The sequence below is a fragment of the Cotesia glomerata genome, linkage group LG2 (genome assembly GCF_020080835.1).
Source record: "Cotesia glomerata isolate CgM1 linkage group LG2, MPM_Cglom_v2.3, whole genome shotgun sequence".
Taxonomy (NCBI): domain Eukaryota; kingdom Metazoa; phylum Arthropoda; class Insecta; order Hymenoptera; family Braconidae; genus Cotesia; species Cotesia glomerata.
Genome location: NC_058159.1, coordinates 366,902 through 490,053, shown reverse-complemented (window position 1 = coordinate 490,053; position 123,152 = coordinate 366,902). Strand labels below are relative to the sequence as shown.

At 28.4% G+C, this 123,152-nt stretch overlaps 4 protein-coding genes across 6 annotated transcripts; 3 read left to right on the top strand and 1 right to left on the bottom strand.

The window, feature by feature from the left end:
- Positions 1–3,058: 3,058 nt before the first annotated feature.
- On the top strand, positions 3,059–10,066 carry LOC123259122. Of its 2 annotated transcripts, none has more exons than XM_044719391.1 (20): positions 3,059–3,344; positions 3,452–3,604; positions 3,851–4,170; positions 4,534–4,729; positions 4,825–5,190; positions 5,554–5,691; positions 5,779–5,931; positions 6,061–6,228; positions 6,314–6,429; positions 6,504–6,708; positions 6,925–6,989; positions 7,048–7,258; positions 7,326–7,444; positions 7,509–7,719; positions 7,793–8,098; positions 8,160–8,407; positions 8,778–8,850; positions 8,910–9,448; positions 9,521–9,798; positions 9,916–10,066. In XM_044719391.1, the coding sequence occupies exons 1-20, from the start codon at positions 3,113–3,115 to the stop codon at positions 10,046–10,048; spliced, it is 4,230 nt and encodes a 1,409-aa protein (XP_044575326.1). In that variant the 5' UTR covers positions 3,059–3,112; the 3' UTR covers positions 10,049–10,066. The 2 variants fall into 2 exon arrangements, with proteins under 2 accessions (XP_044575326.1, XP_044575325.1); XM_044719390.1 differs by having other exon boundaries at positions 3,060–3,344; positions 7,326–7,448; positions 7,513–7,719.
- A 16,247-nt stretch (positions 10,067–26,313) lies between these two features.
- Positions 26,314–106,040, bottom strand: LOC123260208 (steroid receptor seven-up, isoforms B/C). 2 transcript variants are annotated; one of them, XM_044721219.1, is made up of 4 exons: positions 105,359–106,040; positions 89,305–89,463; positions 67,249–67,800; positions 26,314–26,747 (listed from the first exon to the last, which is right to left on the bottom strand). In XM_044721219.1, the coding sequence occupies exons 1-4, from the start codon at positions 105,693–105,695 to the stop codon at positions 26,473–26,475; spliced, it is 1,323 nt and encodes a 440-aa protein (XP_044577154.1). In that variant the 5' UTR covers positions 105,696–106,040; the 3' UTR covers positions 26,314–26,472. The 2 variants fall into 2 exon arrangements, with proteins under 2 accessions (XP_044577154.1, XP_044577155.1); XM_044721220.1 differs by having other exon boundaries at positions 89,314–89,463.
- On the top strand, positions 34,240–38,226 carry LOC123260207 (cystathionine beta-synthase). Its single transcript, XM_044721218.1, has 6 exons — positions 34,240–34,451; positions 34,540–34,649; positions 35,252–35,601; positions 35,663–35,916; positions 37,394–37,664; positions 37,759–38,226. Exons 1-6 carry the CDS (start codon positions 34,372–34,374, stop codon positions 38,173–38,175), a joined length of 1,482 nt encoding a protein of 493 aa, XP_044577153.1. The 5' UTR covers positions 34,240–34,371; the 3' UTR covers positions 38,176–38,226.
- A 9,545-nt stretch (positions 106,041–115,585) lies between the features above and the next one.
- On the top strand, positions 115,586–117,837 carry LOC123260209 (general odorant-binding protein 72-like). The gene is made up of 5 exons (XM_044721221.1): positions 115,586–115,845; positions 116,031–116,119; positions 116,552–116,666; positions 116,773–116,843; positions 116,926–117,837. The coding sequence occupies exons 1-5, from the start codon at positions 115,695–115,697 to the stop codon at positions 116,941–116,943; spliced, it is 444 nt and encodes a 147-aa protein (XP_044577156.1). The 5' UTR covers positions 115,586–115,694; the 3' UTR covers positions 116,944–117,837.
- Positions 117,838–123,152: the final 5,315 nt, after the last annotated feature.

Here is a 123,152-nt window from a genome sequence, read left to right as displayed (position 1 = left end):
ACCGAGAAAAATTTTTAGTTTAAGAAGCGTTTACATTTTTTCTCTCTCTCGCCCTCTATTGGACAAACGAAAGTATCTCTGTCATACTTGTACAACTTATGGAATCTTAAAACGCATTTTATGCATAAATAAATGAAAATTTTCTAAAAAAGCGCTTCTCTCTTCGATAGATAATTTAATTATCTATCGAAGAGCGAAGCGTTTTTTTTCAAAATTTTATCTTATTCATGAGCAAAACTCGTTTGAAAATCAACTATCAACCGCTCTTAAAGTATTTTCTACACTGATAGAAAAACAATCTTGATTCAAAGAATTTTTTTTCTTCAAAACTTTAACTCTTGAAACTAGATATAGATATATTTCTTTCAAGATTTTGAGTTATTAATTTACTTATTTCCAAGAAATAATTTTTTTTTTATACAACAATTACAGACTATTTAGTTTTTGAAATATACTTTGATAAATTATTTTAAATTTTTTAAACTATAATGTTATTTTGATTAAAAAACTTAAATATATCGATTGAAGATAATATAGCTCTTAAGCCAAGAAAATCTAAATCAAGACAATAAATTCTTAAAGCAAAATAATCATTTGTCTTCCAAAGTAAATTCTTAGATCAAGAAAATATCGCGTGCCTAAAGGTAAAAGGGCGCATATTTTTTTTTTTTTATTGCCAATCGAGTAGTAGACACATTCTGCGCTTAAAATTGAAAAAAAAAAATTATAAAGGTAAAAGGGCGTATGTCTTTAATTATACGCCCTTTTACTTTTAAGAATTCGAAATTTTGGTGATCTAAAGGTAAAAGGGCGTATAATTTTTTTTCGACCAGTTTACAAAAGAACATATTCGTAGTTTAAAAATGTGAAAAAAAAAAACTTTCTGTGGTAGTAAAACCTCAACTATACAATTTTTTTAAAGTTAAAAAAGAAAATATATAAAAAAAACGCCATTCGGCCAAACCCGAAATGGAAGGTAGATTTCACTGAATGATATTCTTGATCAAATAACGTACATAAGTCAGTTGTACTACACATTGCCTGAAAATAGTTCAATTGAAATCTTAACTTTGAAAAAATAACTAAAAATGGTCAAAATGTCAATGTTATAAACGTCAAATTATTTATTTTAAGAAATAGTTATCATAAAATTTGGATTCTGGATGCATGATCATGATGAAACAGCTGTTCTGTAAGCGGCACCAGTAGTTATATTCAATAGGGCGATTAAAACGGGAAATTTCAAAATATTTCAATGTTATCTGTCATTGTGATTTTTTTTTATTACTTAATTTTTATGTAATTTGTTTTATCAAATTTTGTATATAAGGCTGTTATTTGAGTATAACTTGTCTTGTGAAACGGTTATTGAACATTTGGTATAAAAAATACAACTTTTTAATTTCCCGCTAAGAAAATTGAAAATTATCAAAAGTTGGGAAGTTATTGTTTTGACCCTGTTTTTCGAAAATCGAGTTTTCATCAGATCTCGACGTTTTGAGGTCCTAGGAAGCTTTCCTGACTATTTCCGCGGTGATATCACCGTGTCTGTATGTGTGTGTGTGTGTGTGTGTGTGTGTGTGTGTGTGTGTGTGTGTGTGTGTGTGTGTGTGTGTGTGTGTGTGTGTGTGTGTGTGTGTGTGTGTGTGTGTGTGTGTGTGTGTATGTAAATCTCTCATGACTTTTGAATGGATCATCCGATTTGGTCAAAATAAGCGGTGTTCTGAAGAGTTCCTTTGCCCCTAGAATTCTGATACTAATTTATAGAATTTGAATCGATCAATTTTGAGAAATTTCAAAAATAAAATTTCTAAAAATTCGTTTTTTTGGAATATCTTTTAAACGGATGAACGGATCAATTCTCAAAACTAATCAGCTCTTAACCTCAAAAAATCACGTCGATTGCCACCAGCCCGGTCAAAATCGGTTGATTTGTTAGTGAGATATCGTTGTCGAAAAAAATTGAAAAAAATATTTTTTTTCAGAATTTCTATGAAATTTTTAGTCTGATCAGTTTACACTTAGAGATTTTTCAAAGAACTCAAAAATAAGTCCTTTTACCTTTAAGCACGCGATATCTCTTGAGTCAACATAAATTATCTATCAGTGTACTCAAATCAAGAAGATGAAATTCGTCAAAATTATTTACTTGGTTCAAATAAATTTTTTTTTCTATGTGCATTTAGTTTTCTTTGTAGACTATAAAGTTGTCGCTAGTAAGTGAAGTCCGTATAAATGGCCGCACAATAATAAAAAATTAGGATAATCAGTATTAAGACTAGGTTTCTTCTGATAAGTAAGTTCAATACATCGTTATTCATCTTAATTACTCTTATATTATTTTTGCAACTCCTGCAACCTGTTTGCGGTAATCAACAATACTTTCGTTTGTAATAAAGCTTGAATTAATTTTTCTAATTTTTAATTTTTCAAAAAACCAAAGTAGTCACCCAGTTACAAGCCTTGGCTTAGGTAAGTTTATACATAGAAATTGACCTTGAATCAGGTTGTATCCATATCTGATAGCGCGTTATAGTTATACCTGTCGTAATAACTATTATGTAATCTAATTCTGTATGTTATCGTGAAAACATACAATTGTATCGTAACAAACATATTAATTATCTTCCTCTAAAATAATTTCATTGTCATATTTACACATGAATACATTCTGATTATTATAGAGTACGTTACGCACTTTTTATCTTTCTGATAAATTATTATAAATTGCTTATGTAATAAATCCTTTTCTAAATTTTGCTATTCAAAATATATCACACTTCTTTTCATATTTTCATATTAAATTTAAGTGTTAAGTATAAACAATGCATTACGAAAATTAACAATAAGTTCTAAAAATAAATACAACTATCGACTTCTTATTAAAAAATATTATTATTATTATTATTATTATTATTATTATTATTATTATGCTGATATGCTCACATAGCACTTCTTGTTATGGTGAGAAGACGGTTTCTACGAATGTAATTTTATCGTTTTTGCTCGATTAACATTTCACTTCGTTAGTTAGTCACAACGCAACATCAGAACATAATTTAAGTCGCATTATATTATATATTATATTGAATTATATATAAATAGTATCATTATGAAATTATCATCTATTTTGTGGACTGTTTACATCGTATTAATTACAAGTGTTTTGAGCCAACATTTAGAGCTGTTTCGCCAAACTCGATTACTTTCTTCAAGTCTTTTTCGTAAAAACGAATATGAGACAAAAATTTTCTGTATTAGTGACAATTCGAGTGATGCAGTTGTTTTGAACGAACCTTTTGACAGAAATACTGTCAGAGATAAGAAATATGAAGAAATATTTGGTAGGAAAAAGAAAAATATTTTTATTTTAAATAAGTTTCAAAATAAAAAAATTTTTTGTTTTGATTTAATAAAGTATATTGTTAAAAATTAAATTTTTTTGAGGCAGATTTTGAAAGTTATTCTAATAAAAGTGGTAACGAGTGTGAAATTGAGATGGATTATTCTAAATGTTTATCGAAATGGAAAAACGATTCAAATTGGAAAATTTTATCGTCTTTAGAAGTTCCAATGGGTCCAGTTTATGACAAACGTTGGGAACGTGAGTTTTTTATGGTTATAATACATAAATTAATATTTTTTATCATTATTACTTATTATGTTATGTTATCATATTATCTTATCAATATAATTAATCTATTACTTTCTATTAATTAATATTATATTAATTTAATATGTACTTAATTATGATAGTCTTTAGGGAGCACTTGCTCTAGGATCATTATTTATTTAATAAATAAATAAATAGATAAATTTTATAGTCAGTGTTATTTTTATTGAATTGCAGGTTTTCAGGACTATGAAAAAAAAAAAGTTATACACTCGGATACTGATTTCAGTTTTGTAACATCAGAAAAAAATAACGTTAATTTTGTGTTTAACTCTAGTGAAAATCAAAATGCTCTGGTGGTATCTATTCGTGGGTCATCTAATGCGCAATTTTTATTGTGTAAAAGTCAAAATTTTCGGAGTGATTTTTGCTATTGGCTTATTATTGGTGGCTGGAATAACACCATTACGGGAATTAGAAAATGCCAAAATGGAATTCCTTTAGAGAAGCCAGCTTCGGGATCTAATTGTAGTATTTTACGAGCTTCTAAGGCAAAAGTGAGTTTATTTAATTATTTTTGTAGAGTTTTTTAATATTTATTTTTTCTAAAGACTGGTTTTTTATAATATTTTATATTTTTACGAAAAATTAGAGGAAAAAAATTTTTTGCATTAGACTGGACAGCCAATAAACTAAAAATATAAAGTATTTTTGTAGAATGTTAAAAAATTCAGTTTTTTATTCGGAAAAATTATAAAGAACTATTATAAAAAAAATTTACCTTAAAAAAATGAGACTTTTTTTAAATAATTTACTTCTAAAAGAGTTTTTATGTGCAGTAAAATTTCTTTTAAAAATTATAGAGCGAACTTTCGCTAATTTATTCATTACAAAATGATGAATTATTGATTTTTTTTTAGCATTTTGCACTAGATGCGCTTGAATGGAGAACGTTTATTATTACATGGAATACGGAAACTAAAACTGTAAATTTATATGATTCGGAAGAACTAGTATTGTCTTATTCTGACTCTGCAAATACTTTGTTTAACATAACTCGAATTCTCTACGGAAATCCAGATCCTCTAACGCCAACATTATTCCGCTTTCACAAATGTAAGTAACAGTACCAATAATAAAAATTGTAATTCATGGATTATATTAATTAAAGAAAATTTTATGTTTTTTTTTTTTTTTTTTTTTCAAATAAGATAAGTATATTTTGTCGAAAAAACCTGATGCAATATTAATCAGTCCATCACTGACAATTAATTACGCCAATGGATTTTGCATTGACATTTTGATTGGATTGTGTCCAAATTGTGAATTGATGGTTAAATTAGTCGATGGGAACAGCAGTAAGAAAATATCTAAAACATTTTCAAGCTTACCTGATGTTGATGGTCAGACTTTGAAACACGGACTTCCAACATGGCAGTATGCACGATTTGATGTTGAGGATATTAAAGAGTATGAATTACCGTTGTTTGTTCAAATTAGTACAATGGTAGCGGGGACAGAAGAAACTGGGCCATATCATTGGGCTATTGGAAATATTAGAGAGTGTCCTTCAGAAAGTAATTAATTAATCTTAAAATTATTAAGCAGTAATACTAGAGAAAAATTAACTTAATTCAAGAGACAAACTCTGTAATTATACACAGTAGAAAATTTTTGGTCATTGCGTCAAAAAAATTTGTCTTAAATTTATACACAAAAGTGTTAAATATTTAACACAAAATTTTTTGACGTAATGACGCAAAATTTTTTACCGTAAGAATATAATTTTGAAAAAAAGTTCATTTCTTGGAGCTAAAACGAAAAATTTTTGAATAAAGTAAAATTTACTTAAGCAAAAAAATTTATTAGTTAAAGAATTTTTCGACTTGATTTAAGTCGATAAAACTTTATTTTTCTTAAATTTATTTATTTTTTTTCAGAATCAGTCCGTCAATTATTATTGGTAAATAAAATAAACGATGAACTTGATGAGCCAAATATTGTTTGCCAAAAATTTTCATACAATAGATCTGAAGCAGTTGTAGTAAAAAGTCGCGCAATGGCTTCTAAACCTCCAAGTAGGTGATCTAAAAAAATTAATAAATATAAATAAAATAATTTTTAAAATTTTATACGTGTTGTTGCATGTTACAATTTTTTTTTAGGTAATGCACATTCATGTAAGGATTCACGCATTGGAGTGCACTGCAAAATTCCTTGTAGCCAATATTTTGGTGAAAATTGTCCTCGCGTTTCAAAATGTGATCAATTTGGCTGTTATTGCTCTCAGGGAAGATATGGTCCACGATGTGACCACGGTAAAAATTTTTACTTCATTTTTTCTTGACTAAAAACCAGAAAATTTTCAAAATTAAATGAAGAAATTATTTTTTCTTTACAATGCATATATCTTTTATTAGTAATTAAAATTTTTTCCAATTTTTTAGAATGTTCAAGTGGAAATTATGGTTACGAATGCCAGAAAAGTTGCGAATATTGTATTGGATACGATAGTTCTCAATATTATAATAAAATATGCAATCCTTATGATGGAAAATGCTATAAAGGATGTCGGGAATTGTCAATGTTCTTCGTCCCACCGTATTGTAACGTCGGTAATATTTTTTTTTTTTTTAAAATAAATAATGATTTATAGATGAAAAACAATTCAAACTTTGATCAAACTTATTTTAATTTAAGGAATATCTCCATTGATTCCGACCATTGATTATGTCAACGAAACAGCTGCTCGAGTTTCTTTGTCGGGAGTCGAACAACACGAAGACATTGGACTGATGATAATTTTTGAAATCGATGTATGTCTTTAGATTTTTCTTGGTTCATTTTTTTGATACTTTGTCAATAAGCTAATTTTTATAATTATATTTAGCCGGCATTGGGTAAAGAAAAGGGAGAAAGTATTTTAGCAACGGAAGAGCTTATGAATGATACTATGAAAAAAAAATACTTTGCAACGTTTACAAATTTAGTTTCTGGGCAACAATATTTTGTAAAGACGTTATACAATATTGAGCATGATAATCAACATAACTTATTGGAAAGTTGGAAGGAATCTTTTACAACTGCTTGTAATTGTAAGTTTTATTGGGTAAAAAACAAAATTGGAAATTACATAATTTTTTTAACTGATATTCAAAAAGGGAAAGTTAATGATATTGAATTATTTTAGAGCAAATAAATTGTTCATTTATCAAGAGAAATTTTGTATAATTTAATATACTTTATAATGAAAATTTTTTTGAATTTGGACTCAATTTTTAACAAAATTTGTTTTGATATTCTTCTAACAGGGGATAAAAAGTTTGAAATTGAACCCAATACAACAAGCCTGAATCTAATAAGGATACACGAAGAGGTACAAAAATTGTGACAATTTTTTTCAAGTATGACATTTAATTTTTTTGACTTTTCAGAAAGATTATGTTTGCCCAGACGAGTGGTACGAAGTAGAAGTCACGATGAAGACTCACAATAACGACTCTGTGTCGATACCTTTATTTCACATCCCCAAAAAATTTCCAATGTTGATTTCAAATTTGAATCCGTATACGCATTATAATGTGTGCGTAAGTAATTTTGATGTCGGTTTTGATAACTGTCAAACAGTTTTAACTCTTGAAATAGGTAAATATTTTAGTTAAAGACAAAAATTGAAAGCAATTATTGATGAAAATTTGGAACTTTCCAATAGAGCCGTCAATAATTCAAAATTTACGAGTGAGGGAAATAAACGTGCATGATGCTTTAATCGAATGGTCACCTCCTCTGCAACCCAATGGAATTTTGGAGGGTTATCAATTAATGATTAGTGTAATAATTTTTAGGTAATTCAAAAATATCTTTGAATTAGATGTATTAAAAATTTTGATTATAGGTTGTGTATTATGATGGATGCCAAACACAAAATTTGAAGACGCCCGAAAATTTATTAATGTCTCATATTTATTTGGATATTTCTACTGGAGACTCAATGTCATTTCGCATTCAAAATTTGACTTCGTTTGTGACTTATGAAGTAAAAGTAAGGGCGTACAATTCAAAATTTGGAATTGAAGATAATATAATAATTACAACTGAAGAACTTGGTAAGAATCTAATTGCAAAATTCAGGAAAATTTATACTTATTATCCGATAAAATATTTAATTTGAATTTGTAGAAATTCCGACGGAAATTTTTGATGACTTAAAACTGGAAAATGATACGATTTTGTGGAAATATCCAAAAGATTGTTCAAAAGTAACTGGAAGAATAGACGGCGCACGATTGTTTTTAACTGGTTTGAGTGAACATGTTCAAAATTACAGTACGAAGGAAGATGTTAGAGGATATTCATTTATGCTATCAAATAGATACACTACCGGTGCTGAAAAGTATCAAGTTAGAATACACGTGGTTCATAGGTTGTACGGAATTCAAAATGAAACTGCATACAATGAATTAGTTTTCGTAACTAATCCACGTCGTAAGTTTTATTTAAAATTTATGAAAAATTACTTTTATTAACTCGAGAAAATTTTATGCAGCTCCACCACAAGTTGAAGATTTGGAAATCATAGAAGTTGATCAGAAGAAGAAAACGTTGACATTAAGATGGCGCGAACCGAAGCCACCACAAAATGGAGAAATTTCTTACTATAGCATTAAAATTTCATTAGGTTATGCTGATACAACCCATATAGTTTTGGTTTATCCCAACGAAACTTGCCAACTTTGGAGTGATTTGATTTGTAAAACAATAGATCAACCTTTTGGAGAAAGACAATATATTCAGGTATTACGATTGTCCTACCTTAACAAAATAAATAAACAGCTTTTTGGAATTGAATACGGAAAAAAGAAAAACTCGAAAAATTACATTATAAATAATTATTACTCCAATAATAATTATAATTAATTATTAATAATTATAAATAATTATTATAAATAGTAATAAGTGTCTCGTCGTATTAAAAACTAGAATGTTAATTTTCAGAGCTTTCAATGTAATATTTACATTTAACAATGTAATTTTTATAAAATCTGTAATAATTACATTCTGAAACTGTAATTTATCCAGTTTTCATCACGGAGCGTTACGTTACATTATTATATAATGTAATTTTTCTTTTTTCCGTGAAAGAAAAAATTATTTTTTGATTTAGGTAACGGGTTATAATAAAGGAGTAGAAAGACCTGGTGAAACCACCCAAATTGATTACCGTCGACATGAAACAGGTTAGCACCAAATTTGGCTTTTCTTTAAAATAAAAACTAAATAGCAATTGCAATTACAGCTCCAGATGCACCTAAAATAATTTCAGAACAAGAAATAGACAATGGCGTAATAGAACTACGTTGGAAGCATCCTTCCAAAACTGGCGGACCGTTGAAAAAATTTTTGATCATTGTAAAAACATTACTAACACTTTTGGAAAATCAATTGATTCTTCTAAACAGTACTAAAGTCATTGAATATCCTATTTTTAAGTATCAACTCGAATACAGTACTCACTTGTATCTTCTTCCATCAACACGCTATAACATATCAATAAAAGCAGCGACAAATTTGAAGCAAAGTAAAGCAACAAACGTAACTATTTTTACAAAATTTACTTTGGCATTTGAGTTTGAGCCGCGGGTTAAAAAAAATGACGATGGTTTAACATTTGATGTTTTCATTCCACCGATTGTTAACAATACTTTTGCAAGTTCGGTTTCTATTAGCGTAAAAGGTGCTCCAGCATGTGAAAACCCTGCAAAACCTTTATTTATGTTTAAAAAAGGTCTTGTATTGGGATATAATGAGACAGTATGGGTAGCCGCGGCATTTTCAGTAAGATGAAGAAAATTATTTTTCTTTGAGTGGTTAAAAGGATCGTTATTGTTCAATATATTAATTTTTCAGGCTTTTTTGAGTGTAAATCGATCTTTTACCATTGGCGACAACAAAACTTACAATAAATTCACTAATTGTCTTCTTCGTCCGGATTCTAAGTACGTAGTTCTTCTCACAATATATTCTCCTTCCTTTTTCACATCACAAAAATCAAGTATGGTTGTGTGGGAATCACAACCGATCTACACTGATAAAATTTACACACCTCATGCATATTGGTCAGTGCCGCTAATTATTCTTATAATTATTGGCGGCGCTGGTGGGATATTTTATTACGTCAGAATAAGGTTAGTAATAATTTTGATACTTTAATGTTATTAGTGTAGTTATTATTATTATTATTTATGATATTATTTTGCTGCCATTTCAATTTTATAAATTTTTTTTCTGTTTTTTATTTTCAGACAAAAAAAAGAGTCAATAGCACTTCAAATGAATTCAGTTGATACTCCAATTGACAATAATTCTCATGTATTAACACCTGTAGATACAACTGACAATACAGATTTAATTTCAGTAAATTCTGTATTTCCATGAATTATATTAAAAATACTAAAAAAGTTAAAATTGTATTTTTTAATTTAATTTATTTGTCTAAGTTAATTCTATTATTAATTATTAATGTTAAATAATTTTAAAGTTAATCCCAAAAAAGGTAAAATAAAAGTTATCAGCGCGCAGTAGCCTATCGGATCTGGCCCTTACTTACCAAAGCATTGGACCGGGTTCGAGCCCAGCGTAAAAAACAAATAAAAAAAAAGTTATCATTTTAGATTGTAAAGTAAAAATAAAGCTAATAAATCATTACAATTGAAAATTATAAGAAAGTATTGTCGTTTTAATAATTATATTATCAGAAATTCGGTATATTAATTAATTTATTACTACATTGTTGATTTTTATGAAAATAAATTTTTTCTTTTGTTGTATCGACTGTAAAGTGTTTGTTCTTATTTAAATCAACAATTACAACCTGTGCAAATTTAGCACCTCATCCAAGGATTCGCGAAGTAAAAATGACCTTAATCGATAGGTCTACGTTAGGTCCGGATAGGTCCACCAAAATTTTCGTTAGGTCCCTCATAGCTTTTTTACAAAAAATTTTTTTAATTTTTACTAAAAAAAAAAAAAAAATAGCACCTCATTCTATGAAAAGCTGGCTAATTTTATCAAAATCGCATTCTTTATCGTAAGGTCTGTATTGGTCTATGTTTTTTTTTTATATTAATGATTTTATTGTCGTTATTAATAATTATAAATTAATTAAAATCTGCGCATACGCACATCGCATCTAATACGGTGCACAATTTAATGTATACCCGTTTTGATTTTTCGACTTTTAATAATTCAATAGAAAAATATATTAATTCATGAACTGCTTTCTAAATGATTAATTAATAGCACTTAAATGAGCTTATACCTTTAAAAATGTCCATAGTTTGCAAGATACAAGGTAATTTCTTATTTATTTACATTTTTAAAAATATAAACTCATCCTGATATAATACACTCATAAAGAGCTTCCCCGAGTCGAAATTTTAAAACCCCAGTTCAACCTAGTAGAGCCTGATTCCTTTAATGTAGACATATGCCGCTCTAATTTAAGAACCTTTTTCAACCTAACTCGTCTTATATCAGGGTGAGGAATAGTGAGTTGGGGTTTAGTTTAAATTTTAAGATTCTGTTTCAACCTAAATCGTCTTGCATCAGGGTGAGGAGTATTGAGTTGGGGTTTAGTTCAAATTTTAAAACTCTGTTTAAACCTTATTCGTCTAAATTCAGGTCGTAGAAGAGTGAGCTGGGGTTTAATGAGAATTTTATCGCGTAGGCTTCCTAGAGTGAAACAGAGATTAAAACTTTATACATTTTTCAAAATAAATAAGAGTAATAAAAATTATTATCATTATTTTGAAAATGTATTACAGTAAAACGTGCGAAAAAATCACAATAAAACCATTTATAAATTTTTTATGCTTAATAAACTGCGTCGAATGCTTTTTTAAAAATTAAAATCGAACGACGCGTTCAAAAATTATATTTGTTTAAAAATTCACGAAATTTTTTTTCTCAGTATTTTTTCGACATAACATTTAAATTTCTTAACCAAACGATATTTGCCCGGACATCCACTTTTTTCGCTTTAAAAACTGTGTTGAAAACCATTTGGAAAATTAAAATCGATCGACGCGTCCAAAAGTTACAGCTGGTTGAAAATTTACAAAAAAATTTTTTTGATATTTTTCGAAAATAATTACCGGGCTTCTTTAACCTTTCAATATAAACCCGTATATACAGATTTTTTTTTCATTACTACTCTAAAAACTACTTTGAATACCGTTTTAAAAATCAAAATCGAACGATATGTTACAAAATTATACCTTATAAAAATTTCAAAAATAATTTCTTCCAGAATTTTTTCGAAATAATTTTCAGATATTTTAACTATTTAACTATTCATGTGTATATATTTTTCGTGCTTTAAATAAAAAATTATGGTTTGTGCAAGAATAATTTAAAAATATACGAAAGATCAAGTTTTCCTACTTAAAAATTTGACCTAATTGCTAAAAAGAATAGTTTGCCAAATTAAAAATTTAAAGAATGAACAAATAGCACAGTTTTTCACATTTTGAACTCGAAGAGCTCAAAAATATAATTTTTGTGTCGCAGCTTTTGAAGCCCCATAAAGGATCTTTAAGTTTAAATTGATTAAACGAAAATTTCGAAGTAATTCCGAAAAAACATTTTTTTCGGTTTTCTTTCGACAACGATAACTCACGAACGAATTAACCGATTTTGACCGGGTTGGCGGCGATCGACGTGGTTTTTTAATGTTAATAGCTGAATAGTTTTTGAAATCGATCGATGAAGCCGTTTCAAAGTTATTAAAAAACACATTTGAAAAAAATTTTTTTGTAGTTTTTTTTAAATTTCTCAAGATCTACCGGTTCGAATCGGTCCCAATTATATTCAAAATCTAAGTTTGATCAAGCCCTTTTGAATGACGCCAATCGCGATACACACATACACACACATACATACTTACATGCATACTTACATACATACATACAGACAAACGGACACCATCGCGGAAACAATCGGGGAAGCTTCCTAGGACCTCAAAACGTCAACATCCGTTGAAAACTTGATTTTCGAAAAACGGGGTAAAACCAATAACTTCCCAACTTTTGAAAATTTTCAATTTTCTTAGTGGGAAGTTAAAAATTTAGGCAATTTTCGCGATGAAATTTTGTAAGCACTTTGTAAGCAGCGTTGTAAAATTAATAATAATAATCACAGTAATATTTACCATGACATAAGAAATAATAATAATATTTAATCACATGAGTTAATTTTAATTTTGTCAGTTGTAGCTTAAATGGAAACAAATATTTCTACTGTATGACTAGTCTTCGAGTAGCAGAGGGGACCAGTCTTGCTTCGTAATCGTGAGGTCTCGATTTCGAATCCCAGTAAAGCTGAGTTTTTTCCAACGGAAATTTGTGTTTTCTTCGTCGTTTCTTCTGTCTTCATTTCGATATCATTATTCTTGTATAATTATAAATTAACATTACTAATAGTTATCATTACTTTAACAGTCATGCAAATAATAACATGAAGTAACCAACAGTTAAATGATAATTTTTTCTTTTTTTTTTTACTATGAATATAACCAGTTTAGGCTATTAAGGTTGAACTAGGTTGAAATAGGTTTTAATAAAACCCTGCCTGACACTTTTTCGTCTGAGAAACAAAATATCGTATACATCGTGCAATCCCAGCTAGGCGCTAAAAGAGTGAAACAGAGTTTTATTAAGAACCTTCTTCAACCTAACTCGTCTGAAAACGGACTTAAGTAAACGTTACCAGAGTGAAACGGGGTTTAGTATCAATGCAGTTCCTTATTTCTTAAAACCTATTTCATTCTGTTTCACCCTGAATTAGACTATCCCAGGTTAAAATGGGTTTTAAGCGAAAAAAAATTTCGACTCGGGTCGATTTGAGTATCCACATGCAATTTTGATATATTTTATATTGTTTACTAATAATATATTTAAATAATATTTACGTTATTTTAATTTTTTTCTTATTTCGCCTAAAACGTCAACTGATATGTTTTGCCGACATATCAGTAGTAAAAATAATTATTTGAGTTTACAATGTTGAAACCTTTTATGCTACAGCTTGTAGACTCTGTTACTGCTTAATGAACAGTAATGATCTTATATAACATCATTACATATGTAAGTAGTTTAAAGTTAATGACCACGTGTTTTGGCTTATTTGTAACCAATAAATAAAATAATTAAGATTAAATAAAAAAATAATAAATATGTCAATAACGCCAAGAGTAGTGTAAGTATTTTTTATATATTAAATCAGTCAAAGATCTTTTCATATAAAGTTTATATTCGTTGATTATTAGCGCTTAAGTATGGAATTAGCGGGAAGTTGCAGGGATGGCCTTTAGGGTCAACCGTTTTCCTAATTTTTTTAATTAGATACAGATAGTAACACTAATCAAATCATTTCAATTTATATTTCATGCTTGGAAGAAGTGAGTTATTAGCCAAAAGTAAGCAAGCTGATACAAATTTGTATTAAAAAAAAATGTTACCAATTTTAAAATTAAGTTAATAAAGTATCCAATTTTGAAAACTATAATTTTCTATTCTTTATTGGTTTTATTTGAATTCCTTACTCATTGATTGGCTATTTGGGTTAACGCGCGCGAAACACAGTCGATTCAAATCTTCAATCATTAGAAAAATACGAAAACTAAATAAATTAATTAATTTTCTAATAATGATATAAGTATTTATTATTTTTATAATTAACTTGTCATATAAACAAACTAATTACGAATAAAAAATAAAACTGATCACATTTAGATAATAAAAAAATAAAGTATGACACGTTGGTTTTTGTTGATCAAATAATTTTTCTCCCCTCCGAGCGGAAAGCGTCAATTTTCCGCCCGCTGCGCTAAATGAAAATGCCGCTTTCCGCCTCCGTTGAGGAGAAAAATAGTATTCAAGTTTATATGACGAGGTAAAAAAATAAAAAATTTTATTTTTGTGATTATTTATAAAAGAAGCTAACAATTGAAAAAAAAAAAAAAAAAAAATAGGCACCATTAGATAATTGAATATCGAAAAAATGCCTTTTTTAAAATTTAAAATACGATCATTTGTATTGTATATATGACATATTAAAATTTTAATTAATTAAAAATAAATAAGTAGAATTAATTAATATATCTTGCATAGAAACTGAATGAGTAAGAAGTAAGTAATTCATTGAAAGCAAATATCATAAGAAAAGTTCAATGCTTCTCAAATAAGTACAGAAAAACCTATTTGTATATTTTATTGTTAATAATTAATTAATACTATCAGCAAATACAGATGTTAGTTGAGTAATTATTGAATTATTAAAAGTCTAAAAATCAAAACGGTTATACTTTGAATTTCCCGTCGCATTAGATGCATTGTGCGCATGCGCGGATTTTAATTAATTTATAATTATTAATAACGACAATAAAATCATTAATATAAAAAAAAAACATAGACCAATACAGATCTAACGATAAAGAATTCGATTTTGATAAAATTAACCAGCTTTTCATAGAATGAGGTGCTATTTTTTTTTTTTTTTAGTAAAAATTAAAAAAATTTTTTGTAAAAAAACTATGAGGGACCTAACGAAAATTTTGGTGGACCTATCCGGACCTAACGTAGACCTATCGATTAAGGTCATTTTTACTTCGCGAATCCTTGGATGAGGTGCTAAATTTGCACAGGTACAATTACACTACTCTGAAAATTATCGTCAGTTTCCACCAACCGGTTATTTAGGTTGATGCAGATAAATTTTGCTTTTTCGTTATCTTCATATGGTTACTACTGTTATGAATGATAATATTTATTATAAATTATAACATAAATTAATTAATTAAATATTATCATTAATATTAATTAATAATATTTATTATAAATATATAAATATAAATTTGCAGCAACGACCAACGGAGGATCACACTGTTATTTACCCTTCCTTGTACCGGTTTTTTATATATTGATTAATTTCTTCCTACGGTCGTAGTTCTACACGCTGTTACTCGATGCCGCCACTCGTATGATTATCCGATCTAGACTTATTGTTGGGTTATCATATATGAAGACATAATATAACTAGTGCGTGAAAATTCAACCTTGAATTTCCCATGAATCTAACAATCTCGGAAAAATTTTACATTTTATTCTACATAAATTAAAAAAATAAGATTTTAACATTTAAAAAATTTTTCTATGTGCTTTTGTAGTAATAACATATTACTGAGCCAAAAATTTTACGACGTGGACAAATGTACGGATTATGCGACACTTGAAATTTGTAAAACTGCCCCGTGTCCAAGCGTAAATGGGATTGGATTGATCCCCAGTAATAAATCGTCTTCTCAAGAATAAAATTAATTCCCCTTTCATTTTTTCTTCCTTTTTTCCATTTGGGTAATGTAATCTCCGAACCTTTTCGGGCAGAGAAACTTTGTGCTAAAAAACTCCAATCTTTTCTTAAGATTCGACGGTATAAATTTGTCATAAGTATGATCGAAATTCAAACCTAGAAATTTTTACTGTATAAAGTAAATCATTCCTCGGAATTAATTTTCCAAAATCTGACTGTTAATTTCAATGAAAAATTAAATAACTAAAATTCAATTAAAAAAATAAAATAAATTTGAAGAAATTCATCTTTTTTATTTGAGTAAAAAAATTTTTACTCAAAAATTTGTCTTGGTTTAAATAAATTTTATTTGATCCAAGAATTTTTCTTGATATTCAAGACAATAATACTAAAGTTTGCCGACGTTTCTAATTTTTTAATTTTTATTTATTAAACTGGAACAAAAAAAAAATATTTTTTTCAAATTGCACTTGAAGTTCTTCAATTTTTTTACAAATGAAAATTTTTTTCTTATTTTTTTTGTAATAATTTTTTCATTAAAAAAAATTATAAAAATTTTTAAATTTCGGCAATTTAAATTTATTTTCCTGGTTAAAGAATTTTTCTCTTGATTCAATTAAATTTTTTTTTTTCAGAGCATATGTTTGTCTTTAACATCAAGAATCTTGTCAGATTTTAATGAAGATTGCATCGGAAGAATAAAAATATAAAACTTTTGTATGACGGAACCGCAAGTGGCGGTTATCAGCGCGTTGCGATTGGTTGTGCCCTCTGACCCGCGAGTTTCTGACTCCGCCTCTCACTTACGCAGTAACATTGACCGCCCTCACTTCATGTCTCTTAGAACATCCACTCTTATCTTACACTTATTTTTCCGTAAAATTTTTACTTCGCTTCCAGACGATAAACATCGAAGCCAAAAATCGAAGCCTCTATGGTTTGTTGTCAAAATAGAAGATTAAATAAGTCGTCGAAATGTGAAAAATATACTTGACATTTTGAAGACATTTCAAAGTGCCTCATTAAGTTCTTCTATTGTCTTAGATGAAAGAGAGGTCTAATTTGTCAAGACACAAGCCGGAACCTCTAATATCTAATAAAGCCTTAATATCATTATTCAAATGTTAAAGGCAGATCGACGATCCCAAGTGGAAAGTTAACTTGATATAATATAATTTACTTGAAGCGTGGGTTGAAAATAACAATTGAAACATAACAAACGCACATTACTCCATCAACGAACGGAAGGCGAGGGTCCAACTGTCCGCGGTTCTTCGTTTATCCCTTTGATCGTCCCAACAACTAATCGGTAAATACACTCATTTAAACTTGTTGTTTAATTTACCTATTTTTTATTATCGTACACAAGTCGATTATGTGCATAATTATTAATAACTAAAATTACATTAAATTTTTTTAAATAAAAGAATAATTAGATCTAATGATTAAAATATAAATTAATATTGATAATTAGTAAATATAAATACACAATTTTAATATTAAAAATTATTTTTAAGCAAGAAAAAAATATTTTTTGGGCTTAAATAATGTTTAATACATTTAAGGTAATTTTTATTGTCCTAAATATTTTATTGAGTTTAAAAATTGTTTTTTCAATTAAAAATTTCTCTGTTATATCTGCAATTAATCCTATATATTAAAAAATTTGAATTAAAATTTTTAATAACCATAAATAGTAATTTTTTTTTTTTAAACCTTTTTTTCATTAATTTTTTTTTGTGCATAATTATGGTTGATAATTCAAATAATTAAAATTACATTAAATTTTTTTTTAATAAAAAAATAATGAGATCTAATGATTAAAATATAAATTAATATTGATAATTAGTAAATATAAATACACAATTTTAATATTAAAAATTATTTTTAAGCAAGAAAAAAATATTTTTTGGGCTTAAATAATGTTTAATACATTTAAGGTAATTTTTATTGTCCTAAATATTTTATTGAGTTTAAAAATTGTTTTTTCAATTAAAAATTTCTCTGTTATATCTGCAATTAATCCTATATATTAAAAAATTTGAATTAAAATTTTTAATAACCATAAATAGTAATTTTTTTTTTTTAAACCTTTTTTTCATTAATTTTTTTTGTGCATAAATATGGTTGATAATTCAAATAATTAAAATTACATTAAATTTTTTTTTAATAAAAAAATAATGAGATCTAATGATTAAAATATAAATTAATATTGATAATTAAAAAATATAAATATGCAATTTTAATATTAGAAATCATTTTTAGCAAAAAAAGAAAATTTTTTGCGCTCAAAAAATGTTTAATACATTTAAGGTAATTTTAATTTTCTCAAATATTTAATTGAGTTTAAAAATTACTTCTTTAATGAAAAATTTCTCTGTTATATCTGCAATTAATCCTATATATTAAAAAATTTGAATTAAAATTTTTAGTGACTCTAAATTCTAATTTGTTTTTTTTTTTAAACGTTTTTTTCATAAATTTTTTTTTATAAGAAAATAAAATTTAATCTTTCTTATATTCTAAAACTATTTATGATTGATATTTTAAATCATAAAAAAATTTTGATGACTAAAAATATTACAATGTTTAATTATAATTATTATTTATTCAATTAGAGACCTTAAAAAAATTTTTTCAGGATATTTAAAGAATTTTTTAATGCTAAAAAAATTAATACAAATTAAAAAATATTAAAATTAATAATTTTTGTTTAAAAATAAAAATATAATTTTCATGCACAGAATTGATAAGTATAATTGTAGATAAATTTAATAAAAATAAATAAAAATTCTTATAATTTTTTTTTGCAGTTTTTGAATTTAATTTTTAATAAATAGTTTTTATATAACAAAATTTCCTTAACTTGTTTATTAAAAAAAAAAGAATTAAATTTTAGATATAAAAATGATTGGATCGATTGTTTATCAACTGTGACGTTTAAAATAACAATTTATGATAGAGATAAAGGGAAAAATAAAACTATTAATCTATATCAAGACGAATTGTTGAGATGAAGAATAAATTAAAGAAACACACACGAAGAAAATACAGTAGTCATATAATAAGGTCAGACGTAGGGGTTATCACAAGGGGCGAGTGGTATCTCTCTGAAGCTGAGAAGCTCGTGATAAAGTACATAGAGTCATACTCTGCGAAGCCAAATATACGGGCAGAAGTTGTGGTTTTGGTACCTCGAGCATTGGACACAGTCCAAATCTTCCGCTCCGAGGACTACCAACTAAACTACTTGGGGGTGTAGTAGAAGTCCACTCATCTGCACTCCTATCACACTAAGAGACTTATATACGAGGAAACCCACAAGAGTTTTATCTCTCCGATAGACCCGAGATAAATTTAATCATTTTATAATTTTTAAATTCGAGGAATATTTATGGGACGGTTTTTTATTTTAAGAGAAGCTTGTTTCAAGTTAATTAATTTTTTATTATCTAAAGGGATTGTCACTGATACGAATTTTATGAATTAAATTAATTTATATAGTTGTATGTTGTAGACCAATTCATACTGTCTTATCGTTTTATTCAATGAAAGCTTCTGTTCTTGTTTTTAGAACTCTATTCTACGTAATCTGCTGCAATAAAACATTTTATTCCTATTTTTTATCAATTGAGGTATTCATTTATTTTTATGATTGAGATTGCATGGCCTTGAGTATTTTTTTCTCTAGTGAAAATAAAAAAAAAATATTTTTTTCTAATAATAATTTATCTTGTAACAAAATCTAAAAATTTTTAAAATGTCAATTAATTTCATAATTAATTGCGAAAAAAATTAGAAATTAAAAAAAAATTTTCTAATTAATTTTTCATTTTAAAGTATTGAACTAATTGCAAACAAATTAAAAAGATTGTACGGATTTTTTTATAAGTTTCAATGGATAATTATAAACTAGCAACTTTGCAGTCACTATGTGACTTGTGAACTATAAATAAATAAAATTTTGCTTTATTAGATAATAATTGTATTAAATTGCACTGTACTTTTTTAAATATAGACTTTTTTAAAGATATAAGCTCATCCCGTTGTTACACTCATCAAGAGCTTTCGTTTGAGTACCTACATACATTTTTGATATATTTTTCATATATATACATATATATATATATATATATATATTTTAAAAATATAAGCTCATCCCGATGTTACACTCATCAAGAGCTTTCATTTGAGTACCCACTTGCATTTTTGATATATTTTTCATGTATACATATATATAATATATATAAATATATAAAATATATGAAAAATTGGTGTGGGTACTCAAATGAAAGGTCTCGATGAATGTAACATCAGGGTGAGCTTATATCTTTAAAAATGTCAATAGTTCACAAGATACAAGGTCATTTCTTTATTGATATTTTTAAAGATATAAACTCATCGTGATGTTACACTCATCAAGAGCTTCAATTTGAGTACCAACTTGCATTTTTGATATATTTTTCATACATACATATATGTAATATATATAAATATATAAAATATATGAAAAATTAATGTGGGTACTCTAATGAAAGGTCTTGATGAGTGTAACATCGGGATGAGCTTATATCTTTAAAAATGTCAATAGTTCACAAGATACAAGGTCATTTCTTTATTGATATTTTTAAAGATATAAACTCATCGTGATGTTACACTCATCAAGAGCTTTCATTTGAGTACCCACTTGCATTTTTGATATATTTTTCATACATACATACATGTAATATATATAAATATATAAAATATATGAAAAATTAATGTGGGTACTCTAATGAAAGGTCTTGATGAGTGTAACATCGGGATGAGCTTATATCTTTAAAAATGTCAATAGTTCACAAGATACAAGGTTATTTCTTAACTATGTATCTAGATTATCCTGGACACAAATTTTTTTTATTTAATAATCTCTTAATAATATAAATTAGATAAATACAGAAACAAATGATTCGATGAAATATAATAATAAATTAGCTAAGTAATGAGCAGCATTAGAGAAGCTTAAAATAATTAGTCAATGACAGAGTGCAATTTTATTAATTTCTCGAGTTTTCTATCATCAATTTATCGCACAACAGCAACAGGCAATAGATTATATAGGACTATACATCTATATATATGTATATAAATGTATGAATAGCAGTGTACGTGTTGTCTGACGTCGCATTTAATACAAAACACATAATATAATATAATACATGTAGGACTATAAAACTCGGAGTGTCTCATGAGAGTGATCGTGCATACGTTCCACGCGTGTCAACAATTATTTCGCAAGTATTGCGAAACGAATTGTTGGTCAATCGAAAGTATATACAAATACTTGTATGTTTGTTATACACTCGTGGCATTATAGCTCAAGGGGAAGGATTCTACCACTTACCATTAGGCGAAAGTGTTATTCAATTAGATGAGATTAAAGACAAAGATGAGGTTTTTTATTTTTAACAAAGAGAAAATTTAATTTGCTTCAGCAGATGGTGCTCTAACGAGTTTAAATAATGTACATAGTTTAGAGAAATATATGTCCAATGGGAAGAAGAGTAATGAATGCTTTGTTTTCAAGAGTTACTTCTGGCATGTCACCAAAATTCTTTATTTATTTATTTTTTTTTTTTTTTAATTCAATGCTTTTATTTTTATGAATTTGTTGGGTGAAAAATTTTAAATATTTGTAATAATTATGAAGGACATTTATATTTAGTATTTTTTATAAATTTATTTATTATTTAATATTTGATGTAAAGTATTCTATTTAATCAATTATTTTGTTCATTAATCATTACTTAAATACATTCTCTTTTTAATATAATCAAAGAATTATTATTTTCATTATAAAAAAAAAAAAAAAATCAAACATTTTAACAAAATCGTAACAGTAAAATCTTTTGTTAATATAGTCCGATAATTGTTGGTCGACTTAAACACAATTAAATAGTTTGTACTGTATATTTTACTCATATTTAATCACAATATTATTTTGAAATTAACATGATTATTAATCCAAAATATTAAATATATTTATAGTTCAATTATTCAAGTAAATAAAACCCATTTTACTCTATTAAACTTCAAATGTTTAATTTTGTTTTTGTTTACCGTACACTGAAAAAAAAATTAACTCGATTCTAGAGAAAAATTCTTGTATCTTGTATCTTGTATTCTTGTAAAAACAGTAATATTTGCTATTTAAATGTCTAAAATGTTAAAGTATAATAATTAAGAATTCAGACTTTGATATTTATCATTTGGTACCTAAAAAATGATTTTATGATATGTAAAAAGTATAAAATAAAGTTAGTAAATTTTTAATACAAGCAACGTCAATATTTACAAAGTAAAATGGTAAATTTTAAACGTAACGCTAAAAATCAAACTGTAATTATTGACTTGCTTGGACTGGTAAAATGTATATTTTAAAAGTATAATTTTTACTGTTTCAAATTTTAAATTCTCCCATAGTGAGACCCCCTTCTCTTTGATCTGAGTTCCCCTTCTCCTTATAATATGGACTATATATTCGACGTTACCAACGTTTATGTACGACGTTACCAACGTTTATGGAGTTTCGAACTGCTTGTTATGAATATTTTTTACAATCTGATAGATCATAATATATATTCATTGTATTAGAATTTAGTGATGATTGAGTGATTGAGTGTTTAACACACTATATTATATATACTACTTAACACACTACTTTATATATTATATTAAGATTTTTTGTATCAATTTTGGATGGCCGCGAGGAGTTTCGACTTCATGGCCAATTAAATAAATAAATAATAATAATAATGTATTGAAATAGCAATTTTTACGGTTTGAAACTGTAATTTTTTAAGATGAAAGAGTCGTTATTTACTATAGTGACAGCTACTAATCCCTTATTTTGAATATTAAATTATAAATTGTGGCTTTTATACTTTCTACATTAAGTTCTGTAGTATTTATATTTTTGCCACCTCAATGTCCGCTTTACTGTTTGAAACTATAAAAATTAACCGGAATCCGAGTTAATATTACAGTTTACTTTTTTCCGTGTGAAATCACAAATGAATGTTCCAGATATGATGTTGAGAATTTTGGAAAATTTTGAAGAAAATGATATTCTCGAGTTAAGAGAATAAATTCTTGAGGCAAGAAAAATTTACTTAAATCAAGAATATAATTTCTTGACTCAATAGTTTATTCTCTTGACTCAAGAAAATGATTTTCTTCAAAATGGTATTCTAGGTTCAAGATTTTGGCTCTTGAGTCAAGTTAATTTTTTTTATCAGTGTGCCGATTAGTGCTTTTAATAAAAAAAAAAAAAAAGTAATTTTTCAATTCAACGATTTGATATGGAGCTCTAGATCATTTGGCATTTGTACCTGATATAAATTCAGAAGTAAAGAATGTATAAATATAAATATGTAGATACAGTCGTAGTTGTAAGTTATAAGTTATAAAATTGAAAACCCGGCAACCGTGGAGGCTGCAAGAAGCCAGAAAGTAGGAGGAGTAGCATCGATGGTTAGTTCCATATTACACATAACAGAAAGAGCGTACGCGACGGGGGTCAGCGGCAACAGGACACAGGACAACACGAGACACAGGAGCAGGCGACAGGTCCAACTTGGTCCAGTCTGCAGGGACTTCTTTAAGTTAAAGAAGAATAAAAGGAGAATAAATAAAAATAATTTACAAAGTAAACATCCAGTGATCGGTGAGCTTGGGCACGTTTTATCGAGTCTAAACCGGAGGATACACATAGACACATATGTCTGTATACATAAAAGAGTCACGGGACCAAAGGAACGAGGTCTCGGGTGATCGTTTCATGGAGAACTGCAGGAAATCCAGTCACGATCCTCGACGATACACAAAGAGCTTTCACCCTTTAGCGAAATACTCAGTAGCTTCTTTTACTCATCGTGTACTATGTCCTCCTCTTTTATTTTTATTTTATTCTGATAAAAAGTAAGGAGCAAATATTTTTTACTTTTTAGTCATTTTTTAAATAAACTTAAACAAACTTTTTATTCCGACTAAAATAAAATTTTCAGCCCCGAAAATAATTTTAACTATCTATAAATATTTTTGCTATGTGCCTGTGCTTTTTTCGGTCAATTATTCTGTTTTTTTATGCTGCTCGCTTTTTTATTTTTGTGAATAATTTTTTTTTTTTTTGCCAAATGCCAGTCGTCGCAGTCTCGGCAGCTTAGCTCGGGCCCCGGGAATTCAAAATCGGTGTGCCCCAATATAAACAATTGCTTGGAACAAAATGACCAAAAAAATAAAGAAGAAGAAAGTATCAGGCACAAAGAAGATAAGAAAAAGAAAGAATAAGAGTTTAAATAACAAGAGTTAGAGAGTAAAAGGAGTTTAACTGAGAGAATCTCCATCAAGACGACGCCGCGACGAATTCCAAGCCACGCGATGCACAAATAATTTCTCGCTGGGGTGACAATCCAAGAATTGACTTTTTTTTACAGTCAAGTGCGTTTTACTTGGTTGCTTTCTTTTTTTTTTTTACTAACAAATTCTTTTAATTTTATCTTTTTGTTGGAGAAATTTAATTTATATAGTTTAAAAAATTTATTTGTAGAATTATTAATTAATTTTTACTGAAGGAATTTTTTTTTAATTTTTAACAAAGCTTAAAATTAAAAAAAATTTAATTTTTCGAGAATAATTATTTAATTATTAATTATTAATTATTAATTATTGAATTATTAATTATTTATTACTGAAGGAATATTTTAAAAATTTTTAACAAAGCTTAAAATTAAAAAACAATTGTTTGTAACTTAAAAAGTGGAATTTTCCCATTTTTTTCTAAAAATTTTAACTTTATAATTTTTATTTTTAGTAAAATAAAAATTTGATATTCTAAAATTTAGTATTTTTCTTCTTTTAACTTCTCTAAAGTCCCTTAAATATTTTTTAATAATTGTTAATTAAAAAATAATAAATTTTTTTTCCGCTTAAAATAAGATCAAGTTTCTAAAACTAAAAAAAATAGCCAAAAACTTTTTTTTTATTCACTTTATTTATTTTTCTCATAATTTTTTATCATTAATGCAACTCATCATACATACACTCGCACATTAACCCACCTATTCATTAATATATGTATAATATATATTTATATTCTTTTTTTTTTTCTATATAATCATAATTATAGTAATAATATTAATAATAATAATGATAATAATAATTAATAATATATTTATAACGTAATATGTACGTATCGATACGTATAATTTGTTTATTTATACATGCACATATATTTTATTTATAATTAATCAATTATTTACAGTAATTACAAAAAAGTGTTCATTACTCTTACTAAATGTCTTTATACACTCAATGTATCATACATACGTATACAAAAGAGGTCGGGATTAAGGAAAGAACCGACGGAATTATAATACATTAACAAGTGTCTTCAAAATTGCGTTTTTTTTTTTTTTTTTAAATTTTTTAAATAGTGTATTCAATGTGAGCAAATGCGTTCCAGGCATGGTATGGACGCTAAAAATCCATGGAATACATTTTATTATCATCATGTCAATTTATAAAAAAAGTTACACTCGCGTGGGCTCGATCCCTGTCCACCGGCACTGACTGTAAAGTCACGCTGTCAAGTGTCTGTTGCGTTTGTGATTAATTAAAATTTTTACTCATATAAAAAGAAAAACAATATATTTTATTTACTTTTTATTAATCAATTCATTAATATAATAATATTATTGATAATAATAATAGTAGTAATAATATTAATAATAACATAAAAAATAATTCATATCTAAATCCTAACAATTTTTGACTAAAATTAATAAGTAATTAACTTGTAACATTGCCACATTTATTTTACAATATCATACACTGTACTCCGCATATTTTAATATTTTAAATCACACTTGCCTTTATATTTAATTTATTTAATTAGGAAGCCATTATATTAAATAAAAATTTATAATTTCAAATACAAAAAATAAACAAGCTTCCTTATTAATTACAAATTTAAAACAAAAAATATTAATAAATATATCTTCAACAATATTTAATGGCGTAAAAACTATTTTTCTAACCAAAACATCGGGATAGATGTCGCGGACGTTAATTTCTAAGTTCCAAAATGGCCACCTACATTGGACCGTCATTTTTTATTTATTTAATAGTTATAAACGTTAAATATTAACTCTATACAATTTATAAGACGCTGCCAATGTCTGGATTTAAACATTGTTCATTTAAATCCGTTTTGTAGTTAAAAAATCCAAAAATTCGGGCTTTTTTAGTCGTATACGCTTTTTCGCTTTGGTGAAAAAAAATTTACTAGATTAAAATGATTTTTTGACTGTTCCAATTCCACATTTATATTGTCGAAGAATTAAAGTGATTTGGAGGTACCAGAGCATTGACCAGAGACCATTTTATGGCCAATGGCAAGGCGATGGATAGTATGATTATTGTTATGCGGAAGCTAGCTGCCGCCATACAGAGTGTCACATTGTGGACATGTAGGGCCAGTTGAAACTGCTGCCGCTGAGCAGCATGTCGCGGATCAGGGTTTCAATCGGGGTTTTTCCGACCAGTCGGACGAAGAATAGCTGCTCGATCACCTGGGATGACACTGTTCTTAGAGATGGCAGTCTCAGGAGCAGTTTTCCGAACCGGGTTGGCTGGTTCGGATACTGTGTTCGGCAGTACTCTTCTAATGCGCATTGAGATTTCTCCTGGAGGGACTCGATGTGCGCTACGTCTGATAACCCGCATGCGTCTGTAACATTTTAAAATAAAAATAATTTTTAGTAAAGTCTTTTATAATTCATTTCAAATAATTTTATTTTCAATCTAGAGTATTTAATCTGATCAATTAAAATGATATTTTTTATAATGTATAAAAAATTATCTGAATTAAATTCAAGCTTTTTAAAGATATACATATTTGAAGATGGATAAAATATCTGTGAATAAATTTTTTAAAAATTTTTAAAACAAAATAAATCAATATTGACGAATGTCAATTGTATTGATCGAAAAGATAAATTAAAAATCTATATTAATACATAAATATTCAGGCTCTGCCTGTACGTAGAATTTTTTTAAATTTTATTCCTAATTTTTGAAAAGTAAATTTCTGAGAGGTAAATAAAATTTTTATAAACTAAAATAAAATGACCTTGTTGTATCTTGTGAACTATTGACATTTTTAAAGATATAAGCTCATCCCAATATTACACTCATCAAGAGCTTTCATTTGAGTACCCACATCAATTTTTCATATATTTATATATATATATATATATATATATATATATATATATATATATATATATATATATGAAAAATATATCAAAAATGCATGTGGGTACTCAAATGAAAGCTCTCAATGAGTATAACATCAAGATGAGCTTATATCTTAAAAAATGTCAATATTTAAGAAATGACCTTATATCTTGTCAGCTATTAACATTTTTAAAGATATAAGCTCATTTTGATGTTACACTCATCGAGACCTTTCATTTGAGTACCCACATCAATTTTTTCATATATTTATATATATTATATATATGTATATATGAAAAATATATAAAAATGCATGTGGGTACTCAAATGAAAGCTGTTGATGAGTGTAACATCGGGATGAGCTTATATCTTTAAAATATATATTATATATATGTATATATTAAAAATATATCAAAAATGCATGTGGGTACTCAAATAAAAGCGCTTGATGAGTGTAACATCGGGATGAGCTTATATCTTTAAAAACGTCAATAGTTAAGAAATTACAGTGCTATTTAACAAAAGTCATTATTTAATAAACCATATTTTTATTTATTTATAGTTCACTAGTCACAGCAGTCACATAATGCTAGTATTACTTATACATTTTTGTTGTTATTTAATATTGCAAATTTAAAAATTTGAATCAAGAATTGTTTAGCTTGGTTCAAAATTTTTTTTCTTCAATCAATTTTTTGTTAATGCATAAAAACAGAGAAAAAAAATATTAAGTAAATATAATGTTTAACAATAAAGTTATGAATTCAAAGAAATAATTATAAAAGTGTAGACAAAAAATGAAATAATTTTCTTTATTTCTCAATAATCGAGAATATGTTAATCAATAAAAAAGATTCCATAAACTAAAATCCAAATTTAACTACTAAGATTCAATTAATGTTGATGAATAGTATTGAAATAAATGAAGCAAGCATACTTTGATAATTATAATTCCGACACCTAATGAACAAGCAATCAGTCCGAGATACAAGTAACTCATATTGACCTCATCATGATTTATAGTCCAGCCTATTTGTCTCCTCGATCAGCGTAATTAATTCGTCAGCCAATGTTTATTAATAAGCATAAGCATAAGTACATTAATAAACAAAAAAATAAAAATAAAATTGAAACCGAGGGGTCACGCAATAAATCTTGAGATAAAATATTAAACGTGAGTGTGGACGAGAATAAAAATGTCGAAGAATGTTGGAGATTGGTGCTCTATATAATGTTTGGATGTCGTCAGCTTGTCATCAATTAATCCCATCAATTGGAGTAACTGCGGCGTCGACGAGTGGCGTCTCATAATCAAGCAATGCCAACGTTATTCATCTCCACCCATTACATATCTCTTGACTTTATACATTCATTATTATTCCCGTGTACGTACTGGTATTATTATTGCTACATTGGTAGATGCGTTAACCGCTAAATGCCCTGGCGCCTGCTCGACTGGATCCCCATCAGCAATACAACACAACTTAACGTAAATTAACCAATCTTGATTCTCAGTGACCACCAGTCTCCCTCAATAATCTTTTCAGTCTTAACATTCTACGAGTTCTCAGTCTCAGTGTCTTACATACGTCGACAATCTTTCCCAACCTCTTACTCCCTATTTCCATCCTTTAAACCGCTACTCTCCTCTTGATAAAATTAAATTAAAATACTTTTGACCATAATACAGGGAATTAAACCATTAGACATTAAATATTTTATTTTTTATTCAATATTATTTTGTTTAATTCATTTTTTTTAAATATAAGAAAATTTTTTTTCGATGATTCAAAAGTTTTTTTCGAATGTTATCGGCATAACAATACAATTTTTTAAAATGAATTTTTTTGTCGAATTTTGCTTTATTAAATAATAACTTTTGTTAAATTGTCATTTAATTTCTTAAATATTGACATTTTTAAAGATATAAGCTCATCCCGATGTTACACTCATCAAGAGCTTTCATTTGAGTTCCTACATGCATTTTCATATATTTTTCATATATCCATATATATATATATATATATATATATATATATATATATATATATATAATATATATAAATATATGAAAAATTGATGTGGGTACTCAAATGAAAAGTCTTGATGAGTGTAACACCGGGATGAGCTTATATATTTAAAAATGTCAATAGTTCACAAGATACAAGGTAATTTCTCAATTATTGATATTTTTAAAGATATAAGCTCATCCTGATGTTACACTCATCAAGAGCTTTCATTTGAGTACCCACATGGATTTTCATATATTTTCATATATACATATATATATATAATATATATAAATATATGAAAAATTGATGTGGGTACTCAAATGAAAGGTCTTGATGAGTGTAACACCGATGAGCTTATATATTTAAAAATGTCAATAGTTCACAAGATACAAGGTAATTTCTCAATTATTGATATTTTTAAAGATATAAGCTCATCCTGATGTTACACTCATCAAGAGCTTTCATTTGAGTACCCACATGGATTTTTGATATATTTTTAATATATAAATATATATAATATATATAAATATATAAAATATATGAAAAATTGATGTGGGTACTCAAATGAAAGGTCTTGATGAGTGTAACACCGGGATGACCTTATATCTTTAAAAATGTCAATAGGTCACAAGATACCAGGTCACTTCTTAATTATGTTCAAGACCTTTGTAATGACACTAAAAAAACCGATTTTATCATATGACTATCCTGGCCACAATATTTTTCTTATTCTCTTAAGAATATAGATGCTTATATTAAGATTAATTTTTTGTCATAGTAAATAAAATTTTCCAGCCTTATAATAAACCACCCAAGAAGTTTTGACAAATTTCGCATTTATACTCAGTTGAATAAGATTTAGCATATATATTTTTTACGTGCATCAACTGAACCGAGGGTACTCGTAAGTGTGCATTGAGACCTTATGTATAATACGCACCCTCGACTATGGTCATTTATCGTCTCGACGCGTGCTTACGACGCTGCGACGAATGAAATGAGTGCCGGATATTCGTTACTCCTCACTCAAAGATATTCACCTCCGAATAATATAATATAATATAATAATGGCTAGCGTTAAATCGAACCGAGGCGCCAAATTGCTCATTAAACCGATAATTACCGACTAACACTGTTATTACCTAAAATTAAATTGCTATCACTAGCAAATTTTTAAGACTACATCAACGCCAATTTGGAGGTTTAATAGACCGGGTCAATAATATTATAGCGTTAGAGTGTGATAAGAATATTTATTTAAATTTAGTGAGGGTAATATTTCTCAGTCGTCTTCTCTTGGCAGTCTGAGAAATAAAAGGCCTGGTAGTTTAAAAACGCTTAACTTGTGCTCACAAGCACACTCTAAAACTTTTTACGCAGTCTCGATCTTTAATCACGACTCGACCTCCCATTGTCAGTGACGTCACCTCTGCAATTCGTAAGTAAGATTGTAATAGATTGGTACAGTGCTGTTTTGTGTGTAGAGCCTCATGATGATAATAATGATGATAGTGATACTGGAAGTACTCTTTGCAACGCTTGAGAATAAATCTCTGCTGTTTTGATCCCTCTTATTTTTCACCTCATTTTTTTTTATTTTTCAAATTTTCTCAAAATTATATTTAGCAAATAAATAATTTTTTATAATTAAAAGAGCTCAGCTATTTTTTTTTAAATAAATAAAGTATTGTTACTCAAAAAAAAAAATCTTGGCTCAAAAAATTTTGACTTTTTTCAAGAAATTTTTAGTCTTGTTTAATATTTTCTTCAGCTAAATAATTTATTACACAAAAAAAAAATTAATTTGATTAAAGAAAAAAACTTTTTGTTCAATTAATGTCATTTTAAAGTGTTTTATTCCTTTAATAAAATAAAAAAGTAAAATTTTTCTGCTTAATTCAAGATTATGAAATTTTTAAAAACGATTTTTTTGGTTCAAAAATTTTTCTTTTAATTTAAATTAATTTTTCTTCAGTATATTATGTTTAAAAAAGAATTAATCTTCACAAAATAAATTTCTTAAATATTATTTATCTAAAAACCCCATTAACCTCGACGACAATTTATAAAACCTCCAAAAATAGACCCAACCAAACAACAGAATTTGAATTTACAACCCCAAAAAAAAAATCTCGACAAATTAGTCTTCAAAATTTGTATTACAACATAAAACGCAGGTATATAAGCCATCAACTCTCAAAATCTAAATTCAACAAAAAGCAAAAGAATATTTGAAAGGCATGATCAACATACATCCTAATAGCAGCGACGAGGACTAAAGATGGGCATAAAGAGTATATCGGATATCACAATATTGTGAGGAAGCGCCTCCGCTTGGAATAATGCCGGCATAGCAAACGATTATCATAACAAGGACCCGAGTATTTGGTAGTGGTATCATCGGGACGGATCTCGACGACACGCATTACCAGGGCGTTAGACAATGTGACACACAATGACACATAACTAGGAACTAGGACCTAGCAACTCCAACTACGAGGTGTCATACACTGAGCTCTGTCATTTACAGGATAGTCTATATGGCCTTTCATTCCACCTCGAGCAACCACCCGTTTAGGGTCTTATTGTAATGTTAATGGGAACAATGCCAATCCCATTAGCATGGCATATAGTAGACAGGGTTACCTATGTTGGCCCCATCACTGATTATGCTTCCGGATATATCGGATCAGGTAGTAACTTTTTAGGTATACAGCAGACCCTATAAAAGGTCAATTTTTTGCCAAGATCCGTGTCCTTTGTATCCGCGGTCACCTCCGCCTACTTTATCCTTTTCCGAGACCCTCAACCGGTTATTCTTCCTTCTTCTCTTCTGTGCTGTTGTTTTTCAACACAAGCCGCGTAGTACCGGGTAGTCTGTATTGGGTATAGTATCTGGCAAAATGGTGAGACCTGGGAGGCTAAATGTCAACAGCTAACGGCTTGGGTTTTCGGGTTAAGGATTATACACTGTTGTGTTCTGGTATATGTTATAGGGTTGCTTTTGTTGTGCCTCACATCCACCATAGGCTGGGTGTCATCCACTGGTGTCCTATATGTCCTATACAGCTTCTTTCATGATGGTATGTCCTTTGCTGGGTGATGTCGAAAAGGTCACGTGAACTTGCCGGATTATGACGCCAAAGGATATATGAACCTGTGATATGAATTCGGTTTTGTTCTGGACACTTCCCTCTTTCCCCGTCAATGTTATGTGTATTTTATATCCCAACTGCAACGGATTTCAGTTTTGTTGGTAACTAAAACTATGTAAACGTTATGGCCAAACATACACGGTTTAATGCCAATAGTGTGTGAAATAATTCGGGTATGCAAAGTATGCTGACGGCCAAGGCATGTCTATTGATAAATTCACTGGCCACCGTAAACAATGCCGCAACAATGTCGATTATATGCGCGGGGCTTGTTGATGGCTTCGCTCCTGCTAACTCTCGTTCCTGTTGAGGTTCTTTGGTTGTTATATAATTAATAATTATTAATCGGACGCTGTTTACGAGCTTAAGTTCAAACTGCGGATTTATTGATTAATGTATTGTTGTTTCCCTCGGGGTAATTGGAAAATTGCTGGTGGTCATTTTGCTTATGGTGTATATTGAAATTGTTTTGGGGATATTGTAGTGGTAAATTTTATTTTTTAAAGTTCATTTTATTGTTAATTTGGATAAAAAATTATTAACTTTAAATAGTAGACTTTACTATGAAAAAATATTCGCGCATATGTAAAGAGTAAAAAATATGTTTTTTCAAAAAACCATGACAAGCTTTTGTAGTTTTAAATTTTTCATGTGATAATTTTAGCTTTTTGATTTCACGTAAAATATCCTTTTTTATATTTAAAATTTATATTTTTATGTGATAAATAAATTTGCAGGTATTCAAAATTCAAATACGTATTATAAACATCCAACTTAATGATTATAAGCATAATTTATTGATATAGTGTTGTAATAAAATAATGCTCTAGTTTACAAAAAGCAACTAATAGAAGATTTAGTCAATATTAGATTTTCGGATCAAGGCTGGATCTCATAAGATTGTTACAAAATATTTTTATCTATCAATAACAATTTGATTTTGTTATTTTTTATTATAAAACTAATACAACTCGAGGGTTTTCTACCAAGGCTATTTATAAACGAAAAGTTCAACCGAAAAATTAACGATTAGTTAAAAATTTTATAAAATAGTTAAATTAAAATTAATAAATTAAAATTGATAAATGTTATTTTCAAAAAATCATTATTTTTTGTTAATGTTTATGTTAAATATTGTCTTGTAAATTATTTAAATCTTTATCCTTAGTTTAAATTAATTAACGAGGAAGAAAATATTTATTTTAATCGTACTTAAAAAAACATAATTAAAAAATATTACATAATATAAGAAGCATTTGTTATAAATACTTGATAATTCTCACATTTATATTTAAATCCTAACATTTGTTTCATTGATATTAAATGCAAATTATTATTTATGGGATTAATCGGATAAATATGAAATGAGATCTTGATTTTATTGAATTTGTCGGAATGTTAATAATTATTTAATTTAAAAATCTAAAATGTATATTTAATTTTTGTTGAATCACGTCTTCTCGATGTTATTTGCATGCCTTTCACTTTTTGCGCAGAGAATCCGCTTTTTTTTTCCTTCTTTTCAAGCAAGTGCTACCAACGTCGCTATAAAAACCAATGAAGACCGCGTTAAGAATACATTAGCTGCCAACAATACAATAATTTCCTTCGGAGTTTGAAAAATCGATAGAGTTAATTAATTGAGGCGTATAATTGAAATAATACGTCACTTTACAGCGGATAAAAAAAATGAAATAATGATTTGCAAGAACAGGTGGTACGCACAGGCAATAAAATGTAAAAATAAAAAACCCATTAGGTTAAGTTGCGCGCGCAAGCGCTACATAGTAGGAGGATATATAATCGATGTATTTTATATACTTCGGTGTAGTGTGTAGTAGTTTTATCATTCCTCAAGCGCTTTTAAACATAAATAGCTTGAATAAAATCTTGAATATTATTGACTTGAATTTCTATTTAAATTTGTGCTATTTTTTTTCTAACTAGTATGGATAATCGTTCATGCGATAGTCCTAGTGAGTGCACATGGGTTCCAAATGCCGAAACGCCGCATATTGTTCGTAATGTGTATGTATTTAGTAATAAATTTTTTTGCTTAGTATAATATTCATAATTATAAATAATTTTCTAAATTAATTTTATTTTATTGTTTCAGATTAAATGATAGGAAAAAAGTATTACCGGATATTTTAGAATGCATAGGTCAAACACCTATGATTAGGCTTAATAAAATTCCTAAATTATTTGGAGTTCAATGTGAAGTCTGTAAGTTGCGTCATCTTTGTTTTTGTATTTTATTAATCACATAATATGATATATTAACTTATTAATCCGATTGGTTTGAAATTTAATAAAAAAATAAATTATACTGCGATTGAGGATTTTTACAAGTTTTTTTTTAAATAAATTAATTAATTTAAATAAATTTTTTTTTTTAATTACATATTTAGAAGCTTTAAAAAATTATAAATGCAATTTTTTAAACTTAATTTATTGCAATATTTTTTAATAAAATAGAGATTGTTTTATCTAATTGAATTGGAGTATTTGATAGAAATATTTTGCCTTGAAAAATAATGCATTTACATTGTGTTATTATCGTAGCAGTTATTTCCATTGTTGACTATTTAGATAACACTTCTTGTTTTATTTTATAAAGAGCGTTGTGAAAAAAAATATATTGATAGAAATATTTGCTTTAAAATAATTTTAATTAAAATTAGTGAATATTTTTTTTTTTTATTAAATGTAATTTTAAATATTAAAAAAAAAATACTTGGAATTTTTTTAAAGTTTTTTAATATATTATTTTTAAATAATTTTTATTTGAATTAAAATAATCATAAATAAAAATAAAAATATTTCAGTTGTAAAATGTGAATTCTTTAACCCCGGTGGATCTGTAAAAGATCGTATCGGTTATCGTATGGTCCAAGATGCTGAAGCCAAAGGATTACTAAAGCCCGGTTCCACAATAATAGAACCGACAAGTGGAAATACCGGAATCGGTTTAGCGATGGCTGCTGCTGTTAAAGGGTATCGTTGCATAATTGTAATGCCGCAAAAAATGTCTAATGAAAAGCTGTTTACTCTCCACGTTCTCGGGGCTGAAATTATCCGAACACCGACCGAGGCGAGCTGGGACGACCCCGACGGGCATATCAGCGTCGCCGAAAAGCTCCAAAAGCAAATTCCCAATAGTATTATTTTGAATCAAGTATGTGTCTATTTATTGAACCAACAGTAACATTTTCAATGGTTAACAATACTTCTTTCAGTATCTTAATCCCGGTAATCCACTGGCCCACTACGATCAAACTGCGCAAGAAATCTGGGAGCAATGCCAAGGAAAATTAGACTATCTGGTTGCAGGTGCTGGTACTGGCGGTACAATAACTGGAATAGGTCGCAGATTGCGTAAATTATCTCCGGAAATTAAAATTGTTGGTATTGATCCGCTTGGTAGTATTTTAGCAGAACCACCAGAGTTAAATAAGACTAATATTACGTTTTATGACGTTGAGGGTATTGGGTATGTATTTTTTAAAAATAATTCCCATTAATTCGTATAATAAAAACTAGTAACCTATAAATAAATAAAATTTTACTTTATTAAATAATGACTTTCGTTAAATTGCACTATACTTTCTTAACTATTGATGTTTTAAAAGATATAAGCTCATCCCGATGTTACACTCATCAAGCGCTTTTATTTGAGTACCCATATGCATTTTTGATATATTTTTAATATATACATATATATAATATATATTTTAAAGATATAAGCTCATCCCGATGTTACACTCATCAAGATATTTCATTTAAGTACCCACATGCATTTTTTATATATTTTTCATATATACATTAAGGTGGCCCAAAAAAACTGACTATTTTTTTTTTTTTCAGTCTCGAGTGAAAAAATGTTAGTTTTTGATCTTTTAAGAGCCCTCTCGAAAAGACAGCTTAAAAAAAAAATTTTTAAGAGGTCACTCCAAATTTTTTAAAATTTCAAAAATCGTCAAAAATCGAACGTTTTTTTTTTTTTAATTTTTTTTCTCGTTTCGGTATAATTTTATAGACCAAAAAAAAATAAGTTTCTGAAAGTTTCAGTTCAAAATTTAAATTTTGAAAGGTCGCTCATAATTTTTTTTTTTTTTTCTAATTAGTCATATCGCCGACTTTAACTGTTGGGAGTGGTACGTTGGGGTCTTTTTGGTTTGTAAAAATCTTAAACTACGCGGCAAGGTCAAATCTTAACCAAGCTGGTTTCTAAGACCAGCTTGGGATTCGAATCCACGCTTGGAAGTTTATTAAATAAAATTATTAAATTAAAAAAAATTATTTTTTTCTGTATTGTGCTTGATTTTTAGTTCATCTCGTGATGTATTTTTATCGATTATGGTACTAAATAAAAAAAAAAAAAATGCATGGAATTTTAATTCGAATAGTAAAAGGTCGCTCGAAAAAATCTAAACTAATGCACTAATAAATTGAAAAAAATTATGAACAACCTTTCAAAATTTAAATTTTGAACTCAAATTTTCAGAAACTTATTTTTTTTTAGTCTATAAAATTATACCGTAACGGGAAAAAAAATTAAAAAAAAAAAAGTTCGATTTTTGACGATTTTTGAAATTTTAAAAAATTTGGAGTGACCTCTTAAAAATTTTTTTTTGAGCTGTCTTTTGGAGAGGGCTCTTAAAACATCAAAAACTAACATTTTTTCACTCGAGACTAAAAAAAAAAAAATAGTCGTTTTTTTTGGGCCACCCTAATATACATATATATAATATATATAAATATATGAAAAATTGATGTGGGTACTCAAATAAAAGGTCTTGATGAGTGTAACATCGGAATGAGCTTATATCTTTAAAAATGTCAATAGTTCACGAGATACAAGGTCATTTCTTAATTATCTATCTAGAGATAGAAAATTTTCGAATGCAGCCTGAATAGTTATCATAATTAATTCCCTTAATAATTAAAAATAATTTTTCTATTAATAGATATGATTTCATACCAACCGTTTTAGACCGTACGATTGTCGACAAATGGATGAAAAGTAATGATCATGAATCGCTAAATATGTCAAGATTGCTAATAAAAAACGAAGGTATATTATGCGGTGCAAGCAGCGGTGCTGCAGTTTACTCAGCAATGAAATTAGCTAAAGATTTGCCAAAAGATAAGAGAGTTGTGGTCGTACTTCCCGATGGGATTCGTAATTACATGACAAAGTTTGTTTCCGACAACTGGATGATAGCACGTGGATATATGGTAAGATTTAAGCACTAAATTTTATCTTGTGAATGTGTACTATTAATCCATAATGTAATAAATATTATATGATGTGCGAATATATCATTTATAGGATCCACCAGCTCCAGCAGGAAGTGAAAGTTGGTGGAATAACCCTTTGCCAGGAGAAATAATCACCAAGCCAACAACTTTACTGCCCAATGCAACTTGCAAAGAAGCGTATGATAAGTTGAAAAAAGAATCTTGCGGTTTTATTGTGACTGTTAATGCCAGCGATAGAGTCACTGGGTACATTACGTTGCAATCAATCAGAGCAGGAGTGATGAATGGCTCCGTTAAGTGGTCTGATACCATCGAAAAAATAATCATTAAACAATTCTATAAATTACCCGACACTGCCAGTCTTGGTCGCGTTGCTGTCACACTTGAGAAAGAACTCTTAGCTGTCATTATTCAGGACACTGAACTTGGAGAAAAGTTTGTCGGGGTTGTTACTCAGGAAAATGTTTTTGAATTTGTTTCTAAATAAAATTTATAATTTTTTTATTTTTATTTTCAATAAAGTCAAACAGTTCTTAATAAATTTCATCGAGTTTTTTTATTTTAAGATGTAATTATAAGACAGCATTTATTTTGATATTTATAAAATTATTTCATACATTTTCTGTAATAAAAATAAAGTTTAAAGTATCTATTTGTAAGTAAAATTTTAATTGACAATCCACAAAAAATCTATAAAAGTTTAATCGCCTTGTATTTTGCTTATAAAATTTCTCTATCATTAATGAGCGTCTCAAAAAACAATACTAAATTAGTCAGTCAGATAATACAGCAATGAGTGTCTCGAGATGAACGTAAAGTCTACTAGTATTCTACTATTATGTACAGTACATAGTATATATGTGCGTATATAACCCGGGGAAGTAAATGCGGTAGGACGCGTGCTCGGTGCGGTGATACCGTGGTAGTTTCATTCGCGCGTGGGCGCGTAATATATTCCACTGGGAACTGAGAATAGACAATATAGAATATACAATATACAATGTGCGGAGCACGTGGGGTCTATAGAAGCCAACTGAGGCGCACTCTGAGGAGCTTGCGGCGCCCTAATATCTACTACCATCAGATCCTTTCTTTATCCTCCATATATTTAAAATCATGTAACACCGTAACGAACCGTTGACGTGACCACTGAATGACAGGGCCAGCGGCGTCTCTTACCCTCTAAAATGTCACACAGTCCCTCAAACAACAATTACATAACACAACATAACAATGATAGAGAAAAATATTAATTCGCAGATCGAATGTCATCTTTTTCCTTGAAAAAATTTATTGGTACGGCTATTTATGAAAATTTCTCATGAAAATTAGCCATATCTAGCTTAATACGTCAATTTGTAATTTTTCGACCAAAATTAGTGTTGAAAATCCCCGATAGAGGGCTCATGATCGCTAAATTGTCTCGTTATAAGAAAATTAAGTTCAAATATTGGCTGTTTAAAGCGCAACTCAGCAAGAAAAAAAAAAAAATAAGAGTTAAGTTATAAAATAAAAATCTACTTTTTTTTAGACAAATTTTTACTTAATTAAATGAGTTTCACAAATTGTAAATGTAAAAATTTATAAAGAAAAAAAGAAATAATTGAGCCAAAGCAAGAAATTACAATATAACTACACTTAATTAAATTTGTTTGTTTTATAATTTATAAATAATGTAAAAACATGAAGACTATGAATAAAGAGATTTATGAAAGTTATCTGGATTTTTACCTAATTTAATTAACTACTGAACCAATTATTGTTTAATAAGACATCTTAATTAACGTAGATATTTCTATAAAGAATAAAAAATTATTTTTTTGTCATATATGATCTGATATAGTCATATCAGGACATATATAGCTTGGTATACGTCTATATGCGACTTGATATGGCCATATCAGGCCTGATATGTTCGTATGTAATTTTTTGATAGAATTTAGAGTTGAAAATCTTAAAAAAACTAAAAAATTACAGTAAATTATTTTATGATACTATAAATAGTACACTATTATTATAATAAGGGTCGCTTCGTACACTGATAAAAAATTTAACTTGATTCAAGAGCAAAAATCTTAAATCAAGAACACCAATTGGAAGAAAATGAATTTCTTGAGTCAAGATATATTTTCTTGGTTTAAATAAATATTTCTTGACTCGAGAATTTTTCCTCTTGGCTCAAGAAATTCATTTTATTCCAATTGGTGTTCTTGGTTCAAGATTTTTGCTCTTGAGTCAAGTAAAATTTTTTATCAGTGTACTTAAAAAACTAGAAAAATTGCAGTTTGAAATAACATTTTTTTAAATTCAAACTTTGAATGTTAATTTTCAGAGCTTTCAATGTAATATTTACATTTTACAATGTAATTTTTACAAAATTTGTAATAATTACAATCTGAAACTGCAATTTTTCCAGTCGTGTTCTCATAGATAGCGTGACATGGTGATATTCGAGCAGATCAGACCACATATGGTCAAATAAAAAATAATTCCACGGATTTCTTGCGACTTATTCACATTCTAGCAGTAATTCTAGCTCTATATAAAAGTATGGCAACACTAGAGACCAGAGAGCAGAGTATCAGGCTGGTAGCCCGGGGTGAAAATGTCAGCACCCCGAAAATGTCAGCTTACCCTCTATCTTTTGGACGGATCGCGGCGGAGACTGTAGACTGTAGACTGCAAATTGAAAAATCTTGATTTCTCTTTTTATGCTCGGCGTTTAAATGTGGATGTAATGTATGTGGATGAGCCTGGTGTTTTATTCTCTTTTAGTTGACGCTCGGCTGGGTGGTTATCCGTTATACACTAGGATAATAATTTCTCTACCTCTGCCTCTGGAAGAGAGAATTTAAAACTTGAACCAGCCAGCAGAGCATCAGAGCTCATCTCAGTATCAGTTCGGCCTGGAGCTTAAGACACAGGTGATGATTTTTTGATGGTGTTCACTCGAGAGGGCGCAAGAAATCGTGTTCCGTCACCGCGGGCGGTCGGATGGGTTTCACGTCACGCCGTCACCCCTTTACTTTATTTTTTATTTTTATTTTTATTATTGTTTACGTTTTTTACTGCCCGGTTTTAGTTTGTCATTACTGCTCTCGCTATTGTTGTGAACTCGGAGGAAATTTAAACGGAAATTCTTTAAAATTCTTATTATTGCTTCCGGGGTCTCTAAATTATCGTCTTTGATCTTTTTTCGCCGGATTTTTTCGGGTGGAAAAATTTAAATTATTTTTCAGCTTTTATTATTCGAAATTTTGAAGCCAAGAGTGTAAAATTAGATATGGTGGGATCATGTGTACAATATTCACACCTAACACATCGCTGTAATAGGTAGAGGTATGAGTTCATGACCTCGAGGAGTTCACGGTTGTAAAGGACGGACAGTGAGCCGAGATACCCGCGGTGAGCGTTAATGAAGCTGTCTGAAAGTAAATCTCTGCTTTTATATTGTATCCATATATATGTATAATACCACTAGAACATAACTACAAATATTACTGAGTTATACGAGTCACTTTAAAAAATAATACAGAGCCGAATAATGTCTATATTTTAATTATAACTTTGTTAAAATAAAAAATCGATTTTTTTATTTTTCTTATTTTTAATAATTGTTAAAAAATTTTAACAATAATTTTAAAACAGATTGATAATTTTTTTTTTATCTAAAAGTCAATTTAAGGATTACAAAAAAATAAATTTGATTAAAAAAAATAAGTATGAACTAAAAAAATGATTTTTTATTTAATTTCTTCTATTGATAATTGATTTGAATCATGAAAATAAATTTTGAACCAAGAAATTTTTTTTACCTTGAATAAATTTTAATTTTTTGGCTATTTAAAAAATAATCAAATTTTCCAAAATTATTCTCTCATTATTAAAAATATTGTTTTCAAATTATTAAATATTTTCCCGGCTCAGTTACTTAAAAAAATGATATTGAAGAGTCAAGAGATTTTTTGTGAGTGAAAAAATGTGGTTTCGAACGGATGTGAGATATTGATTAGAATGAAGAATAGATGTGAATGATATTCAGCGAGAAAAGATGTAGGAAGCAATTGGTGAAGCGATAAATCTAACGAGGCGTGCCGAGCAGACGCGCCGGCTGCTGCTGTCCTACGACTACGTTTTATTTCAACCTCGACGTAGTTGTCTTTCTATATCTACACATACATATTATTTATATGTATATATACTGGCATAGGTGAATCCTTACGCTCCTGTGGCAGCCGTATGTAGTTATAGTGGTGGGTACGCCCAACTTTGACTCTTCGTCATGCTGAGTATGTAAGTAAAAAGGGAGTAGTTGAAATATGTTAAAGATAATATATATATACACATAACCAAGAAAAAATATTTCAATACATCAAGTGTCAAAAAAATGATTTTGCTTTTTAAAAATTATTTTTCCACGACTCAAAATGCGAAGGGCTTATCGGTTTTTAATTCCCAAGCAATTATTTTTAGTCATAGCGAATAATTACTTTTAATTATCTATATTATGAAGAGAATAAGCAAAAGATACATAATTAAGAAATGACCTTATATCTCGTCAACTATTGACATTTTTAAAGATATAAGCTCATCCTGATGTTACACTCATCAAGACCTTTCATTTGAGTACCCACATCAATTTTTCATATATTTTATATATTTATATATATTATATATACTATATATTATATATAGTATATATATTATATATTATATATACACTATATATATATATATGTATATATGAAAAATATATCAAAAATGCACATGGGTACTCAAATGAAAGCTCTTGATGAGTGTAACATCGGGATGAGCTTATATCTTTAAAAATATCAATAATTAAGAAATGACCTTGTATCGTGTGAACTATTGACATTTTTAAAGATATAAGCTCATCCCGATGTTACACTCATCAAGACCTTTCATTTGAGCACCCACATCAATTTTTCATATATTTTATATATTTATATATATTATATATATATGGATATATGAAAAATATATAAAAAATGCATGTGGGTACTTAAATGAAAGCTCTTGATGAGTATGACATTAGGATGAGCTTATATCTTTAAAATATATATTATATATATGTATATATAAAAAATATATCAAAAATGCATGTGGGTACTCAAATGAAAGCTCTTGATGAGTGTAACATCGGGATGTGCTTATATATTTAAAAACGTCAATATTTAAGAAAGTACAGTGCAATTTAACAAAATTGCAAGGTTACTAGTCAAGAAATTATTGCTTATTATTTTATTTTAATTAAAAAAAAAAATTTTTATTGTTTTTTCAATTAAAATAAAATCTATAAGATAAAGATTCCACTTAAAAAAACCATCAGAAATATTTTAAGGCGTGCAATTATGATTTTTTTCAATAAAAAAATTTTTTTTCAACTTCAAGGTCACGTGATTGATAAAAAAGAATTATACAACAGTCAGAATGGCATGTAGATAAAGAAACAGAATAAAGAGAAGAAAAGGAGCGAGAGGAGAGTAGAATGACTACATTGAGCGGAGTCGGAATCGAGTTAGCCGCATGTCATTCGAACAGACCGCGCTTGATACACATAACCGCTAATATAATTGCATTGGATGCGGCTCACGCGAGGGTTGCCTGAGGGTGACCTACCCCTGATAAAAAGAAGCCGAGGGGTCGCATCGTCTCTCCAGCAGTTTCTCTCCGCGCTCTTTAACGCGGTCCAATTGTATTAGAGGGAATAATAAGAGAAAGAGATGTGATTCTGCTGGCACTCGTGCAAGCTAAGCTCATAGATTTCATCCCCTTTTTGTTTCTCTGCATGTATGTTTTTCCTAGCATATATATACGTATAGATATACGAAAGAAGTGTTTTATTCGACACAATCGTGATTCGCGCCTCGATTGTCAGAGCCTCGTTCGCGGTCAGTTGTCAAACCACTTTTATGTTGTATTGTGCTGCTGGAGTCGAAAGTCAAAGGATCAAGTGTCGTTTATTCTGTAATTTTTTTATTTGATTTTGTATTAAACAAAAATGATTATTTTTAATTATTTACTTAAAGAAGAAATAAAATGTTGACTCATATCAATAGTCTAGGAATTAAATTTAGTATTTAAATTTATTAGACCGATGGTCGCATTCACTTCCGGTAGAATAAATTCTTTTTTCTTTTAATAAATTATAGTAACTACTTTTGTTTAGACTTAAAAAATTCATTAAAAGTTCTTTGACTTCTACTGTAAGGATTGTTTTATTTCATTAAAGTTTAGTTGATAGTATTTTGTGAATTGTTAACCCACATCAGGACGTGATGCTTGTAATATAAGAGTTAAATTAATTGTTAGCAAAACAATAAAAATTAACGAAACAGGATAGAAAGTAACCGTTACAAATGATAATATCCTGGGAAATATTTTGCAGTTTAATCGCCGCTTAACTTACTCCGCTGAATTGTAGTCTTAAAAAAAAAAAAAAAAAAAAAAGGTACGAATGATGTATTAGGTTCGTTGCTCGCATCATAAAGATCATATATACATCTACACTTTGATGTACTACTCTGTATAACTTCTTCCCATGGGTAATTACCGACTACTTCTTCTTCTTCTTCAGCTTTTTTATTTTTTTACTCGTACTTTTTATGCAGTTTATTTTATTAACCAAAAACTTTGAAATAACTTTTTTAAGAAAATTTGTTTAATTTCAGTAAGTTATAATTGTTGTAAATAATATCATTTGGGTAAATTTTTAGGAATTAATTTTTAATAATAAAAATTTCAAAGGATTTTTTATTTTTTTAAGATATTAAAAATTAATTTAATTTTTAAAATATTAAATATTTTTTTTTACAATAAAGTTATTAATTTACTATTTTTTTTTTATTAATTTAAATCAATTTTTATTGAAGAATTTTTTTTTTTTAAATCAAATTTAAACTTCAAAAATTTATTTTATTTTTAGAATTATTTAAATTTATATCAAAAATTGTTTTATAGAATTTTTAAATCATTTCAAGGCTGTAATTGAATTATTAAATATTAAATTTTTTTTTTTACAATAAAATAATTATTTTAATTAAAATTCAATTCAAGTATTACATTATTTAAATCAATAATATTTCAGCTAAAAAATTTGTATTTCAAGAAAATTTTTTAAACAAACTTTAGTTAATTTTTTATTAAAAAATTTTTGTTTAAAAAAATTAAATTTAAACTTTAAAAATTTATTTAATTTTTAGAATTATTTAAATTTATATCAAAAATTGTTTTATAGAATTTTTAAATCATTTCAAGGCTGTAATTGAATTATTAAATATTAAATATTTTTTTTTACAATAAAATAATTATTTTAATTAAAATTCAATTCAAGTATTACATTATTTAAATCAATAATATTTCAGCTAAAAAATTTGTATTTCAAGAAAATTTTTTAAACAAACTTTAGTTAATTTTTTATTGAAGAATTTTTGTTTGAAAAAATTAAATTTAAACTTGAAAAATTATTTTATAGAATTCTTAAATAATTTCAAGGCTGTAATTAAATTAAAATTGAACTTAAAGTATTTTGTAAACGATAAATTAAAAATATAATTTAAAGCTAATTTAAAGCCGATATTATTCTAAAACTTTTCACTCGACTCTTGGAGCATGAAAAATTTATCCGTCGCGTTATTTATTTGTCGGTGTCACTGTCGTAAGACGCAGGGCAAAAAACACAAGGACAATGTTAGAGATGTCTATATACACATATATACAATATACATTTGCGGAGAATTCAGAAGAAGAAGAAGAAGGAACGAACGAACAAGTCCAGGAAGGAAGAAGGGTGCTAGAGTACACTATAGCAATAGAGTACTGTTTTACTAGTACATATACACAGTTAATATTATATATTTTATAATATATACAGCTATCACAGAATCGTAGACTCCAGAGCATATTCCAGTGTTCGCTCGGCTCGTTAAGCGGCAAAAAATAATAAATCACCACTATTTTTATCCCGGGTGGTCGTAGGTACTGTCATAGATAAATTTAATAACTCATAGGTACTAACAACTTTCATATAATCGAGTAAAAATATAAAAATTCATTTAGTTTTACTGGTTGTTAATTTTTTAAAAATAAAGCGTTAAATTTATTTAATATTTAATGTTAATTAATTATTTGCTCGTGTGAATACGCCTGATGAAAGCTTTAATAATAAATAATATTTAATTTGACAAGTGCTACTACTGGATTACAGTTATGATTATATAAAAGGAAGAATAACCGAGAAATGTATATGATGCATATTTATGTGGATAATAAATTTTAAATTTTATTAATTTATGTTTCTGGCGATTGTATTAATGTACTTTTGATATTTACTTTACAATAAATGTCTGAGAAATTTATATTTATTTATTTATTTATATTTTGTAGTATTCAAATTTTGATAAATCAGGCAAGTAGAATTTAATGAGCTTTTAATATTATATTTTTTGAAATTATTTTAATTATTGTCGATAAAAATATTAAATGTAAGCTTTTTAATTTATATTAAATTATTACTTGTTAATTTTATTACTAGATAGATTAATAATTTTTTACAATTAAATTTTAATTATTTATAAATTTTTGATTAAAAAAAATTTTTTCTTCAAAAATTATAACAAATTAAGCTAAAAAAATTTTTTTATTTTTAAATGTTAATTTAAAAAATTCAGACTTAATTTTTTAGTTAATAAATTTAATTAGCTAATTATTTAACAAATATTTAAAAAAAAAAATTGGTACTTTATTGGACGCATAAAAATAAAAATAAAATAAATGATTTATTGTTAATAAAAACAAGCAATTTAAATGATTTATTAATGACAATAATTTATTGTATTTTTTGAAATTATTTTAATTATTGTCGATAGATAAAAATATAAAATTTGAGATTTTTAATTTATATTAAATTATTATTACTTGTAAATTTTATTTACAAAATTATTTATAATCTATAATTATTTAAAATTTAGTTTTAATTATTAAATTATCAAATTTATGAATTTTTAATGAAAAAAATTTTTTTTTTAAATTGTAAAAAATTAAGATTAAAAAAAATTTTTCAAATGTTAATTTAAAAAATGCAGACTTAATTTTTGTTTTTTTTAAACATAGCTCGTAATTAATTAAATTAGCTAATAAATTTTGATTCTATTTAACAAATATTTAAAAAAAAAAAAATTGGTACTTTATTGGACGCATAAAAATAAAAATAAAATAAATGATTTATTTTTAATAAAAACAAGCAATTTAAATGATTTATTAATAAGACAATAATTTATTATAAAAAATGTTTGGAAAAATTTTCAAGCTAAAATACGAGGACTTAAATTCACTGTGACTGGATGGCATTTCGGAAGGTGTATGTTCTTTTTTTATGGAGAGATAAAAAGTATAAATAAACTAATAATTTTTAGCTTTAGCGGTGAATTCTAAATAGTAAATCGCTTGGCGTAAAAGCCCGTTCATCCCCTTTATATCCTTTTTAAGTTAAAGGAACCTTTCTCAGTTGGTATTCCTTGTTATACTATAGTTGGGGAGTAAGTCTTGTCTCCTCCTGCCTACTTAAGGCCCGTGAAATATGAAATTAAATTCATTAAGTCCTTGGTTGGTAATAAATCGAACGATTGTACGTGAATGCCGTGTACGGGCTTATAACTCAGTCCGGTTGAATGGAAAATGATGAGAAATGTCTCTCATTGACCGGTGGGGGGTCGGCCCTGAGGCTCAGGCTGAGGATGAGGCGCAAACCTGGACTTCGGACCATACTAACGCGTACCCACTTATCGCGCCATAATATAATATAACGCACTGAGGCTGAGGTGTGTAAAAATTTATAATATCTTCGGATATATATTCCCGTAAGGAAAAGGATAAAAATAAAATTAATAGAAGGAAGAATAAAGAAAAGGATATTAAATAAAATGTTGTCAAAAAATAAGCTTACTTTTTTAACACTCAAACTGATAAACACCGTCGTTAACCATTCCAAATAAAGTTCAGGATCTCTTTGGATTTATATTCCTTTTTATTTATTTACTTTTTATTTTTTACCGGGCTATAAAATTTTTATAATTAACTTTTAGTGACTTATATAAATCCACGAATAAACGGTTTATGTAACTGTAAGTTTTATTTAATATTTTCTGGGTTATTGTTGTTATTATTATTTTTTTTTTGCTTAGAAAAGTGCATTACTTTGTGAATAATTTAAGTTTTTGTTTATGATAGTCAAGAATTTATAATGATTTAACGCAAGAGAGTTTTTACTTTTTATTAATCGAGTTTAAAACTTCTAAGAATTTGTTAATGAGTCATGTGCATGATTATAAAAATTTTTAATACTTAGTAATTTGATTATTGATTTTGTAATAGTAAAAAACAATAAAAAATTTTTTTATCGGTGTAACTTCTGAGAGAATCTACAAAATGGCTTGTAAAAAATAATTTTTTGTTTAAAAATAATATTTATTAAATTAATTTTGTTAAGCAACTATTGTACACGGAAAGAACAAGGTGACACTGGATATCATCCCAGATTATACTCAGTGATATCTGTGGCGAAAAAAAATTTCAGATAGTAGCTAATATAATCTAGATTATACTTATTTTAGTCTGGATTATACTAGATACTATCTGAAATTTTTTTTCACTCAGTATAATCCGGGATGATATCCAGTGTCATCTTATTCTTTCCGTGTACTACACAGAAAAAAAATGTTCTTGAATCAATAATATAATTTTGAAGAACATCTTCTTGATTTGAGTAAAAAAATTCTTAAATTAAGAAATTTTTATTTGGTTTAAGAAAATTTTACTTGATTTAAGAATTTTTTGTCTTGATTCTAGAAAATTACCCTCTTCAAAATTATATTCTTGGTTCAAAAATTTTTCTTTTGAATTAAGTTAATTTTTTTTTCAATGTAAGAAAAAATTATACATCGAAAAAATTTACTAGATTTAAGCAAAAAATTTTCCAACCAAGAATTCTTCTAAAATATTTTAATTAGCTTATACATTTTTTTCTTTACATAATTTGTCTTTTTATTGAAAATACCTTACTTTAGATTTTTTAGAATGAAAATTTTCTTGATTGAAATAAAATCATAATTCTAGACGATAAAAGTCGTCAAAAATTTTTCTTAATCACCTTATTATATTTTTTAATTATAATATATTTCTTAATTATCAATTTTTCAGCTGAAAATTGAAATCTTTAAAAATCAAGACACATGATAGAGTTAGAAAACTTTTGATCTTATCATAAGTGAATATCTAAAAATTACAAAAGATTGAGCTCTAAAATATTGATTACACTATCAGTTAATCTAGTTAAAAATTTGATTAAAAAATTTCAATAATTATTAAATAATAAAAAACACGTAATAAATATTAATTTGTCCATTTAAATACCAGAATCTTTAACTCTTGAAGTAGAATCTGGTATCTCGGTGGTTACAACCACAGTATAGAAGTTGAGAATGATTGCTATATGCTTATACACTATACGATATATTTGCCACGTTTAAATCGGATAAAACGGGCGCGACAATAGACCAAGAGGTTAAGCGTGTTTGCCCTTCTCTCAAGGCCCCATTCATACGACAATGGACCCACGAGCTTTTCACTCTTCCTCTTATTCTTTACTTATACTTGAGTATTCGCATCTACATCGCCTTACTATACATTACGTGAAAAGAGCGACGAGCATAGAGAAAAAAATAATAACAATCCAGCATCCGATGTTAGTGTCCCTGTCAGGGTATTTCTATTTGTTACGAAAATTTTTACCTTTATGGGACACGCAAGAGGCTATTGAGAGTGGACCACCGGGCCTCGGTTTTTCTATTCTTGATTATGCTCTTCCGTAATGTACAACAATAATAACAACAATAACAATGTCCAGTATAGTAAAAAGAGGGTGTAGTGGGAGAGTTTGTAGCACGAGCCGGGTTTTTAGATTTTGAACTAAGCTGAATAATTCACAATGAGACTAATCGCCCGATGAGTTGATTTTTTTTTATAAGATAGATATTTTCTCAATATTATTATTATTATTATTATTATTATTATTATTATAGGGGACGGTAGCAACAGACTTGAAGAAAACTTATGACGGACTGCAGACCCACTTACACTTACACTCCACTAGTGGGATTGCTTTGCTGGTTATTATATTACATATATTTTGTTCGGACGTTTTATTTCAATGGACCTTTATATATTATTTGCTCGGAGATATATATATGTGTGTTTTCTTATTGTCACGTTTATTTTATTTTATAGTCGGTTATGCTGGGGCTTAAACACTTTTGTACGGCACTTGAATTGTGCTTACTTCGACAAAACGATTTATACGCGATTTGTTACGTTGCATTTAAGTAATATTATCAACTTAATTTTATTTATACTCCCTAACTTTATCTTTTCTTTATTATTTATATCACGCATTGTAATAAATAGTTTTTCAATAATAATAATGGTGACAAAATTAAGTTTTTTTGAGAAGAAATCAAGAAGGGGATGAAAAATTATTTATTGTTTTTAGTTAAAGTTTTTTAATAATTTTAATTTTTTCATGTGTCATCATTTTTAAGAATTTTATTTACTTAGAAAAATGATTATTTCTTAGTTCAAAAATTTTTTGCCTTGATTTTATATGGTATGATAAGTCGCATTCAAAATTCCAAAAGGATTTAAAATAAAAAAATTGACCAATGACTTTTAGAAAAATTGCACCAAGAGAAAAGTGCATAGTTTTCTGAATTTTTTTTCTTTTGTAGTTACTCAAACCATGTATTAGTTTAAGTAACTATTGATAAATAGTTATATCGACTATATTTTAATAAATATGTTTTTGTTATCATGCTAAACAAAAAGTTATTAGGTGACTGAAAGGTTTTTACGGACAACGTCTCAGATAGTTAAACTGGAAGAGCCCTTAGTGCGTAACCAAAAGATCCGGGTTCGATTCCCGGTCCGAGCTATCCGAATTATTTTTTCTGTTTTCTGAGTTAAAGTTAATCAAGATGGCTATTAAGCTGATATTTAACTGAAAATAGTTTAAGTAACTATCAATTGGGGTTCAATATGATAAATAATAATCTTAGGTACAAAAACTGCAGTTAAATAGTGGTGATGCTATTTAACTAGATTTTCCTAGTTCAGTTGACCATATTTTTCTCTCAGTGTGTACACATTAAAAATATAAAAAAGTTTTTAAAATATTAAGTTAATTCGTTGTGTTTTTCAACAGCTATAAAATTATTGAGCCCATAACTTGTAAAGGTAGAAATATTTAACTCTTAGAAGGTAACTTTGATATAAATTTTCTTAGTTCAAAAATTTTTTGCTTTGATTTAAATATATGTAAAATTTTGATAAAAATTTCATTGCAAATTCTAACTATAGTTTCAATTTTTGTCTTAAAAAATTGAAAAGTTTGTATAATATTAAAAATATAAATCATTTTACTTCCCAATAAATTTTATAAAAAAAATATTGGAGAGTAAAAAATCTCAATTTGATCTAAAATGAATTTTTATTTCAATACTGGTAATTTTTTTATTTAAAATTAATTTTTTAAATATAATTAAAATTTTTCGAGTAAAAAATGTATTAAGTCCTGAAACGATTCAATAAAAATATATTTTGACGATAGATATTACAAAAACTGTCTTGTCCATATTTAAAATAATTATTAAAAATAATCAAATGATTATTTTAATATTCAACCCAGATATAAATATCCTTATATTTGTGATGAAAATAATTTATTAAATTAATTTGACTATTTATGACAAATTACGATTAGATTGTTGGTTCTTTACAAATCAGTGATAACTAGTATAGGAAAATTGAGATTAAAATAAAATAAAAAAGACCAGGAGGCAAAAGAGCACTTGAATCCTTTCAAAAAATGAGGACTGGTTGATACCTCGAGTCAGTTGAAAAGCAATTGTCACAAATCACAACAGCTTGGAGTAGTCACTGAGTAGTTTAGATTTATGGGGGTGCTGCTGTTACAACTAAACATCGACACGAGTGTATGTACGAGAATACAAAACGACCAAATGACTTTTCCACAGCACAATAGAATAAATGGCCTGTGATTTGTACATCGATTTAATCTTATAGCTGTGTTGGCGCTTTTAACTATTTAAACTTTCCTCCATACAGTGCACAGTATACAATCGACACTTGTGACATTAACTAAAGAAATATCACAATACTCGTGTTTTGGGCTTGAACACATCTTAAATTTAAGTAATCAGAATGAATAATGACTGATTCTTAAATTTATCCTGTTTGTTGTCATTTATCTCACTTGAAAAGACTAAATAAACAGTACAGCTGCTTTCCAAATATTTTCTACACTAAATTGTTAACAGCCTCCTTAATTTGCGCTCGCTTTATATACTTAAAAAATGTCACACAAAATACCGAGGCAGTTATATTACGGATACGGAATTTGAGAGACTTTTTTACGATCACACACGCCAAAAAGAATTTTAACCTCGGCTTTATTATCCTTGCCGTAATGGCGGCATTAAAACGACTAGATTATCTGTGTATTTTTATTTATTAAGAGAATATAAATTTTTTATCTAAAGGTATAAATAATTGAGTCATTACAATAAATAAAATAAAAATAACATTGATGTATCTTTAATTATACATCATTAAGGCTTTAAAGGGCTTTTTATAGATATTTAAACATCTCAGCGGTTTTTAAAAACTGTACTTATTGTAATTATTTCAATAAAAAAATAATTTTTTTTTTTAAATTGTCGCAATAAAAATAAAGGCCAGTTAACAGTACTTGCGATTTTCATCTAAAATTTTTGCAACTCCAAAAAATAAAAAAAAAACAATAATATTTATATCTATTAACTGAATAACAATATTTATAAATAATGATTTTAATACATAATAATAATTTCAAAAATTAATGAATTTGAAATTATTTATTTAATTTTGATTGAATAAAAAAATTAAATTAAATGACATAAAGAAGGTCAATAAAAAATTTGATAATTATCATAATAAATTATAATTTAAATAAAAACATGGTTCCATATTATTTATCACTAATAAATATAAATGAGAATTAATTTAGCAGATATTTAATAATTTTTTTAACAAGTAAATTATGGCCAAAAAAATAATGTAGAAATTTTGAAAAATTATAAATGCAATTTTTTAGAAAAGATTTATTTATTAAATAAAATAAAAAAATTATCAATAATATTTAAATGGCATAACGTTGGGTGAAAAAAATTCCAAAAAATATTTTTGATAAAAAATAAATTGAAACTTTTAGATTGAAGGATCGGACAGGAGACACGGAGGTGAAAGGAGAGGGTCAAATAATCAAGTTAGTCGCGGGTTTTCGCGTCAACGCGGACCGTCGGCCTGTGCTGATGGTTATGCTGAAGTATGGAAATGAAGGGCATTCGTCCATTCGGACATTCACTCTTTCTCTCACTTCAAAGCTGCAAGCTTGTTACATACAGCCATATACACTCACAGATAAATCGATCTATGTGTTTGAGTTGTATTTAGTGTGCCAGCTCCAGCATTTTACATAGTTTATCCCTATCTACCACGCGGTCTTTACCATCCAACGAGTCGTGGACAACTACACGGCTTTGTTATACAATTTATCTGTCTACCTATATATATATATATGTTCATATATATAGATGGTGCAATATATCTGGACACTGTATTCTATATGGAGCAGAGTACTCGTAGAGTAGAGAGTGCTCGACGACAATTAACTAACGAGAGATTGACACAACTTATTAAATGATACACGCGTCATGGATCTCGCCCTGTCTGGACATTCATACATAAATAAACTATATTTTTGCTGTAGCAAAAAATATTTAAATCAATGGACAGTGGCAATGTTTTTATAGCAAAAAAAAATTATTTATTTATTTTAACTGTGTTGAAAAAAATTTTTTTTTGTTTTGTTACTATATTTTACGCTGAATATTTTTATTATTAAAACAAAAAATATATATGTTGTGAAAATGACATATTTTAGGGGAAAAATTCTCAGCTTTCAGAAATAAATATCAAATTTTTAGTAATTTAATATTTTGCACAGTAAAAAAATAGATTTTTTTTATTTTAATTGAATTTTGAGGGATCTTCTGTTACGTTTGATAGAAAATAAATATTTTTACTAAATAACTAAAGGTTTTTTTTTAATAAAAAGTTATTTTATAAATAATTTTCTGCATCAAAAAAATTGATCAGTTTTTTTTAATAATTTGAAAATCACAAGCTCTAAATAGAGCTTACATATTATTATTTTTAAAGAAATTATTAATTTTAATTAATTTATAGTGAGGACTTAAATTAGATATTCAAAAAATTATTTTTTAAATATAGAGAACATATTTACGAAGTTTAAGAAAATTAGCGGGGGTGTAATTACCTAAATATAAATAAAATTGATAATTTGTTCTACAAAAAATTAATTTCTTTTTATATAGTATGACAAGTTGGATAAAAAATTCTAAAAGGATTTAAAATAAAAAAATTGACTAATGAATTCTAGAAAAATTGTAAACATTAAAAATATAGAAAAGTTTTAAAATATTAAATTAATTCGCTGTGTTTTTCAACCGCTATAAAATTATCGAGCCCATAACCTGTTAGAGGTATGAATATTTAATTCTTAGAAGATAACTTTAATATAAATATCTTAATTTATCGAATATCATGATTTATATACAATTTAATATAAGAAAATTCGTAACTAGATTTTTGAAGGGTGTGCAGAGGATTTTTTCGCGCTCAAAGGAAGCAATATGGAATTAAAACAGCCAACATACTTCAAAATGATTAACGACAACTGACCATTCGGGCCCGAATGACCATCAGTGGTCAACAATGCCAAATGTACTGTAAATATTCATGATTATAATAAAAAATCTAACAACAAAAATAAACATGATATAATTTATTTATATTTATGTGGTTAGATGTTAGATGTGAGGGGTAAGTTGTTTGTAAGGCTTAAAAATATGCGGAACTGGTTTCGCACAGTGGGGAATGTCGAAGAGGATTACAATGGAGCTTATAGCAATTGCCGCATACGCACGATTGAGATACACTTTCGGTGGGAGTATAAACGCGTTGAATTGTAATGCGTGGCACGCGTAACATCACTACACATATCTCTCAACATCTCTATACACATACATCTATCTGTAATGCTCCTCCTCGCTCTTATATCTTACATTTGTAGCTATATATATTTATATATGTAACAGACTTTACTTGTGCTTTTTTTATTCTTTGACTTTCCGCCTCTATCTCCTTCCCTTTTACGCATTACACTGCTATGCACTCAATCCAACTCACTTCACTTATAGACATTAACATTACGTTCCACGCATTCTGTTTTATTTTATTTTATCAAACCTCCGTTCTATTACAGTGATTACAGCTATTACGGGATTAAGTAGTTAATAATTGTCATTATCCGTGAAAATATTTTATGATACGGACATTAGGGTGTTTTATTTAATAAAACGACTATTTTTTTTCGCTGACATTCAGAAATACTCTTCACTAATAGAAGGATTTATTTGCATTAAAAAATATTTTTTAATATTTAATAAATCATTTATTAGAGACCATTTTTTAATATTAAACAAATATTTCTTAGCATTTAAAATGATTTAATAACTATTTATTAAATAAATATTTATTTAATATTTATGAAATAAATTTTTAATTTAATATTTAATAAATCTTTTATTTATTTATTAAATATTAATAAATTTTTTTAAATAAGAAATATTTTTTAAGGACTAATAAGAGGTCTCTAATAAATGATTTGTTAAATAAAAAATATTTTTAACTATAAACAAATCCTTCTATTAATATTCTAGACATTGAAAAAAATTCCCTCAAAATTTGAGCCTTCAATTTTTGTGCTAAGTACTTCATTTTGGATATTTAATTTGAAGAGCATGCACAGTAAAAAATTTTGTGTTAAAAATTTTTATTTTAAATATTTAACACTTTTATGCATAAATTTAACATTTATTCTGTTAATTCAACACAAAAAAGTGTTAAATATTTAACATAAAAATATTTAACACAATACTTTTTGACGAATTGACGCAAAATTTTTTACTGTGTGTATTTCAAGCCATTTTTTTCAAATTTCTACTAATTTGCCCGATTTTTAGTTTAATAAACTATTTAATAAGAATAAAAAATTTATTAATAAATTTACAATTGACAAATCGACTTTTCGGTTATATATCCGTTGTATAGTGACTGCAGGTTGCTTTATTATCGTGAATAAATAATTGAATAATTGAATAATATTTTTAATTCACAAGTCATCGATCTTTAATTTTTAATTTCCAGTAAAGTCTCCTGTAATAAAAGCTGGCATCTGCGCGGTATTATATATGAAAAAAATCCGATTTTTGACGTTTGAAAACAGTCCAACAGTCTAGTGAGGACAAATACATGACAAAAATTTGCCGGGTGCCTGTCAAAAAAAAATCGACCAGTCACTTGAATAAATATCAATCAAAACGCATACAAAATCCATAAAGGAAATATTACTTTCATATTTAGGTTCTTTTTTGAATTTTTCCCGTTTCACAAAATAGTTCCGTTGTAATTCCTCGATGTCGATTGACGAGTGTTGTTTCTGTCTAACGTGTCTTGCTATCCAGACTCTGTGCAAGTAGTTTGTAGATGTACTCATGAATCCGCAGCTGGGCGCCGGACAATGGCGACGTAATCCAATAATGCCCAGTATGTCCGGCCTGTGAAAGATCGCGTAACTCTTGTCAGTAGACCAGTGACGTCGGCGAGTGGTATGTCACGTATTGTATAATAAAACATACTAATACTTGGTATTAATATAAGTGCTTTGGTATTAGTGTGCAGAGAAAATCGGATGTAATTATTTTATGTACAGAGACCTTTTAGGTTTTTGCATTTTACCATTTGGCCTTTAAACTATTTCTATTTCATAGAAATCTAGTTATTGTATTTGTCTTTTTAAATTATTTTATGTTTACTCAATTTTTTTTCTATCATTATCTATATTATTAAGAGAATAAGATAAGTATTTAGGCTGCATTCAAAAATGCTCTATGTTTAGATACGTAATTAAGAAATGGCCTTGTATCTCGTGAACTATTGACATTTTTAAAGATATAAGCTCATCCCGATGTTATACTCATCAAGACCTTTCATTTGAGTACCTACATCAATTTTACATATATTTATATATATTATATATATATGTATATATGACAAATATATAAAAATGCATGTGGGTACTCAAATGAAAGCTCTTGATGAGTGTAACATCAAGATGAGTTTATATCTTTAAAAATGTCAATAATTAAGAAATGACCTTGTATCTCGTGAACTATTTACATTTTTAAAGATATAAGCTCATCCCGATGTTATACTCATCAAGACCTTTCATTTGAGTACCTACATCAATTTTACATATATTTATATATATTATATATATGTATATATGACAAATATATAAAAATGCATGTGGGTACTCAAATGAAAGCTCTTGATGAGTGTAACATCAAGACGAGTTTATATTTTTAAAATATATATTATATATACGTATATATGAAAAATATATCAAAAATGCATGTGAGTAATAAAGCAAAATTTCATTTATTTATAGTTGACAAGTCACGGCAGTCACACAGTGACTGCAAGGTTGCCAGTTATTATTATTATTTCGTAGATAAAAACTGTAATGTATTGTAGTAGAATCGTGGTTGTTTTGTATGTTTTATCAATTGAAATGATTTGGTGGTGATATCTCTGGTTGAATAGCCTAACGGAGGTTGATGTCACCATGTCGAGAGTCGAGAGTCGAGAGTAGAGTCTGCGGTGTAGTATTAGGGTAAGGGTTTAAGGGAAATATACATCAGCGAAAGCGCGTCAAGGGATGAGAAATGAAACGAATAGAGAAGAGAATTGCCAAGGGGTTATAACATAATTGTATTAGTCGAAACGCCAGTAGGGAAGTACGCTGTGAAATTAATGCCTTTGGCTTATCAGTGGCTTGACACTTTCGAGCTAAAAGTCCCCGCAGGTCAATGGCGTAGTTACCACAGATTCATGTACATTTAATACATACATATCTTCCGGGCAGAGAGAAGCTACACTTTTTAGATCTAGAAACCCGAATAATTAAAAAGTCACGTCACTATTTTTTTTTTTTTTTTTTTTTCAATAGACCAGACTACTATCGATTCATTAATACGTCCAATTTTTTTCCAATATTTAACACACTTTAAATAATTAATTATTTAATTTAATGATGAAAAATTCCTAAGCAAACAAAACAATAGATTAGCGTAGTGCGATATACCACGAAGAAAATCGAGGAAGTCACACCAGAGGTCTATTCTCTCGGATGTTTATTACACGTAGAATAGACCTTCTAACATGCATAGTTGCATAGTTGCATAGCTCTCAGTTGTCGTAAGTATACGCTACTTATTTTAATACCCATCCCCATACATAATCCATTCTCTACACCGTGTAGTAGTTACATTACTCAGCAGTCTGGAGTCTAGTCTTCTGTTGGTCCTGGTGCAGCTATTCTCGATAATACAAGCCGGGATATGCTATACACTACATACATACTATAACTACAGACCGCTAATGAGAGCCCTATTAGGCAAGACGAGAAAGGGTTGCAATTTTTATGTCATGCTCCATGAGCTCGATTCAGCCCAACACATTCAACATGTAAATTATATTCATTAACGAGTCGTTAAATTATTTACCCGTTGATTTTTTCGTTTTATTATTTAAATAAATAACGGATAAGTGGTATTATTTGAATTTAAATAAATAAATAATAATACATCGTTATCTGTCATGTCTACGTCTGATTTTAATTTAGTTTAACCTTTTACCCCTATTTTCTTTTATTTATCTTCAAACAATTATTTGAATACTTCAGTTTGAATTTTTTTTAGATTTAAAGCTACGAATTCTTGTTTAAATAGGTAGTAACAATGGCAATAATGATGACGCCAATAAAAATAGCGAGTAGTAAAAATAAATGACAATAAGCGTGTCTCGAAATTTTTACAAGTCACAAAACATCCCACGGTAACCATTTTTGAGATAATATCCCGTTAAAAAACTCGATGACAACAATAGAGGACCCCCGACCTCCAGGCTATTGATAAAGAAGTCCAAGAATAAGATGGTGGGTAAGATATGTCCTCAGTTTCCGATCGCCTTGTTGGTACTGGGGTATCTCGACCAATCTACTCGTAAGTCGATAGTTCAATCTCAGCAATTCCGCCCACAGCTGCATGCCAACATTTTCTACCCTAGCTACAGTTTTATCCGTACTATATACTCGTTCCAATTTATATAACATATATAGTATTTATTGAGATGGATTAAAAATTTTTTAAGTATAAAACATTGAGTTTTTTTTTTAATTTTAATTTATTTTTCTGTTTTAATAACATTTGGAATTTTTATTTTTAGAGAGAATAGATTTTATTATCCATTAATATATACTTCAATCTTTTTTAATTATTGGTAACCTTAATTTTTGTTAAAAAATTCATATCATACATCATTTTTTCCAGAATTTAACGTACTTTCTAAGAAAATTGTCCTTTTTTCCAAAAAAAATTTTTCCAACCTTAAAATTAATACCAAATTAAATATTTCCAGATTCATAATGAAAAATTACTATCGATTTAATTAAATATTAACAATTTCTTTTTAATTATAACTATCGTTGATATTTATCAAAATATATAAAGTTGCACACCATTTTTCTCAGAATTCGATATATATTTTAGTATAATTTTTCTTTTTTCCGATAAAAATTTTTCCAATCCTAAAATTAATGTCAAAATATTCTTAAATTTATATTGATAAAAAATAACTAGCTAATATAATCTTAGTTTTATTTTAATTATTATTATGATTTTTATTATTACAATTGTCAAAATATACAAAGTCATACATAATTTTCAGAATTCAATGTATTTTTTTGGAACAATTTTTTATTTTCCAAAAAAAAATTTATTCTTTATCCTAATTAATCTTAAAGTTAAACATGAAGTATTATTGTCAAGCATTTAATTTATTTTTTATCTAAAAAAATTTTAACTAGACATTAAAAAAATTATTTATAATAATAAAAATCTAAAATTATAAATTACGATTAAATTTATAAAAAACTTTATTTATAATCCATAAATAAAACTAATAAACAACTCGACCACGTGGATTAAAGCAAAGCATTGAAATAATAAAAAAATATTCCGCGAGGGTGGACGCGCGCGATTTCGAGCCCTACAGTCGACTAACAATACGAGATAGAGCAATAGGAGTTAGCTGCCCGCAAATGCCACCGAGCACGAGGGGTTGTGGTTTCGAACCACTAATACTAGTCCCGCACGTACGAAAGAGACCGCGAACCAGCAAAGTATTACAAGGGAGAAAGAGAGGGCGCAATCGAGAAGGGTCGGGTGTATATAGCCGAGTACCATGGGCAAAAGTCGAGAGTCGGTCGTCGGGTTTGCAGATAACTGAGACCAACCTCGATCCCTACACTCTTGTCACGGGCTGCCACCCTCATAGCCCTACTCTACACTCTACATTCTGTACCAGTGGCGTCGACAAGCATTTCAACCGCGAGTCCAGTTCATATTTTTTAGCATTGCTCTTCTAAGCTCTTAAAATATGCATATGATTCTGTTAGCACTCATTGAATACATAATAGAATAATTTTTAAATCAAAACTCTTTTTATGCTTTAAAATTTTATCTTTTCCTTTATTAAATAATGACTTTTGTTAAATTGTACTGTACTTTCTTAACTATTGACGTTTTTTAAGATATAAGCTCATCCCGAGGTTACACTCTTCAAGAGCTTTCATTTGAGTACTCACATGCATTTTTATATATTTTTCATATATGCATATACATAAATATATAAAATATATGAAAAATTGATGTGGGTACTCAAATGAAAAGTCTTAATGAGTGTAACATCGGGATGAGCTTATATCTTAAAAAATGTCAATAGTTCTCACAAGATACAATGTCATTTTTTAATTATTGATGTTTTTGAAGATATAAGCTCATTCCGATGTTACACTCATCAAGAGCTTTCATTTGAGTACCCACATGCATTTTTGATATATTTTTCATATATAATATATATAAATATATAAAATATATGAAAAATTGATGTGGGTACTCAAATGAAAGGTCTTGATGAGTGTAACATCGGGATGAGCTTATATCTTTAAAAATGACAATAGTTCACGAGATACAAGGTCATTTCTTAATTATGTATCTAGAGACAGATCATTTCAGTAAAAATTCAAATTTTTAATATAGTACATTGCTCTGTTGAATTCTTGAATGAAGAACTTTTTCTCTTTATTTTCTTGATTTGATTTGTGAATTTCTTGAATTAATCCGAACTGAATCATAAAATTTTCAAAAGAATATTCTTCTAGAATCAAGTAATTTTATTTTTTTACCGTAAAGTCATGATCTTCAGAGCCATAAAATGCTTAGCAGAATAATAGTAAAGGGAAAGTTGAATAAAAGGCCTAGAATCTGTCACGTACACTCGCAAATATTTCGGTTGTTTTATTTGATATATATAGAAGCGACTTAAATATAAAAGAGTGAGAGACAAGAATCACCACTATAACTAGACACCGACAGATATATATATATATGCGTATATTTTCTTGCTGATGCTTAGCTCTTACTCGGCTCTTTTTTTTTAACATCTTTCTCAGTTTTTTATTCTGTCATACCGATATAATACGATGGGAGATGCGACATTGCCACACGACCGTCGTGAATTATTTTTCCCGAGTCACATGTGACACTACACACCGACCCGAACCGTAACAAATTGTGAATATTTTTTTTATGCTCCTCAAAACCCTTAAGTATTCGACACAGTCTTATGTGCAATTGATACCAAAAGGAATATTGATATAAAAAATAAAATATTTTTTTCTAAGATGAGAAATTAAAGTGCTGAAGGAATTTCGGGTTAAACACCATTCGGAAGACTAATGGGTGGTTGTTTATTTAGGCCAGACAAGAGGGTGCAAAGTGCGAATTCTTGGAGAAATATATGCATATGGGATCGAACGGGCTCGCTAATTTATGACCATCTAAATAATTTTAACTCTGTCTAATTAATGTTCCGATTTTAGTGCGACGTTTTACTACGTGTTCATGTGTAAATAACTTGTTCATATGCGTGAAGAAATCTTTAACCCTTCTGTAAATCAAGGTCTTGTTTTAGAAGTCATTATTTTTTTAAATAAAAAATGTAAAATCTCGATTAAATGCCTGCATAGTATTTTATTAATATTATTATTATATTTTTTTCCCTGTGAGTGGTACACAATATTTTATTTTTATATAAATCGGTATATTTATGTCTGTTTACGAGCAAGTATTCAAATTTTTACCGTGACCTCTTTGACATTTCCATTGTGACAACAATCATATACGATACGTTAATAACATATTATTCGAAGACGTGGTAGTGCCTCGCGTCAAGTATCAATATTTTGTCTGTCTTGTTGAGTGAATTTTATTATTTTAATTAAAAGTTTCATACACGGAAAAAAATAATATTTAAAAAAAAACGACAAATATTTTGATTAAATTATTATCTTGATATTGAAAATTTTGATTGAAAAGTGTTAAATAATGTAATAAAAAATTAAGAGACATAAAGAGAATACATTGATGCTGTGTTGGCGAAGTAGTAGTACTTTTTCTGAAGCACGCGGTCGGATCAGAGTTCGAATCCGGTCTTGGGTATATTTTCCGATATTTTTAATTATTAAAAAAAATAATATTCTGAAGCCTTTTAGTTAAAACATTAATTTTTCACTTATTTCTGAATGAAAATAAAGATCCAATGACAAATTTATTTTATTAATTCAAATTTTGCCAGACTTTGAATTAAAAAAAATTCTAATTAAGAAATGGGCGTTTTTAAATCTTTAAATCCGAAAATGTTGACCTTTTTTTTCAACTTTAGAGTATAAATTTAAAAAGAAAAAATTAGTTTTTTTATCCATTAAACTAAACATAGTTACACTGTCTGATTTTCGATAACAAGAAATATCACCACGAAAGACGTGAAAGATTTAAACAGAGTTTTGAGACCCAACGCAGATTCAAATCTCATTTAGAGTCGGCTTTCTCTGGGATATGCAGTAGAATATTCTTGGTACTTTATGGGTAAGCAATATATACATATGCACGTGAAGTTAGCGGAGTTTACGTTAAATACCTGGTACAATGTACATATAGGCAGATAATGCCTATTAAACGTTAATATATCAGGTAGGAAGATTTAATGGAACAGATATAGAAAAGTTCCTTAATATAAGATCACGAAAATCAGATGTAGATGTACTAGATTTAGAAGTAGTTAGTGATTGTAATGATTACCAGTACACTTAGTATAGACTATGGTTAACGGGGCCTCAATTCATCTAAGTTATAACTTGTAACAGATTATTTTAAATTGACGATTTATCGTGAGATGTATCTCCGAACACCAAGTCCAAGTCGTCGGTTGTTTTATTTTTCGATCCCGATGAGTTTCGATAATCAATAATTATTAACGTCCGTAATTTTATTTCTATACACTCATTGTCCTTTGACATCAATAGCTGTGATATAATATCATAAATAATAAAGTACAATGTCATCGGTGTTCATCTTGTCGTTCATGCTCATAGATGAGAGTGCTTTTTAAATTCACTGTCCAGATTTTTTTTCTTTAAGAATTGTTGTTATGAGAATTGTCACAGTGACTAGGCTGATTATTTTCAATGATATTGAATAGCGTGTATGTGTTCGGTGATTAAATAAGTAATGAAATTTGATTTCGTTAATTTTTATTTACTCTCTCCCTCTATTGGACAAACGGAAGTATTTCTTTCATACCTGTGCAATAAATGGAATCTTAAAAGGTATTTTATCAAGCTTTACATTAACCCACATGAAAAAACTATATATGGCTGAACATATATGGAAAGTTATATGGGGAATATGTGATCATATATAGCGGCAAAATTATATATATGAAATAATAAATGTTTTTTTAATATAATGAAGATATTAGTGCCGTATATTACTTAGTATATGTTATAAAATATACTATTATTATATAAAAATTACTTATATAGAAAACTATATAATAGATAAATATATTTTTCGTAAAATATATGTTGAGATAGATTATTACTGTATACTTTCATTTATAAAATTTCAATTATATGGCAATATATATTATTTTATTATAAAATACCATACATAATACCAGATATTTATGATATGTCGAAATAGGTCAAAACGGAAAGATTAATAAAAAAAAAAAAAAAATTAATAGTTTGTCGTACATCTTAAGTTTCAAGAGCAACTTGATCAATCGAGTTTACGGTCGAAGCAAATCTGAATTTCAGTAAATTAGTAACACATCACGAAATATTTTCTTTTTTTTTATAACTTTTTTTCAGAGAATTATTTGGCCTCAGCATTCTATTGTAATTTTGATACCAATGTCAATATTAAAATTATATTGAACATATAATTTAAAGTATATTTTAAATTATACTGAAAAATACATTGTTCTTATACTATTTATAATATAGTGTTGATTATAATATGTACGATATATTTAATCATATATAGCTGAAAATATAATTGAAATATATGTTATGAGTATAACATCAATTATTGTATATATGAAACGGCAAAATTTTGCATATGGGTCCTTATATAATCACATATATTTTTATATATGTAAAATATAATTTTTTGTACATGATGAAGGATATATAGCTTTTTCATGCGGGAAAATAACTAACTTTTTAAACCAAAAATTTTTTAAACAAAAATTTTCTTAGATAAAGTAATATTTTCTGGAGTCGAACAAAATTATCTTGTCTTGAGAAAATTTCTTCTTGTACCAAAATAGCTTAATTTTCCCTGAGACATTTTTTGGTCTGACTAAAATTTTTTTTTAATGTATAATAAAAAGACTTAATAATTTTATTTTAATTTTCAAGAAGTGTTCTATGTATTTTTTAATAAAACAATAACAATACTATATCATACACAGAAAAAAATGCTCTTGAATCAAGTATGTAATTTTGAAGAACTTAATCTTGATTTGAGTAGAAAAATTCTTAAACTTGGAAATTTTTCTTAGTTTAATGAAATTTAACTTGACTCAAGAATTTTTTGCCTTGATTCAAGACAATTACCCTCTTCAAAATTATTTTCTTAGCTTAAGAATTTTTCTCTCAAATCAAATTAATTTTTTTTTTCGGTGTATAATAAAAAGACAATAATTTTTTTTTTAATTTTCAAGAACTGTTCTCCGTATTTTTTAATAAAACAATAACAATACTATCTCATAAAAATTTAATGACACAATTAAGATAAATCTGAGTAAACTAGTCGGCGACAATACCAGCACTTAGCTCCCGCTAAACAATTTACCCTGACGATATATCGGCAAATGACTATTAGACACCTCGAACCCGCGTCGGCTAGAATGTGAAACAACACAGGAAGATTATCGGCGTAATGCTGATGGGACTGTTAAACAGATACACCTATGGCTTGAATGAGGATCCTCGGTATTGAATTAAATGTAACATAGTCCGACTGGAACTATTCTCAGATAGGGAATTCTAGAATAGATATAGAGCAGCGTTGAGTTGAGTGTTGGATGTCGTGTATCGTGTAACGTGTCAAGGAGTACTAGCGACTATACTGAGCCTCTGGACTATGGACTATGGACTATGGAAATGCTGTAGCACACGACAACAATACAATGTGATTCGGTTCCCGTGTTAGATGTCCACAGACAATGCCTTCACCCTCTATCTATCTATCTATCCATCTATCCATCTCCCTCTACTGTCCACGTCCGATGACAGTTGCGTCCTGTCCACCATCCACTAACATTGCCTCTCCGTAACATTTTACATCGCTAAGGCTAGTCCCTAGTCCTCTACTCTGCTAACTCCACACGTCTTTCTCCATTCCTTTCCTTCTCGCTTAGTTATATTCCATTCCATATGTAATATAACAGCTTCCAAGGCTATCTCTCCGAAGCAATCTACCTCTTACCCTCATCTGGAATAACCCCTCCCCTTCCTCTTCTCCTCTGTCGCTATTATTTCCATACCCCTTTAAAAAAACACAAATGTAGTCTACACAAATGTAAATATAAATAAACAATCAACCTACGGGTTTTATTCATTTGTTGATAGTTTGAACATTTTATCGGCGATCTAATGATGTGGTAGCACTAACGGGTGTATTAATAGTAGCATTCCGCGGACATGCATTTTGCAACCGCAGTAATAGATTTTGTTGTTTTTTATTTGAGGAAAAAAAAAAAAATGAAATAAAAATGAATAAATGGGCAAGGCACGACAAGCCAGTACTTAATATTCTCATGAATAATGATAGATTTGTTGATATACTAGGAGCCTGAACGAAAAATCATTTATCTTTTTTGCGTTCACGTGTCTTAGTCTACTGCTTAGTTACATGTGATTTTATTATTATCATGTTGATAAGATTCAGTTGTACTACACTGATAGAAGGATTTAGTACGGAGTACTTAACTGATTTAGTAACTAAATTTTATTTATTTGGGAGAAACAAATATTTTGTACCCATCAATATTATTTGTTACAGTTTAATAAATAATTTCTTTATATGAACAAAGCCTTATTACATGCAAATAAATATTTATTTCCTCCAAATAATATTTAGTAACAGGTACTAAATATTGTCGGTAGATGGCTATGCTTTAATTCCAATGTTTATGTGATACATAACCTATTCACTAACTCAAATTATTTTATTCAGCTCGATTATGGGAGATTTATCTTCCCTTTGAAAACACACATACTCCCAATAAATGGCTTCTATTTATGGCTTTTCTCAGTGGAGTTTAGATTACATTTTTCAATTTGTCTATTATTGATATGTTAAAAACTTAATTTGAAATTTAAAAATGTATCAAACAAAAAAATATAATTTAATGAGATTCTTTTCTTTATAATACCTTAAATTTTTTTACTTAAAATTATTTATTTTAATTATTTTGATTTATTTTAAGTTAAAAAGTTAGGTTAAACTCTAAGATTAGTTAAAAAATTAATTTCTTTGATACCAATAAACGATTTATTGAGTAGCAATAAATCATTTGTTAAATACTACTAAATATTTATTTGGTGGAACTAAATGGGCTTTAATAAATTATTTCGTACTTATCACTAAATATTTGTTGTTGTCTTTTAATAATTTTGATTAGATTTTTTTTCAACAACTTGAAATTATTTTTAAAAATCAAATAATACAGTGGTCGATTACTCAAATTTTTCTACTAATGTATGCAAAGTAGTTTATAAAAAAACAATAATATAAAATGAATGATGACTCACCAGTTGTAAAGAGGACGATCGCCTTGAGACAACTGTACTCAGCAGAATCCACATGAAGCGCCTTGAGTTTCTCCACCTGCTCTTGAAAAATCCTAATGTGATCCATGAACGCGACGACGCGGTCCGCGGCCATTGGTGACGCGTGGAGACCCGCCGCCGCCAACAGGGGTGCCACGTGAAGCGGCATCGAGCACTGGCTCGCGTTCAGTACGAATAATTCACTCCACACTAGCCTGAGGAGCGCCACCTGGTCGGTGACTTGGAGATCGGGAAAAAAGGGAATATTTCGCGCCCATTCCACCGCGGAGAACAGTAATCTCGCGGCTAATTCACATATATTGTCGATCCCCATTATGTTGTTGGGTTGCATGCACTGGCCGTATCGCGACGTCGGGTAAGGCTCCGCTCTCAGGAGGAGGCTGATGTACGACGAGAGATACGAGTGTCCGTTCAGGCTGGCACAGGCCACCGCGTCCCCGTTCGACAGCGCAAATTGACCTGGCAAACCTGGCAAAGACGGCTGCGACGGAGGGACTCTTCCTCTTTGGACCGCTGAAACACAAAATTCATTTTTTGGTGTTATTTTTTTTTCTTACATGTCTCTATTATCGTTTACAAATCAATATTTCAACAAATTATTCAGAATACATTAGTCAATTATAGTAAGATAATAAACCCCCTTAAGTTTTGAAAAGCTCAAGAGCAGAATCAGTAAAAAAATATTGAGCTTTTAAAGTTGTAAAGTTAAACATTGTCTTGGATTGATAGAAGGATTTATTAATTATTAATAAATTAATTTATTTGAAGACAATTATTTTATTTATTAAATTTTAATAAATATTTTTTAACATTCAATAAATATTTATTTGGGGAAAAAGTACATTTATTAACAGTCAAAATATTTATTAATAGTTTACAAATATTTATTAACAGTTAATAAATATTTTGTTGAGTGAATTTGTTTCGCTTGCAATAAGATTGCTTATAAACAAAAATCATCTTTATAAATTATTTGCATTAATTATATTACATTATAATAACGTTTATTGTAAAATACCAAATTCTATCACAGCTCGTAATTATCTTTTATATTTCTAAATATTAAAAACGTTAATTTGCTTAGTGAATTTAATTATTATCATGTAATTCCAGCTATAGGGTTATAAAAAGTTTTAAAAGAAAATTGCTATTTTTGCTTCTTATTTTAAACTAGCAGTTCAACCCGGCTTCGCATGGGTATTTAACAAAAATTTGAAATTATAACATAGCCTATGTCTAACAGTGAAAGAATTTTTCAAATCGGTTCAGTTGTTTTGGAGCCTATTCAATGCAAACAAACAAACAAACAAGCAATCAAATCTTTCTTCTTTATAATATTATTATAGATAAATATTTGTTAACAGTTAACAAATATTCATTAATCATTAATAAATATTTATTAACAGTTAATGAAGCTTATAAAATATAAAAAAATTCTTTTATCAGTGTATGAAAAATGACATTTATTTTATTTTACAAAAAGTAACGTTCAGATTTCAATAAAAATTTAGGCGATAAAAAGAAATAATATATTGAATATTTTGCGTAATAAAAAGTAAAGACTTTTATATAATAATAATTGATAAAAATCTTTCAAAAATTATCTCTGTCTCTCTTTCTCGACTGCGACTGGATATGAAAATTTTTTTCCAAGTTTGATATAAAATTATTAAAAAATTAAAAACAGTATTAAAGTTATCAGCAAAAAATTTGTTGTACATTTTTTAAACTTTGATATGGCAGTTTGTTTTTTTTATTTATTTCACTTCAGGAAATCAATTTTCAGCGATAGGGATAATATCGCTTTGCGCTTGGAATGCGAAAAATTACAGGGAAAAAGAATAAAACAGACATAATATCAAAGTGGTGAGATTAATCAGCAACGGTACATACTGATGATCAAAATACCTCGAGATTAAATAAAGATTCAAGCACGTAGGTGAGTTTTCAATTTTGATCTGACACGCATTCGTAAATCGTTAAGACAAGTTGCAATACAAAATACAACTATAACTGCATAACTATACATTTTATATTTGTATATATCTATAGGGATTTCCTTACACGGGGAAAGAGGAATCGTGCAAACTCACACTCGTGTCCACCCGTCCATCAGCGCGTTCGTTAACTAACAAACGTATCTCTCCTCTCGTGCATATGCAATCCCAAAGACGAACAAGGCGGAGGTTCTTCTCAGCAGGAGTCTTTAATACGATCCAACCTCGAGAGCTCTCTCACCTTCTCCCGGAACCCTTTACATGCATATAAGTGCATACAATATATATATATACTACCAGCAGGGTGCGCACTTTAGTAAACTGACATGTGAATTCCGCATGAAGTCTAACAGAAAATTGATCGACGCTTACTTTTTTTTTTAACTTTTTTCGCTATTAATTCAGATTTTTTAATTGAAAAATATCATAATTAATTAACTCTAACTCTATCGATTGGGTGATAAATTTGATTATTACCATCTTTATTCTAATTGCTTAAAAAAATAAGGAAAATTCTTCCCTGGCATATTTATATAAGTAATTTTTTTTTTTTAAGTTAAATTTAGTATCATTAAAAAGGTATTGTATCTCAGAAATTATTAACATTTTTAAAGATATAAGCTCACCCCGACATTACATTCATCAAGACCTTTCATTTGAGTACCAACATCAATTTTTCATATATTTAGTATATTTATATATTTCACAAATACCATATATATAAAATATATAAAAAATGCCATGTGGGTACTTAAATGAAAGATCTCGATGAGTGTAACATTGAAATGAGTTTATATCTTAAAAAATGTCAATAATTAAGAAATGACCTTGTGTCCCATGAACTATTGACATTTTTAAAGATATAAGCTCATCCCGATGTTACACTCATCAAGACCTTTCATTTGAGTACCCACATCAATTTTTCATATATTTTATATATTTATATATATTATATATATGTATATATGAAAAATATATCAAAAATGCATGTGGGTACTCAAATGAAAGCTCTTGATGAGTGTAACATCGGGATGAGCTTACATTTTTAAAAATGTCAATATTCAAGAAAGTACAGTGCAATTTAACAAAATGATTTAATAAAGCAAAATTTTATTTATTTATAGTTTATAAGTCACGGCAGTCAGATAGTGACCGCAAGGTTGCTAGTAAATATAAAAACGCGTACAAACATCCCATGGGAATACTGTATACTATGTACTGTATAATACGACAGAGTAAAGTTGGTATGCAGATTTAGTACCGTTAGTTGAACGATCATTTCTACAGGTAAGGAGATTGTGTAGATGTATAGGAGGAATATACCGATCTTTCTTCCCTCTGCTCCTTTAAATCATGTAGCGTTATTTTTTTATTATTATCATTTTTATTGATATTGTTATTGCTAAGAGATGAGGAATATCGAGAAATCTGATACAGATTATTTGTGTTAAAGTTATTTTATTATCATTAATATAAACGCCTGAATGTTTATTTATATTTATGTGTATTATTATTATTTTTATTAGTAACCTATTGACAAGATTTACGGTGGTTAGTACCGTCTATTAAAATTCAATGCAAATTGTTGTTACAAGCATGTAATACGGAAATATATTATGTATTTTATCATTTATTTTAGCATACTGTTGATGTTGATGCTAAATATTTAACACTACCATTCATGATTTAATTGGAATATAAATAATATTATCCATTACATGTACCATGACTCATTATGCTTATTTGCAATGTGTCCGAGTAGAGGTGAAAAATTATAAAACACGACACGTAAGAATTAATATTTACTTTTCAATACTTGTCGTTTTTTTCTTTTATTGAATTTATTTAAAATGTATTGCCGATTTTTTAAAAATATTTATTTATAAAAATCTCAGATAAGCTAAAGAGATTGAAAAAAAAATAATTTTGATTTTGAAACTTATAGTTTCAAACTGAACTCTCTGGTAAGGAGAAGAATCAGCTATCATTCGCCCCCTGGCGGAGATTTTTGGAACTTCATTTAGTAGAAAAATTATTTATGGGCTAAATTGTATAATAGATAAAAAAAAAAAAAGCATATAAAAATCGAATAATGCAGAATTAGTGCTTATTTTTTAATAAATTTTAAAAATTAATCATAAATTTGAATATGCTATAAATGTCAAATTTATAAAAAGCTTTAATGCAATAAAATTTCTTAAATTAAAAAATTGACAGGGATAGTAACAATGACTTCAATGATTGATTTACAATGAAACCGGCAAACAATAACTTTCCTCATACAAATAAAAATACCCGATAACAAAACGAAATAAATTCAACAAGCGTATCCTATAAACCAAGATGGAGTAAATCGCATGACTATCAACATGATGCATTGTGAAAAACTCTCAACGTCTTTGCAGCATACGTTAGGCATTCTTAGCTTCCCATGATTTGCAACCGCTCGTTATAAGTTGTAATATGTATGCATGTATGCAAGTAAAGTATCAAACGGTTTGGTTACACTACTTGGTAAAGCCATATCATATACAAACATACACATACAAAAGCGGTAGAGAGTAGAGGTTTTATTTAGTTTGATAGGACTTAAGAATATATAAGAACCGGTGGCATGCTAAGTAAAGGTCGTGCGCTCTCAATCTTAACCCAATAACCCGGTGAACATGTAGGCCACTGGCGTAGGGAAATTGTAGGTGGATTTAATCTTCCTGTTACCCAGCTTAGTAATTATATCTTCAATTAAAATCTTAACCTTCAATCTTGGTCTTTAATTAAAGAGCCGTAACTTGGATTTATTCAACCATCGATTATGTAGCGTTTGATCTTACCGACGAGTGTCGGGCGCCATTACTCACCAGCTTAGATATCCATCAATTTGTCTTATTATATTTATTACATTTATTATATTAAGGGTTAATGATAATCGACAAATCGCGTTAGAACGTGAACGAGATACATGATACATGATACATGATATCATTGTAAATTGATCCTATACATTAGACACACATAAGTTCACGTTAAAAAATTTTCTAATATTGTCTAATATATCCATGTATAATTTTTTGATATAAAATGATTATATATGCCTATACGTAATTTTTTAACCAAAATTAGTGTAATTAATTTAAATCAGGATGTTGTAGACCAAAATGATGTTATTAATTTGTTTTTTATTTTATTTATTTTAACATACAACGTTATATCGTAAAATTTGAAGGTATTTATTATTTTTTTTTTATGTTTGTATTTTTAATTTAACATGAAAATAGTTAATTCTAATTTAAATTAATTATAGAAGAATTTAGATCTGATTATAGCAATAACAAAGTTAGTATAAAAATTTTCCAATAGATGGCGCATGGTCGATAAATTGTCTCATTAATAGAGAGTTAATTTTAAAAAGTTAAGCAATAAAATAATATTTTTTTTGACTATGCTAAGGGGATTATTTGACATGAATTTTTAAATTAATTATCAACAGAATAAATTTTTGGTAAGTACGATCTGTTGACAAACAGTTAATAAAAATTATTTTTGATTTTCTTATATAGACATATATGAAAAAAAAAATTAGAATCAAAAAATTTTTTAACGGATTATTAGCGAGAATTGTACAGTGCAACTGAGTGCAAACAACCTTTAGACAAACGTGACATAACACGTAATACAGAACATAACCTGAAAGTTGAGACAAGACCGTCAAGTTTTCGTATTTACGTGCTCGTACGTCACACGCATGCTTAATTAATTCTGTCTTAATAAACGCAACTGCTGGTTTCACCAACGATTAATTACCATTTCAAACGATGTTATCGCCGCGGGTGATCATTCATACGCGGATAATATTCAATAAATGTGTTTGCGATATTTATTTTTTTTTATTTGGAAATTTATTGCTCAATATCGGTAATTAATTTATTATTTTATTAATTGATCCTGATTTTCTCCTGATACATTTTTAAAGATATCAAGATTTTACTTTTAATTGCATTGATTATTTATTAATTTTTTTGAGCTTAGAAAATTGTAAAGCATTTGCGATTAAAAATAAAAATTCAAACAATTAAAAAAAGAATAGAATATTTGATTTAAAATTTATTGTTAGGGAGGTGCTAAAAAAATATTTTATAAAATAAATTTACGATTTTTAATTTGAATAATTTTCAAAGAGTAAGTCAATAATTTAATAAAATTAAAAAAGTACTTCGCATCATTTATTGTCAATAATTTAAACTCTCGCGAAAAAAACTTCATGAATTATTTAGTGATTATTAAAAGAAATAATAAATCAGTTTCTAAATATTCAGAGGTTAAATTAAAAATTAAAAAAATAGTAGTAAGTCCTATTTAAAAAAGTTAATCATCTTTTAAATATAAATTATTGCAAAAACTGAACTAAAAATTCATTTTATTGACTCATTAAAATTTTATAATAAAAATACTAAACGGAATTTTTTTAGACCAGTCGACGATAAAATTATGTTGGTGTATGCCAAGTATGTTTAACTTTATTGGTCATACATGACGACCTTGAGCAATGTTTTGACTAGCCATACGTGTCCAAATTCTCTACAGTCTACACACTCGACTCGTGTGTTTGTTACTATATTTATATGTGCATACGAATATATACGAGGAGTATTTGAATATGACGTAATCGGAGGAACGAACAAGTGGACAAGAGTGAAGTATAAGTATAAGTATTATATACCTACAAGCGGTAAAGAGAAAACATGTGATACAAGATGGAACGTATAAAATATGTATGAAATGTAGGAATGTATGATACGAGGAGATTACAACTATCAGTTTAGTTGGAATGGAAATTGAAGATTGAGGCTGAGTCATACTTCTTCTTCATCGAATAGAAGAAAAGTTCCTGTTTGGTGTGCGTGTGGTCGTGTACTGCACCACGGAAGAGCGGTCCTACACCAGCTTACTTGTAATTTATAATATATTATATTGTCTGGCATCCAACAGGATTGAAGTTACAAATTATCTTCCTGATTGACATTATAGCTTCATCATCTAACGATTCCCGATCAGAACATCTGATTTTTATGTAAATAAAAAATTTTTAAATGTAAACTGATACGCAATCAAGCGGTGATAGTAATTGGAGATTTATTTGTAAATAAACCTATTCAATTTTCATTATTATGATTATGATCATGATAAAAGTGATAAATCATCATTTTAATTGAATAAAATTTTTTAGTTTTTCTTTTTGTCTGCACACAGAAAAAAAGAAATATTTGATCGAAATGAGATTTATTTGAGCCAAATATATAAGATAGTTGGATATGGCCAAATAAATATTTATTTCTGGTAAATATATAATATATTTGAGCGATTTAGTTGCGTCAAATAAATAGTTTATTCATGGTAAAGATATGGTTTATTTGTGGTAAATAAATCATAGTTGACGACAATAATGAACTTTTAAAATTTATTGTAACATTAAAGTTAGCTATCACTTGACCAATTTTTAATTTTATTTAACAAATAAATTAATTCTAAAAAATTATTTTTTAAAAATTGCATTTTTAATTTTTTAAAATCTCTACATGTCAATTTTTTTCTCTTATTTTTTTTGCCATAATTTATTTTTTAACAAAAGTTCTACAAATTATTAAATATCTGCTAAATTATTTTTATCAATTTTCAGAGATTATAATAATGGCTTTAAAATGAAAAAAAAAAAAAAAAATGATTTTTTATTCTTTTAGTTGAATAATGAAATATTTTTCGTGTCTTCTATTGAATGAAAGTGTTAATTGTAGGTTAAGGATAATTTAAATTTGTTTTCGTAAAATATAATATTTTAAGCACCTTACCTTATAGGTTAGGTATGACTTTTTTTAATCCCCAATTAATGAATAGTTATTAATTAATATTATTTATGCAAATAAAATATTTTTTGAAACGTCGCTGTAGCTTAAGTTGCAATCAAAACATTCAAGTTTTGTTTTCAACGTTCAAGTGACGTCATGAGAGCAGTAGTTGAGAGTTTTAATGCCAAAGATGTCGTTGTTTCGGACAAACTTAGCATCTTTACCACAAATAAATGATATATTTATGACAAATAATAAAATAATTCGAGTCAACTGTTATATATTTACTTGTACCAAATATATATGGTTGTCATAAAGAAATATTTAAAAAAACGACTCAAATAAATTGATTTATTTGAGACAAATAATTCTTTTTTTCTGTGTGATGATTTTAAACGAAAAATGACTCATTACTATCTTAGATGTTAATGATTAAATTCTCTTACATATTTTGCTTAATAATTTTTGATCACAATATATATATTTTGGGTACTTTTAAATTATATTTGCCTTAAGAAAGTTAAAATTAGTGAAAAAGGTATAATAAAATCTAAAGTTAAAAGCGGAAATGAATTACAGTAGGAAGTGGAAAAGATACAGGACGCTTGACAATTAGAATAGGCCTGGGCAGTATTCTAGGACACACGATCTAACTTGAGTTGGAACTTTTATATACGTCTATTCGTAGAACCAGTCTTTTGATGCTGTAAAATAACAGCTATTAATTCGTCACTGGTATAATAATTACCAGATATAACATTTTGTCGGAAGACCGAAGAACCACTGAAATTACAAGACGTATATATAGTTTATAAGTGCAAGCAATTTGCTGAGGTACCCAAATAACAAACAATTTTAAATCAGAGAGCTGGGATAAATCTTTGTATCCCGCATCAAAAAGCATCAAAGCTTATTGGCTTTCATTTTTATAAATTAAACAAAAATTCATTTAAAATCATTCATGTTAAATTTTTAAGTATTTAAAATCATCATTTGCCTACGATAAAATTTATTTTTTATTTAATCCCTATAGTATACTAAAAAAACTAATTTTATAGTCTCATATATATAAGTACTATGAAGTAGTAAATTTCTTTATTGAATAGCCTTTGTTATTGACGTCAACACTGAATATGATGTTCAGATCTAAGCATCATTACGATTTTTTATTAAATAGTTAATATTATATATATTATTAAGAAAATAAGAAAAATTTTCTTTCCAGAATAGTCATATGATAAAATTTGTTTTTTTAGTGAAATTTCAGTGAAAATCTCTAGATACATAATTAAGAAATGACCTTGTATCTTGTGAACTATTGACATTTTAAAAGATATAAGCTCACTCCGATGTTACACTCATCGAGACCTTTCATTTGAGTACCCACATCAATTTTTCATATATATGTATGTATATATGAAAAATATATGAAAATACATGTTGGTACTCAAATGAAAGCTCTTGATGAGTGTAACATCAGGATGAGCTTATATCTTTAAAAACGTCAATATTTAAGAAAGTACAGTGCAATTTTACGACTTACGTCTTAACCTTATAAATCTTCCGCGTTAATAGACCATCAATAAACAAATATCATACTTCAAGTGACTTATGTTTATAATAACAATAACAATCACGAATAATAAATAACAAACAACAAAAGACACAAAACAAGGTTGGCCGGCCCGAGGCAGTGCTTCCGTTCCAAGTCATTACGATAATTTATCCGGAAAGGTTAAAAAAGAAGCATGATGCCAAGCTCATACAGGGGCGAAGTACCTCGGGGTATTTCATCCTCAAGATCCAACTCCCCAACATCCATAATCTAATGGTACATTCTACACTACCAACACACCGTAGCACAATCCGGACGCTCATCATCATCATCATCATTATCATCATTATCATCATTATCATCATCATCATCGTCATCATCCTCGAGAATTTGACGAAGGTTCCTCCTGCCGACATTTACCAGATACCAGTGCACCGAGTCCGAGATGCAGAAGAGTTCAACCAGAGGATGAAAGAAGCCCAGCCAAGATCAAGAAGAAGAAGAAGAAGAAGAAGAAGAGGATCGAATCGGGGGAGAGGTCGGAGGAGGTTACAAGGTTACACGCGTCCAGAAGAGAGTAGAGGGCCCGGCTTTGGGTCCGCCTAACATTCCCACGGTGTCTGCTCGAGGCGAAGGCGCGCAAGGCCCGTTCAGATACAGATGAGAGTGGAAGTTGGTATCGAGCTGGACCAACAACCAGGGAAAAGATAGGAGGGGAGGCCTGTAGCCGTTGCTGGACGGTACTAGCTACAGTAATGTAACAAGGAGGAGAGGGAGCATGGGCTTACTCGGCCCGGAGGTACTATAAGAGAACTAGAGGAGGATAGGAGAATTACTTACACGGAAAAAATTTTTTGAACAATTTATAGGGAAAATCATCGACTTGAATTGTAATTGTCGGGGACTAGAGCGCTGCTTTATCATTTATTAGTAACAGCAATATTTTTTCGGACTCTCCCGTGAAATAAAAAAAAATTTATCAAGCTTTCTACACACTTGTAATATAGAGATATTATTGTAATATATTTTAGATATTTTATTAGCTTTGTTAGAATTACCTGCAATTCAATAACAACTCATCACTGACATGTGTAATTTTTTATACAGCTGATAAGTCAAGCGATTGCAGCGCCACCTTATAGTTGGTGGATAATACCGTTATCTAAATTTATTTTTACTAGACTCCGGTAAATTTTTTAAAGTTTCAGTAAAAATATTTTTTTAAATGTTAAAATAGTAAAAAATAATTAATGATCTTATTATTTTTTACCGGTATTTAATGATTCTTTTCTACATTTTTTTACATTGTATTTGTGATTAATTATCAAAAGAATTGTAATCAAAGCAACGAAAGTAGAATGTTTTATAATTACCAAGATTTTCACGGTAATTTTTGGAAAAAATTTCTTTATTACTTTTTTCCTTAACCTCTATCTTCCTATTATGTACAATATTCATCACACATACTTCTCAGCACACACGGTTTGTAATAAGTCAGTATCAGAGTTTTATAACTTTAAGTAACTCAACATTGAACATTAAACTCCAGAAAAGAAGCCACCAGACATTACATGCTCGTAGCTGTTATACTTATGATTATGATTAAGGATAAGGTGGATAGGAGGCAACCGCGCAACAGCTTATTAATACCCGAGTTTTGTTATTTTCTCGAATCGCTACGTTGATACGACTGACACGACTAGTGAACCTATGTTGTATGTGTTCTATGCACTACGTTTAAGTTAAACCTGGTATTAAATAACTTTGCTTTTAGTTATTTGTTTGCCGATGGATCGAGAATATGAGTGATTTAATCCAACATTCAGGGGTTGTAATTATAATTACTTGGTTGGATCGTTTAAATGTGATGGTTATATGGAAATTTACATGTACACGGTAAAAAATTACCGTTACATGCCACAATGTTGAAAATAGTGGCGGAAGTTTTATCTATTAATTTTTTTTCTTCATCAATAGGTACTATATTATCATATTTAATCAGTAATGTTAACATTAGAGCTACTATTTTCGTAGAATAATTATTTTAAATTATTATTTTCAACAGGTTATGGGGGCCCCAGGCTGGTAAAATTAAATCAAGTTTTTGAGACGTGATTAAAGTAAAAAATTTTTTGCATCCGTAGAATAAATTTTAATAAGTAATTTTAATTATTTTCCAACTATTATCATGGCTATAATTTTTTTTATTGATTTTTGAATGCAATAAGTTAGATTGTCGCCATCTTGCAGTTACTTTCTACGAGAGTAACTTTCTCGTTAAATCAAAGTAATTTTCTATCTTGGTTTCTTCCCATGTACTGAGTATGAAGATGATGCTAGTATTTATCTATAAGAAGTGAAGATAGAAGAGGTTCGAATGCAAAACAGCCGTTATATTGTAGTAAAGTCACCTGTAGCGAACCAGTTCGTACGGTTTATATTAGTTGGACGATTGTAGAAAGGAAGGATCGACGAGTTTATCGTGGTGCTGTCTGTATCGTGTGTACGGGTGAATAGTGAGGAGAGGAGGACATCCAGGCAAATGAGTATATAGGGATCGATGAGGATGTTAAGGAGTACTCAGGTATATATTTAAGTCCATACTAGTCGAGAGTCTAGATAACAAACTTTTTTCCAGAGCGACATTCCGGATCTGAGACGTTTAGTTATATTACGACTCTTAGACTATGAATTAAATTTATTGAGATGAGTTGCGGCTGGAGTGGAGACCGCAGAAGTTAAGAAGTCTTATAGTGGAGTCTTATGATGCAAGTGATTATACGGACGTTTGACCGTGAAATTCGGTAGGCTCTATACCTGCTCGATGGGACTACATATTAACATATCTGTGTTGATGGATTGAATCTCCGGGATAAGTTTCATTTGAGATTTGTTTTCATTCATAAAAATTTACACAAAAAAATCTGACAATAAAAATCTTACTCTAACAGCTTATACATTGGACAAGAAAATTATTATGATTCAAAGGCAATAATTTTGATTGATGTAAAATTGAAACAGTAAATTTATAAATAACGTCTGAAATTATTAAAAAAAATTTCTTTATAAATTAAATAATAAATATTCTTTACTCAAATAAATTTTTTCAAAAAAAAAAAAAAAAAATACTCTTGAGTCCGAAAAAAATTTAATTACAACTGTCTTGATTTAAACTCAATTTTTTTGCATAATTGCAATAAAAAAAAAATCTTTGCTAATAATAATAAAAATTTCAATCAACCGCTTACTTAAACCTGAAGTTTAATTCTATCAATAAAATAATTTAATAGATCAATAAATAAATATAAAATGAGCGTGCTATAAAATAATTTTTCGTAATTTAAAATCTACAAAATTCTGGAACGACCATAAGTGATCATGCATTAATTTAAATAAATCTAGAAAATTCCTGGTTGACATATCAGTACAATATATAGTCTATTCCTCCTCGTATCTGATTGATGACGCGACATCGTCCGCATTTTCGTTCATTAAAATACAAAGTAGTCATTAACATTCTCGGGTCACCGTTTGGGGTTGAAGAGCACGACATTCCTACTCACATTTACACATCACAGTGCTGTAAAATAATAACAAGCGGTAACAATGTGTGAATAAAATGCATATTCAGAGGCACAAGGTCCCGTCACCAAAATACGCTTCTACCCCCTTATACTCGTATTAAAAAAAAAAACTACAAATCGTACACCAATATATCTTTATATATAGATATTGTACACGAATCCCATTGCTAGAGAGAGGCATAAAAACACATATATCTCAGGATATAAAGACCGAATGAGGAAAGATATATAAAGTCTGTAAGACTGAGTCTCGTGCAATCAGAATGTGAAAGTTTGGTCGTAAAGCGGCCAGCTGTGAGTTCACTCTACTCAGACTGACTGTATTATATATATATATTTAAATGTATGCTTGATTTCAACTCAGCTCAAGTAAAGTCTATCCTTACCTTCTGTATAAGAACTATTTCTACCTCGCTCTGATACATGACCACGACAACAGAACACGGCAGCAATACCGGCGATTAAACATCAATAGTAATAGTAATATATTCAGCTAATGCAATAAATTTACTACGTAATTGACTTTCGTGAAATTTCTTTATTTTAATAAAATCTAATCAGCTATACCTTTGAATACGAGTACCTGCTTATTATTATAATTATAATTACAATTATCCATTCAATTTAACCCGTTTACCCTTTATTAGCTTCAACTTGACTTATTTTAATGCTAGATTAGTGAGTCAGTTAGACGGACAAATTATTTTTAATTTTTAATAGACAATCGTAACTTTTTTCCGTAGATTGTGATTTCGCTAAATTAAGTAGCCATTAATTAATATTTGCTTTATATTTTATGTTGATGTTCATCGAAAGGCTTTTTGCAGTTTGAAATAGAAAAAATATCAGATATTTTAGGGTTGATATGCTCATATATAATTTTTAAACCAAATGAACTTTTTAAAACATCCAACAGGTGGCACATGATCGCTAAATCTTCTCCTTGTAAGAAAGTTGAATTTTAAAATATAAGTAATTTGTATTTATTATTTAATTAGCTCACCTAAAATTGATTTTTAGTCTAATCAACTACTAAATCAATTTTAGTTTATTATGACACGATAATTGACGCAAAAATTTCTATAAAAATCAAAAAATTTTAAAGAACTCGCTACATTAATAAGAAAAACAATAAATAAAATCTTACAACAAAATAACTGTCTTGTTAATGAAACTCCTTTAAATAAATGAATACTTTAGTGTCTTTAATTATTCGGAATGAGTACAATAGAATGCAGTATAGCAGCTTTTATGATATGCATAAAATATACTTAAATATTATTATCTTATACATATAATATGCAAATTAATATCACACACTCGTATTAATTCATTGAAATTTATTAACCACCAAGTGTTTTAAATATTAAATACATCCCTTTTGCTTCTATATAACAGCCAAATGCATTTTGTGTCTAATATAAACAGTTGATAAGTAAAAAATCTTCAATAAATAAATAACTAAACGTTGCTGAAAATTCTTTCATCGCGTGTTTATTATTTGTTCACAAACGACCGAGATAAAATGCCTCAGGACATGAAAAAAAAAAAAAAAAATAAAAATAAAAAATGATAATTTTTTCAGTAATTTCAACGTTGTTCGATGAAAGTGTGCAATTATCGGTTGTACGTTCACGGAAATCTCAAACTCGGGTGTATGCTACGGTATATAGAGAGAAGTTAAGTAAAGCTGAGAGTAGAGAAGAGCCCACGCGCGTGTATATCGGTAGGTACGATCATCGACGACGACGACGACGAGAACCTCACGGTGTATATACAGGTATAGCTTCTCCTCGGCAGGACTCTCTCGGGATTACCAATCGTCGATTTCCCGGAGTCGAGAAACCTCGCTAATTGATTAAAGTCACGATCCCAAAGCCACCCGAGAGGGCTACACAATATCATCTATAATCTCGATACTCTGCTCTCTTCTCTCTTCTCTCTTCGGGATCCGGTAGTTATCTATATACATGCTACATGGTACTTTCTCCCTCGTTCTCTTGCTCGGTCATATATGCCTCAAGAGAATGTAGAATGAGATGAAATGAATAGAATAAAGAGGAGGAGACGAGTTTGATCGTCGATATTGTATTCCCGCGCATTCGGGACTCAGGCTAATGCTGTCCAGTCCTGTTCAGACCCTTGTAGTATTGAGTCCTGAATCCCTAAACCCGCCGAGCCCTTTTCTCATTTCCACCCTCATCCTCGTCGATCTATATACATTTATGTACCAAGTGTATGGTTCACCGAATCCCGTACCGTGCATTATTGTACTACCATTTTGGCTCACCGAGGATTAATCCGATCTCTAACGGTGGAGATTTGCATTTAACGGTCATTAAATAAATTTATACTTATTTAAGATTGTTTATTTGAATAATATTCTTTATCATCGATTGTTTTGCTCCTAAGTGGACTTTTAATGCCGGGGAGACCAGTTAGGTGTAATGAGCATCTAAAGGTAATGATGAAAATTATATAGGGTAGAAGTACCTTTTTTGGCCACTTTATTTTCAAATTATTGTATAAATATTTCTATAAGTGCAAAAGACTTTATTAGTTCAATTCGTATAAATGTTGCATTGTCTTGAATCAAGATAAAAAATTCTTGAATTAAGTCAAATTTACTAAAATCAAGAAATAATTATTTTTTTCTGTGTAATTTTGATTTTATCCTACCATTTTCCAGTAAATAATCTGTATAAAGCGGCTAAAAAAATTATTTATGAAGGATTGAAATCAAAGTTGTGAGTACACTATTGGAAATTCTTGAAATATCTCAAGAAAATATCGAAATTTTCAAGAGAATATTTTTCTTGAATCAAATAGTTTTATTTCGTGTACATTTATTTTTCATCCAGTAATTTTTTTTACATTTCCCAGCCCCCCTTTTATCTACAATTTGAAAACAAATAACTCATACAATTTGTATTATGTATAAACACACATTTATGACTCACAAGTACAGCCCACATTTCACGATTTTTTTCCATAAAATTAATATATCATTAAATTTCTAAAGACTCATGAGATTTCAGCCGGTAATTATTACACATTAAATGACCCAAAAAGCAAAAAATGGCATACATTTACAGTACACATTATGTGTGTTGATAATGACCCGTCGAATGGGAGATGCGAGAGAGTCTCCAGGACGAAATTAGGGTTATTTAGTTCCCTTCTTATGTGTACCTTCTCCCTTTTATTTTGATGTCTGTAATACTTTGCCGTTTTGTGTCTTCCTTTTGTGCCTACAATACGACACCGTATACCCTCGATCTCTACCTATACCTTGGAACGTCCCGTTCTGCCCTCCTTTTATTTTATTTTGTCATGTTTTATATATCTCTCTCTAGACTCGCGTGCGTCGCGTACTTGTGTCATCATTTATTTTTTCTTTCCATTATTACTACCATTATCATTGTTGTTATTACTATTATTATATTATTCGTTTCTGTAGTATAAATTATTTTTTCGCAAGGACATTCAAAGTACTTTCGAAGGATGTCACTTTTTTGCGTTGCTCACTAATATAAGTTGATTTAAAAAATATATAAATTGAATTCACTCAAATTTTTTTTTTTTTAATTTTTCGCAATCAATAATTGCAATTTTTCTAAAATTAAAAAAATACCTCACAATTTTTGGTAAGTTCAACTTTAACTTTAATTAACTTCTAAAGGAGTATATTTATCAAAAAATGAGGACCTTTTTTGTAGAGCGTTCAATTCTCTACAAAATTGAGGCATCTAATACGTCTCTTACTAGTTTGACAAGCCATTAAAAAGATAAACAATTCCAAAAGTTAAAAAAAAATTTTTACAGGCTTTATTTTTAATATTAAAAATTTTATTTTTAGTATTAAAAAATTTTACAAATTCACACTTTTTCAAATTTTTATATTTTCTATTTTTTTTTATACAGCCTCAAGTATCCTTTTTACAGTAAATTCAGACCTATGGTTATAATTATGGTATTTTTGGAGAAATTAAAATAATTAGCTTGAAAAATAATGAAATTTGAATTTTTTAATTTGAAATAAATTTTTTTTTTTGCAATTGCAATCTTCAAACCAAAATTCATTATAATACTAAAGTTAGCCGACGTTTTTAATTATTTGATTATTTTTCATTTATTAAATTAGAACTGAAAAATATTTTTAAAAAATTTTCATAGTTTTTCAAGTTTTTTACCAGTGAAAATTTTTTTGTAATGATTTTTTGAATAAAAAAAAATTCTAAAAATTTTTAAAGGCCGGCTAATTTAATTTTCATAAATTCATTCAAAATAGAGTCGATTTAATGAAAAATGACCCATATAAATTAAATAGACATTAATAAATTTTTACCCAAAAGTATTTTCTATGGAATTTACTAAAAAAGGGATGAAATAAATAATAAAAATGATAAAATTAGATAAACGGTAGATCATTTAGTTAATAACAGGAGGCTTAACTTGCGGGTTGTTGTAAATAAAAGTCGAGTGTGGTGCAGAATAAAGAGTAGAGTAGAGTATAAGAGTGCGCGGGGGACAATATCACAGTGGACTAATCTCGGGCGCATCCTGTCTGCTGCAAGGTAGAGTAGAGGTAGACGGTGCTTGCTGGTATGTACTGGAGAGTATCAGTGCTGGTGCACCAATCCAGGGAAGGGATACGTAGGGTTGTACTGTGTATGTGTATAGTACCAGAGTACTTTGGTCTGATGCCCTGAGGCCGGGCCCGCACGGAAGGAAGGGGCCCTCAGGTAAGGTCATGCACCCCGCTGACCTCGGACCACCGACTTTACTGCTCCCCACTCTGCCAGCGACAAGACCGCGCTTTTCTCTCGCCCTCATCTTCATCCTCATCCTCATCCTTATCCTTATCCTTATCCTTATCCTCATCCTCATTCTTATCCCGACTACAAGGCTGACCAAGAAGAAGACCAACAGCAAGAGCAAAAGCCGAGACCGGAGTAAAGGTAAATGCTGGTGCCTTTACCAACTCTTCCACCTTCCTCCAACTCCTTATTACTTTTTTACTCTTAATATTACTTCTTATTTTGCTCTTTTCCTTTTCTCATCCTCATTTGCTTTTGATTCTATAAGACCTCACCAATGTCTATAATATATACGTTCGTCGTTCGTGAATCTCGACTTTATTCGCGAGGGCTCTTTTTATTATTATTATTATTATTTTTATAACTATTTATATGTAGCATATGTACCTATTCCTTATTGTACGCACGCACGCGCAAACTTTATTGAGATAAAACTGAGTCTGCGCTTACACGCCCACTAAACGCGAAATAATATCGCTACATAATTTTTTTTATTTTTTTTATTTAATATGATAACTATTTTAATTATTAGTGATTTGTATCGCGTGATTGTAAATTCTTGATGTGGAAAAAAATGTTTATTTCATGTAATTAAGAGCTTTTTAGATTTAGTTTTCTATAAAATATAAAAATTACAATTTTTCCTGTATTTTGAAAGGCTAGAGGCTTAAATTCAAATATTTAAAAAATTTTTCAAATTCTATTCAATTTTTAATTCAGGTATCAATTTAAGGTGTGATAAAAATAAAATATAAACTTGAATTTATTAATTTTTTATGATAAATTTCGAAATATTAATCTGTAGAATTCTTTTGAATATTGAGCTCTAGAAATTTTTTTTTTTATGATAGATCTATAATTTAAAAGTGTAAGGTTTAATTATTTTGTGAAAATAGTAATGATTACCCTTTTCAGGGAATATTGAAAAGCTCTTTATCCTTAAAATCTTTTCTCACTGCTAAAATTTTTTTCTTAAGAGCTTTAATTTTATTTTTATCTGAACTAAAAAAAAAGTAAAATATTGTAGAAAAAAATTGCTTGGCTTTAAAATTTGTTTTTTTGTATTAAGAATACTTTTACTATTAAGAATTACTCAATAAAAGTATTTTTTTGTGTATTTTAATTTGACCTAATAAATCTATTCAATAATAAATAATATCTTATAAACAATTATTTAAGCTTTAAATGAATTTCGCTTGAAATTTTAGCTTTAATTTTCTATCATATCTAAAAAAAAATTATGATTATAACTTGGAAGAATATTTTGTAATAAATACCTGCTGAGTGTAACGTCTGTGTTTTAAATGAAACTTGGCTTAATTCAAATATTTTTTTCCTTGAGATTTTCAATATTAAATTGTATTATTCGACTAAATAACGTATATCATTACCAATTTAAATTCTTTTGGTTAATCTTTTCAAATTTAAACGAATGTTTAAAAAACACAAATTTTTCAGTTTTACTTTTTTTTTCTTTTCTTTTCATTTTCTCAAAATGCAAGTGCATTAAAACATTATTGTTTATACCTTTTCTTTTATATGTAGTATAATCCTGTAAAAGGACGTTAAAGTTATTCTCTACACAGAAAAAAAAAATTTACTTGAATCAAGTAAATAATTTTGAAGAACTTAATCTTCTTGATTTGAGTAGAAAAATTCTTGAACCAAGAAATTTTTCTTGGCGTTAAATAAATTTTACTTGATTCAAGAATTTTTCATCTTGGTTCAAGATTTTTTCACTTGATTCAAGGTAATTTGTTTTTTCTGTGTAGTGACCCTGTTATTGACTACTGCTGTTGGGTCTTTATGTAAATAAATAAATAAATAATTATTTCTTAATACAATCTCTAATTTTTTTTCGAGTTAAAAATTTTTCAACACTTAGATTACAACTCGAAAATGATACTGGGCCCTCTGCGGTAGAATTTACGTGAAAATTACACGATCCTTGGTATATAATATAAAATTTAAAAGGAAAAGAAAGGTATATTAATATACATACATAGGTATGTATACGTATATGTGTATTTACATGCATAAAAGAGCGAACGTGTGTTGATGGGGTCTTATGCTGGTAGAATAGTAGTTGGGTAAAGATTTAATTGCGGATTGCGGGGCCCAGTGCCGCGGAACAGCCCGTGGATACGTTCTCACGCCTCTCCCTCTCTATTTTATTTACCTCTTTCTTTCTTTCACTCCTTCTTTCTTCTCCAGCCAGTATGTAGTATACATATATTGTTAGTATAGAGTCTTTCATCTTTTACTTCTTATAATAACTTATAATAATCGAGGGTCTCGCTCGCTCTCAAGACTGCATAGTCGAACTTACTCGCTCCACTTGACTATCATTCCTATCCTTTCTATCTCCCCTGGCCGCTTCTCGGCATTCTTCCTCTCGCGTTGCGCGATAATAATCTCACCCAAGAGTCGTTTTCGTTTAAACCGAGCGGCATGACCACCGCGGACCCACTACTATTATATTATAAAATTATAAACACACTACACGCACCAGCCACCATCAGCGTGTGCTCACTGTCTTCATGTAACATGTCAGTTGTTACAGTTTGGCTTTTTCATTGTTAACCTTTGCCTTGCTTTTTTTATTTAATTACTTTTTTATTGTAATTATTACAGTAACAATTATTCTAGTCTTTGCCCCGCCAAACTGCTTTTATTTTTAATATTTACATACTCTAATTAATTTTGGTACTTTAACATGTTATTTTTAATTTAAGTAAACCCGTTATTGTTCACATTATTTATTGTTAATTTTTTTTAGGAAGACAGTGTGCTAATTAAAATTTTATTTTTTTGATTTTTCATTTTTTATTTATAATTTTATTAATAAGTACTAGCAATCTTGTGAACTATAATTAAATAATATTTTACTTTATTGAATAATTACTTTTGTTAAATTGCACTGTACTTTCTTAAATATTGACGTTTTTAAATATATAAGCTCATCTTGAAGTTACACTCATCAAGAGCTTTCATTTGAGTACCCACATGCATTTTTGATATATTTTTCATATATACATATATGTAATATATATAAATATATAAAATATATGAAAAATTAATGTGGGTACTCAAATGAAAGTTCTTGATGAGTGTAACATCGGAATCAGCTTATATCTTAAAAAATGTCAATATTTCACGAGATACAAGGTCTTTTTTTAATTATTGATATTTTTAAAGATGTAAGCTCACCATGAGGTTACACTCGTCAAGAGCTTTCATTTGAGTACCCACATCAATTTTTCATATATTTTTCATATATACATATATGTAATATATATAAATATATGAAAAATTGATGTGGGTACTTAAATGAAAGCTCTTGATGAGTGTAACATCGGGATGAGCTTATATCTTTAAAAATGTCAATAGTTCACGAGATACAAGGTTATTTAATAAAATATATTTTCGAATAAAAATGTACTGACTAATTACAAGTAGAGCTGATGAAAGAATCATTGCAATATTTTTTTTCGACTAAGTGATTATGATTGCTAATAATTTTTATCTTATTATAGTAACTAATTATTTTATTAACTAATTATACAGCAGTGTAAGAATGAAATTTCTGTGTTGTGTTAATTATTTTAAAGTAAAAATTAGTATAATTAGAGTTACGAAACAAGGTAAAATAAAAAAAGTAAATTGTTGGTTGGAGTATAAGTGTTTGCGATGTGAGATAGTATTTAGGAATAACCGAGAGAATTTTTTTATGCTTGATTGTTTTTAAGAATAGAATTTCTTAAATTAAAAGTAATGTTTGAAAATATCTAAAATTCAATAAGTTAAAGTGAATTATTTATTATTTAAAATATTGTTATTAATTTTTCTAAACAACGTGCAACCGGTGAGAAATTGGAGGCAAGCGGCGACAGAAGTCAGTCACCGAAAGGTCCCGAGGTCACGGGAGGCCTTGAGTCACGACATCCAAGCAGGTGCTTTGATCAGAATGGTCATTAAATTTTTTTTACTCTACTTATTTAGTCACTTGTTTATTTTTAACAATCTGGTGGAAGTACAGGACTCCCGTGACCTCTTTTATCGAGAGTTTATTTTTTTCTTTCTATCAATTAATTAATTAATTAACGTGTGTTTATTTATCAAACTGTTTTTCGAACAGGAGAAACGTTTATTGTTGCAGCAGGCTGATTGATTAATTGATTAATTAATTTGATGTAAATAAATATAGAAAAGGGCCAGTACAATGCATACCTTCCCGGCGCATGCCCATCTTCAGGCACTTCTTCAGCCGGCAAAATTGACATTGATTACGGTGATGTTGATCTATTGGACAATTACGATTTCCTCGACACGAGTACGTTAAATTCCTTCGTACACTTCTTTTGAAAAAACTTTTACATCCTGAAACATAAATTATTAAAACATTAGTCGGGTTTTTATCTATCATTTAATCATTAATGCAAACTGTATTAATATTATTATTATAACTTTGTATTAACAAAATAAATTACTTATTTCTGACCTTTCATTAATCGCTAATTTTTTTTTTTTAATTGTTTCCAAATTTTGAATAAAATATTGCAAATATAAAAAAAAAAAACAGAGACTTTTTTTTATGATATTTCATCTTTTACAAAAAATATTTCTTTTTATTTTTTTCTATCTCTAATATTTAACTCAAAATTTTAATTAAAAATATTTAATAATAGTTATAGCAATCTTAAAAATATTATTATTAAATATTAAACAAATATTTGTTAGCATTTAAAATGATTTGTTCGTATTTAGTAAATCTGATATTCATTTATTAAATATTAATAAATCTTTTTAAATACTAAGAAATATTTGTTAAGAACTAAAAAATGGTCTCTAATGAATGATTTTTTAAATATTAACAAATATTTTTAATTGTAAATAAATCCTTCTATCAGTGTATGATTTTTTGGGATTTTTAATATTTAATTAAAAATTTTGATTTTAAACTTTTAATAAAATTTATTTTTAGCGAATTTTTGACGCTATTTATTTCTATATTTTTTTACATAAAGACCCAACAGCAATGGCCAATAACAGGGTCACTAGAGTATAAATTAAATGTCCTTTTACAATATCTAATTACGTATTGAAAAAAAAAAAAAAAAAACAAAAGAAGAGATAAAAACAATAATATTATAAAGTACTTGCATTTTGAGAAAGAGAAGAAAAAAAAATGTCAGAAAACTGAAAATTTGTGTTTTAAACATCTGTTAGGATTACAAAATTGTCCAAAATAAATTAAATTAGTAATGATGCGTTATTTAGTCAAATAATATTACAGAAAAATAAATTATACATATTATATTAATATTTCTATAAAATTTTATATTTTTTTGAAATAAAAATTCTATTTAATAATAAAATTTTTATTCTAATGAGTAGAAAAATTGACTTAATATGTGGCATGGTATGATTTAATTTACAAGAATGTAAAAAATACAAATGGTAAAATTTATTTAAATAGTAATCTTGGCGTAACGAAATACTTGGTGGTTTTCTTTAATATCAAGTTCTTAGATGGTTCTTGGTATATATAAATATATGTATGTATATATACGTCTATGCATATGGATATGATATGAAGGATGCATGCACGCAGGAGGAATTCAACCAGCGGCGCACGCACAGGAGAAAATGATTGTGCGCGGATTGCTGTGTATATAGTATATACATGTAATACATATAATAGTACATAGAAGGATATAAATATGAGTAGAAATACACATGCGAGTTGAGTGGAATGGAAGAAGAGTCTACGTCTGGTAAAGTAGAAGTTGAGGTAAAGGTAAGTATTGAAGGTAAGGGAGCATCAAGAATCGAGGATGAAGTAAGTAAAGAAGAAAGAAGGCTTGTGTAAGAAAGCCAGAGTGGCAGGACTGCCCTAAGAATAATCGCAACCCCGACAAACTGGCGGCGGCTTGTTACACGCACGTAATTCAATCCCACGCCGTGGAAATGACCCGCGAGCCACAGCTGGCTCTATCACAAATTTATATCCTTGTATACTACTGTGCTGTGGATATTTTACTTTACTATCAAAACTCAAAGTAATTATTTTGTTTTTATTGATACAATTAAATGGAAACTCTTTTTTTATTTATTTTACGCTTGTAATTAAATGAATGTCGTTTATTTTATTGATAATAATATACTGTGAGGTTTATTCGATTCAATTATACGGGGAGTGATTTTTTTTTTTTAATTTAAATAGTTGTTAAATAAGAATTTTTATTACTAAAATTTAATTTAGTTTTGTACATATAAAAAAGGCTTAAAGAATGTTTGAATTAAAAAATTTTCAAGTTAAAAAATTGAAAATTAGATAAAAAATTTCAAAATTAAAGTGTGAAAAAATCCCAAAAATTTTAACAAGCTTTTTTTGTAATTAAAATTTCATAAAATTTAGAAATTTAGGATTTTAAATTTTAAATTATTGTCTTAAAAAATCATGATAAAAATTCAACCAATTGAATACAATTTAAATTAATGCATTTAAATATTCACACAAAAAAAAAATTAATAACAGTTTTGGTTCAAGTAAAACTTTTCTAAAAGCAAGATCACTTAAAGAGTATTTGAATTAAAAAATTTTCAAGTAAAAAATTGAAAATTAGTTAAAAAATTCCATAATTAAAGTGTGAAAAAACCTCAAAAATGTTAACAAGTTTTTTTTTATAAAGTTCACAAGTTTAAGATTTTTTAATTTTAATTTACTGTCTCAAAAAATCATAATAAAAATTCAACCAATTAACAATTTATATTAATGCATTTAAATATTCACAAAAAAAAAATTAATAAGAAAGATTTAAACAGTTTTGGTTAAAATAAAATTTTTCTGGAAGCAAGATCACTTTCTTATTGTTCAAAAAAATTTAATTAAATCCAAGATACACAATTTAGATCTTGAAAAATTGTTTTCCTAAATTATTCTATGGTTTTATCCCTCATAAAAATTCTACGAACCACAAAAATTAATAAAATAATTTTTCAACTATTTTTTTATCAAAATAATAAATGAAAACATAAAAATAACCAGCAAATAAAGCATTAACCCCGTAAAATAATTAACCATTAACCAAATCAAGATACCGAGGAGAAAATTAGCATAAAAGCACCCTTATAAATAAAAAAAAAGGAAAAGAAAGCATTCTTGCAGACAAAGAAATAAAACATTGTATATGATAGCGTAAAAAAAAATAAAGTTTTAGAATAAGAAATAAGAGTAGACTAATCGGCAGTACATCTGTCGACGATAAGACAAAACAAGATGGTATCCCACGTGGCCTGTTGAGGCTTACATCCAAGCATAAATTTAATCCAGCAATTCTCGTTTTATCTTCAGCTGCAAGGTCCTTCCACCTTTTACGTGACTCGCGTTACCAATTTCACTACACCACACAACCTTACAGCAAAAATGAGAACTGCTCCGTATAGAATTTAAGTCTAGTCAACTGTAGACTCTACTTAACTTAATATGAATAATATATTAAATAAATAAAATAAAAATAATAACTTTTCTTAGCTCAGCATGCGTTCTAATAACAGCGAGTCCAGTTCAACAGATTATGACCACGAAGACCCTGGAATGGAATGGAAGTGCGTGCGTAAGTCTTCCGCGGCATTAGACCATCAGTAATTTTGCAAATACACACACATATACATAAAAATATTTATAGGAGAGTAGATATTGCACACAACACAGAGGAAGCGAGGCTGAGCGCCCGCAAACTGCATGCTCTGCGGTCAGTCTTTCGACTCGGCCGCGTAAAATTAATGACATTGTTATAATTAATTAGCGTTTCATACTTGTATAATACACAGCAAAGTCTGCACATACATCTCTCAAGTGTATATGTACATGCAGAATGAAATGTATATAGCAAAGAGGCTTCGTTAGCAGGATAATTGGTCACAGAGGATGCGCTTAAGGCGGTGCAACGGTGAAGAAGCCTTCTCGCTTCGGGCGGCAAGCAAGTAATTCTACGCCTGCCGCGTAAGTATTACGATCATCTTCTCTCCTCATTGTTGCTAATACTTTACATTAAGGATACCTAAGTACTAAGTGCCAAGACCAACTCCATTCTATATATTCTATATTCTATGTATGAGTTATAGGGATAGAAGATAGAGAATTAATTTTAGATATTGTAGATTCCTCGTAAGATAATAGATACCTGGTACCGATTAATGTTTAATTGTCCAAAGATAAATTATTTCATTTATACTACTCGACTTCCTTCGAAATAAACTCTTTTTATACGTCATGCATTATTTAATTGCTGTCAATTATTGGGTTACAGGTAATTGCCGATTGTAATTGTTGTGAAATTCCGTAAAAAATTTTCCGATATGGAAATTTACCATTTAAGACCTGATATGTTGATTTAAATAATTTTTATGTCAGAAAATTATTTATGTGATATTTTAGGATTAAAAATTTTATGTGAACTAGCAAACTTGCAGTCACTAATGTGACTTTTGTTAAATTGCACTGTACTTTCTTAACTATTGACGTTTTTAAAGATATAAGCTCATCCCGATGTTACACTCATCAAGAGCTTTTATTTGAGTACCCACATGCATTTTTGATATATTTTTCATACATACAAATATGGGCGATTCCGCGGGAGACGATTTTTGATATAAATTTTTAAATCACAGTATTTGTTATTTTTTTTTATACCAATTTTTTTCAATTTGAGGAGGGTAAGAGCATTTGTGTTGCACGAACGTCGAAGTCTAATTTGAAAAGCAAATTAGTTTTGATAACTGCTACTAAAAAAAAACGTAGAAAAGTTGCAAAAAAAGTTACGCAAAAGTTACACGTTTCTGATGTTTACAGCGATTCTGAAGATGAACCTTAAGTCTGATAAATCGCCGACTATTCCAAAAACAAATAATTTATTTTAGTTACATAGGAAAGTGCTAATTAGTGATACAGCATCTATGATCTCATATCTTTAATTTAAAGTTACATGGAAATGTTTATATTCACTACAGTGAGACGTGTTGCACCCGCGATAGTTTTACGTTGCACCCGCGACTGGATAAAAAGTGAATAATTTATAATATTTATTTCTTTTAATAATTTTATTTAAATTAATAATTAGTTTTTTTTTTTGTATTCTTTTAAAGAATGTAAAAATAATTTAATAAATATTCCATAATTAACAGACTATTTTCATTCTAGCTTCATGACCTTTAATGGTGGGCCGATTTCGTTGCAACCGCGATAGCACTTTGAACCTCTCCTGTGTCTTATTTAGACATTTTATTATATGTTTTTTATATTAATTTTTGTAAAACAGATTACAATGTTATCCTGCGACCAGTCATTTCTTTAAAAATAGTTTTTATTTTCTTAGTAAGAAGCCTTGAGTGAGTCTAAATGTTGCACCCGCGAGTACGGAATCGCCCATATATAATATATATATATATATATAAATATATAAAATATATGAAAAATTGATGTGGGTACTCAAATGAAAGGTCTTGATGAGTGTAACATCAGGGTGAGCTTATATTTTTAAAAATGTCAATTGTTCACAAGATACCAGGTCATTTCTTAATTATTGATATTTTTTAAAATGTAAGCTCATTCCAATGTTACACTCATCAAGAGCTTTCATTTGAGTACCCACATCAATTTTTGATATATTTTTCATATATTTATATATATAATATATATAAATGTATAAAATATATGAAAAATTGATGTGGGTACTCAAATGAAAGGTCTTGATGAGTGTAACATCGGGGTGAGCTTATATTTTTAAAAATGTCAATAGTTCACAAGATATAGGGTCATTTCTTAACTATGCATCTAGAGATAAGGTAAAAGCCCCAATAGATGATCACGTACCAGTATATGATCACTCCATGTATTTGTATATCTATATTCATAAATATAGGTATACAAATACATAGAGTGATCATATACTGGTACATGATCATCTATTGGGGCTTTTACCTTATAGCATTTTCGAATTCAGCCTAAATATTTATCATATAAATACACTGGCCACAAAATTTTGCTTATTCTCTTAATAATATAAATTAAAAAAAAATTGTTTCATTCAATTACTACCCTTGAATATTATCAAAGATAACAATTTAAAATTTTTTGATTGTTTGTTTATATCTGTCTCTTTTATAACAGTCAATAAAAGTTAATAGAAAAAAGCAAGCAAATAACCAACGCAAAGAACATAAGAATGGACACAACACTGTACACGAACAAGTTGGAAATGAGATTAATAAAGATTATCCAGAACGGAATAATATAATATGATCTCATTAGGGCGATTAGTACAGGGTCTGCGGGATGTCTGGCTTCATCTTTTCCGTTTACTCGGGCACCCGAGACCCGAGAATGAGGAAGAGAAAGAATTACTGTTGTGGATGTATGTATATACATCCATACATACTGCGGATGTTATGTATTTAGCGGTCGTGGTGTGTCGTGGGGTGGCGGACCCTCGTCAGCTATTCGTGCAAGAATTGTAAGGAAATCTTTCACTACAGACAGATGCAGAAAAGAAGTTTAACATTTGTCGTAGGGAGCTCATTGGCTTCTTTCTAATATTCCACTTTAGCTTCTTTATCAACACAACCAAACAGTCATAGTCAAGTTTAATTACTTTATCGTAATCCATATTACAACTCAAAGGATTGGAGTATTCTTTTCTTTTGTCATTTTTCATTTTTCGTTTAAAATTTTTTTGTTTTTATTCAAGGATTATACTTTATTGACACGATCAGTGAAATTTTGAAGAAAATTTTTTTCACTCTACTTTTCTCTGGATAATTTTCTATGGTCAAATTTTGTATACAAAAATGTCATATTATAATTTTTTATTTTTCTAGAAATAATACTTAAATACATGTTATATTAAATAAAAATGGTTTTATTACCCCTACAACAAAAAAAGAATTTTTGATTTAAAAAAATCATCCTGAAAAGTTTTATTATTTTTAATCAAGACAAAAAATTTTTAAATCAAGTAAAATTTAATTAATAAATAAAATCGTCAGATCAAGAATTTTTTTCAAATTAATTTTTAACTTCCCGCTAAAAATCTCAGATTTTCAAAAATCGGGAAGTTATTGTTTTACCCCGTTTGGCAAAAATCGAGTTTTCATCAGATCTCGACGTTTGAAGGTCACAGGAAGCTTCCCTGACTACCCCCGCGATGTTGTCACTATGTCTGTATGTATGTATGTGTGTGTGTGTGTGTGTGTGTGTGTGTGTGTGTGTGTGTGTGTGTGTGACTATGTGACTCGCTTATAACTTTTGAACGGTTGAACCGATTTCATCGCGGTTGGTGCCATTCGAAAGGGCTACGCTGAACTTAGATTTCCTGAGAATTTGAACCGATTCGGACCGATAGATTTTAAGAAATCTTGAAAAATCTTAAAAAAAATAAGAAAAAAATCATTTTTGAAAGTAGTTTTTTTGGAATATCTTTTAAACGGCTCTATCGATCAACTTCAAAAACTAATCCGCCCTTAAGCTTGAAAAACCACGCCGATCGGCGTCAACCCGATCAAAATCGGTTGATTCGTTCGAGAGATAGCGTGAACGAAAGAAAACCGAAAAAACCGAAAAAAGTGTTTTTTTCACATAACTTCGTCATTTCTTCTCGGATCGTTTTTGATGATATAGAATAATTTCAGAAGTTAAAAAACCGCATCGATTGCCGCCGAAAACGTGGAAATCGGTTGATTAGTTCGAGAGATATCCTCGACGAAATATTTGGAAATAAGGATTTTTTCAACATAACTTCGACATTTTTTGGAATAACTTTCAAACAGCTCTACCGATCGATTCCAAAAACTAATCAGCTCTTAACATCATAAAACCACGTCGATTGCCACCAAGCTGGTCAAAATCGGTTGATTCGTTCGAGAGATATCGTGAACGAAAGAAAACCGAAAAAGTGTTTTTCAGAGTTACTCCGAAATTTCTAGTTTGACCGATTGAAACTTAGAAATTATTTATAAGGGTTGAAAAACTACGTAGAATGACGCCCACCGCGTAAAAATCGGTTCATTCATTCAAAAGTTATTGCGGTATGAACATTCAAAAATAGTGTTCCATGAAACTTCTATCAGACTTTTGAGCTCAAAGAGCTCAAAAGCATAGAAAAGGTATCTTTTGAGCTCGGAGAGCTTAAAACAACACACAGATTGTACTTTTGAGCTCAAAGAGCTCAAAAAGCGGCCAGGTATTAACGGAATTAGCGGGAAGTTGCAGGGATGGCCTTTAGGGTCAACCGTTTTCCTAATTTTTTTTTTTTAAGCCTTATAAAAAATTTGAAAATTTTTTACTTTAGCAAAAAAAAAAATTGTAATTGTAATCCCAAACATTGCAGCTTATAGTTTAATACACGTGGTGCGTCTTTATTTGTTGGTTCGCTATCTCGAGTCACGTATGATCCTAAGCGACAAACAATATCCCGTCTTAAACACTGGTTTACCGACGTGCTGGCTAATTACTATAATCGAGCTAGTATCACGAACATTCTTGAGTTTACTATGAATCTTATAGCCTTATATCTTATATATTAAGAGTATAATACGTCTGAGTATACTACATATGTATATGGGTATTACATATGTGAATAAGAAGGATCCTAATGTAATGTAAGTAAAGGTACTACTCGAGTGGCGTTGGCATGCGCGCTTCAGTACATTCCTTTTTATTCAACAGTTAAGTATACACACAACACTAACATAAAAGTACAATCCAAAAGTGTGTTATATTTACCAAGAACTTGACAACGATCTTGACTACTTTTTTATGCTACTTCTTATTCTTTTTTACTTGTATTACTTTTCTTTGTCTTGTTTTATAAATCAGCTAAAAAAACAGTACATGTGTGTATATAAGTCTGATGTTTAAACAGGAATTTTTATTCTATTATGTATATGTAATCTTTACTTATTCTTATTACTTATTACTTATTAAATTGTTCTTTTTTATTTTTACTGCTGGATTTTATTAAGAACTATGAAATTTAATTTTTAAATCTAGATTTAAAATTTAAATAAATGTTTCTTTAACTAAATAATTTGTTGCAAATTAAAATATTAAAGGAAATTTTATAAAAATTCTTTTTTCTGAAGATAAGCTTAGTAAGGAAAGATTTACGGAAAATTTTACAAAAATAGAAATTTTATTTGCAAAATAAAATATTAGAAAAAAATTCCTTTATCAGGAGATTAAAATATTGAAGAAAAATTCCGTAAAAATTGAACAAAAATTTAAATATCAACAGATGAGCATATTAAGAAAAATTAAAAAAAAAAATTGGTTAATAATTTTATAAAAATTCAACAAAAATTCTTTGATACAGAGGATAAAAACATTAAAGAAAAATTCTATAAAATATTTAAACTGTTAAGATTGTTAATAGGAATAAAATTTTTGAATAAAATAGGATAAAATATCTTTTATCAGTTTTTGGTCTAAATAAAAGCTCTATAATTTAAAAAAAAATTTATACACTGTATTTTAATATATTTAAGTAAGAAAAAATAGGATAAAATAGTCTTATTAAAAGATTTACTTAAAAGAAAGAACTAAATAAATTTGACGACTCGCATCATACAAAAACTCCAAATAAAAACCCTTGAAATTGATATTCAAAAAATTTTACCTAGACAATAAATAAATTTATTAATAATTTTTTAATAAGGATGTGTATTTTCTCACGGTACACTTAGGTATATAGCAAGCGAATTGTCACGGTCTATTAGTCAATCGGAATGAAGTTGTTGTTAGTTTTATTGTGACATATGTGTATATACATATATATTTATATATATATAAGTAAATATGGCCAGTGATAATCGTAAACAAATGTTAATTATATAAAAGCCGTGTATTTATATAGTAATTATAATGGTGAATAAAAAATCCGAGATAAAAGATAAAAGTTAAGGATAGACTAATAAATCAAGCGAATGGATGAATGAAAATGTAAAAGTTAAAATAAAAGTGTTACATGATAGCAGCAGATAAATAGAGCCCAGGTGATTCAGAGTATAGATTACCGCGTGTAATATAATGAGTGTTATGCGTGACATTGAGTTGTATGGGAATAGAGCTGGAAGCTGGTTGTAGGGATAGATCAATGTATCAATGGAATGATGCATCAAAAATTATTACAATAATGTTTATGCTATCGTTAGTTTTATTTATATTTCTTCAGAGATCCCAAAGAATTCACGGCATGTAGACGGAAGAGATAATATTTGGATGCTGGTAACATCAACTATCATCAATTTTCGAATCCTTTTATCGGTTTGTACCATCGACAATGCGTGACTTGTGCATATATATATATATATTCATATGTACATCGCTTTTATTATTTTTTAGTTTTATCTTCATTGTATTGTACAATATACTTTTATTTAATGTTGCATAATTTATTTGTTGTTTTTTAACCGTTTGTTTATTTAGTCTCCAGTGATTTATCTGATCTAATTATAATTTTATATTTTATTTTTGTTGTGAAATATTTCTTATTTTTTCGGCTTGGGAAAATTTTTTGGGAGTTTAAAAAATTATATCGATCAAATTCTATTTTTTTCCAATGATTTAATTTTTATGAAAGAAGAAATGATGAAATAAAAATTTTTCCATTGATGTTTAATTTTACAATTGGAATGAATTTTAATGCAACAAAATAAGTAATAACTAATAAAAATAATTATTTGATTGTTTCAATAATTGCTTTGCCGTGTTATTATTTTATTAATTTTTTTTTTGTTATGTAGTAAAATTATTATTTTTTAAATAAGTATCAATTTTATAAAAATGATTATAGAATTCAAAAAATTTTTTATAATTGTATTAAAAAAAAAATTGATTAAACCTCAAAATTTCTTAAAAAAAATTAATTTGTAATATATAATAATAATAATAATAATAACAATAATAAATTAAATAATTAAAAAAAAATCAAGTTTCTCTAAAAATAAAAAAAAAATTCATTAGATATTTAAAAAAAAAAATTCATAAGATTCTTGTTTCTTCGCTGTTCTTAAAAATAATTAAAAAAAGCAGCAATATTTCAAGATAATTAATAGGTTAAAAGAGCACATGGGTTTAAGAGAAAGGTCTCGATGACAATTCATAGAATTAGAAATTTGAAATCCACAGCACACACGAGCCATTAGTTAAACCTTATCCCTAAAAGCGACATACGAAGCATGTACGCAGCATGACTACGTGAAATGGGTGGTGCTGGGCTTCTTGTAATCGCCAGATTAATGTGCTCTTACTTATATACTTATATACTAACCTAACCTCAAGCTTAAACCTTAAAGCTAAGGACGTACTAATGTATGTGCTGGAGATATAAGAGTACACGTCTTTGAGAAAATACGAGCTCGTAACTTTTCAGATCGAGCGCTACGATTGGCAACTCTGGGATTTATTTAACAGCGGTACCCACTACTTACACCCGGTGACCAGCTGGACAACCTATCCCGTGTATTCTATACATATCAATAAAGACGGAAGCGATAAACGGGATTTAAAAGGGTGCAAGTGTCTTTTTAAAAACCTCCCGAACTTGTTGTATCACTTTTAGCAAATTCCGAATAAAATTTAATAATATTAAATACGTAAGACCAGTTTTCCAAGACGGGCCATCGAAATATTTCCCATCGGAATTGGCTTCATAATGGGGGCCCACAGGCAAACCTCTACTCGGCCGGTTCTGGAATCGGGCCCCGCATCAAACGCGTGAGACCCCGAGTGACCCTCACCCAACAGCTCATTAATCATTATATTTTCGCAAGTTATATTATGTTATAGCGTTATCCTCTTTAGTTTACGCCGGCTGATGCTGATGGACGTACCTCCAGAAATTTTAACTATGCATTACTCTAACCGTTGGTCATTTTACCTATTCTCTAACCAGTCTCTACATATTATGTACATTCAAGTATTATATATTATGCATAACAGCGCACAGTGTATAACATCATACACACCATAAATTTATGATAATAATAATTTTAAAATAAAAAATCAAAAATTAATATTATAAATTAAAAGTTAAAGTAAAAAATAAAATTTTTTTTTTAATTAATTGTTGTTGAATAAAAATAGATGAAAGATTTTTTAATTTAATTTTTTCTATTGACATTTAGTAAAAATTTTTAAATTATTTCTAAGGTAAAAGACCGAGTTATTGACACTGGCCTAATTATTGACACTTGCAATTTTATTTTAATTAAATTAAAAACAAATCGACCCTAACAAATTAATAAATATAATTTTTGAATTATAAATTTTAAGATAATTGGTTTTTTGAGAAATTTTTTTAATAAAACTTAAATTGCAAGTGTCAATCAACTAGGCCAGTGTCAATAACTGGGTCTTTTACCTTATGTTGTTTTAAAATATTTTGTGTCTAATAAAAAAAAGTTGAAATTTTTATAAATTATAAAATTCAATTAAAAAAAAAAGTCTTATTATTTTAAACTCTAATCTTTTTGTAATTTAAAAATCAAATGATTTTTTCACAACAAATTCTTATTCTATTTTTTTTTTATGAATTATTGAATTCATTTAATTACACTTTTATAAAAAATAAGTTTTAATAATGCCAAAAAATTATAATTTAAATAACAACATAATATTTTATTTATTAAATAAATATTTAATTAACTTTCATTATAAATAATTAATTTAAAAAAAATTTTTTCTAGCTTGAAGCTTCAAGTATTAATAAAATTTCTTTCCCCTATTTAAAAAAACCAATCAATCAAAATTTTTAAAAAAACGTCAACGATACCAAATAAAAATTAATTTATATGCGGGTTCTCAACGCATCTTAACAAACATTTAAATTAAAATTAAGTAAAGCAATATGAGCGACGATTCAAGCGATGTCCACGAGGTTGTCACTCGTTATGATAAATCAAAGGATTATTCATTGACTGCATAAGTATAAAAGAAGAGCATTAAAGATAGAGGCACCATGATGGGACGTCTTATTTCCCAGTATCCAGTGTTATATTTAGTACAAAAAAAATAATAATATGCGCTGCATCTCGCATCTATAGTAACTGCATATGATTGACTATCAAGCAATAATCGAGATGATTGTTGGCGATGACTCTAATGTACATTGACGGATTGATTTTGATGTCAACCGATGTCAAACGACTGGGAATTATTGTCAATTTATCAAGCTTGTGACGCGACTAACCGCGACTGAGGATCGAGGATGCCCCAGATTGTTGGGCTGGTAAATACACCTAAATTAACAGATGCGAGATGCGACAGAGTTATTGTCATGATCATTAAATGTATGATGATGATTATGATCAATCATCAATTGAGAAAACAATCAGCAATACAAGATACAAGAGCACTTAGCTCTTCGGAAATATCGGTACTATTATTTCTCGATCATTCCACGCAGATCACAATGACAAGTTGATTATTATTATTACAGTGGTCATAATGACTCGTCAAAAATTAGTGAGAGTCCGTCATATTCTTGCTTCACGATGTGTTTTGATCTTCATCATCATAATTATTATCAATATGTACAGTTATAAAATGATATGATATTTCTCATATTTATAAAGAACTGACACTTGCTTTTAATATTTATACTCAATATTATGATTATTGTTATATATTATAAATTATATGCATTAATAATACAAGCTCTTATTTTTTTCCGTCATTATAGATACGCGCTATCAATATTTATGTGGAAAAATATATCGCTTACTTTATTTACAATTAGTAATCTAGTACGTTCTATTTCAAGAATTAAAACCAGTAAATATCAATGGTCTTATTAATTTATATGACTTAATTTCTTAATCATTTTTAAAGCTGAAAATAATTCTTGGAGTAATAAATTAAAAGTTTGGATTAATAATATTTTATATCTTAAAATAGTAATTTTAAGGAGATGATTTTTGGACGGTAATATATATTATTATTTTTACGAAACAATTGTAACAAAACTTAGAAAAATGTTGATTTGTAATTGAGAGTAAAATATTGGAGTAAAAAAAATTATTAGAGATATTTTTTAAGTAATTATAATTGAAATGTTATTCCCAAAAGTTTAAATTTCAAATTTTGAGTTAAATATTTAATTTTTTTCATTAAAAAATTTTATTTTAATTATTTGAAAAAATTTTATATCAAGAAAAATGTTTATAACATTTTTCATTAATCATTTAAGATTATTAATTATCAATTAAATTATTTTATAAAGACTTGAAACTGTTTTTTTTTATAATATTTGAGTATTGTTAAATTAAAATAAAAGAAAAATATAATATAAAAATAAATAAATAGGCAATAACTTTCAATTTAACGCACTTAGCTCGAGGAGATTTCAATAAATCGTAGCTATCGCCCGTCGTCAAAGTCTACTATAATTCAATACCTTCTTGCCGACGATACGACAATTATTCTTCGTTACAACAATAAACCCTCGTCTTATAAATAATAAACTTTTCATGCCTAATCTACTATAGTAAAGAAAAAAAAAAAACATTAACTAAGAAAATTCGCAAAGTTTTATATTAGGCGAATTATTTAAAGTTAAATTTTTGTGCATGATTCAAATGAAAATTTAATATCATTCTATTCCGTGATTGGAAGCCACTTGCCATCAGTATTCAGTATAATATAATGCAAGAGATAGGTGGGCGTCCGTTTATAGTTACTTTGGTCTTGATCCCTTCGCGCTTCGTTTCCCGGGCCGTTACATCGTTATTAGCTTCCTAACGGACGTGTAAGCATCCCAGGGAACACATCCCACTGCGTTATTAATGATAAACTCTCTTTATATTATTTTATTTTTGCTTTGATAAAAGACTCTTACATATGTCAGTACGCATGCAAATATATATATTTCTTTTAGTTTTAGTCTTAGAATGTTAATCGCGTGCTGTATACATGTTCGAGCAAAATCTGTCTTGGTCTTGATAGAATAATCTTCAGTAATTATGAAAAAATTCCAACTGACATTTTTTCAGAACAAGATAAAATTTTCCGAATTTTTTTCACACTAAAAAAAATTAACTTGATTTGAGAAAAAAATTCTTGAACCAAAAATATAATTTTAATTAAAAAAATAATTTTAACCAAATAAATAATTTTAAAGAGGGTAATTTTTTTGAATCAAGACGAAAACTTTTTGAGTCAAGTAAAATTTCTTTAAATCAAGAAAAATTTATTAGTTAAAAAATTTTCTATCACTAATAGAAGGATTTGTTTATAGTTAAAAATATTTTTTAATATTTAATAAATCATTTATTAAAAACCACTTTTTAGTCCTTAAAAAAATATTTCTTAGTATTTAAAAAGATTTATTAATATTTAATAAATGAATATCAGATTTATTAAGTACAAACAAATCATTTTAAATACTAAGAAATATTTGTTTAATATATTAAACAAATATTTCTTGAACATAGAAAATTATGAAGAAGACCGAAGTTATTTTGGAGTAAGATGAAATTTTTTTGGCTTAAAACAATTTAACTTCATTTAAGAAATTTTCAGTTTTCTTTAAGATTTTCTTGATTTAAGAAAAATTACGTTTGATTCAAGACTTTTTTCTTTCTGTATACTAAGAAGTCGTCTTTAATAAATGATTTGTTAACTATTAACAAATCGACGTTCTAATTAGCAAATTGTCTAACTCCATTTTAGAGAATTTTCTATTAGTACGAAAAAACTAGTTTAGTTCAAAATTTATTATCACTTTAAAAAACCATTTAATATCATTATTATCTAATAGAGATATAATAATTAAGTTTGAATCATTTATATAATTTATAATTCTATTATGGCTACATCAAAATGTTAAAAAATCACCCTCTAAAAAATAAGGAGTTAGACACATTGCTAATTAGACCGTCGAAATATTTTTTAATATACAAATAAATCTTTCTATCAGAATTCTCAAATCAAGAAGATTAAGTTCTTAAAAATTACATACTTGATTCAAGAACATTTTTTTTCTGCACAGAAAAAAAAATTAACTTGAATTAAGTAAATAATTTTGAAAAATTTCATCTTCTTGATTTGAGTAGAAAAATTCTTAAACTAAGAAATTTTTCTCGGTTTAAGTAAATTTTACTAAATTTAAGAATTTTTCTCTTGATTCAAGTTAATTTTTTTTTTTAGTGTGTACAGCAAAGCTCGACAAACTTTCTCAAAAAAATTACAGAAGTAAAAAGAAGCAAAAATTGTTACCTTCACAAGTGAACTGCCCGTAATGTTTGCCGCTGCTCTTGTCCCCGCAGACAACGCACTCAATATTTGGAGATTTATCAGTCTGGGAGCTTCCGGACTGGGAACTGTTGGCCTGGCTCCCGGGAGTGGTGCTGGGGGGCAAAGGGTCCCTGGAGGAGAGAACGTTCCCCACGGGGACCAGACAGGTGATGTCTTCGGGGGTGGCGGAGGGCGTCAAGTGCGTCGGGGGCATCGGCGGCGGGCATACCTGGAGCGGCTGCCCCGAGTTATTTCCGGTGAGTCCCGTGGCCCCGGGGTCCCGCGAGGTCCACGAGGGTGGCGGGGCCACCAGCGCCATCGAGGCGGTGGTGCCGCGGGGCGGGAACCCCAGCTCCAACGTGCCGGTGAGCTCGGGGTGATGATGTCCCGCTGGCACGCGACCAGGAAACAGGCTCGCCGTCGCGGGCGGATACACCACCCCGGCAGTCGCCAGGGCGTCCGCGCCTCCCGACCCCCCACGAACCACCCTGACTTCCTTGTCTATCACTTCTATTTAAACTGTTAGTGCTTTTTTCCACCACGTGCTTTTTTTATTATCAACAACAGTCTCTCTAATTGCTCTTAAATTTCTTGTAATTTTTCAACCACAAACTTCACTTTTTTTTTAGTTAATTTTATCCACAGTCTTTTAATAAAAATTAATTATTTTATCCTGCGATTGTTTAAGGAAAAATAATTTTCTTTTTTTTCAATCACTTTAATTTTATTTTATTTAAATTCAGGAGAGTCGAGCGCCGAAAAAATTTGATACAAGAACTCAGTGTGTATTTTTATATTTAAACTTAAAAAATTACCATATTTATTTATTTATTTATTTATTGAAGACATTATTTATACTTATACTGTTCAAAAGTTCAAATTTTAACCAAACATTTATCACTTTTAAAACTCAAAACATTTAAACGATAACAGTTTAATTTTTAAAATAAAAAATTTAAGAAACTTTCAAACTAAAAAGCCTTTAAATTTTTACTTTATAATTTCACTAGGATCTCCTTAAATCCAGTAGTAAGTCCAGGATAAATCGGACATGCTCCAAACTAAAAATTCCAAATCCTGAAAAGCTTAATCCACCTTTTCCCAAATACTAAAAGCCAAAAATAAGAAACAAGTCAGTGGAAGTGTCGAGTAGAAACAGCCAAGTACTGCCCGACAAGTAGAACAATTTAAGTTACATGTAAGAATTAAAAAAGTCCAACACAGAGACAGTGACAGCCCAAGGGAGTAAACCCAAAACAACCCTAGTCCGAGTGTAAAAGTCAGCAAAGACAGACACAACACACACAACTATTATTATTTATGTTTTATAATTAACCACTTCACTTCACATTAACAATTAAAATTAACATTAATCGAGAGAATAAACGAAAAAATGTGTTTACTGCCCATGACATTGCACCCCAATCCCTTAGTTAGTGTTTAATGTTTACGGTAATTAAAAATGTTTTGAGTTTAAATTTGAAATGACCCGCGGGCAACCTTATTCCCTCTTGAAGATTGTCGCGGAAGATATATATACATATATATTGATGCGATATAGATATATGAGTGGGACATATCAATATATATATATATATGTATGTATAATGAGTATATATATATATGTATGTATAAAAGAGGGTACGATCCTCTGACACCGGGCCGCGACTATTCTTGAGGCCGACCAGAGACCGACTGCCGACTGAGGCGACCCCTGACACCGACCCGGGTGCCCCCCCACCACAGCCGTACGGCTCGACCTCAAGCGGCTCAGTCTCTCGTGGTTGCCTGGGTTGCCATGGCGACCGAGGGTGGGGTCGAGTACAGGGCGCGCCCCGGTGTTCCTCTCATTGGCTCACGGTCCTCGGCCCACCTTTCCCCTTTACTTGCGCCGAGCATTATCCGTGCTCGTGCCTCCAAAGTACCCACTTGCTGTAGTACTTATACTTATACTCCTTTCGACCTCACGGAGGCTCTCGCTCCCACTATTGGTGAGCACGCCAGTCGACCCGGTCCTGCTCTACCACCGGCACTTTTCAATATATCTCCCTGCATACTTAATATTACTTATACTTGTTATGTCCTTTTACTCACTCGCGGCCGCGGTCTAGTCTCCAATATGTATTGTGGATAGTAGTCCTCTGTTCCAGGGTATTCCCCAATCCAGACTTCTATACTTTCTGTCTTTATCGGGCGCACGCGCGACCCCAAGAAAAATACTCAAAACGTCGATAAAAATCGTTTTATTATTGTTGGGTTTATTTTAATACGGATTTTATGATCATTTAGAAGATATATTTAATAATTCTTTGAGTTATTTTTTTTGTACATAGAAAAAAAAATTAATTTGAATCAAGTAAATAATTTTAAAGAATTTCTTCTTCTTGATTTGAGTAGAAAAATTCTTAAACTAAGAAATTTTTCTTGGTTAAAGTAAATTTCACTTGATTTAAGAATTTTTCGTCTTGATCCAAGACAATGAAACTCTTCAAAATTATTTTCTTGGTTTAAAAATTTTTCTCTTGATTTAAGTTAATTTTTTTTTTGTATTAAAAGTTCTGAGAGAATAATTGGAGAGTTATTTTGGTTTAAATACTGAAAAAATTAAGATGATTAAAATAAAGAGTTTGAGAAACAAAAAAATTATTTTAAAGAAACTTTATTGTTTTTAATAAAAAAAAAATAATAATAAATTAAGTAAAATTTATTCTTTTAGCTTAAGGATTTTTTTACTTGATTCAAAATTAATTAATTGATGTTTTTCGTTTAAAATTTCTCTAATTAATCGAGTTAATTTTTTTTAAATCAACAGAAATGACCTCATATGTAATAGAATTTAATTTTGTCCAAAAAAAATTTTTTTTTAATGTTTCAAAATTAATTTATCAGATTGTAATTTTTTCGTAAAATTTGGCAGTCAATAAAAAAGTCAATTTTATTAATTAAAAATATGAATTTATGAATCAAAAAATTAATTCTGGATTTGAACATTTTGAAGAGAGCAAAAAGGTTTTTGAATTACAAATTTATTTTCTCTATGCAAGAATTTTTTTATTTTGTTTAAAAGAAATTGAAATTCTTCAAATTGATGTTTTTGAATCAAAATTATTCCTTTAAAATAATTTCTTTTCAGAGCAGGAAATTAAAAAAACTAACGAATTGTTCTTTCTTCAATTACAATTGTAGTAATATAAATTTCAATTGATTTAAGAATTTTTCTAATACTTAATTCAGATGATCAAATTCTTTGAAATTTGTGCTCCAAACATTTAATATTTTTGACTTTGCCAAATTGTTATTATTTTTACGATTTATTGATAGTGTAAGGTAGAGAGAGAGAGAGAGATTTAGTATAGTACGAATGTGAGGGTTGATATGTCGAGGTCAAAGAAGCAGCCAATGGGGTAGGTGAGTCAAGTGGGGCGCGAAAAATGGGCTGGCGTACTACCGCCTTTGTCACTGTCTCGCTTACACCCTTGTAGGTTTAGTGTATAGTACAGTGTACAGTATAGTATAATAAATTTATCTTCGGAGGAGGTGAGTCGGTGTGTGGTGTGTGGTGTATACCAAGGGTGGAAGTAGGGCTCGACGGTGGGGTCAGTCGGGTCGGAGCCCTATAGCCCGACACTGGCTTCTACCTCCTGCTCTTTGCACTCCACGCTCTTTTATGCTACATAACTTTTTAGTTTAGAAATTTTATTAATAGATTTATACATTTAAGGAAAAATTCCTGTTGAGTAGATACAGTTATAGTACCTAGCGTAAAGTTTGCAGCAAAAAGAAGATAGTCGAAAAAGTCAATAGCAGCAAGAAAAAATTGAGGTTGACTTGAAAAGAATGAGGACGAGTTATAAAAAGTTAATTGCTGGTACTTATAAAAAAAAAAGTTCTTAATAATCTTGGTAAAAAAAAAATTGATTTTTTCTTAATATTTAAAATTTTGATCTTGATTCAAAAGTGAAAAATTCTTGAAACAAAAAAAAGAAGTCATAAGAATTAGATTATCTTGAATCAAGACTTATTTTCCTAATTTAATATTTTCAATAATAATAACTAAATAATATTTTCTTTAAATTAATTTATAATAATGGAGTTACTTAAAACAAATTACATTTACAATTTTTTTAGTTTAAATAAACTAATAAAGAATATTGAATTGACAATAATTTAATATTTTTTAAATTAAACTTGTTAAGTTAAAATATTATTTAATTATGATTTTTCTGAGCAGCTAAGAAAAGATATTTTTAATCTATAAATTTGTTTTAAATTTAGTTAAAACATTTTCTTACTTTTGTACCAAAAGCTTAAGATTGTAATTTATAATTTTTGTCCACTGACTTTCGACTGCATAATGTAGAACATAAACTTCTGCTAAGTTTCCATCACTTGCCAGCGGCTATTATTTAATAGATAATAGCTGATTATGATTACTATTAATGTACGAAGTTAAACCGGATCAAAGTATATAATTATATAAAAGTGTACGTCGTCTGAGAGCAACTGTTTATAAATAAGTCAAGACACTGGCTGGCACTTGAAGTTTTGAACCACGCTCAATTATTTGCCCTTTGACTGAAGCAATGCCGATGATAAAAGTCAACACTGACGTCGGCTGACAGATGCTCGGATTTAGGCTTCGACCAGAAAGCAATCACTTGATATAGATCGCCCGTTGAACCAGAATTAATCTTATGCAACAATCGATTTTTATATTAATATATTTATTTAAACACCCAGTAGAAAAGATTTCTCTACATATTAATAAATATTAATTATACATAAGTATGAAATCTATTTTATGTCAATAAATAATTACTCAATTTTCATATCAGGCCAATCGAAAAATTTGTTTACGATATTTCAACGATTAACGATAAAAAGAACCAAACATTAGCTTAAAAAACGTAAATTAAATACAGAATAGTGGGTGGAAGAGTAAAATGAGAAGGTAATAGTAACAGTGTTGGTGGTTACCCTTGAAGGGGTGGCCCGATCAACATCAGAGAGTGCAGGATGCGCAGAATAGAACGCGATATACACAAGGACTCTGTTTCGTATTCGTTTGTGCGCTACCCCCCGACCGTGGTCTCTAAGTAGAGCGTACAGAACTGCTATGCCGTTTCACCTCTCTCGTACCGAATATTCTGGAGGATAGCAGTCGAAAAGGGATTGCACGTTGTTGGTCGTCGATTGTTGCCTGTAGAACGAGCAGAGGTACAAGTGTATCGGTGAAGGGGTGCCGAACAATGCCGTTCGTTCAATGCGCTCTAGATATGATTACCGGAAACCATCCCATAATTACTTTTTGTACCTCGGGACAACCCTGCCCCCCTTTCTTCCACTTACCCCCTGAGCGAGCGAACAACGGCTCACCTCTCTTCCTTTCTGGCTTTGTTTTTAAATGTCTGAATGAGAACTATCTTTGTTTTAGGATTTTTAATGCATTTTACCAGTCAATTTTATACCAAAGCTTAATTTTTGGGTAATTATTCATAATTATGATTCGATGATATTCTGAAGTTATTTAAGATAGTCTTTAAAATTCTCAATAGATGGCGCATGAAATGGATTCTCTCGATATAGGAGAGTTAAGCTGGGTGGTATAAGGTTTAGTTAATGAGAAAGATTTATTATAAAGATTAATTTAGGTTTTGATAAAAATTTTTCTTAAAAATAAAATAAATATCAAATTAAGAATTTCATATTTTATATAAATAAATGTAATGTAAATTTTATTATAAGTAAAGTCCATTAGAACAGGAATTATAAAAAAACAATAATTTATGCGAAAAATTGTATCTGTAAATATATTAATAAAGATAATAATTAAAAAAAAAAAAAAAAAGATTTATTATTGATTCATGATATAATTAATTCTTTAATATATTTTTTTCAATAATAATAATATAGATTATGAATGATATTTTATAAATGAGAAATATCAATAATTAAATCAGGTTAAATTAATTTATATATACAATTATTGGAGCTTAATGGAATGGAATTATTTAATAAAATAATAAAATTTTTACTTTAGAACGAGTAATAGAATTTTTTTTTCTTCAGTGTAAAAAAAATTATCTTCCTTCAAAACAAAAATTTCTTTTTACAAAAAAAAAAAAACAAGAAAGTTTTGTTTTAATGATCATACTTATGCGGATACAATACACCGAGTATGTTAATATTTTCTGTGGCTAGCTCAAGACTACATAAGCTTCCTTGGTATCTTTTCTTTACTTAGATTTTCCTCTTATCTCTTATCTGCTATTCCCTCGGATTCCCTTGTCCCCGGGGCCCTTTTGTTCGCACTCTTTCGACTGTTAATGCCGCGAAATTAACTTGCAGTAGAGCCCGAAAGAGTACAGAAGAGTATATATATTACTGAGCTGAATATACCTATAAATATATGTACAAGGGAATACAAGAGCGAGAGTGGGAGTTCGGGGTAAGGGTGAAGCAAGTATATAGAATATTTAGTACATAAAAGAAGGCTGAGATGACTAAAGAAGGGAGCAGAGCCGTTGTATTGTCCGCTTTTCTTTTTTTGAGAATTATTAATTAATATTAATTTAACAACAATCATATTGATCGATTGAAAATTAGAGTTTTTTATTATTTCAGTAATAAATTTTTGTTAATTATTATTATCTGTGTAGCCTTCACCCAGTAGCTTTTCTTAGCTTTATTTCGTTATCGTCATCAGAAAGTTAACTTTTTCCCTTTTTCTAGAGGGTCGAGCTACTCTGTAAGAATACCAGGACAATTTTACTTTCAACTGGATGCTTACTCCTTTGATACTACTGCTGGAGATAGTCATTATCGAATTATAAAAAGTACTCTTGTTAATTATACTAAGGGTGAGGTTGATGTCACTGAAAAAAAATATTTCACTTATTATTCTTCTAAGTAACTTTTAAATATTTTTTTTTAAGTGTAATTTTATTCAATTATCTTTATTATGATAATGGAATAATTATTTTGCATGATTGTTAGCAACTATAAATTAACTTACAAAAATGATATTATGCAACGTAAAATTTTTGTTTATTTCTTAATTAAACATTTTTAATTTCTTAAATTTTTTGGAAGATACAAGTTTTTTATAAATGTTAGAAATTTATTTTGATAAATAACTTACAAACATTTTTATTAAAAATTATCATTTAATAAATTTTAAACCTTTAATGTTTTTTATAAGTTGATTTTATTTTTTTTTTTTAATTACAAATTGTAAAAATAATGTTTAATTTAGCTCTTGTAGAAAATTTTATATTAATGATTACATTTTTTTCTTGCTCCAAAAATAATTAATTTTCCGTAAGAAATTCCATAAGAAATTAATTAATCCTTTAGTAAAAAGTTGATGTGACGTTTTCATTGTTGTCGCTTTTCGTTGCCATGGTAATCGTTGCTATGGTAACCGTCGCCATAGTAACCGTTGCTATGGTAACCGTTGCCATAGTAACAGTTGCTATGGTAACCGTTGCGATAGTAACCGTTGCCATAGTAACCGTTGGTATGGTAACCGTTGCTATGGTGAATTTTTTCCATTAAAATAATCATAACTTTTATTAAAAAGTTGATGTGACGTTTTCATTGTTGTCGCTTATCGTTACTATGGTGACCTTTTTTGGCAATGGTTATCATAGCAACGGTTACCATGGCAACGGTTAAATATTAATGAGTAAAATTTGTAAAAATATTATTCAATGAAATTGTCGATATTAAACATTTTGACAGAAGCGCGCAAAGCGCGTTCGATTTTCTAGTAACATAAAGAATTAAATTAAAAATCCAACTAATTTATGTCATAAATTTTCACTTGTCACACAAAAATTGAACTAAAAAAAAATCTCGAAATTCTTAATTAATAAAAAAAAAATATCGATAAAATTAACATGACCGTTACATATTAGTGTCCAACGGACAAGCAATAAATAATATCTCAAAGAAAGTATAGGTAGAGGTACATAAGTCTTGAGCCCCATCGTCGTGAGGATTAAAATTTTCACGTGTGTGAATAATAAAAGTATTATAACGCGGCTTATGAGCGATGCAAGATCCAACGGCGCGTATATGTATAACATACATTATATACAACGTACAGGACAAAGAGAGAAGGGTCTGTCGCATCGTCTAAAACCATTAATTTATCGTAAACTGGAGGTACGAACGGGGGGTCTTTCCGTGGGACTCTAGCTCATGCTAAGGCAATCTTGACCCCGACTAATCGTCCAGGGACAGGTGATATTATATTTTGTACATTGCAGTGCTCCTGGACTGGCCTTCTTACCTTACTGTACCGGACAACTGACCATTCGGGACGTGACATAGGTAGAACTACATACATCATATGTATGATCGACTAGATTTATATTACGTAACACACATATATGTATGTAGGCCGTATACCCACTTACTAGTGCTTAAATATAAATATAAATATATATATATATATATATAGCTGCAAAATAGGTTCGAAATAGTATAAGTATTTTTTTCCCTATGCAAATGCTTCCCCGTGTATACTAAAGTGTGCTTTTACTCCGTACCATCGACATATATAGCAATATAGGGTTTGTTCTTCTTATTCAAGACCATCCGATTTATCGTTCGAGCTCCGGGACAAAGCCTCACCTTTTGACCTCGCATTGCTTTGCTCTGGTTCATATATTAAATTTCTCATATACATATATATCATATTTATGGTCTATGGTATCACTTTTCAATTTGTTTTATCGAATTTATTTGTAACCGAAATTCTTATTTTTATAGAAAAATTTTCAGTTCAGTGGGATAAATTTAAAAATTAAAATTTTGAGTTTTAATTTATTTTTGATAGTGAAAATATCAAAATTTTTTTAATTCAAACAAAAAGAAAATTTTAGGTTTTTTTTACTGCTTGGATTTTCTTTAAAAAATTTATTAAAAAAATTGTAAATTTGAAGTTTTTAGAAAATTCGTCGGAAAAAATATTTGAATTTTTAATTGATTCAATAAAATTTTGAATTTAAAAATCGTCGGGTATATAAAGATTTTTTCATCCAGATCCAATGTTACAAAAATAGTAAATTAATGTAATGATCTTATTAAAGTAAAGTTTCTTCAAATTTTGAATCTCAAATTTTTCAGAATTCAAAAGTTTTTGTACTATTCTACATACTTTTTTTTTTTTTTCTTTTATTTTGTCAGTAGTTTTTTGTTAATTATTATAAGTAGGGTAGAAGTACCATTTTTGGTCACCTTAGCACCGTTTTTGGCCAGTCAACATTTTAATTAATTTATAAAAAATTATAATAGTATAACCATATTTTTGCGGAATTTTAAAAAATTTATAATAAAACAAATTGAGTTTGTAATGATTCATTAATATAAATTCATTTCTATCACATTTATTTGAACAATAAATGGCACAGTGGCCACAAACGATACTTCTACCCTATTTTTATCGTTAATTATTATAAGGATTTTGATCGCAAATAAATTATAAAAAATATTTTTAACAATTCGCACTGATATTTTTATATTTTTACAGATTGAATTTTTAAATAAATTTTTTTCCATGATAATTTAGTAGTTATAAAAACTTAAAAAATTTCCAGACATCGTTAATTTCAGTATCGTATTTTTGAGACTATAATTAAATTGTCAAAAATTTTATTTTAATTACTGAAATATTTATTTATGCATAAATAAATAAAATAAATAAAAATGAACTAATATACATTATTAAAGACTTGACAACTGTAAAAGAGCAAGTCATTGATTATTATTAATACGGAAAAAACTTTCCGTAAAACAAATGTTGGGTTGAACTTAACGTAATCACATATATTTATTACCTTGTGATAAACATGCATTAAAATATAAATTATAACGATAGAAACATACAATCTTACCGGTTTTACTAATATTTAGCATAAGCTACTGGTAGATCAATTATTTTCACAGTCAAATAACTCGTTATTATTAAACTTGCATCACTACATCCGTTTTCACGATTTATATTATCAGAATCGACTCTACATAACGAAAAATGACTACGACAAATGCATCGCTCGAATAACTGCTAATCAATTACATAAATACAGCAATAGTCTAAAGATATCAAAAATAAGTTAATAGTCGATCGCACTGATTACACGGTGATTACAATCAAGCATGAAGTATAGAGAATCAATAGTATAAATAATACAGAATCAAGAGTATAAGAACTGACGAAGGAATTTTTATTTCTTAGATGTTGCTTTTAAACCCGACTGTATGGTAACAATTGATTTGTGATTAGTGTTTTATTAATATTTTGAGTTACAAAATGAACATTGCTATTGTTAGTACGCTTATTATAGCGATATTAAATGCTATTCATTTTTATGATGCTGAAGCAGCAATGAGCTTAGAACAAATTCAAAAAATGATGAATTCGTTGGGTAAAACTTGTGCGAGTAAATCAGGAATTACTCCAGGTTAGTGTACAGTTGCTTTGTTGTTTATCATTAAATTAGCATAATTTAATTAGATTTGTACTTGAAAAAAAAAAAATCGGGAGCGAATCTTTCTAAATTTATTCAATTGTTTTTTTTTTTTTTTTTTTTTCCGCCTGATAAATAGTAACTGAATTAATATTTTCATAGTTGAAAATAATTTTCAGAAATTCAAGAGGCTCATAAACGAAGAGAGTTTCCGGAAGATCGAGGTCTCATGTGTTACTTTAGTTGTATGATGAAGATGACTAAAGTTGTGAGTATAATTAATCGTTTTATTAACATTGGTGATCATAGATTTTTATACCGACTATTATCCATTTTATTTTAAGAGGTCATTATGGTTCCGGTGCTCAACAAAAAAGCAAATTTTCATTATTTTTTTAATTTATTTAATATAAATTTTTTTTTTATGAATAAACAACGAGTGAACGGAGCTCCTCCAAAAGTTGTTATGTCGCTGACGGTGTACATGATAGCTCGATAACTACTACTTGATTAATATTTATTGATAAATAAAAAAATAGCAGATATTAAAAAAAGAAAACTGAAAAATGAAGCGTTTTTTAGTCCTAAAAAATAGTAAAAAATGAAAATTTTTAATGGGTTGTAGTTGATGCAATAGGCTTGTCTGTAATATAGTTACAGTGGTTACAAACCAGGATAACGCCTTGATATTATGTTCAAGGTCGATAAAAATAGTAAAATTGATGTCGATGGAACAATAGCTCAAATGAGGGCGCTTTTGCCAGATGATATTAAAGAAAGTGGCGTAGCTGCATTCACCAAGTGTTATCCAGGAGGTAAAAATTTGGAACTATTTTTAATTTTATTAAAATGTGTACAATATTTGTGCAACATTTTTGTTTATTTTTATTAAATTCATTGTTTCAAAATTCAATTTTTAAGCACTTGGAATTGATGATCTCTGTGAAAAAAGTTATATATTGGCTAAATGTCATTACGAAAATGATCCGAAGGTAGTGTATATTGTTGTATTTAATTTATCATTGATATAACCGATAATAATTGTTAATAATATTTATTATTTTTTTTTTTCAGTCTTATTTTTACCCTTAAAACCACTACAACTTACTTTCGCAGTATTAAAGATTTAAGAAATGAATTTACAAACACGCTCAAAAGTAGTAAAATAATTAGCGATAGATTTTTTAATTAGTAAATATTATTTAAAGTAGCAATTAATTAAAAAAATATATTTATAACAAGTTATTGAATAAATAAAAATTGTGTATGTTTGATGCAACAGTATATTATGCAACTAGTGACGTAAGTAGTCAATTATCCACAAGAGCGAAACGAAGTTAGACAAAAGAAAGAAACTTAAAGTTCAAAAATATAAAGTGAAAAAACTTACAGCGATTTGACAAGAATTATTTCATTTTTTTTGAATCAATTAATATGTATTAAAAAAATTTATCCACTTGTTAAAGTAGTATTTCCTTAAATTTCTTGATATAAATAAATTTTTTTTATACATCTGGCCATTGGTGTACCCAAAATCTGACCTTATAAACAAATCTAAAGTAACAGTCTAAAATTAAACAAATATTTAGCGTGAAAAGTTGCTTAACGTTTTTGGGAAATAGTTTTGTTCATTCATGAGTTTAAAGCTGTTTGCTTGACCAGGATCATTAGTGATAGTAAATGGTTTTTTCCGCTATTGAGGATATGGCGGGCTGTCCAGGATTAACGCAACGCACAATGGCAGTAAACACCAATAGAAAATAATAACAATACACCAAATACATAGGTGTGTCATCATGTGTCGACTAATGGTTTTTTTTTTGCATTCATCGTATTTTGGACCCCGAGAAATCATTAATTTCGATGAAGAAATTTATTGGAAAATTATCATTTATCTTCCGTGAAATTTTCGTTACAGTATGAACAGCTTTGATTACTTTTTTTTTTTATTATGTACTACACAAACATCAAAAATGATTATAAATATATTTTTTACACAAATTTTATAAATCCTAAAATAAAATTGAGATGAATTATATATCTGAAGCCAATTTATTCGTAATGTGATTAGTCAAATATGTCATAAGTATTTTTCAATAAATTATATGTACATGTTTTTATTTTTAACATATGTTTCTTCATAAATTATTTTTCATGGGAGATAATTAATTTCCAAGCCAATTTTTGGTTGATAAAATATATTAACTGACTTACAAAATACACTGATATAGAAGGATTTCTTAGTGTTTAAGAAGATTTCTTTGTATTTAAGAAATCATTTCTTGAACATCAATTCTTAGTATTTAAAAAATATTTCTTAGTATTTAAGAAATATTTTTTAGTACACAGAAAAAAAAATGTTCTTGAATCAAGAATATATTTTTGAAGAGCTCAATATTCTTGGCTTGAGTAGAAAAATTCTTGATTTAAGAAAATTTTTCTTGATTTACGGAAATTTTACTTAATTCAAGAATTTTTCGTCTTAATTCAAGACAATTACCCTCTTCAAAATTATATTTTTGGTTCAAGAATTTTTCTCTTGAATCGAGTTAATTTTTTTTTCTGTGTATTTAAGAAATATTTCTTAAATACTAAGAAATGATTTCTTAAATACAAAAAAATCTTCTTAAATACTAAGAAATCTTTCTATCAGTGTATAATAAAATAATTAAATAAAATTTAATTATTGAAAACTCTTTAAAAATTTGAGAAAAAAATATTGATTCGTCAGACTATCAACAGCAAGTGGCGTAAAGTTGAGTTAAGTGTATAAGCTGAAAATATAGGACGTATTAGTGACTTAATCGTTAGTAAAAAAATCCACTCACTCGACTCTTCGGTATTATCTTAAGAGGTACTTCCGTTATCTGAGAACCATAACCGACTAATCATTAATACAATTCCAGAGCCAGTAGTACAGCAATACAGATCCTCGAGAGTGAAAGTAAGCAAGATGGCACGTGCCAGTCTCCGACCCAAGCCCAACACAAGTACAAAAGAGTCTTGTGTGTGTACATAATATTATATGGAGCATGAAGCAGTCCTAGATGAGAGCTCAGGGCAATCTACATCCACATTTACACACATATATATGTATATTTGGAGATTTATATATAAACTACAGCACACGCGACACACGCGTGAAAGGGTGAAACGACAAAAGATTGTCAACGACTTGCTCGTTGCTCATTGTCGCATCAACTAAATCCGCGGATCTATTGGGAGCCCCTCGATAATTTAAACTGTGTACTGATCTGACAAAGAGAGAACACCGACGGCTCCCGTCTCCTGTGTACACAGATATACTCTGATAACTTCTCTCCTCAGTTGACATATGGCAATGTGGGCGTGATTGCGCGGTTTCAATCAAAATCGTACCCTTATTTTCTATTCTACTTCGTGGGCGCTAGTCGCTAAAATTTTCGACCCACAAATTGACACACTCTGCCGAGGGAGTGCTTCATTTTTTTTATTTGTTGTCGTTTGAAGGACAGTCGGTTGTTATTTAATGAAAATTTCAACCTTTCACCTACCCATCAATATTATTTGTTACAGTTTAATAAATGATTTCTTTATATGAACAAAGCCTTATTACATGCAAATAAATATTTATTTCCACCAAATAATATTTAGTAACAGGTACTAAATATTTATTTGGTAAGTATTGTCGGTAGATGGCTATGCTTTAATTCCAATGTTTATGTGATACATAACCTATTCACTGACTTAGATTATTTTATTCAGCTCGATTTTGGGAGATTTATCTTCCCTTTGAAAACACATGTACTCCCAATAAATGTCTTCTATTTATGTCTTTTCTCAGTGGAGTTTAGTTTACATTTTTTAATTTGTCTATTATTGATATGTTGAAAACTTGTTTAATTTTAAATTTTATAAATGTCTCAAACAAAAAAATATAATTTAATGAGATTCTTTTCTTTATAATACATTGTATTTTTACTTAAAATTATTTATTTTAATTATTTTAAGTTAAAAAGTTAGGTTAAACTCTAAAATTAGTTAAAAAATTAATTTCTTTGATACCAATAAACGATTTATTGAGTAGCAATAAATCATTTGTTAAATACTACTAAATATTTATTTGGTGGAACTAAATGGGCTTTAATAAATGATTTAGTACTTACTACTAGTTTTTAGACTAAAATAAATTTTTATTTAGTTAATAAATTCTAATAAATATTAAATGATTTTATTAAGTGATAGTACATTTTTAACTAATTGTTTTATCGTACAAATTGAAGATTCTCTAAAATAGAGTTAGACAATTCGCTAATTAGAACGCCGATATGCGAAATTAATAACAAATATCAATATAAATAAAATTAATCTAATTATTTTAGGAAGAAAAAAAATTATACAATTAAAAATTTGATTCAAATAATTACCCTAATGTATTTCTTCCAATCAGCGCAATATTAAATTATTTTTCTGACCTATTTTATAATAAAATAAAACAAGAATAAAAAGTCTAAAATAATTAATAAAATCAATTAATTAAATTTCTCGATAAACTATCGACTTACTTATAAAAATCCGTTCCACGTCAAAAACATGTGAGAATTATAAATTACACATTATACTCTCTGGGTTTATTATTACACTGTTAAACTTCTTTTCACAGTTTATTGCTGACCACTCGGCAATCATTTATAACGTAAATAATTACATACCCGACACATACGTAATACCTGTTTTACAATAATGATATATTAAACACATAGTTAATGCGAATTTCTCACCTTTGAAATTTCTCTTTATGGACATCATCATTAACATCAATGATGATCAGTAATTCGCTACGCTGATTTCCGTTAATCACTAATTACCGATAAAAAATATTATTCTCCTTTCAATAAAATCTGTTATTAATTCAAGTCTGTTATTTATTACAGAATGATTGAATTTTTTTTCTCTTATTTTAGCTCATGAGTTATTTATGATTAAAATTATTTTTATCTTCAAAAATAATTACGGAACTTTGGACACTGAAATCACTGATTTGAATTATCCAGCCACAACTGACGTACTTACTAATTTTTTATCTGTGTTAACGTCAATCATTAACACACTTAATACATTATATATTTATATTACAAACAGTCCCGATAAATTTATGCATATAATTTCCGTAAGATTGACCACTGATATTCGCGAATGCATCAGAGATCGTTAAAATTTATTTTTGTTTTTCAAAACCGCTTAGATATTTATAACTTATTTTAATTTATTATTAAAGCCTCGTAAATTGTTGAAAGTAATAATTTAAGGTGATAAAATAGTTGGTAAGTTTTCAAGCTCTTCAGCCAAACGCATAAGCGTTGGTTTATTATTTAATATTTATTACTTCCAGCTATTTATTAGTCCAAGGAGTGGATGAATGAATCGATGACTGAATAACGGAATAATCGAGTGGAATTAGAAGTATAATATAGTTTAATTACAATTTACCGACCAAATAATAAATATAAATATATCCATTGATTGTTTAGTAGAATGTCGCATTGATTTGATATTATTGATGTTAAATAATAACTAAGCAGAGATAAATTAACCCCAGCCATTCATAACAATTTGCAGCGCCTATTTATTCAGTGCAATATTAAATTGCTGTTTTGACTTCTGAATTTATTGCAACGGATGTTGATTATTGTGAGATATATCTTTATCTCGTTATCAATTCATATCAAAGTTATTTGAGCTGTTTGGTATCGATTTTATTCTTTCTGTCAAGATGTTTAGGTATTGTTAATTTAATCCCATTATTTATTTTAACTTGTTTTAATTTATTAAATTTTTTAATTGGAATTTTATTAAACAAATAGCTTGTGGTTATTAAAATTTATTTAATGATTTGTTTATTTAAAAAATGACTAAAAATTTTCTCTATTTTGACATGATTGTATTCTGTATAAAATAATAAGTAAATAGATCCAGTTGTTTGTCATCTACCTGTCTAGCTGTCATGCATATCGTCTCTCCTTTCAACGGGGTGCGTTGAAAAAAAACTAAAGGGCCCAAGTGAAATAAGAAGAGCCGGGAGTTTATATCTTGTGAAGTTAACAATGAGATTGTAAATTTTTTTCCATCATTAAAAATTTTTAATGGATCTTTGTTGGAAGTACAGAAGGAATTGTTTGTTAAATTAAATTAATTATATTTCAGACGAAATATTAAAAATCAATTTTTTTTAATGAATGAAAAAGTTTATCAAAGGGTTAATTTAAATTACAAGGATTATTTTCGGACATAAATGTTTCCTTTGACCGTGGCATAATTACTCTAAAATAGCGACAGGACAAGAGAGAATGAGTGAGTAAGTATGATGGAATGGAATAGGGTGGAATGGAAAGGACGGAAAGGAAGCAGTGTAGGAGTGAAAGAACGATAATGGGGAGGAAAAGAGGAAGAGAATGAATGTAACCGCAGAAGATTAATTAAGCCGTAATTACTGGGCAGCCGGTCTAGCCGCTAATGGGCAACCCGATATCCGTGAAAGGACGGTGAGCCGTCCGAATGGCCAAGAGTGCCCCGTACTCGATGACCGAGGGCCAGAGATATCAACTCTACACAACTTCAACCCGAGCTTCGAGTCCGCAGTTGAGAGCTTTCCTCATTATACAAACGCTTGTTTCACCTCCAAATTATGTTTCAGTCAATCATTAAATTTATTTCTTTATTTAATTTTAAAATTTGATAATATAAGTTTCATTTTGTTCCAACAAAAAAAAAAAGAATTATTTAATTCGAAATTTTACGCTTGTTTCAAAATATTTATCTTTTAAAATCAAACAATAAAAATTTGGAATTAAAAAAAAAATTAGTGATTCAAAAGTTATGCTGTGCTTTAAATGATTTTTGTTTGATTCAAGATCAGTAGATCAATTTTTGATTTTAGAATTATAAATCAAAATTTTTTATCAAAATTTATAATAGAGAATTATTGTATGCAAATTAAAAAAATTACAAATTAAATTAATAATTATTATTAAATATTTGGATCATGAGAGCCCAAATATAAAATTTTTATAACGACAAAATTTGAGCCCTATGGTTCACCCATGAATTGAATTTACGAACAAAAAAAAAAATATTTAAATAATTTTATTTTTCAATATTTTATTAACGGATTAAGCGAATAAAAAAAGTAAAATTTCAATAACGATAAAAAACCCGAAAGGTCTGAATCTAAACGGTCAAAGAGTGTAATTACTCGATCCTAAGTGCAAACAATGGTATACAAAATATTACAGAAGACCCTTTTAGGTTTCTCACGTGAGAAA

Coding starts and splice junctions, on each gene's coding strand:
- LOC123259122 (XM_044719391.1), top strand. CDS start 3,113: ATGAAATTATCATCTATTTTGTGGACTGTTTACATCGTATTAATTACA. Junction 3,605..3,850: donor TTATGACAAACGTTGGGAAC/GTGAGTTTTTTA, acceptor ATTGAATTGCAG/GTTTTCAGGACTATGAAAAA. Junction 7,259..7,325: donor AGTTTTAACTCTTGAAATAG/GTAAATATTTTA, acceptor ACTTTCCAATAG/AGCCGTCAATAATTCAAAAT.
- LOC123260208 (XM_044721219.1), bottom strand. CDS start 105,695: ATGGCGCTGGTGGCCCCGCCACCCTCGTGGACCTCGCGGGACCCCGGG. Junction 89,464..105,358: donor CGGGCAGTTCACTTGTGAAG/GTAACAATTTTT, acceptor TTTATGTTTCAG/GATGTAAAAGTTTTTTCAAA. Junction 26,748..67,248: donor GATCGTCCTCTTTACAACTG/GTGAGTCATCAT, acceptor AAAATGTTACAG/ACGCATGCGGGTTATCAGAC.
- LOC123260207 (XM_044721218.1), top strand. CDS start 34,372: ATGGATAATCGTTCATGCGATAGTCCTAGTGAGTGCACATGGGTTCCA. Junction 34,452..34,539: donor CCGCATATTGTTCGTAATGT/GTATGTATTTAG, acceptor TTATTGTTTCAG/ATTAAATGATAGGAAAAAAG. Junction 37,665..37,758: donor TGATAGCACGTGGATATATG/GTAAGATTTAAG, acceptor TATCATTTATAG/GATCCACCAGCTCCAGCAGG.
- LOC123260209 (XM_044721221.1), top strand. CDS start 115,695: ATGAACATTGCTATTGTTAGTACGCTTATTATAGCGATATTAAATGCT. Junction 115,846..116,030: donor TAAATCAGGAATTACTCCAG/GTTAGTGTACAG, acceptor AATAATTTTCAG/AAATTCAAGAGGCTCATAAA. Junction 116,667..116,772: donor CACCAAGTGTTATCCAGGAG/GTAAAAATTTGG, acceptor TCAATTTTTAAG/CACTTGGAATTGATGATCTC.